Raw genomic sequence first — 144,179 nt, 5'->3', positions numbered from 1 at the left:
GTTTATGTCTGCTGCAGTTATTGTTTCAGAACAGGTGATTGCATTTTGATGTCTCATCTCCGAAACATTTGAAAAGACTCAAGGGGGTTTGAATTAACAGGGGAATGGGGTCTTTCACCCAAGGGGTTGAGTGTCTGTCTTCATCCCACTTGGTGGAATGTGAAATTGTGAGTATTGTTGCAGTCTGGGCAGTTTTCCTATTGTCTGCATGAGGATTCAGTATTTTAAAATCCAGCCAGAAAAATAAAAATGAGAAATTATAACTTCAAAAAAGCACATCTTAATAACAATGTGCAAGTATCTGTGGTGGGAGATGCTGTGCTCACCTGATGTGACACTGTACCCTCTGACATCTCTAACTCCCCCAATACCCAAAGGATGACCCAGCTTCTGGGGGTGGCTGCACGCTACTTGTCCCTGTGTGAGAAATGAAAGGTGGTAATGAGAGTTCACAATTGGCATCCTAATGGCTATACAAACATGTCACCACCCACACCACCCAGTGCTCGGCATTCAGTGATGTGACACTCACCTCAAGGCCTTTACATGCAGCCATACTTGCAAACCCCTTCCACTGTACCCCACCCCTCACCATTCCACTTCCTACCCTTGCCACCATCATTTGTGGGATACCTCTCCCCCTTCCCTAGCACTTAACACCATCACCCCCTCCAATGAAACATGCTGTTGTTTGACTCATCCATGGCCAATTGCACCTTGAAAGGGGGACTCTCTATCTCCGATGCTCAGGTGACAGGGCACACACAATATCTCCATGCCCCACCGCTGGTCTGACCCATCTCCCTGGCATTATATACCCTCTTTTCCTGTGAGGGCAAGAGGAACATATGTGAAATACATTGTGCTCCTGCATAGGAGGACATAGGCTGTTCAACAACGTGGCTTGACCTGACAGTGGTCATACACATTTTACAGCATGAGTGGAATCCCTTCCAATTATCTCATGCCCACAAAGTCCTCCTGATTACAGGACATGCATGTGCCATGTGTGGCCTACCTACATTGGCATACTATTCAGAGACCTTCAATGGCCATCTCTGCTCTACAGAAGCACCCACTCACCATGCCAGACTACAGAATGCCATGGAAGCACTTGCACCATTGAATCCAGGTTCACTCATAATCAATGCAATCTCCAGCCATGCTTGTTTTGTGATGATTGGGGAGAGCTTTCTGCCTGACAGGGTCAGCAATCCCCTTTTGCCACTCACCAACTGCAGCAGGAACGCTAGGTCCTGGTCTCTGAATCAAGGTGCACTCGATGTCTGGCTCTCCACTGATGTTCTGTTCTGGGGCATTCTGGCATGACAATGAAACAAGCACATGGGCATGCTCACTTCATGTGAAAATTCACAATCCATGTGTCCAGTTGGATATTGGGCCAATGCTAGTGAGTTATTTTTCTTTATCCTTTCATGGGATGTGGGTGTTGCTGGCAAGGTCAATATCTGTTGCCTGCCCCTAATTTCCCTTGAGCCGAGTGGCTTCTTAGGCCACTTCAGAGGGCAGGTAAGAGTCAACCACATTGCTGTGGGACTGGAGTCACATGTAGGCCAGGCCAGGTAAGGATGGCAGATTTCCTTCCCTAAAGGACATAAGTGAACCAGATGGGTTTTTATGACAATTAATGGGCACCATTGCTGAAACTAGCCTTATATTCCAGATGTATTAATTGAATTTAAATTCCACCAACTGCCATAGTGGAATTTGAACCAATGCGCCCAGGGCATGAGCCGGGGCCTCTGGATTACTAGTTCAGTGATATTACCATTACGGCACTACCTCCCCGCCTTGAGTGGGGTGCTGACAACTGCTGCTGGGCTCTTTGCGTGCCAGGGTGGGTGTCATTGCCATGGTTGTCTGCATGCCAGCCTGGCAAGAGTGGTTAATGAGCGGCCTTGACTCAAGGACCTTGAGGTGTGCAGGAACGTGACAATGGCGTGAGCTGCCAGATGGCTTGATGTGCCAGGACTTGGCACATTTGTTTTATGCCTTCAGCCACCTACCGGGGTTAGTGGCCTTACAACCTAAGGCTACGTGTAGAGAGCAGAACCTAAACTGTGCTTCTGCTCACAATTGCTGCAGATTGCAAACAGTTAATAGGACAGCAGTTACAAGTGTCAGCAGTGGGTCAATGCTGCGAGTAGCAGTGACATGAGAAATGGGAGCAGCCATCAAAGGATTTGCAGCTTTCATAGGGTAGACCCATGTTTTATAAAGGTTTAGCATAACTTCCTTGCTTTTAACTCTATTCCTCCATTAATGAAGCCAAAGACCCTGGTATTTTTTTTTAACAGACTTCTCAACTTGCCCTGCCCTTTCAAAGATCTGTATACTTACACATCCAGGTTTCTCTGGTTCATGCACCTCTTTGAAATTGTACAATTTATTCCTGTTGCCTCATTTTATTCTTCCTACCTAAATATATCACTGCATTAAATTGAACCTTCCATTTGTCTGCCCATTTCACCAGTTTGTCCTCCTTAATTCTGTTACTATCTTCATTGCTCATTATATTTCAAAGTTTCATGTCATTTGCAGGTTTTGAAATTATGCCCCACTTATGCAATACTACGATATTAACAGCATCAAAAAATGTAGCGGACCTAATGCTAACCCTCAGAGAATAGCATTGTATATCTGTCTAGCCTGAAAAAAAAATGATTCGCCACTACTCTCTGTCCTTCACCCAAATTTCTACCCATGTTGCCAATGTCCCTTTAATCCTATATGTTTGAATTTTGCTAACAAGTTTGTTGTACTTTGTCAAATAACTTTTGAAAGTCCTTAATCACAACATGAACTGCACTACCTTCATCAAATCTTCATCAAAGAACTGAAATCAAGTTAGTCAAACAAAATTTGCCTTTAACAAATCCATGTTGACTTTTATTCTTTTTCAAATGCTAATTAATTTTACAGTGAGATAGTACTGCATTGTCAGAGTTGCCGTCTTTCACATGAGACATCAAACCAAAGGCCTTCTTCCTCATTCAGATGCATGTGATGGATCCCAAGATGCTGTTCAGAGAAGGTTTGGGAGTTCTTCCAGTACTCTGGCCAATGTGTATCAACCATCAATACAGGTCATTTAGCTCTATGCTGTTTGTAACTAGCAAAATGTCATCAACCTGAAACGTTGGGCAGAACCTTCCCAGTCTTGCAGAGATGAGTTTGGAGGTGGGACCAGTAGCAAAATCTGAAGATAGTTCTTTGTTCAGCTCCACAACTCATTCCCACCTCTGAGCGATCTTGCCTTGAGATGGGGTCAATGAAGCAGTAGCAGGCAGCCAATTAGGTTCACTTTACAGATTAACTGGGGGCAAGATGCCACTGCATCATGGAACCACGGTGATCAGAGGGCCACAGCCGTGGTCACAAGCAGTCGATCTCCAATTATGGCCTGCCAGCTCTGGCCATTCTTCAGCTTTAAATTTTCATAAGTCTTTGAAGAGCGCGTTCATTTGTTTTGTGATGCCCCCTGTCATCCCTACACATTTCAGCAGCGCCCACTTCTCCCAGTGGGACTGCCAGCCATCCACATCTGCAGGCCCTCTGATTAGGCCTCCTGCTCTGGGAATTGAATGGCATGCAGAGACGGTCTCGTAATTGGTCACATCCTTTAAAATTGCAAGGCCATCCAGCCAGCCAACATCTTCATGGTCAGGACCTGCTTTTGGTGTAAATGGCGGAAACATTCCTGCCTGTTGAGTCTATTTCTCTCTTTACAAATGCTGCTTGACCTGCTGAGTGTTTCCAGCATTTACAACTATTCTATTGTTTGACGAGGAGGAATACATAGAAAGGTTTGGACACTTGCCCTGGGGAAGCCATGTTTTTTCCTCACCTTTGCTGTTAGGTCAGTGATTCTTTTTGTTTGTTTTAGCTTTAGTACCACCTCAGAAGGCAGAACTTGAGCAGTTGAAAATGATCCGCATTGGTGGATCTCATGAAATCAAAGACAACAGCATTGTAATCTTTATAACATACATTTGCCACTATTTGCAACAGTTTTGTATTATCATGGGGGGTGGGGGTTGGGAGGTGGGTATTATTCCCAACTGAGCCTGCAATTACAAACACAAACACAGAAAATGCTGGAAAAACTCTCAGGTCTGGCAGCATCTGTGGAGAGACAAACAGAGTTAACGTTTCAAGTCCGTATGGCTCTTCTTCAGACTCTGTTTCTCTCTCCACAGATGCTGCCAGATCTGTGCTGAGTTTTTCCAGCATTTTCTGTTTTTGTTTCAGATTCCAGCATCTGCAGTATTTTGCTTTTACCTGAGCCTGCATTTAGTTATGCTGACGTGCATTTTATAATGGAGTACAAACCAACTCTTTAAGCAGACTTGGTAAGTTTTAATAGAAAGGTAGGTTCAGTTGCAAATGGATTTCAAAGGACTCTGTGATTAATAGATGCAGCGTTAATGTTTTGTATCTACAAATTGATAGGTTTTTCCTTTCCTTTCTTGGTCTCTAAGACTGATGTGGAATCCTGAAGCTGGTGTAATCACACAGATCCCTGGAATTAATTTCAGTTAAGGTGCATTTCTGCAAGCAGTCAAATGAAACGTATTATTAGACAACAAATTGATCAGTCAGCAAATCTGTGTTCCCAGAGTTCAATATAAATTATTGGCTCAGCATTTTAGAAGTCTGTTATTCCATCTTGGCAGGACCATTCTGTTGCTTGGAGTTGCATAGATATTTACTGTGGAACGTAGCCAGAGTAGGTGTCAGAGCCCCTGCAGAATTGCAAATACTGCATCATTATTGTTAAAGAATAGGTTTGTCGGAGATTTTGTTGTGTGTTAAATAGGTTACGCTTTTTTTTTTCTTCAGCCCTGCCATTATCCCATGGAATTTGTTACCCAGTTTCATTGCTGACTCAGATATGTTCTTAGAATTTACCTTGCATAGACAGAAACACAATCTGTTCTCCCAGTCTTGTGTTTTCAGGCTTCTATTTCAAAAGCCATTGATTGGTGATGATTCTTTTAAGCTACTGGAAAAATATACTGTACTCTTCAACGTACATTTATATCAATCATTTGTATTTAATAATGTGCATATAATGATTTTGTATTTCAATTAATTCATATAATTTATTCAATTTTTGTTGCACTACATTCACCTGTTGTTCAATCTTGGCAGGACCATTCCTTTGGTTGGAGTTGCATACATGTTTACTGTGGCACACAGCCAGAGTAGATGTCAGAACTCACCAAAGCTCCTGAGGTAGCACTTTCCAAACCTACAACTGCTAGCATCTAGAAGGCCAAGGGCAGCAGACACATGGGAACACCACCACCTGGAAAATCCCCTCCAAGCCATACACCATCCTGACTTGGAAATATGTCTCCGTTCCTTCACTGTCACTGGGTCAAAATCCTGGAACTCCCTTCCTAACAGCACTGTGGGTGTACCTATACCACATGGATTGCTGTGGTTCAAGAAGTCAGCTCACCACCACCTTCTCAAGGGCAATTAGGGATGGGCAGTAAATGTTAGTTTAGCCAGTGACTCCCACATCCCATGAATGAATAAAAAAAAACTATCTATCAGGAGATGGCCAATTAAGCCAACTCTGGAAGTCCCATCCAGGTGGGTGGGTAGCCAGTGCCAGTCAAACCCTGCCTCATTAAGATCACCTTGAGGCCGGATCATCTCAGGGAGCCATTCTTTTGCGAGGGTCTGGATTTTCATCTTCGAGTCGAGGAGAGGGAGTCAGGAAAATTCCCAATTCAGCCCGCCTGCCTCGAGAGAAAGTATCCATGAAGGTGGGATCGTTATTGCTGGGGAGCAGGTACAGTTATGCCAGCCAACCCAGGAAGAAGTGGAAAGGCAGTCACAGGGACTGCCAGCTGCTGAGGAGGGGATGGGGGTGGGCAAGGGGGTGCTGTTTAATAGGCCAATCTCATTGCTATAGGACTTTGTCACAGCTAAAGTAAAAATACAAAGGCCCGCCTCCCTTATCCCTCACATCCCCTTCATCCTCCAAACACTCCCCATGCCCCATCCATGCCACCTCATGCCTCCATGCCAAGCTCTGCACTTCCACCCACACCCTATGGCCCCTCATGCCCTCTATGCCAAGCTATGGCACTTCCATCCCCATTGATCCACTGTAAACTTTGTTGAACCAATGAATCCTATAGTGGAAAGTTGAATGTATTTAACAAAATCCCTTAAAAAGTCATTCATTGAGAAGTTTCTCCTATTGAAAGATAGTGCAAAGTACAAGCTAATAAAAGTTCCAATCATCCAGGCCCTTTGAAATTTCAAGAATCATAAATCCTTGCAACCATTTAACATGTGTAAATAAACATTGTGAACTTGACCAGTGATCAGAGAGCCTGAGCTGTCAAACAATGTTTCTTCTGGGGAGCAGGTGTCCTTTATTAAAATAGCTGTTTGGGCTCTCAGCCAAGCATGCATAATGAGGCTTGATTGAGAGCCCAGACAGCTATTAAAATACCAGCGCACCTGCTCCCCAGAGGAAATGTTGTTTGATTGACAGCTCAGGCTCCCTGATCTCTGCAATCAATTTCACAAATGTTTCACAACTGTTCACACAAGTTAAGTAGTTTCAAGGGTTTGTGATTTTTGAAGCTTCACAGGGCCTGGATTATTGACACTTTTATTAGCTTGTACTTAAGACTTTTCTTTCATTGAGAGGTTTTACCTATTTAATTACTTTTTTCTCAAGGGTTCTTTTAGACAATCCACTTTACATTATAGTGTTCATTAGCTCTACAGAGGCAGGCTTTACATTCGGCAGGCAAGCACACGCCTGACCTGACCAGGTGTAAAATCACACGCAATGATGTCAGGTGAGCGCCCTGACGTCACCGCGCACTCTCATGATCTTTCAGTCAGTGGGCTACTAAGGACTTTAAGCAATTAATTAACTTGTATTTTTCGCTGCCTGTCCAACCTTACAGTTGGCGGCTGGGCAAATATGCCAGATGGACTTTGCATTTTTTAGGAAACTTCATCCACGGGTGGGATGAGGTTTCCAATGATAAGTTAAAAAAATGCAAAAAAAAAATTTCCACTTCAATTTAAACATGTCCCTCTTTTTGTGACTGAGTCACATGTGGAGACATGTTTATATCATTTATTAAATCTTTCCTTTGTCCAAATTTTCAGCTCTGTGCCCTCAGGGAGCTGTCAGCGCGTGCTCCCCCGTGCACGCAAAGACTTCCACGTTCGCCCTCCTCCCGCCCCCAACCCAGCAGCGCTGAGCCTTTAGGCGCGGCTTTCACAGTGGCTGACCAATGAAGGGAAAATCCTGCCCCTGGTCAATGGGGTGGAAGTGCCATGGATTGACAAAAAGGGCATGAGGGACCATAGGGGGTGAGTGGAAGGGCAGGACTTGGCCCAGGGGTCATGAGGGGACATAGGGGTGTATGGGAGGCATAGGGTCATGAGGGGGACCTTTTGAACTTACCTTTTAAAAGGTCCCTTCATGCAGAATCGGGTTCATGACTGTTCTGAGGGGCTGTGAACCATGACTCTTTAAAAACCTGGCTCAACTCCACCAAAATTATGGAGGAGTAGGAGATAATTATCTCCACAATGGAGTGTCAATCACGGGCTTTTGACAGGAACCAGCCTCATCCTTTAAAAGACACTTTCAAAAGTCACACACCCTGGGAATGGGGTCGGGAATCCCAGACCCATCCGCCATTTTCAAAGGGCTCCCGCATCAACGCGATTTGGTGAAAGTCCAGGCCAAGATTCTCTAATTTTGCTCCCAGTCCCACCTCCACGCCCACCTCCGTGGGACAAGGAAAATTCAGCCTAGAATCTGGAAACAATGCTTAATTTACTGGAAAGATTGTGTGGAAGGTCGTGTTTTATTCTCCTCCCTACCTCTCCATCCTCTTTTTCTGAAGGTATTGACTTCTTGCTTATGTATGTATGTATATTCAGGAGTCAGGCACACTTTGCTACCTTGCCTGAGGTGCCTGTATTGATGAACAATCCTTGACAATGAGTGTCAATTTGTTAGTGATCCATGTGGGGCATCATAACCAAGCCCAAACCAGTCGAACCCACATATGCATACTTTCCAACATTAGTTGCTAAACAAAGATCAGGATTGAGATCCCTGGTCATTTTCCCCACCCTAATCCACGGGCATTGAAATATCCTTACCTCTATGAACAAAACCAGGCATTGAACCTGAGATCATTCTGGTCTGCATGGTTCAATGACTCAGCGAGGTATATCTGTAACTAATATATAAACAGAAAACGCTGGAAATACTCAGCGGATCAGGCAGCATCTGTGATGCAGAGTTAACATTTCAAATCGTTGATCTTTCATCAGAGTGTTAACTCTGTTTTTGTCTTCTGAGATGCTGCCTGACCTGCTGAATATTTCCAGAATTTTCTATTTTTATTTCCACTTTCTACAATCTGTAATATTTTGCTTTTGTTTGTTTTTTTTTCTTTATTCTCTCATGGGATTTGGGGCTCACTGTAAGGCCAGCATTTGTTGCCCATCCCTAATTGGCCTTGAACTGAATGGCTTGTGAGGTTATTTCAGAAGGCATTTAAGAGTCAACCACATTATCATGGGTCTGGAGTCACATATAGGCCAGACCAGGTAAGGGTGGCAGATTTCCTTGCCTAAATGACCTTAGTGAACCTCATGGGTTTTTGTAACAATCAGTGATAGTTATAATGGTCAGCATTACTGAGACTAGCTTTCAATTCCAGAGTGTCATTTCATGCTCAATCGGATCGCCACGCGCCCGCCTGCCGAGTGAAAATTTCTGCCCCATGTCCCCAGACTATTAGCCTGGGCCTCTGGGTTACTGACCCAGTGACATTACCACTATGCCACCATCTCCTCCTAATTATCCTTAACGGCCTTGGACAAAAATGACATTTATACTTAAGTGGCTTTATTAGCTTTTGTTTTATCGTGTTAATAGCTGGGCATAATGTAAAAAAGCCAGTTTGATGAAAATATGTGTGAGAATTTGCCATATTTGCAGCCTTTCTTTTTGAACTTGTGCTACATTTTGTATTTCTTAGGAAACAGACTTTGATGTTGGGAATGGAGCAAATGTACCCCCAGGTGCTGGCACAGTTAACTTCCAGCATCATTACATTAAATTCCTTTCATTCTCTGCCAACAAAATGTCTAAACTCAGAAACACAGGACAGAACTATACAGCCCCGTTGCAGCAGGGATGGGGCTAGAAAATGTGACGAGCCATTCAAAACTCCTTTGACTCCTTTGAAAAACGCACCGGTGGGAGGGGCCATAAGATTGCATGTATAGGTGTGACCGTAGACAAAATACTGATAGGGACTTAAGAGGCCCGGTCGCTCCCACCACTTGCATTCGTATGCCTTCACTTGAGGCTCGTACAATCCAATTGCTATTCTTCAGCATAAATTTCCAATTCATTTGTTCTCTGTCAGCTTCCTAATAAAGGTATTGATAGTATTGGTATGAAAAAAATTAACTTGCTCCATCCCTCATTTCTTTCTCTTGCTATTTCTCATCTGTCACTTCTGTTTCATTTGCTCCCTTCCTTCACTTCCCTTTGCTTTCTTTTCTTTCACATGTTTTGCTTGCTCTCTTCGCCACTTCTGTATCTTGATCTCCTTCATTTTGTCTGTTTCCTCTCTCAATTTGTCTTTCTACTCCCTTATTTTAATTTCTCTTCTGCTTTTCTCTCCTTTCCCACTTTTATCTCAACTTCATAGTTTTATCTTCTCTTCATTATTGCCTCTGTTATAGTTTACCTTCCCTTCTACTTTATACAATGTTGGAGCACCTTTTGGGAAACTATGGGAGCAGCATGAGAATTAACTGGATAGTGGGACTTTAAAAGGAGTCAAGGAGTAGGGCTTTTAAAAGAACTGTGCAACATGACTTAGAGAGTTGAAGAATTTGACTTTAAGGAACCTTAAGGGAGCCATGGAGCATGGCTTTAAGGGAAACGAGGAATTCTGTTGAAATAAAAATTGACAGGCTAGTTCAGTGCCAGAGTATTTTCCCAACCATCACAGACAATAATTATGTCAGTGCTCAGAAAAGCACCACACTGCATCCATGTGAATGTTTCTTTTTTCATTTCCCACACCAACTATCTTAGGGTCTCTCTAAATATAATTCCCAAAGACAATGCAAATTTCAAATGAATCATGAGCAATTTAATGTTGTGGACTGGCACCCAATTAGAACTGCACTGAAACTGGCCAAAATTATTTCACATTGGAGGTTTATACCCGACAGAGAAAAAAAACATTCATCCCATCAATTCAGGTTGTGGATTTAGACCATAGTTCCAGAGGTGAAACAGCAATGAGGCAACTTATTATGCCATCAAGTGCCCTAGATGCAACATTGAGCAGCAGAAAAATTGTGCAGTATATTTTCTAAAAGATTTGCCACTTTGAATTTCCATTTGTTATTGATGAATAGGGTGAGTGGTTTTCATATATTTAGCTCTCGAAAGGTTGTCATTGTAGTTTCAGGTTCTTCCACTCTTTATTCTTGGACTCTTCATATTCATCAACCTATATGCTCAGTTAGAACAAAAATGTCCAAACTACAGTCTGGGGACAAGAGACAGGGGTAGATTTTGACTTTGTGTGTTAGTGTAAACCGGGTGAATCAGCAGTCCATTTTACATCTCTCCCTAATTTTGTTTCTATAGACTTAAAAGGAAATAAATATTGGGAGAGAGGTTAAATAGGTTGCTAGTGGAGAATTGTGCTGAGGAGGAGTCCAGAGATAGGATGACAACACTATAGCATGGTTCTTTGAGTCACATTCCCTTCAAGCACAGCTCCCCACTGGGATTGCAAGATTGGAGAATATGTCTGACTATCTCTCATTCCTCTCAAATTTAAAAAGGAAAATAAATATTTGTACTTCCTTCATCACACAAATATTCATCTGGATTGTTCCACCTTATTATACCATACCCAAATAAAGTGCTGTTATTATAATTTCAGTGCATGTTGAAAAGCAGTTTTAATGGAGAGTGTTTTTGTGAAAAAGTTGTTTTTCTAAAATGAAAGTAAGGACCCTTTGGGCAGAATTTTACGACAGCGGGATTTTACATTCCCGCTGTTGTCAATGGGATTTATAATGGCCCGCCGCATTTTATAGCCCCGTCCCTGCCAAAACGGGGCCATAAAATTCTGCCCTTTGAGTTTTGTGTTCCTTTCGGTCAAGGCTTTCATAACAGCAAAGTAAATAATATTACTTCAGAATGATTTTCAAAGGATATTATAATGCTAACAATTTACTACAATGTTCAGTCTGTAAATTAATAACCTTACAACTAATCAAAATAAACCTCCATAATACCTTATGTTTCACAGGGTCACAGCGCAGAGAGACTTAAAAAGGAGGTGCCTAAAGATGATGCAGACAACCAGAATATAAACTCCACCTAGTATTTGTGTTACAAATCTGATACCATAAAACAATCTCTGAAATGAATTAGAAAGCTAAGGAAGGGATATGCATAAAACAGAAAACATTACACTAATTTACTTATTTTTCAGTTTTGTAAGGCTGATCAAATTGTTGCAAGAATTGCTCCAAACCTAAGACAAAAAAGCAGTGAGAAGTTTATTATGACATGAAAAGCAATGTAGATGTTAAAATAGTGTGAACCTTTTTGTCAATTCAGTTAAATTGTGCATATTTTGAGAGTGAAAGGGAGCTGTACATTACAGCATAGTTCAGTCTAAGATTTTCCAATCTAGGATTTAACACAAAACAGGAAACAATATTTGGCTTTCTTGTAAGAGCCTTCTCTTAGGTGTCATAAACTGTTTTTGGACTAACTTAGAGGGGAAAGCAAAGGAAATCTTTGATAAATTTCTCACCAAGTGACTGAAGAGATAGATTGCAGTGGTTCCAGAAGAACAGTATGAACAAGTCTCAAATGAAACAAAAGATTACAAGAGTATTTTTTGCACTGAAAAATTACTTGAAAAGATTATCAAAAAAAGCAGTTGTTGTGTTAAATCCTTCAGAAGAAGAGATAGATAAATGACTAATTAAGAGAAAGGGTAGGCAAGGGTGATTTATGAAATACAATGGCTGAGGTCATAACACTGTCATCTATGGAAGCTAAGAGCTAAATGAACCTCAACAGAAGTTCAACCTCTTGATGTTTGCAACAGTCTCTGTGCAATGTAATTGGTGCAAGTGTGCTCACAATTAAAAACATATGAGGCGGGAGTGCTCAGTAGAGTCACAAACCACTTCCGTAAACACCACACATGTTGTACAGACTCCTCCCTTTGATAAAAAGCTGTAGCTATATTTTCTGGTCTGTTTTTCTTCTCTTATTTATTCTCCCATTTTCCCTTTATCCATCCTTGCCAGGTTAATGTGTTATATTCATTTTATAGATTGACACATGCGCAACATCTCATCCAAGCACTGTACTCCATGTGTAGGTCTGGACAGAGAGTTTCAATCATTTGTTTGACCATGAGGACCATCATAGCCAGAAGCAATTCTGCCCTCATGGGCATTTCTAGGAGAAGAGTATCCAGGTGATTATAACAAGAAGGTACCCAGGCCAATTCTTCCCTCTCATACCCAAGCATACCGATTTTATTCATAGTGGCCACTGTCACCACAGTTGCAATTGGCTAACTTCCTGCACTGTATGGTTTAGTGACACTCCATGTGCTGTAATTACCTTCACAGTCTTTAGGGAGGCAATCTCATTCATTTTAACTCTAAGTTGAACTTATTAATATTTTTGCACAAAAATATATATTACTTTCTACAAATATTTCTATTGTGGACAAATATTGTGCATATTTGTAAGTTATTAGCTCATCCCACATTTATTCCAAACAACTTTGATATAACAAAAATAAATCAGTAAATTGAAAATAGAACAAAATGAAATATAGTCTTCAATGAATTTTTAAAAAACAGTGATCTAGCAGTATCTTGCAGTAACCTCTAGTGGGAGTTCTGATCCCAGATTCTGGCATTTATGTTTCTCCTCAGTCAAGTAAATGAAATCTTCCTGCTTTATTGCATTCTAATACAAGTATACAGCTGTTACAATCACTATTCCATGGAGGAATTTATTTTTAGTAATGTTAAGTACTATGTAGGTTCCAAAACCACTTTGAGCCCAATATATGCAAATCTGATCAAATCAGCTCCCCCGATGGCTCAGCTGCTAAAAGCAATGTGTAACTGAGGCTGTGCTAAGGCAGCAGATCTCAACTAGAGTGACAGAAGATGGATTTCAATCGGCCTCAATGCCACTTGGCTAGGGAAAGTAAACTGCGTCAGGGTCACTTTGTTAGATGTGGAAATGTCGGATGGGAACAGAATTATATTTGACTGTGATGTTCCCAGCAGTTGAGTATCCCTTTCATGAATGACCCCTGGGCAAGGTACAGCAGCACAACTGGTGCCCTTGCAGGCAGAACTAAGCAGAAGGGGAGAAAATTGGACAAAAAAAACTTTGTTATTGGGGAGTGTTAGGTATTGCTTTACATCTACAGAGAAAAGCATTGATTTTTTTAATATAAGTAAATTGTGTTGAGTAACAGTTTATGAAGTTCAGTTCCCCCCTACCTTATAGACTAAGTTTTGTGAATTTGGGAATTTTAACTACTAAAAATGAAAATGTCATTTTGTTATGTATTAATAAGGTCTGGCTGTTTAAATTGTACTGGAATATTTATTTTCTAGGACTAGACTATCTCTTCTTAAATTTTGATGAAGAGTCATTGACCTGAAATTGCTTCTTGAGATTTTCTCGAGGGCCAGTTTTTGGGTTTCATGGGCTCCTTTTTCATTCTCGTTAACTCCTTTATTAGGTGATGCGGTCACATAATAACATTACCTTCTGTGTTTTTGTTGACATATGGGATATTTGGGCTCACACAGAAGCAGAATTAGAAGGATTCATCAATATCCTCAGTAATCATCACCTCTCCATTAAACTTAAAGCCACAACACACAAAGAAAGCATTAATTTCCTAGACACCAGAGTATTTAAAATGGTGCAAGGTAACGGGCATAAATTAGCAACAAAAGATTTTTTCAAAATATCTAACACACTTATACACACAAAAATCCACCACCCTAAACACAACTTCCACAGACTGGTGAGGTCACAGCTACTGTGTTTTCATCACATATGCACAAAACTGGAAGATTTTAACAAGGCAGTTATTACCTTTTTTACTGCATCTCAGATCTCAATCTCAGATTTAAAGTTAACAGTTGATCTAGCATTAATTGCTGTTTGTGGAAGAGAGTTCCAAACTTCTAGAAGTGTTTCCTATTTTCACTGGTGAAAGATCTGATTTTTAGACTATGCTCCCTAGTACTAGATCCCCCTAAATTGATCATTTACCTCATTACATCTCCTTCATTATAACAGTTCACTTCTAAAGTATTTCATTGACTGTAAAGCACTTTGTGATGTCCTAAGGTCATAAATAGCACTATAAAAATATAAGTCACTCATTACTGTTTCAAATCTTAGTATATGCAAAATGGTTGCATGTTTGTCTCTAACACATTCACTGCACCTCAAGTAATTCACAGTAAGTGAAACACTTTGAGATGTGATAATGCATAATTACAAGTTTTTCTTATGAAATAAAACTGTTCAATATTAAATTATCCAATTAAAAAAGTGTTTATTACAATAGCAATTACTACATTTTCCCCATACAGTAGTTCCTGATCTTATGCAGCCTTAAGCTAAACACTACATACTCATTTGCAAGGAATTCATTACCTCAGTGACTTCAAGTTTTCCTGCCTTCCAGTTAGCTAAGTATTCCTTTGTTGACAGTTTTAAAACTGTTCTCCTTCCCCATCACAACCTCTTCCACGAACAGCCTCTCACACCTCTGCAGCTTCTCTCCCTTCTACAGCTCTCCTCTCTCTCTTTCTCTCTCTCTCTCTCTCTCTCTGCCTCTTGAACCTGAGGTGTGGAGGCCAGCAGGATTGCTCAGCGGGTGGCAGGCATCTACACCTGATGCTTCCTGCACAGGCAGGAGATTCATGCTGCACACCCACCGAACCCGACAAGCAGGCAATGTTGTACCGACTACTCATTCACCCTGGAGCAAAGTGAATAAGATGGGCAGCTTCTTCCTTGCAACCTTTCTTCCCCTGCCAGCCTCTCTCCACCTTACAACCTCTGTCCCCCCCAGTAGCCACTCCCATTGCAGCCTCTTTCACCATCCACCATGGAGGAGGGAAAAATGATCCTTGGCCGAGGAGCCCAGTGACTTAAAGATCGGGAGTTTGGTCTTCAAAAGAGCGATGATTAGGGAGGACAGATCTCATGTGGAAGCAGTGGAAAGGCTTTCCATGCATATGGGTGAGATGATGGATAAGTAGGAGGAGTTCACTATCTGATCCTGCACCACATTTCAGGATGTTTTTCACAACCTGCAGAAGATCTAGGTGATGATGACAGTTCAAGAGCTTTTTGCAAGGATCCAGATATTTAGAAGATTTTTTAAGGATATAGTTGACTCCTGGAGTGGCAACTAACAGCATTACAATAAAGATTCTTATCAGGACGTCTGCACAGGGACTCCAAGACCTGACTCAGACTATTTGGTCTGTGACGACGTCAATCAATTGTACCTTTGAGCAAATTCCCAGCACTAGTCAGCTGCAACGAGTGGACACCAACATTCTTGTCTCTCCATGGAGTGGCACGATGCCTGCTTTATTAAGGTCCCCGCAACATGAACCTGGGAAGATTCTTACTATAAGAGAAAAGCTGCTCGAAATTGTTTCCTCGTGAACAGCACATCCCCCGAGTCTCATAATCTTTTAAGGCTCCAGGAGAATTTTCCTAGTCACCCATTACTCTGCTTACTCAGGGAGCACTTTATTAGGAACTAAAGTAAGTAATACGGATGGCAAAAAAGGAAGACATGGGGAGGAACTTCAATTTTAGCAGGGGAATCAAATGCGTGGCAGCAGAACAGATCATCAGAACTGACAAAAGGCCATCGAGCTAAAATGTTAACTGTTTCTGTCCACAGATGCTGCCTGACCTGCTGAATTTTTCCAGCATTTTTTATTCTTATTTCTAATTTGCTCCCTAATGCCAAGTTTCATTTGGCATCTCAACTCTTAATTTAAGATGTCTGTCTAGTTGCAAATTAATGATTCACTGTTACTGCACTGGACCGGATTTAATGCCCTCCCCCGTGTTGGGTTTGGAGGACAGGGAGGGCATTTAATCGGGGGTGGGGGGATAGTGACTGGTGGGGACCCCTCCACCTCCTTGCGTCCACCTTGATTAAGCCAGCAGACAGCCTTTCCACCCTAACTATTGTGGCCCTTAAGTGGGCAATTAATGCCCAATTAAGGGTGCCATCCCACTACCTCTGGTGTTAAACCAATGTCAGGAAGGCCTGTCACCACACAGGGAGCATGACAAGTAAATCTGTGCAAGGCTACTTGTGGTCTCCCAGTAGCCGGAGGTGGGAGGTGGGAGGTGGTGGTGGTGGGGGTTGGGGGGGGGTGGGGGGGCGCGGGGAGGTGGTGCTGAGCCTTGTTCAAAAGCACTCAGTGATGATGGAAGCCAGCATTAGGAAAGGTGGGGGAGGAGCTGCTGATAGCCATCCCACTGCCTTTGCTGCCAAACCCCCTGCAACTCCTGCCCCATGATCCACAACCCACAAAATTCCTCTCGCCATTACTTACCGCTGGCCTGGGTCACTCCATGATTTTGATGGATGTATTTCCTGCAACGACAACTGCCTTCCCTGTGATGCTGCTGAGAAAAACAGCTGCCAGCCCCTGATTGGCTGGCAGCTCTCAGTGGGCACAACATCTGTGTCATGAAGAAATTCATGTCTATAATGTTATTGGAAATTACTTTTTAAAATAGAGTTTAGTGGTGTCTGTGTCTTTGTTTGTGTATGTGTGTGTGTCTTAATTGGATTAAAGCCAGTTGGTCTAGAGGCTTTGATGTATAGAAAGAAGTAGGTTTGAAATAGTAATTATCTAAACATAGAGAAGTTTAGAAACATAGGTGTCAAGGGGGAAATTTGCATTTTTAAATAGACCATTCAAAAGAATAGGTGAAATCTTGCACCTAGCTAGAAGACACCAAGTAAAGTGTTTATTTTTTTCAGCTTACTAATCATATTGGTGGGATGAAAGGATGTCATTATTAGAAGAGGTAAAGTTAAAAGCTTAGTGATACAATGGAAAATTTACATTCAAAGAGAAAGATATGTATAAAGGAGAAAGGAGATTGTGTGTAAGGTAGAGGCATTTTAAGATTCAGCAAGTGTGATAAGCCTCAAGCTGCTGTCTGCAAGAACCCAGAGCTGAAAGAAACTCATTTTGAAAGCGACTGTCCAGGTTGTGCTTTGCCAGATGTCTCTTTAAATCTATGAGATTTACCATTGCCTTAATGGGAGGGAATTTTTGTAATTACTGTAGTAATAATTTTGTAGACATATGTATATGTTTACAATCTTTCTTGTATTAATAAATGTTTAATTTAGTTTTATAAAAACCCTCTTGAGACTTGGTGGTTTTATTACTACTGAATTCAAAGCCTGCATCTCAAAACATACAAATTGCTTTCCCCAAATGAGGCAATGAGAATCTCTCACTAATTCTCCAGCCAATTGCCAAGACCTCATCACTTCCATAAAATTGCCCCCTCTGTATCTGCTCTAGTGCAGGAACTGCTCCCCCTAGTGTTGTGGCACAAATAAACTCAGCCATTTATCAAGGCACAAAGAGGATGCAATATCTCTTCTAACATAAGATGTTAGAATGCCTATAGTCTCCCCCATTATCATTTTTGGAGTTGTTTGGGCATTGTTATATCCGTTACCCTTCCCTCTCGGTATAAAGCTGATTGAACTAATCAGCCAAATTGAACAAGGTAAGTAAAGGCCCGAGTGCTCACGCAAATGCAGAAATGATGCTGCATATCTGCACCATTCAGGATCACACAGTGTAAAAGAAGAGCTGAATGAGTTGGTTATTAAACATAAGAAAACCTCACCAATCCCTTGGCCCCTTATGCACTAGCAGCTATAAAACCATCCTGCACCACTCCAAATCACTTTATCTGTTGTGTGAAAATATCTGCCACTGAAAACCTTATCCATGGCTTTGTCATCTACAGACTGGAATATTTAAATACTCTATTGGCCAACCTAATATTCTCCACCCTCCAAAAACTTCAGCTAATCCTAAATACTGCTGTCTATGTCCTACCATGCACCAAGTCCTGCTCTCTCATCATCCCTATGCTTGCTGAGTTGCATTGGTGCCCAGTCCCCCAATGTTTCAAATGTAACATTCTCATCCTCGTGTTTAAACCCTTTCATGGCCATGCCTTCCCTATTTCCCCCCAGGCCTACAACCCCTCACCCCAAATTCTGAAGCAGCAAAAATACTGACCCTATTATTCACTACATAGAACATGGGTGTGAGCTTGTGCTCAGATCGAAGAGACTGAGCTTGCAAGGATTTGAAGGAGGCTGGAAGATTCACCTATTTTGGGCTAGTGAGAAGGAATCTCCAGTGTAACCTTCATGGTGAAAGTCAGTTCTGGGATTAGAAGTTCTCCGGTTGGGAAAGGAAAAGATACACTGGATCGCTGGCCATCAGAAAAGGAGAATAGCTGTAGATTGGTTCTGGGAGAATAAAACTGTCCACTTAAGAGACTAAGTAAAGTATAACTGTGGCGTGGGATTGTCAGTTGTGTTAAAAGTTAAGTGGGAAACTCTCCTGTAGTTTACAGCATAAGTTGTCTGCAAAAATAGTGTTTAATCACAGTTGCTTTTAATTCGTTTGTTGCAGTAGAAGTCTTAAAACTTGAAATGTTGTTATGTGATCCTTTCAGTCAGTCACTGGAAATTCAAATACCTCTATGGAAATTGTAACAATGCATTGCCATGCGACACCAATCTGTATTGCATCAAAAATTCCCAGAAACAATAATCAAAGACTAGATACAAAGTGCAAGAAAAATGTTCATGCTAAAAGCTGCTTAAACCTTGGTGATTTTTTTTATGATATAAATAAACTGATGCAAGGCAACCAACTCAATATAATGACTTAGATAAGACTAGATTCTGTAGTTATCAGTAACAAAGGCTTATCAAGGTTCAGATACTGATGGAATACAAAATAACAAAGGCAGGGTCAGACATACGAGGGCAGTGATTTAATCAAATTCTGGAAGGAAAGGGGCTAAGTGTTATTTTATGTCAGAAAATCTCACTAAGACCTGGCAGTAGAGATTTCTGCTGCGGCTGTGTTATGAATGTACAGCAGCTGAAATGCATGTTCCTGCCTACATATGAGCTTGCAGCACTCTTTCAAGCTCCATAAAACTCTTTCCATTATAGTAATGAGATAGCTCAAGAATTTAAATTTAAATTTTGATTTTTTTTTTCATCTTTAATTCAAAATTCACATTCAGAATATCTTAATGATTCATTTGTCACATAGTTAACCCTTGCAGCAGCAGGGACTAACCACAGAAAGGCTCTTCTGTGTATTCACTACTGTTGAGGTTTTTTAAAAGCCTAATTTAGCATACAGTTGTACTGCCACTATTACGTTAATGCAAAGCAAATTGATATCACACTGATGCAACAGTGATAGTACTTCTCAGGGGTTGGGTTAGTGGATTCATTAAAGCAGCAGGTATGAAATCACCTTTGTTGGATTGTGCCACATTTCTTGATGTTTGTACTGAGTGAATTTTGGAGTGTTTGGGTGACCCACTGCACATACTCTAGTTTTAAACAATATATATTTTAATTTAATGTTATGAGAAAGACAAATGCATTCATACTATCAGAAATTGCCCATCCAGGTTAATGGAGCTCTGTGGTATGCATTTTAGTAGCTAGTTGCCCACAGTTCAGTATAGCTCAGGTTTGGCAAAGTAGAATAATTCTACAGATACAATTTCAACCCTTGCCCCTCCCCCCCCCTCCACCCCACCACCACCACCACCACCACCACCACCACCACCCCCCGTCGGTCCTTGTCATTAATAGCTTCACAATGACCAAATATTTTGAATGAAATGGTCAATAAAAGCCCCAAATCCTTTCCTTTCTCTACCGTCGCTCAAAGGCAGCTGATTATTGTGCATCGTTGTTTCAATCCACATTAAGGGGTGAATTTCCTTTGAGCGCAATGAGTGTATTAATGAGAAGTAATTATCTCTGATTTAAATGCAAACATTGATTAAAAGAGTTTCTTCATTCTGGTAATCTAAAGTTCAGACTTTAGTGGTGTATTTATAGAAACATTTCAGGTATTAGCCCATGTAGTGCACTCACAGGAACACAGTGCCCTTTTTGTGAGATGAGATGAATTACTACTGAGGAACCAATCAGATTAGAACTGTAATAATGCTGCAAAACCACTTATCAAGCCAATCAAATAGTTGCTGAATCGGTTGAGATAACAAAGCCACTTCTTGATGAGGCCTTATTGATTATTTTGGACATTGTAAGGAAATGGCAAAATAGTCTCTTTAGGGAAAAATCTAATATGCAAAGGCTCCAGTAGTCATGGGAGGTGTCACACAGAATGTCAACACAGTGGGGTAAATTTTCATCCTCATCACACGGGTGGTAGCTGGCAGAGGGAATCGTTTGCCTTTTTAGTACAGGTTTGATTTTCATTTCATTGCAGTCAATGGAATGAAAATTAGACAAGTTCTGTAAATGGTGGTGATCCATTCTGTCAGATCATCACTAGGTGGTGAAAATAAAAATGTACCTCAGTGTTTCCCACCTGCTGCACATGAAATACAGTAAGAATCGCTGTCAAGTTTCACACAGATGTGTTGCTAGCTTCATAAAAGAGTAACAGAAGCCCAAATTTATTTAGTGTCATAGTGGATATGTAGAATAGAAAAAGATACTAAGGAGGTATCAGATATTTGAAAAGAGCATGAAAGAGAAACATGCAAAGTTACCAGTGAGTAAATGATTGATGATTATGAAGTAGTGAAGTCTTGCTTCAACTCTATAGAGTTTAGTTAGACTGCACCTGGAGTACTGTGTGCAGTTTTGGTCCCCTTACCCCAGAATGGATATTATTGCCATAGTGGGAGTGCAACGAAGGTTCACCAGACTTGTTCCGGGGATGGCGGGACTGCCTTATGAAGAGAGATTGGGCATGCTGGGCCTGTATTCTCTAGAGTTTCGAAGAATGAGAGGTGATCTCATTGAAACCTACAAAATACTTAAAGGAATAGACAGGGTAGATGCAGATAAGATGTTTCCCCTGGTTGGGGAATCTAGAACCAGGGGACACAATTTCAAATAAGGGGGAAGCCACTTAGGACCGAGATGAGAAGAAATTTCTTTACTTAGAGGGTTCTTTGGAATTCTCTACCCCAAGGGTCCATGGAGGCTCAGTCATTGAGTACATTAAAGGTAGAGATTGATAGATTTCTGATTAACAATAATGTAAAGGGTTATGGGGATAGTGTAGGTAAAAGGCATTGAAGTGTTCAGTCAGCCATGTCATATTGAATGGCGGAGCAGGCTCAACAGGCTGAATGGCCTTCTCCTGTTCCTATGTCCCTATGATTATCATGCCTAGATAGAACTGATAGAATGAAAGTATTCACTCTGTTCAGTGATTTTTGTTGAATTTCTATTGTGCTATGCCTATTAACAATTGTATTAAAATCTTCCCTTTTCTTTGCAAAATATCCTTTCTTGGAATCCATAGCTATTTTTCTTTGCAGAAGAGGGCCTTTAAAAGGTGAGAGTATTTTGTGGGTACTACTTGGCATCTGATACACAGATTTATGGGGTTGCATCTCTGCCGGTGTTCTAAACTTGGCAGAATAGCCATGAAAACCCTGTAAAACAATGTAAATATTGTTATTTAAAAAGAGATAGAAGAAGAACCTGCACTTATATAACACCTTTTGTGACCTCAGGATGAGCTGAAGCAGTTTACATTCAATGAAATACTCTTGAAATATAGCCACTGTTATAGGGTAGGAAACACAGCAGCCAATGTGCAGCCAGCAAGGCCGCATGAAGAGAAACGTGATAATGACCAGATAATCTGCTTCCTGTGATGTTGGTTCAGGACAAGAGGACTCTGCTTTTCTTCGAATAGTGCCATGGGATTTTTATGTCAACCTGTGAGGTCAATCAAGAATTCAGTTCAATGAACAGGATTTTCCGTACATGATCGTGGCAGGCATGTTTGGTGGTGAGATCGGTGAATCTCGGAAGAAGGCCCTAGTCGCGTTTCCGATGACATAAACCCAGGATGCGATTGTCCACTCCGCCCAACAATGATGGGCCGTGTTTCCCATCATCAAATGTCAGAAACTTAATTTTAATAAATTTGCATCTCATTATTGTGGCCCCATGCCAGAATCATCTCCCCTAATTTAAATCCCACATTGGCATGATTTCACAATGGCGTGATTTACAACTGCCTTTAAAAAGTGTGCACCTGGCAACCTCAACTTTGAGCGGAGTGCGGAGGTGAGTGCACAGAACTTTGCATAGCGCTCACGATGACCCCATCGGCTCCACGGATTCAGTGGGGCGGGCTGGTGGGGGGATGCTGGCCGGCATAGACAAGTCTCCACAGCAGCTTTTTCATGGCTGACTTGTGGTGCCGGGGCAAGGGCAACAGTGCCGGGGCGAAGGGGGAAGAAGGGAACCCCAGGGCAAGGGTAAAAGTGCAAGGGGAGAAGTGGGAGAAGGGAGCCTCGGGGCAAGGGCGACAGTGCAAGGGTGACAGTGTAAGGGGGGAAGGGGAGAAGGCAACCTCGGGCAAGGGAGAGAGTGCAAGGGGGCAAGGGGGATAAGGCAACTTCAGGGCAAGGGCAACAGTGCCGGGGGGTTATGGCAGCACCAACTGAAGTTTGAGCACAAACACGTGGGGTGGTGGTGGTGGGAGAAAACAGCCGATCTATTTACAAAACATGTCAAAACATGAGCATTCCACCACAGCTGAGAGCGTTTAGCTTGAGCTCAATTGACATGCTTGGAGTCAGCCGAGTCAAGCAACTGTGCCCACTCTAGCAGCACTAATTCCTCACAGCACCAATGATTGCTCTTCTACTGTTAACCCCTCACACACACGCCTCAGACTCGAATGAGTGCTATGGTGCTGGAGGACCATTGCGTGACTGGGCAAGCCTGAGGATCCTGTTGGGAAAGGTGGCCATCGAACACTGACAGAGGGTGCGCTCCTAGTCCCTTGCATTATGTTCCAGTCGACACTGAATAGTCAACCTCATGGTACAAGCAAACCGTAAAGCCTTGAAGTGCATGTTAAGAAAATGCCTGCGCCTGAGATGAGAGTTCAGGATACAGTTGGGTGGCCAAAGCTGCTGCCACTTGGTCATGTGGTGTGGGGCAGTGCTGGGTGGGGGCATGGTGAGCTATCATGCGCACTAAACACTGGGCATCCATGAGGTGGTCTGGAATCTCTGGCATGTATTATGGGGCCTTGAGAAGCAGCTGCAGGTGGTGACTTGACCAAGAGTGGTCCTTAGGAAACAATTGCTGATGCTTGCATCTCTCTCCTTGATACTTCAGTGAGGAGACCATCAGGAACATTGAGTCTGGCGATCTTGCTGTGTGCCTTATTGCTTATAGGCAGGAGATAAGAAGGAGAATAATGCGATGGAGGCACCTGGCTCACCAAAGGCAGGAGCAGAATCCTAAAGACTAAGGGGCGGCACAGCCCCCTTCTCACACAGAGGATGAACCCTACAGAGCCATCGTCTGTAGGTGCACCGCTGGACCCAGGGTCTACAGACGGCGCATGTGCTACCTGCAGATGAGCAAGAACCAGTGTCGCTTATGCCAACACGTCAAGGAAACGGGCCATGCATATATGCCACCTTCTGCAGGATTTGGCACCACGGAGGCTCAGAGGACATCCATTGCCATTGGCAGTTAAAGTTACTGCTGCACTCAATTTCTACGGCAGAGGCTCCTTCCAGGGCTCCACTGGGGACCTTTGTGGAATCTTGTAAGCCTCCACCAGCAAATGTATCCAGGGGGTCACAGACGACCTTTCTGCCAAGGCACACAACTTTCGGCAGAGATCAGGCGAGCCAGGAAGCAAGAGCTTGGGATTTGTTGAGATTTACAGATTCCCACAGGTGCATGGTGACATTGAATGCACTCACATGGCCCTTAAATCTCCCTAGCAACAAGCAATCCAGTATGTGAACCACAAAGGCTCTCTCAATGTTCAGCTGACCTGCGACCATAGCAAATGGATCATGCAGGTGCGTACAAGATACCTGAAAGCATCCGCAACTCGTTCATCCTCAGCATGTCTCAGGTCCCTGACATCTTCCAGGGACTACACAGGGTGTAGGGTTGGCTCCCTGAGTACAAGGGCTCCCCACAAAGGAGGTGGCTGATGATGCTTACGCGGCGGCCTCAGACTCCTAGTGAGAGAAGGTACAACGAGGATCATGCCGCAACCCAGAGTTTGGTTGAGCACACCATTGGCATCCTGAAATTGAGGTTCCGGTGCCTGGACAGACCTGGCGGAGCACTCCGGTACACTCCCCAGAGGGTGTCAGGCAGCATAGTAGCTTGCTGCACACCACACAGCCTGGCGATGCAATGGGGGGAGGGCCTGAATGATGAGGAGATGCAAGAGCTCCATGTCTCCTCCACTGAGGTGAAAGTTGAAGGGGATGAGGGTGATGAGGTTCTGGAAGACGAGAGTGCGAACGATGAGGCTGTTGCACTGGCCAGGTGAAGCAGGCGTAGTCGTGAGGCCCTCATTGCCACAAGATTCCAGAAGGATGATGACGAGATGCAGTGAGGACACTCCTGAGACCTTCACATTGCATCTGGGAAGGTCTAAGGGCAGCGCACATACGCTCTGTGAAGAGGGTCCTGTCATGGAGATGCTGCTGAGATACAGCGGGGGCATGAACTTTCAGACAACTTGATTCTTTGGCAGGCTTCATCACCTGTCCCCTTCAGCACCACGCCTTCACCTGTCAGGAATGGTGACAAGATGGGGGGTGGGGGGGGTGTTGGGTGAGGGAGCGGCAGCCCCACCCCTAAGGCGCTGAGAGCACACAGAGAACATCATGGAACCCAGTAATGCTCGGATACGAGTCTCTTGCAGTAAACAAAAGCCTCATGGAGGTACAGGCATCACTAATCTGGAGAGTAACTTTGGAGCTGGGCAATGACTGTGCTCAAAAGGTTACACGCTGCATAGAGGAGAGGCCATAGATTGTGACACTAGCCTTCATTTTGTGCAGGAAACAAGGTTTCACATCTGATTGACATGGACACTACTCAACTTAGCGAGGAGTCATAGGCTAGGAGGTGTTCTTGGGAGTGTATTTACGATGGTCAACATTAATTACAAGTGGTTACCACCCATGCCCACACCGTGCAACTAAATCCTCTTGACTTTTCTAACTCTGCTGCCACACCTTGGTGCTCCCACAGTGGGGGTGGAGGCAGCCTGCAGGCTGCCTCGCCCTGGTGTCTGTGATGCCCTGGGCAGACATTCTCCGGAGGGCTGAGACGTGGAGGGCCCCAGCCTGCTTTTGGGGTCCTACTGTGTGGTAGCAGCATTCTCCTCGGCCTGTGGAGTTGGAGCTGCTGGAGTCACAGGAAGAGGGGATTTGGATTGGCCGGAAATTCCCTGAGTCACCTGGATCGATGGCCCTGGGGTGTGCACCTGCTGATCCGCCTTCCTATGGGTGCCCAAGTACCCCTGGCTAAGTCCTTGAGAGGAAGGGGAAGCTGGAGTGAGATCAAGATGCCCCGCACCCCCTTGTGTTGAGACTGATGGATGCCTCCAAGTGCCTCAGTGATGGAGTGCAGCTTCTGCAACAGTGCAGGACCAATATCCCGGACCAAGGTCTCCATGGTGGCTGCCAGCCTACCAGTGTTGACCTTGGCATGCCGGTGCTATCACCTCAGACTGAAGGCAATCAGACTCCTCCATCGTGCCTTGCAATCCGAAGAGTGCAATCGACATCCCTTCCTGATGTCCCCGAGCTTGCCTTTGCAGCTCCAGCAACTGAGGTATGACTAAGTCCAGAGGCTCCTCATCTGACTCGGCAGATTTCTGGCCTCCAGCAGTCCTCAGAGAAACCTGGGAAATCCCTGCCTCCACCTGCTGTGGATCAGACAGTGCAATGTGCTCACCAGAATGTGACCCCGAGGCTACTTTAGAACTAGATTCCACCGAATCTGTGACTGCACTGGTGGAGGGTGTGGATGAGCGCTGTGATGGTTCTTCAATTTCGGTGTCTGTGGATTCCTCTTCCATGGTGTCCTCGTGGCTGGAGTTGAGGAGCTGGCTCGTGGACCCCCTCAACTACTTGCCAGATGTGCCTGTGAAAGCAAAGAGCAATAATTAGTGCATGGCAGGGGACAGTGGAACAGGGAACCTCACTCACAGCATGGTTGTCTGATAGATGTCCCACTGCTGGAGCCTCACTACGTTGAGCATTGCCGACCTCACTGTCAGCACAGGAATGGTCCAGATCGTCACCAGCCAGCTGGATGGCTCTGTTTTCAGAGTCCATGAGGACCTTGATGTCAGACATTCCTCCACCAGCCTGCTGTGTGCCATCTTGTCCTGCATGAATACAGATGGAGAGGGTGTAAGCAGGACACCTGCCATGCAAGATGAGAAAGATGTCTGGCATGTGTGGGTGTTGAGTGGTGCCATGAACAGAATGAGGACACAATCCACAGGGCAGATGCAGGTGTGTGAGAGAGAGTGAATGGTGATGTACCTTGAACTGGCAGTGAGCGAGATCCCTGCGGATGTGTGCTGGGTTGTGAGTGGGTGAGCTGAGAGTGGTGAGAAGAGTGAATTACCCTGGCGGAACGAAGGAGATCATTCATCCTCCTTCGGCACTGGGTGGCTGTCCTCTTTTGGCACTGACCACCACTGCCACCACCTCCCATGCTGGACTGATGACCTTGCTTGCTGGCTTTCACCCAGAGCAGGGGTAGAGGACATCCCGGCAGGCCTCCACTACGTCCAGTAGACGCTCAAGGGAATCTTGGCTAAATTTGGGGGCAGCATGTTTCCTCCCTTTGGCAGCCATGACTTTCCAGCAGCTTCTGATCCCTTAGAGAGAGCTGGCTCTGTGTAGGGGCACCCTTCAAATATGGCACCCAGATTACTGAAGACCTGAGGTGACAGCGGGGTTAGCGAATCAGAGGCTGCCCCACCAGTGATCCAATGTGAAACTTGTACCTCTGCATTTTTTCAACAAAACACCACACGATAGGATGGAAAAATCTGCCATTGCCGTCAACGATTCAAACACCACTTTCCTCACCCGGTATCAGACTTTGCTGATTTCTGGGATGATTCCGTCCAATGTCGCATCAGAAATACAGCATCCATGATGGTGCAATACTGCACTAAAGTATTCGCCTAGAATTTGTGCTCAAGTATTTGAAATGGAACTGAAACCCATGACTTTCTGATTTGCATGCGAGAGTGTGACCACAGAATCAAGGCTGATGTCATATCTATTTAATTATAATTAGCTTTTCACTTACTCTGGCTACAAGTTAAGACAATTAGTCAATTTGTTGTTTATTGAAATTTTGATCATTTTTGGTTCGGTGGTAAGGACAGACATTCACTGCTGCAAAACATCTGAAGTGCTCTATACATATTGGGGTATTGGCCCTATTACATTTTATTTTTGCTGCATGTACCCAAAGTGTTATATTATTTAATTTTTTTCTATCACTGTAACTGCTGCCCCACCGAACAGGAAAAGGAAATTGGCTTCCACTCTATCCACGGCGCGTGCATGGTTTCTCCATCCGCTCACATCACTATTGTGCACCTGCCACCTGCCATCCACTTCCCTAACATATGAACATAGGAATTAGGAGCAGGAGTAGGCAACTTGGCCCCTCGAGTCTGCTCCACCATTCAATAAGGTCATGGCTGATCTTATTGTAACCCCAACTCCTCATTCTTATCTACTCCTGATAACCTTTCACTCCTTTGCATATCAAGAATCTGTCTCGCTCTGCCTTAAAAATATTCAAAGACTCTGGGCAGAATTTTGCCCTTGGATGGCGTGTGGGCCCCACTGGCTCGGCGGCGGGCAGACAGCCGACCCCTGCCACCAAAACGGGGCCCGCCGCCATTTTGAGTGGGCAGGCCAATTAAGGCTCGCTCTGCGGCCTGCCCAGCAGGAAGCGCTATGCGCTCCCTGTGCAGGGAGGTGGGGAGGGGGGGGTGGTTGGGAATCCCCAGCTGTCAAAGCGCGCGAAAGAGCGCACTGCTCCCTGAGGCAAAGTCCTGTCTCAGGGAGATTCGTGAGAGATAAGTAAACTCTAAAAATAGAAAAATATTAAAATTATTAACATGTCCCCTTCATGTGACAATGTCACACGAGATGGGACATGTTAATAATAAACACTTAAAATTTATTACATTTTTAAAAAATGGACATGAAACTTCATGAAGCCCGCTGGGGCTCCTGGCCTGCCCGCCAGCCTTAAGCTTGGATGGGCCAGCCTTTAATTATCTTAATCACCTCAATTGGCCATTGACAGGTCGGCGGGCGGACAGCTGATTTCACTGTCCGCCCGTCTTCCTAAAAATTTAAAGGGACCAGGATGACGTCGGGGATTCCTCCCGACATCATCCTGTGTCATTTTCCCCTCGGCGAGCTGGCCCCACCCCAAAATCACCGAGGGGAAAATCCTGGCCTCTGTTTCCACTGATTTTAGAAGAAGAGTTCCAATGACTCACGACCCTCTGAGAGATAAAATTTCTCTTCATCTCTGTCTTAAATGAGCAGCGCTTTATTTTTAAATAATGAGCCCTAGTTCTAGATTCTCCCACAAGAGGAAACATCCTCTCTATATCCAGCCTGTCAAAACTGCTCAGGATCTTAAAGGATTCTATCTTATACTTCTAAACTCCAGTGGATATAAGCCTAACCTGTCCAACTTTTCCTCATAAGACAACCCGCCCATTTCTGGTATTAGTCTAGAAAACCTTCTCTGAACTGCTTCTAATGCATTTACATCCTTCCGTAAATAAGGAGACCAATACTGTACACAGTACTCCAGATGTGGTTTCACTAGTGCCCTGTAGAACCAAAACATAACATCACTACTTTTGTAATCAATTCCCCTTGCAATAAACGATAACACTCTATTAGCTTTCCTAATTACTTGCTGTACCTGCATACTAGCCTTTTGTGATTCATGCACTAGGACACCTAGATCCCGCTGAATCTGAGCTTTGAAATCTCTCACCATTTAGATAATATGCTTCGTTTTTTATTCTTCCTGTCAAAATGGACAATTTCATATTTGCCCACGTTATACTCCATTTGCCAGATCTTTGCCCACTCACTTAACCTACCTATATCTTTTTGTAGCCTCCTTCAGGCCTCTTTACAACTTACTTTCCACTTTGTGTCATCAGCAAATTTAGCAACCATACCTTCATCCCCTTATCCAAGTCGTTCTATAAATTGCAAAAAGTAGAGGCCCCAGCACTCATCCCTGTGGCACACCACTCGTTACATCTTGCCAACCAGAAAATGACCCATTTATGCCTACTCTCTATTTGCTGTTAGATAGCCAATCTTCTATCCATGCTAATATGTTATCCCCTACACCATGAGCATTTATTTTCTGCTTGGATTGGCACCTTATCAAATGCCTTCTGGAAATCTAAGTACAGTACATCCAATGGTTCCCTTTTATCCACAGCACAAGAACTCCAATAAATTGGTTAAGCATGATTTCCTTTTCAGAAAACCATGCTGACTCCACCTGATTGCCTTAAATTTTCCAAGTGCCCTGCCATAATGTCTTTAATAATAACTTCTAACATTTTCCCTATGATGGATGTTAAGCTAACTGGCCTGTAGTTTCCTGCTTTCTGTCTCACTTCCTTTTTGAATAAAGGAGTTACATTTGCTATTTTCCAATCTAGTGGGACCTTCGTGAATCTAGGGAATTTTGGAAAATAAAAACCAATGCATCAACTTTCTCACTAGCTACTTCCTCTAAGACCCAAGGATGAAGCCCATCAGGACCCGGGAATTTGTCAGCCCGCAGCTCCAACAGTTTGCTCAATACCACTTCTCTGGTGATTGTCATTTTCCTGAGTTGCTCCCTCCCTTTCATTTTCTGAGTTACAGCTATTTCTGGGATGTTACTTGTATCCCCTATAGTGAAACCAATGCAAAATACCTGTTCAAAGCATCTGCCATCTCCTTATTTTCCATTATTATTTCCTCAGACTCACTTTCTATAGGACCAATGCTCAGTTTGTTAAGTCTTTTATTAAAAATCTATAGAAACTCTTACTATCTTTTTTATTCGCTTATGGGATGTGGGCGTCGTTGGCTAGGCCAGTATTTATTTCCCATCCCTAATTCACCTTGTTCAGAGTGCATTTAAGAGTCAACCACATTGCTGTGGGTCTGGAGTCACACGTAGGCCAGACCAGGTAAAGATGGCAGATTTCCTTCCCAAAAGGACATTAGTGAACCAGATGGGTTTTTACGACAATCGACAATGGTTTCATGGCAATCATCAGACTTTTAATTCCAGATATCTGTCTTTATATTTCTAGCTAGCTTTCCCTTGTACTCTAATTTCCCCCCCTTATTAATCTTTTTGTGATTCTTTGACCTTTTTTACACTTTATCCAATCTTTTGACCTGCCACCCATCTTTGCGCAATAATATGCTTTTTCTTTAAATTTGATACTGTCTTTAACTTTTTTAGTTAACCACGGATGGTGGGTCTTCCCCTTGGAATTTTTCTTTCTCATTGGAATGTATTTATACTGTACATTCTGAAATATTCCTTTAAATGACTGCCACTGCATCCCAATTTACCTATTGCTTAACCTCATTTGCCAATTCAATTTAGCTAGATCCACTTTCATGCCCTCATAATTGAACCCATTTAAGTTTAAAATGCTAGTCTTGGACCCACTCATCTCTCCCTCAAACTGAATGTAAAATTCACTCATATTATGATTGCTGCTACCTAGGGGTGCCTTCACTGTGAGATCATTAATTAATCCAATCTCATTGCACAATATCAGGTCTAGTATAGCCTGCTCTCTGGTTGGCACCTGAATGTGCTGTTCTAATAAACTATCCTGAAACCATTCTATGAACTCCTGATCTACACTACCTTTGCCCATCTGATTTTTCCAGTCTGTATGTAGGTTAAAATTCCTAAAATGAAGATTAAAGCGGGAGGGAGTGGTGAAGTGCTGAGGGAAGCAGTGAGGGAAGCTGCAAAGAGAGTAGAGGAAGCTGGAGGGAGAGGAGGAAATTGGGGGAAGTGGCGAAGGGAGTGGAAGGAAGTGGGGGGGGGGGTCTCGTGGAAGTGGGAGGGTGTGGGGAAAGTGGTAAAGCGAGTGGAGGGAAGCAGGAGAGGGCGCGTGTAAGTGGGGGAAGTGGGAGGTAGGAGCGGAAGCGATGAAGGGAGCAAAAGGGAGTGGGGGAATTTGCGAAGAGAGTGGAGGGAAGCGGGATGGGGCACATGGAGCAGGGGAAGCGGGAGGGAGTGGGGGAAGCAGTAAAGAGGGTGGGAGGAAGTGGGGGAAGTGGCAAATGGGGTGGAGGGAAGCAGCGAGGGAGCTTTGAGAAGTGGGAGCCAATGAGGGAAGCAGCAATGGGTGTGGGGGAAGAGGCAAAGACAGCGAGGTAATCGGAAGGGAGTGGGGGAAATGGGACTGAGTGGGGGAAAGAGTGATGGGAGCAGGGACAGGGAGGTGGACAAATGGGATGGGAGGAAGCGGTGGCGGGAAAGGGGGAGCAGGAGGGAGCAGCAAAGGAAGTGGAGAGGGAAGTGGCAAATGGAGCATGAGGAAGTGAAAGGGAACAGGGAAAGAAGCGAAGAGATAGGGAGGGAGTCGGGGGAGTGGCGAAGGTAGTGGAAGGAAGCAGGAGGAAATAGGAAACAGGAAAGGGAGCTGGGGGAAACAAGGGAGGGAGCTGGGGAAAGCAGTAAAGGGAGCTGGGGGAAATAGGGAAGGGAGCTGGGGGAAGCAGGGAAGGGAGCTGGGGGAAACAGGGGAGGGTGCTGGGGGAAACAGGAGAGGGAGCTGGGGGAAATAGGGAAGGGAGCTGGGGGAAGCAGCAAAGGGAGCTGGGGGAAATAGGGAAGGGAGCTGGGGGAAGCAGCAAAGGGAGCTGGGGGAAATAGGGAAGGGAGCTGGTGGAAACAGCGAAGGTAGCTGGGGGAAACAGGGGAGGGAGCTGGGAGAAGCAGGGAAGGGAGCTGGGGGAAATAGGGAAGGGAGCTGGGGGAAACAGGGGAGGGAGCTGGGAGAAGCAGGGAAGGGAGCTGGGGGAAGCAGGGAAGGGAGCTGGGGAAGCAGGGAAGGGAGCTGGGGGAAGCAGGGAAGGGAGCTGGGGGAAATAGGGAAGGGAGCTGGGGGAAACAGGGAAAGGAGCTGGGAGAAACAGGGGAGGGAGCTGGGGGAAGCAGTAAAGGGAGCTGGGGGAAATAGAGAAGGGAGCTGGGGGAAGCAGGGAAGGGAGCTGGAGGAAACAGGAGAGGGAGCTGGGTGAAGCAGCAAAGGGAGCTGGGGGAAGCAGGGAAGGGAGCTGGGAGAAACAGGAGAGGGAGCTGGGGGAAGCAGGGAAGGGAGCTGGGGGAAACAGGAGAGGGAGCTGGGAGAAGCAGGGAAGGGAGCTGGGGGAAGCAGGGAAGGGAGCTGGGGGAAACAGGAGAGGGAGCTGGGAGAAGCAGCAAAGGGAGCTGGGGGAAGCATGTGGAAGTGGAGGAAGCGGCAAAGGGGGTTGAGGAAAGCAGCAAAGAGAGCAGAGGGAAGTGGGGGAGCAGCAAAAGCAGCAAAGAGAGAGGGGAGAAGTGAGAGGACCCAGGGCAGTGTGCTCTCTTCTGTCTTTGTTCGATCTGCACCATCTTTGATACAGGAGGCTGCCTGGGATGTCTCTGTCAGTGACATCACAGACACTAACACTGCATGTGCGTTATGTGCAGAGAGTGTGCCCTATGTGGTTGTGGCATCAGCAAACACAGCTGCTTTTTATTCGCTTATGGGCTATGAGTGTCGCTGGCAAGGTTAGCACTTGTTGCTCATCCCAAATTGCCCTTTCTGTTATATACCAAGCTACAAGATCTTATATTTCTTTAGTAGCTATCAGAGATAGTCAGATTTTTATTCTACATTGAATAATGTTCTCTTCTATTTGAACCATAGTAGCTTTGTAAGGTATTTATTATATTTCCTTGACTGTGAATTCTCCTAAGGGAACACTAAAAACCGAATAACTCTGTTACATCATGAACAGAAATGTATTTCCACAAAAAGAATCACCAAGCATTCTTTTATATTTTTCTCATTTAAAAACATTTTAATTCAACATTTCAGTTTACAGAGTTGCACCACATAAATTTTAACTTAGAAGTCAACTCCAATCTTCATCATTTGTTCTCTGCTTGAGGACATTTGCAGGAAATGGTCACTCAGAGGACACAATGAGAGGAAACAGAGCGGTAGAGGTTTAGCTGATAACATGTGATCCCAGATCACCGTTCAGAGTCAATCAGGACTCACTCCAATGGATTAGTCCAAAACCTACTGTGAGATTAAAAAAACATGTCATGAGAATGTCATTAGTAAAACTAGACTCAGCTGGTGGCCAAAACCTACTCATCTGTCCAAAGACAGACAATGCAGCAAGAACAGCTATATCAGCTCAAATGCTGCTTGTGTTAAAACTTGTACCCACATGGGAACTAAAATGTATGATTGCAGCAAATAGAAATCTGCAACAAGTGCTTCTTTTAAATGCTTCATGTTAGCTAGAAGATCTAAACCCAACATTATTTTGAGTTTTGAGTTTTCTCCACAGCTTTGCTACTTTAATGCCTTTTCACCATTGCAGCACACCTTCAAAAATGATCTGCAAAAACTGCAAGTAGGAATATTGAACGAAACATCATAATATGTGACATTTAAAAAAAGTTCATACAAGAGTTTACCAGCTTTACATCCATTGTAAAAAAGGTTTTAAAAAATTATTTCTCCTCGCACACCAGCAGCTTTCCAATTCCTCAGCCACTTGCTATTCTTCATGTATAAATTCCTACAGTGCTCTGGCAGTTGGCATCTTGTGATAGAATTTATGGATTAATTTTACATACACGTATAGCATATAGCCTCAATCTAAAATAATACTATCTTTGCAATTCTTCAATTAATTTCTACACAACTCCATTTGATACTTTGGTATATGTTTATTGTTTAATACTTTTTCTGCTTTTACATTTGTTAGATTGCTTCTGTTAATGCATTAACTCCTACAGCAAGTCTGTCTGCTCTCTGTTCATCAGAATGGAGGATGTAGCTAGCTCTCATGGCGCTAGATCAACACGTAGATATTCATCAAGGAAAGTTACTATACAGAAGCCGGAAAAGTGAAACAAGACTCTAAGGAAACTGGTACTAGAGGATTTTATTTAACGACTGTATGAGAAGTCCATCGCAGGTCATTATTTATATGTCACTTTCCTGTCGATTTAAAGGGCTCTGACCTTAAACATTTGTGTCAACATGTACTTCCAATCATAAACTTTCACTAGAGCAGAGATTAGACTCAAGTAAAGACCGTGTACATGCTCAGTTGCTCAGCATGCATATCCGTGCTTACTTTTATTCTCATTACTAAGTTGATTCTTTTTGCCAAGTTGTTTCCCGTTAGATGTCAAATTGAACAAAATATTCCATTCAGACTGTCACTACTTGAACATTATTACATTGTAAATACTGAGTGTATTTAACTCATGGTTTTGTTTCACTCTAACGTATCTCAGTGATTAGTGCTGTTCTTTGAAGCTCTTTATTAACGAGGCTGAGTGCACTACATCACAAAGTTTGAGATATTGCATCAGTTGATCATTTATGTCACAATGACGAAAGCCTCATAATTTGGAAGCGTCAATCACAAGTGAATTATTATGGGCTGGATTTTCACCGAGCAGTGGAGACCGTGGAGAGTTCAAAATGTCAGGTGGGACCCCACTCTCATTCTCAGCGTTTCTGGAATTGAAAGGTGTGTAAAGTGCACACATGGCATTTACGAATCAGTAGGCCATTTTACAAGATAGGAAGGCAGGCAATCGTGATTTTCACCGCCAAAAAGTGCAAAAATCGCTGTGTGTGTTCCACAACTTGGTACTGGGGGCATGAACAGCTCCGAGTGCCTGAGGTATTATAATTCCAAGCTTTATATAGCACTGTGTGAGGTATCAAATTTAAATTTGAATTTGCCTCTGAGATAGAGACTGCTGGATGACCTCAGAGAAGGAGAGGGGGGAGCATGGGGTGTCTGGAAAAGAGCAAGAACATACCCGCATGGGCTCTTCTTCATCATTCATTGCCTTGTAAACCAAGAGGGCAACATTTCAGACTGCCAGTCTGTCTGGGTGTGCAGAGTGTTGTCCACAAAGGAAGAAAGGTTGAAGAAATGGGTGCTGGACCCTGACACGTGCAGCATGTATGGAAAAGGCGGAGGCAGCAGCTTGCATCTAGAGCCAAGGTACCTGGGCATGAGGTGATAGAGCCCCCAGTCAGAACAGCAAGAAGCAGGAGGATGAGATATTACCAGAGCAAAGGGTATACCGGAACAGGTATAGCTTCCTCAAAATGACCAAAAGGCAATGTTACTGCACAGTCAGAGGAGTCTGCACCATGTTGGAGGCAGACCTCGTACCTTGAATAACAGGTACCCAATTCCTGCCGACTGTGGTGAAAGTCACCCTGGCCTTCAACGTTTCTGCAGCAGGATTCTTCCTGGGCTTTGCAGCAGACCTCTGCGGCATCTCGCAATCAAATGTGGAGCCTCAGACCCAAAGAGCAACAGGGTTCCTGTCAATAGTTGGCTTTCCACATGTGCAAAGTGTGATAGATTGCATCTGCATCAACATCAAAGCACCATCACAGGAGGTGCACAGATGTACGAATAGAAAGTCTTTTCATTCCATCAACGTGCAGCTTGTGTGCAACCACAATAAGGTTTACCTCCATGTCTGTGCATGCTTTCCTGGAAGCTGCCATGACTTTTTCATCCTGAAGGAGTCAAGCCTGCCGCATCTTTTCGAGCCTACACTCCAGGTTTGTGGCTGGCTACTCTCCGACAAAGATTAACCATTGGCTGCTTAATCCACTGCGCCAAATGGAGATTGTGCCAGAACAGCTTTATAACAGCAGTCTCCTTCAAACCAGGGCAACCATCAAGCAGCCATCGGCCTTTTAAAAATGCATAAAAAGGCCACTCAGGAGGAGCACTGCATTGCTCTCCTGTGAGGGTGTCAAGGATAGTGGTGACCTGCTACATGCTGCATAAAATGGCACAGCGAAGGGGTGTACATCTGCCCGGTGAGGTAGACCATTCATTGGAGAAAGAGGTGAAGGAGCTGGCGGAGCCATCAGCCTCAGATTAAAATGTAACTGAGGAGGATAAGCAGGAAGATGAGGGGGACAATGGGGGAAATAGTGAGAGGCGTGCCCATATAGCTACAGCTGGCTCAGTACTTGACGCCATAGTAAACAGGGGAGTTTCTCCTAAGCAACATTGAGGATATAGAAGCACCCTTGGAAGCAAATGGCTGTCCAGTCATTGCCAGATGAGTGCCTTTGACAATATTGCTGCCTCACATCTTCCAGGAGATGCCCATTCTGCCACAAGAGAGAGAATTTGAAAGTGTTCTTGAGACCCTCTGGCATCACAATAGCTAAAATCTTCACCTTCATAAGTCAGCATCCAGCTGTCTTGAAGGAGTGACCTTGAGATGCCCTGTGACAAAGAGGCCTGCAGGCACATTTAGGAAACAACCGACGGGGTCCATGACCCAGGGCCTCCAATCAAGCCCCGAAGAAACCTCTGAAGGGGAATCTGAAGGCACCCAACCTGAAGTCCCATTACAGCGCTGACCCATACCCTCCAGCAGTGCAGAGACTCACACCTCAGTGGGACCTAGATTTAGAGAGGCCTCGCGATCACAATCTGGTGAGCACATCGCACTTTCTGATCCACAGCAGGCGGAGGCAGGGACTTCCCATGCCCCCGGCACTCAGGACTGCTGGAGGCCAGAAATTTACTGAGTCCGAGTCAGATAACAAGCCTCTGGACTTGGTCATGTCGCAGTTGCTGGAGCTGCAAAGACAAGTTCAGGAACATCAGGAAGGGATGAACACTACGCTCCTCAAGATTGCAAGGCATGATGGAAGAGACCATCTGCCTTCAGGCTGAGGTGATAGCGCTGGTATGCCAACATACTGAGGTCAACAGTGGTTGGATGGTGGCCGCTATGGATACCTTGGTCCAGGATGTCACCCCTGCAATGCTGCATGGACTGAACTCCATCACTGATGCCATAGTTGGACTCCAACAGTGTGTAAATGAGAAGGGTGAGGGGCAGCTCGATTCCACTCCAGCTTCCCCTTCTCCTCAAGGAGTCAGCCAGGGGCCCTTGGGCACCCATAGGGATGAGGATCAGCAGGTGCCCATCCCGGGGGATTTACCCAAATGACTCCGGGAGTGTCTGGCCCATCTAAATCCTCTCTTCCTGTGACCTCAGCAGCTCCAACTCCACAGGTCAAGAAAGGTGCCACTGTCACACAGTGTGACCCCAAAAGAAGGCTTGGGCCCTCCAGGTCTCGGCCCTCCAGAGGACGCCCGTCAAGGTCATCACGGACAGGGTGTAGCAGTCAGCAAGCTGCCTCCACCTCCGCTGTGGATGGCCGGAGAACACCAAGATTTAGCAGCAGGGTTAGGAAAATGAAGAAGATGTAGTTGCACAGCCTGTGAATGAGTGTTATTCAATTGTACCTAATGTTCACTATTGTCAATAAACTCTCAACAATGTCTCTTTGCCGGTGGCTCCTTGATGAGCAGTGTTCATGTCACTCAGATGTGAAACCTTTCTGCACAAGATAAAGGCAAGTGTCTCACTTCAGGGCCTCTCCCCAGTGCTTTGTGCAGCCTTCAGACCATAGTGATGGTCCAGCCTCACAGTTCCTGGACACATTAGTTTTGCCTGCTTCACTATTGCTACTGCTGCCAGAATGTCATAGCCAGGCGTCACAGAGTTCCATCATTCTCTCTGTGTGTTCTCAACACCTTTAAGGAGAGGGTGGCCCCCATCTCTTCAGCATCTGTGACCAATGACGCTGTGTTCCTGAAGGGCTCAGATGCTGAAGGTGGACAAACGATCAGGTGCTTTTAAAGTTTCACAGTTGTGTCTCTATGATATGACCCTGATCACAGAGCACAAGTGAACTGCCCTCAGCCAGACAGGAGTCAGACATTCACAGAGGCTATGTGAAGATTTATGTAGTGTCCTCACTGCATGTCATCATCATCCTCCTGCAATCAAGTGACTATTAGGGCCTCACTGCGGCTCCATGGCTGGAGCATTATCACAGAGAGTATGTGCGCTGCCATAAGCCAGACTGGAGTCAAACGTTTACAGATGCAATGTGAGGATCTATGGTGTCTCCTCACTGCATGTCGCCATCATGCCACAAATCTAGCAGTTATGAGGGCCTTGCAAGCATGCCTACCTTGTCTGGCCAGTGCGAGGGCCTCATCACCATCATTGTCGCCTTCGAGGACCTCCTCACCCTCATCACCGTCGATGTCCTCCTCATTGGAGGAGACGACCAGCTCCTCCACCTCCTCCTCAGCCAGCTCCTTTCTCCATTGCAACGCCAGATCATAAAGGGTGCAGCAGATGACGACGATGCGTGATGCCCTCTGTGGACTATGTTGTAGGGCTTTACCGGATGGGTCCAGGCACTGGAACCTCATTTTCAGCATCCTGATGGTTTGCTCCACAAGTTACGAGTTGCAGCATGAGCATCGCTATACCTTTGCTCTGCTGCAGCCTGAGGCCGCTGCATGGGTGTCATTAGCCATGTCCTCTGCGGGTAGCCCTTGTCCCCGAGGAGCCATCTCTGCAGCCTCTGTGGACCCTGGAAGATGTCAGGGATCTGTGACTGGGAATTTAGGAATCGTGGACACTCCCTGGGAACCGTGCGCAGACTTGCAGGATTTGTTTGTGGTGGTCGCACACCAGCTGCACATTCAGCGAATGGAAGCCCTCATGGTTCACATATTTGACCGTTTGTTGCAATGGAGATCAGAACGCCACGTGAGTGCAGTTGATCGCACCCTGCACCTGTTAGAAACCCGAGATCTGGGCAAATCCAATTGCTTTTGCATCTTGACTCTCTTTGTCCCAGGCGAAATGCACAAAGTTGTGTGCCCTCGAGATGATGGCATCCATGACCACATGGATGCATTTGTGGGTGGAGGCTTGTGATATCTCACAATGGTCACATGTGGAGCCCTGAAAGGAGCCACTGGTGTAAAAAAATGAGCACCACGGTCACTTTCACGGCCACTGGCAGTGGATGGTTTCCATGTCCCCGTGGTGCCAAATCCTGCAGCAGGGGGCAGAGATGACCAACCAGCTCCTTAGACATGCACAATCTTTGATGACACTGGTTCTCGGTCATCTGAAGTAATGAAAGGCGGCGTCTATAGACCCTGGGCCTAGCTATGCGCTGACCAGCAATGGCTCACTTTGGCTCTTCAACAGCATGTGCACGAGCCCCAGACTCCCCTTCTTCCTGAGAGTGCTGATCCTCCCTCTGCACAGCCAAGCGCCTCCATCATTCTCTTCTCCTGTTTTCCTCTCTGTGAGCCATGAGGCATACAGCTAGTTCACCAGGCTCCACTCTCCTGATGTACTCCTTTTGCAAGATGAAAGAAAGAGATGCGTGGGTTAGCTTGGGTGTTCTAAGAACCTCTCTTGGTTAAGTGTGAAGGCCCCTTAATGCATCCTGGAGAGTGCTGGCCACCACTTGGATGGCCAGAGTTTAGTGCACTGCATGGCTGCCCAAAACCCCAACCATCTCCATCATCTGACCAATTGGTGGCAGTTTTTCCCATTGGGCTACATGCTGTGCTCTCAGCTCCGCTGAAGGCATTCTCCTAACCCACAATGCAAGGCTGCACTGTTAGCTTGAATCATGGGGGAGACTGGTCCAAACTGGGATGATGACACTGCAAGGGGCCGTGAGCGCCTCCACCAGTGACTGATTCAAGGAGCAGTCACTTAGCAAGGATATTGTACAACGTGCCCAGTCATCCAACTGTTCTGCAGTCCACAAAACGCTCAATAGTTTGCAGTCTGTCCCCGAGGGATGAAAGGTTCTTGAGCACTTGGTGGCACTTTCATCCCTCTGCATTGCTTGAATGGGCAGATAAACTAGAAACCTGACTCCATGCATGTCAACGTGGCTGCGCCTGAACTGTCTCAGCTGCAGAGGAATAGTCATTTTATACAAGGTTTCCCTAATATGTGGCCGCTTCCCTCCTCCACACCCCACACATGCTTGTGGACTACCTTCAACCGCAGGGCAGCCCTTGCCCCCCTTCTCCATGTCGCCCCAATCACAGGGCATCTCTTACATCCCCCACATCCCAATTTTCCTCAACCTTGAAGTCCAACAGGTGACCCTCGCGAGCACTGCGCAACGTTACTGTACACTCACCTCTGAGTTCCCCTCAAAGTACAACCCGCTAAGTGCATGCCTTTTATATGCTGTTGTGAAACCCGCCTACCTGGGCGGACGGCCCAGCAGGTGGAGGGTGCGGGGGTGCGGATGATTCCAGCGCGCTGGCCTCATAACGATATGCAGATGTATTACAATGAGGCTCCTGGTGTTCGATGGTGGGAAACACGGCCCCGGCCCTAAGTGGATGATCACAAACTGGTATTGCGATGTTGTGAAACCAATTTTTAGCCTTCTCAGCGCATTGTCTGCTCACACCACTGAACACGCCCAATGCCAGTGGGCATGGAAAGATCCCCCCTCTGTCTTCCTCAAATTGCCTGTAATGAACAACTGGACTCATCAGCTACAACTACCTAGCTTGTATGGCTCTTATATAGCGTTATATAGCCTCAACCAGTTTCAGACTGCCCAGAAGTTTTGATTTCCATCTCAGGTTCAGTTTTCATTCCCTTAGAAACTGGAAGGGTCAGTTTCCTTTTTTGGCTTCCCTTTTCAGTTTCTGTTTTCTATTTCTGTTTTCAGTTAGCATCTCCCTCAAAAAAATACAAGCTTTTAAATCACAGATTCCATCACAGCTGGCAGAAATAATAATACCAGAAAACAAAGGCTTCTTGCCACCCAGAAAGACATGCTTCAGAAAAGGAGGCACTCTCCAAAAGTGAGTGGTCTTGAAATTAACCCCTAGTGACATGGGGGCAAGAACTATTAGTCAGGTCAGTAATGCAGTAGAGTGATTTCTATCTTCAGATATTCTGATGACTTTGACAGCCTCCTATATCACAGAAAAAATATTTGATGAGCAGCCTGGTACCTTCCTTCATTGTTTCACCCACTCTGTATTGACACCTAACTTACCCAGGCACCAACACAGATGCTTCTATTGTAGGTGGGGCATTGATTCCATGTGTGGGGTTAAGATGTGGAATGAAGTTGCCACATGCTCTATTGATCTATGCAACTAAGAAAATTGTTCCCTGATACACCAGATCAAAAGTCCAATCTTCTGCTTGCATCCTGGGAGAGCAATGTGAATACATGCATTTATGTGTGATTTTCATTGGGCACCTTTTCACATAGGACCTCTGAATCTTAGCCCATTACCTCCTCAAGAGAAGGTAGCTCTCCAATCTTGGATGATAGTTCAATCCTCATCCAATCCGAGCTCCTGAAGCTCCCTCAAACTCAGTGAGTCACCGTGTGCGACATCCTTGAGCAGGATTTTCAGGTCCCACTGGGGGAGGAACAGAAGTGGACAGAGCCTTAAAATGCCATCCATGACCATTTTAGAGGAGGCAGGTTTGGGGCTGGGAGGGATACCTGCCTTTATGTGGCAAGTAACTGATTAGGTTCATTAAGAGCCTTGTTAAACCCACTTAAAGGAGGCTGACTGGGATTCCCCAGTTGACTTCTAGTTTCCTACACCAACAGAGGAGGTAGGGCTGCCAGAGGTGCAAGGGGTTGAATGGTGAGCTTACCTGTCCACAACATTACACTGTAATATGACAATGGGTGCTGCACATCCATACTTCTTGTCCTTTTGTTCCGCTGGTTCCACACAGCAAGCGATTCATGGAAGAGGAGGATGGAGGAAAATATTGCCAGTGATGTTCATGATCAAAATGATTTCAATAATGAAATAGAGGGAAATCCTCACTTAGAGATCGTGGTGAAATGCTGACAGCCTAATGGAAGCTTGGATCATAAAAGAGTTCCAGCAGGAGCAGGTACAACGGAGCAGGTACTACTTATCACTCACTCAACTACAGCAGAGCCACTGACCTTACCATCACTATTTCTAAAGCCCTTGCTGTCACTGGAGTTTAATGTCCTTGTATTCTGTCTCCACCTTCATATCTGATGATCCCCCAAATATTTGCTTGCCTCCCTCAGGTATTATATGCCAGCTTCTCCTGGAACCACGTTAAGATCAGCTGGTGATGGTAGGCATCTGAAGGACAGTCTCAGGTGGCAGCAGGTAGCTGATGTAAGATGGAGGGCAAGTACTAGAAGCACGCTGTAGCTTGAGAGGTTATCCTTGAACCTACTTGAAAATTTTGACATCGCTTTTGCATTCAATGCGCTCAAAAACTATCAGTGATCATTTGACATCAAATGTTCTAACTTGGAATGAGTTTGAGCGCAGATCAACAGCATTTTGCCATCTTTGACATCAAATGACAAAAGACACTTGAAGGCATCGAATACACTCAAAGCTATCTGGTGCGCTCAGCAACCTGCATTGAAATTAAGGAAAGGAAATTAATTACTCAAATAATGCTGATTTTATTAAGTTTTCTCATTTAGATCAAAAAATCTTTCCACTATACAGTACATGCTTGAGAGCACCCACCAGATCCTCATCAGTTCTTAATTCATTTTGGTTTCATACTTTCCACCCACTCACCCCCTACAATCTCAGGGCTAAATTCTCTCCCCACCACTTGCCCCCACCGGGTTTCAGGGTCCAAACTCTTCATCCCCCTCCCCAGTCTCGGGGCCTAAATCCTCTCCCCATTGCGCCTCCCCCCACCAACACCCAGTCACAGGGTCTAAAATCTTCCCTCAATATCCTTCCCCCCAGGTCTCCAAACTCTTAACCCCCCCCAAACTCTTGCTCCCCCTTTCCCTCCAAACTCTTACCCCCTCCCTCCAAACTCTTATCCCCCTCCCTCCAAACTCTTACACCCCCTGATGCTCCAAACTGTTACCCCCCACCCCGGTCAAACTCTTAACTCCCCTCTCCCTCCAATCTCTTACATCCCTTTCCCTCCAATCTCCAGGCTCTGGGTCCTGCCAAAATCCAGGCCTCAGGCCCTGCCAAACTTGGAGATCCAGGCCACCCCTCTCTCCACCATCCCCGCCAAATGCCAAACCACCCTCCCCTTGAAATACTCACCCCGATGCCATCACCATTGCTGCTCCCATGCTGTCTCAAAACTGCATCAGGGCTGGCCTCACTGTTGCTTCTGGTTGCAGCCAGCCCTGAGCTCTGGTTGGGGAAGGAGGGGGGGGAATAAAGAGGGAAGGGGGAGAAAGAGGGGAGGGGGGAGACACAGAGGGGAGTGGGAAGAGATAGAGGGAGGGGGGAGAATCAGAGGGAGGGGGGGATGGACAGAGGATGGGGGAGAAATGGGGGTAGAGACAGAAGGGAAAGACACAGAGGGGTGAGGTACAGGGGAGAGACAGAGGGGAGGGGGAGAGAGGGGGAAGGGGGAAGAAATGGGGGAAGAGACAGGGGGAAAGAGAGAGGGGGAGGTGGGGGATGGTGAAGGTGGAAGATAGAGGGGGTGGCGGGGAAGACAAGGGGAAAGGAAGGCGGGGTGAGGAGAGAGGGGGCAGGGGAGAGAGAGAGGGAAGGGGAAGAGGGGGAGGGAGGAAGAGGGGAAGAAAACTGCTACAATTTGGGGCTTGGCGGTTCAGGGGTAGAAGAAAATTGCTCGGCAGTTGGTAGGGACAAAATTGATCAGGGGTGGTGGGGGATAAAATTTCACTGGAGGGGGTGGTGGTGGTGGTGGAGAAAATGCTGCAATCTTTGTGGGGGAGGGTGTGGCGCAGAGGGGGGCTGGCAGAGTTGTGTTGTACTAAAAGTTACAAAGAAAAACACAAAACTAGCTTATTAAAACTTATGTTAAACCTGCTTTTTCTAAAGTCAGCTCAGTTTTAGGATGTTTGAAGCTATGGAAATTCAGAAATATGGAAAATAAACTCTGATCGTTTTTGGTGTCTGAATGCTCAAGTGATGTTGTTGAGCGCTGTGGTTTGGGGCAATTGATGACATTGATGTCAGTTATGTTACTTGCAATGTTAAATAACAGTGAAATGATTGTTTTTGAGCGCAACTGATGTCAAAGACTGGCTAAATAATTGCTTTCGAGTGCAATTGATGTTAAATGATAGCTCCATGATTGCTACTGAGCACTATTGATGGCAAATGATAGCTAAATGATGTCTTTTGAGTAGAACTGACGTCAAATGAGTGCAAATGAATGCTATTGAACGCAAATTATGTCAACATTTGCAGGTTGGGGAAGGGTTAGTGGGAGGACTTGCAAATATTGGTTGCAGCTGGAAAACCATTGAACCACAATGCACTGTGAATAAAGATTCAGCAACCCACTGAAGAAATAGAGGTGCTCAGCCGAGAAGGGCCCATGCTATCAAAATACTTTGATCTTTGCCCTCCTTTTTAGGTCAGCAACCTTCATGTGAAACTGATGATCTGTGCTGGGGTTAGAGAAGTAACCCAGCATGACAATCACCTGCCTTCATGCACAGTTCTACAGAGGATGGTCTCCCTCCCTGAAGCCCAGAAGATTGTCCATCCTCTGAAGGATCTCTACGAGGAGCATCCATCAATCAGTATCTTCAAAATTCTGGGCTCCTTCTACTACCAGCTAAGCAACCCCACAACGAACAGATCAGGTCTAAGCCCTGCAGTCCTGCCACATCTAGTCATGAGTAGTGGCGACAATTAAATAACTAAGCGGAGGAGGAGGCTCCACAAATATCCCCATCCTCAATGATAGGAGAGGCCAGCACATCAGTGCACAAAACACGGCTGAAGCATTTGAAACCATCTTCAGCCAGGAGTGCCAAGTGGATGACCCACCTTGGCCTCCCCCTGAGGTCCTCAGAACCACAGATGCCAGTCTTCAGCCAACTCGATTCATTCCACATGATATCAAGAATCAGCTGAAGGCACTGGACACTGCAAAGGCTATGGGCCCTGACAGCATTCCGGCAACAGTACTGAAGACTTGTGCTCCATAACTAGCCGCGCCCCCAACCAACCTGTACCAGTACAGCTATAACACTGGCATGTACTCAACAATGTGGAAAATTGCCCAGTTATGTTCTGTCAAGAAAAGGAAGGACAAATCCAATCTGATCAATTACTGTCCCATCAACCTCCTCCCGATCATTAGCAAAGTGATGGAAGATGTCATCAACAGTGCTATCAAGTGGCACGTACACAGCAATAACCTGTTCACTGATGCTCAGGGCACCTTGGCTCCTGACCTTATTACAAACTAGGTCCAAGCAAAAGAGCTAAATCCAAGAGGGTTGTTGAGAGTGACTGCCTTTGACATCAAGACAACATTTGACCAAGTGTGGCATCAAGGAGCCCTGGCAAAGTGGAAGTCAATGGGAATCAAGGGGATAGCACTCCACTGGTTGGAGTCACACATAGCACAAATGAAGATTGCCCATTGTGAACAGTGGAAGGGATATGCTGTTTGAGGATGCTGCCTTCAAGCCAAAAAGACTTCCTGCCAATCACACAAATGAGCAATGTGATATAAAAATTTCAGTGCCAGTGTGATGCTATGCATGTAAGCTGTACATCCCAAAGGCTGGCGGATCATATCAAACAGCATATCCCAGCCGCTATTCGCAATGGGCAAGGTACAGACCGTACCCAAACAGCCCATGCTTGCAAAACTCAAAGCACAGTGTCCAACAATAGATGTGATTCCACGATTAGACAACAATTGCTAAATAATCCTCAGTGTGCTAAAAATTATGCTGACAAACAATTTAAAATTGTCAGTCAGGCTTGCAGTATGGCGCATTTGCACGTACTGGAAGCTATATATATTAACACACAGACAGAAAGAACATGTACACACATTGCACCTGTTTCAGCTACAAAATAAGCGATAGCCATTCACTGGTTCATTCCTCAGGACAATGCCTTGACCAATCAGAGTGAAGCTGCCTGATTTAAATTACGAACAATGCTTAGCAGTTAACTGTCAGTCACCATTCTCCATAGCAACACCTCTACCAATCAGAGTCCACTTTCCTCATATAAAGTTGTTGCTTCCCATGACATTGGTAATCTTGCGATTGTCCTGATGAGTGCATGACGAAAAGTTTCAACAAGATGTCTTTTTTCAGCAATACTCAAATTGGTTAAATATGATTTTCCTTTCACAAAATTATGTTGACTCTGCCTGATTGCCTTGAATTTATCCGAGTGCCCTGCTATAGCTTCTTTAATAATAGCTTCTAACATTTTCCCTATGACAAACGTTAAGCTAATTGTCCTGTGGTTTCCCGCTTTCTGTCTCCCTCCCTTTTTGAATAAAGGAGCTACATTTGCTATTTTCCAATTTAATGGAACCTTCCCAGAATCAAGGGAACCATCTTCAGCTGCTTCATCAATGACCTTGCTTTCATCATAAGGTCGGAAGTAGGGATGTTCACTGATGATTGCACAATGTTTAGCACCGTTCGCAACTCCTTAGATACTGAAGCAGTCCATGCCAATATGCTGCAAAACCTGAACACCATGATAAGTGGAAGTAAATAATTCACACCACACAAGTACCAGGCAATGACTATCTCCAAACAAGAGAGAACCTAAACATCTATCCATGACTGTCAATGCTATTACCATCGCTGAATCTTCCACTATCAATATCCTGGGGGTTACCATTGACCAGAAACTTAACTGAACCAGCCATATCAATACTGTGGCTACAAGAGCAGGTCAGAGGCTAGGATTTCTGTGGTGAGTAACCCACCTCCTTACTCCCTAAAGCCTGTCCACCATCTACAAGGCACAAGTCAGGAGCGTGATGGAATAGTCTGCACTTGCCTGGATGAGTGCAGCTCCTACAACACTCAAGAAGATTGACACTATCCAGGAAAAAGCAGCCCACTTGATTGGCATTTCATTCACCAACTTAAACATTCACTCCCTCTACCACTGACACATAGTGATAGCAGTGTGTACAGTAAGTCTTCAGTTTAAGTCGTCCTGCTTAATGTATTTTTGGTTTCACGTTGTTCATTCTTTAGGGGCTGTTTTTCCAATTTGTGCAGCCATTTTCACTTTTATTTCGCCTGCACTCTGTCTCTGACCCCCGCGCTGCAGTCTGGGCCAGCCGCTGCCACCACCATCACCAGAGGCCAAGGCTGTGGGCGGGGAGTCCCAAAGGCTTAGCCAGGACAAGATACACTGCAGCAGCTCACCAATGCTCCTTCACCAGCACCTTCCAAACCTACCACCTCTGCCACCTAGAAGGACAAGGGCAACAGATGCATGAGAACACCGCCACCTGCAAGCCTTGGAACTATATTGCCATTCCTTCACTATCATGGGATCAAAATCGGAATTCCTCCCCTAATAACACTGTGGGTGTACCTGCACCTGACTGATTGTAGCGGTTTAAAAAAGCAGCTCACCACCACCTTCTTGAGGGCAATTAGGGATGGGCAATAAATGCTGGCCTTGACAACGATGCCCACATCCCATGAAAGAACGAAAAAGAAAATTGTCTGAGGCCTTCCTTTGAGTATGAAATAGAAGCCATGAAGAAATCTAGAGTAAGCACAAAGGAACCCTTTAGTGGAAAAAATCAATGAAATAGAAATTCTGACAAAAGTTGGAGAGAAAAATCACACACAATGCAAACCACTTGCCTGCTGTTTCTTCAGGAGCTGCTGACATCTCAAGTTCATGTTAAAATGTGTCCCCTATCCCAGGCTGTGTCAATGTAACTGAAACACAAACAACATCATAGCATGTTTGGCGGGCCCGGGACCGGTTGGGAAACAGGCCCCTGACCGCAATCGGCCCCTGACCGCAATTTCATGCTGGCTGGCCAATTAAGGCCCACCCAGTATGAAACGTGTCTTCCCAATGGTGAAGAAAGGGCCAGGCGGGGGCGGGGACCTGTTGGGCGCTGTGTCCAATGGCGACTTCGCGTGTGGTTTAAAAACAGCCTCAAAAGTGGCTGGAGGCGTCAGGCAGGATGGTAGGTTGGGTGGGCACACGGCCCCCTGTTTTACGGATGAGTGCCCCACGGTCCTCCTGGAGGGGGTGGCAGCCAGGAGGGAGATGGAAGGAGGAGGCCATCACACCAGACAAAAAAAGCTTGGGAGGTGGTGGCAGCTGAGGCCAGCAGCCATGACATTGTGCAGCGCAGATGGGTGCAGTATTGCAAAAGGTTCAACGACTTGCTGTGCTTGGGAAGGGTGAGTACCATGTTGGCATGGTTCAGTGTGGAGAAGTGTTAAGGGCTGGCAGTCCCACTGCCGTGGAGCTCAGCGGTGTTAGAGTCTGAACGCCAACTGTCAATGATGCCAGAGCTGGCCAAGGGGGTGAGCCCTGGCTGCTTGGACTGAGTGCCTTGAGGCTTGAGGGCCACGACTCAGATGTGCCCTGCAAGGTGCTCCTCAGGTGGGGTTGTCAAGGCTGCAATCGTGCTGCAGTTAGAGTGGACTAATCAAAGCTCCTGTGTCATTTCAGGAGAAGATGAGCCATAACCAGATTGAGAGGTCATAAACAAGTGGTCGCCCCCCAAAACCTCCTAATATTGACCAGATTTGAGCAGGATGCCTTGGAGATGGAGAGCCACAATGCACCTCATTCAGCTGGGTGTGGAGCAGCTGGGGTGTCAGATGAGGGAAAGAGTGCAGTGCACAGAGTTGAGAGTTTTGGATGGTGCAAACATTCTAGTGTAATCTCTTAATTGATGGGACCCTCAAACCTGGAGTCTCCTTTGATCATTGAAAGATGATGGCACCATGATGCAGATCTCCATTGTCTCACCAGGGTGTCTGGTATGCACAGTGACAGTGTGATGACTTTAACTAATGACATGTCATTGTTCTCCCTTAGGTTCACCAGCAGGCACTCGTTTGCAGGACCCCGAAGAGCCCTGGTGCCAGAGACCGCCGAGCTTCAGCTGCACCTGTGTCACACCTGATCTCTGAACCAGGCACCAACACAGATACCAGCACCTCGATCTTCAGTCGGTGCACAGCGGTGAGGGCACTTCACGCTCGCTTGAGGTACAGGCGGACACAGAGAGTGCCCAGAGTGCCGGCAGTCGGAGGACTGCTGGTGACCAGGACGGTGCTCAGTTGAAGGCAGATGATGAGCCTTTGGAGTCGTTCATTAAGTGGCAGATGCTGGATGTCCAGCAGGATGTGCGGGAGAATCTGGCAGAGATCCATGAGGGTATGTGTGCCATGGTTTCAGTAGTGGAGGTGTCCCTGCGGAGCATGAGCACTGTGTTGACTTTCATGGCCGAGCGCACTGCCTCCTCCACTGAGAGAGTGGCGACTCTCATGGAGAGGCAGCTCCAGGAACAGAATCAGGGGTTCCTGGGGTTGCGCTCAGACCTGCAAGCCCTCACACAAGCAATGACCTCAGGTAGTCAGTGCCAGTGTGGGAGATGCATGAGGCACCCAGTATCCCAGCTGGGTGCCCGCCCATCAATGATGAGCAGGGAGGTCCAGAGCGACCTCATTTTGGGTGCATGACCTGCTCGTCGTCTCTGCGGGCTCCTCTCAGGGCACTCTGGATGATGGCAGCAGCTCCTCCTCCCTCTGCCATTGACCATGGCATCTAATGAGGCTGCGATGACTGGGGAGATGCAGCTGTGGTACTGGCCGCTCCCTTCTAGGCGGGGCCAGCACAGGCTCCACTGGCCAGAGGGAGCGGCCACTAAGGTCATCCAGGCCAACAGAACAGAAGAATCAGCAGGCTGCCTCCAATGCCGCTGTCAGTGAGGGGTTGTGGTGGGGGGGGAGGGGCGGGGGTGGGCAACAAGATGCAGTGCTCCTAAACATAAGTTTAAGGCACCATGAAGACAAGAGGGACTGGTCACGGTTGATCTTTTGTAATGTTTTGTTAATGTTTACTGGTATGGAAACGAACACCAGAGGTGGTAATGTTAATTTGTTTTGAGTGTGGAAATTAGATAAATTTTGCTTTTGTCGTAATGGCCTTCATTTTTTTTTTGGTGCAGGGTAAGCCAGTATGTAATGCTGGACGTGAGTGGCTCTAAACTTTATTGCACAGGCACTGAGTGGACTTTGGGTTCAAACAAAAGGGTCATTTCCATTTCAGACATCCAGGATGGAGACAGCAGCCCTGGCATGAGGTGGAAGCAGATCTTTGGCAGCCTAGTTGAAGGAGCATTGGATAAAGGCATCCCTGGTGTCCCTGCCTCCTTGAAGGATACAGGGGTCTGCTTCTATGCCCTCAGTGTTTCTCTCACTGTGCTCCTCTTCTGACTCACTACTGGATTCATCCTCTGTGGCCTGTGGAGCTGCCTCAAGATCCTCTTCCTCCAGTGGGTCCCCCCTTGCCAGAGCCAGATTGTGGAGAGCACAGCGTGCGACCACTATCAGTGACACCCGCTCTGGGGGGTATTGTAGTGCTTCCCCTGAATGATCCAGGCATTAGAAGCGCATCTTCCAAAGATCTATGGTCCTCTCTACCACCGCCCTTGTGGAGGCATGGCTCCTATTAGAACACTGCTCTGCCTCTGTTCTTAGGTGGTGGAGAGGTGTCATAAGCCACCTTTTAAATGGCTAGCCCTTGTCACCCAGCAGCCATCCATCCAGTCGGGCTGGAGCACTGAAGAGCCTTGGCATCCAGGAGTGTCTCAAGATATAAGTGTCATGAGAGCTGCCAGGGTACCTTGCACAGACTTGCAGAATCTATGTCTTGTGGTCACACACTATCTGGATGTTCATCGAGTGGAAGCCCTTCCTGTTGACGAAGGCACCCGGCTGACCCGCTGGTGCCTTGATGGCCACATGTGTGCAAATGATTGCAGCCTGGACATGAGGGGGACCCAACAATCGCTGCAAATCCTCTGGCTCGCTCAGCCATACGGAAACGAATAAATGTCATTACTCACCTGAACAGAACTTCTGTCATCAACTTGACGCAACTGTGGACAGCTGATTGGGAGACTCCACAAAGATCCCCCACTGACCCCTGGAAAGAGCCGAAGGCATAGAAGTTGAGAGCCACTGTGACCTTCAGAGACACTGGCATGGGGTTTCCACCCACACTGTTGGAGGTGATCTCAGGCTTGATCATCTCACAAATGGAGGTCACAGTCTCCCTGGAAAGGCGGAGTCTCCTTCAGCATTGCACCTCAGACACATTGAGGTAGCTGCATCGCTGCCAAAAACCCTGGCAGCAGGATAGTGGTGTCTTCTGCGGCCTCTTCCACCTTGGAGTACCTGCTGGCTCTGTGGCCCTTGTGTCTGCACCTCTCCACCCACATGTCGCTTCCCTGGAAGCTTCATTGCCTCCTTCCCATTCTGCCCCTCTATTCCTCCTCAGAGGAGGTGCCTCCAGCAGAGACCACAACCCCCATTACCAGGGTAACAGAAGGCTGCCTGATACCTGGAAGTGTCCACATGGTCAAAATCCTCTGGGGGCTTTGGAGACACCAATGAGTCCCAAAGTGGAGCCTGGACATGCTCAAATTGAAGCTCAGAACAGAGATGAAGCTGTCAAGTTCAAATAAGCAACCAGCAGCAAACTATCTCCTAAACTCCTCACTACTCACAATGGCAATGCTGCTGAACCTTTTTATCCTGCCCTTGGATGAGGCTTTGCAAAATGTGGGCTGCTTGCCTGCCTGCCCGTTTTGCCTGTGTGATGACTGCAAAATCACACGGGCAGCGTAAAATCTGGATCAATTGGGTTTTTAATGGCCTTAAGTGGCCTTTCAATTGATGGCGTGCGCAGCTCTGACACCCGCATGCGCCCGCTGAGTTAAAGATTGCACGCATGTGGGATGACGTCATGACGCTCGCCCGAAGTCTTCTCGCGCGATTTTATGCCGATCGGTTCGGGCGCGTGAGGCGTAAAATTCTGCCCCATGAATTTTTGGGCCATGTGACAAATAATCATTCTTTTAAGCATATCTTCACACAAAATACAAAATACATTTTTAGATATCTTGTATAATTTTCTACTTATAAAACAAATAAATCCTGTTTTTCAGGTATTTCATACAAATATAAAACTGAATTTTATCAGAATGAGAAACCCTGCTTAGGCCAGCAGTGGGACGCAGAGAAGCATGGTGGTGGCCAATTAAGTGACCGCTGGTGGGGCTGCCATCCTTATTAAGGATGGTGGCCTGCCCCCAAAAGCTGCTGGCCCACTCCTTTGTTCTTTCCTCACAGCCCTGCAATTTATTTTCCTTTTAAGTATAGATTCGCAGAAGCACAGAATGGTTACAGCACAGAAGGAAGCCATTTGGCCCATAATGTCTATTCTGGCTCTTTGAAGGAGCAGTTTACTTCGTGCCATTCCCTGTCCTTCTGCCTGTAGACCTGCACATTTTTGCTTCTCAGATATCCAAATCCCTTATGAATATCTTGATTGAACCTGCCTCAATCTTACACTCGGGTAATGCATTCTAGATCCTAACTACTAACTGTGTGAAAATATTTTTCCTCATGTCGCCATTGCTTCTTTTGCCAATTACCTTAAATCTGTGCCCTCTGGTTCTCAGTATTTCCACCAGGGAAGCTACTAGAATCTTCCCCACCATTGAGCTTAAACCAACTGGTCTGTAATTGCTGGGCTTATCTTTACATCCTTTTTTGCACATTTGTAATTCTCCAATCCTCTGTCACCACCCCTGAGTCTAAGGAAGACTGGAATATGGTCAGTGCTTCCTCAATTTCCACTCTCACTCCCCTCTGTATCTGAATAAATCTCACCCAGTACTGGTGCCTTATCAATTTAACTACTGACAGCCTATCTAATACCTCTTCCTTATTAATTTTAAACCCTTCAAATGTCTGAACTACCTCCTCTTTCACCATGACCCAAGCAATATCTTCTTCCTTTGTAAAGACAGGTGCAAAGTATTCATTTAATATCTCAACCATGCCCCTTGCCACCATATCTAAATCACCTTTTTGGTCCCTAATTGGGCCCATGCCTCCTTTTACCACTCTTTCACTGTTTATATGCCTGCAGAAGGCTTTTGGATTTCCTTTTATGCTAAATACCAGTCTCTTCTCATATGTTCTCTTTGCTTCTCTTATTTGCTTTTTCAATCCTCCTCTGGACCTTCTATATTCAGCCTAGTTCTTGGCTGTACTATCCACTTGACATCTGTCATAAGCATACTTTTACTTCTTCATCTTAATCTCTATCTCTTCTGTAATCCAGGGAGCGTTGATTCTGTTTGTCCTACCTTTCCCCTTTTTGGGAACATACCTTACATACACACATACGAACATATGAATTAGGAGCAGGAGTAGGCCACTCGGCCCCTCAAATCTGCTCTGCCATTCAATAATCATGGCTGATCTGATTGTAACCTCAACCCCACATTCCTGCCGACCCCCTATAACCTTTCACCCCCTTGTTAATCAAGAATCTATCAACCTCTGCCTTAAAAGTATTCAGAGACTCTGCTTCCACCGCCATTGAGGAAGAGAGTTCTAAAGACTCACAACCCTCTGAGAGAAAGAAATTCTCCTCATCTCTGTCTTAAATGAGCGACCCCTTATGTTTAAACAGTTACCCCTGATTCTAGATTCTCCCACAAGAGAAAACATCCTCTCCACATCAACCCTGTCAAGACCCCTCAGGGTCTTAAAGGCTTCAATTAAGTTGCCTCTCACTCTTCTAAATTCCAGTGGATACAAGCCTAACCCGTCCAACCTTTCCTCATAAGACAACCCATCCATTCCTGGTATTAGTCTAGTAAACCTTCTCTGAACTGCTTCTAATTCATTTATATCCTTCCTTAAATAAGGAGTCCAGTACTGTGCACAGTACTCCAGATGTGGCCTCACAACGCCCTGTACAACTGAAGCAGAACCTCCCTACTTTTGTTATCAATTCCCCTTGCAATAAGTGATAACATTCTATTAGCTTTCCTAATTATTTGCTGTACCTGCATACTAGCCTTTTGTGATTCATGCACTAGATCCCTCTGAATTTAAGAGCTCTGCAATCTCTCACCATTTAGATCATAAGCTTCTTTTTTATTCTTCCTGCCAAAATGAACAGTTTCACATTTGCCCACATTATACTCCATTTGCCAGATATTTGCTCACTCACTTAATCTATCCATGTCCCTTTGTAGCTTCCTTATGTCCTCTTCACAATCTACTTTCCTTCATATCTTTTTGTTGTCAGCAAATTTAGCCACCATTCCTTCAGTCCCTTCACCCAAGCTATTTTGACAGACCATTGTTCAGTTACAGATCTTCCTGTCAACTTTTGATTCCAATTTATCTGGGTCAGATCCATTCTTACCCTGTTGAAATTGGCTTTCCCCCAGTTAATTATTTTTATTCTGGATTGTTCCATAGCCAACCTAAACCTTATGATACAACAATTACTTTTATTTTCTTTATTCTTTCATGGCATGCAGGCATCAACGGCAAGGGCCGTTTGTTACCCATCCCAAATTGCCCTTACACTGAATGGCTTGCTAGGCCATTTCAGTGGGCAGTTAACAGTCAACTACATTGCTGTGGGTCTGGAGTCATAGGTAGGCCAGACCAGGTAAAGATGGCAGATTTCCAGGCCTAAAGGGCATTTGTGAACCAGATGGGACTTTAACAACAATGGTAGTTTCATGGTCAATGGTCACCATCACTAATGTGATAGGATTTGAACCAATGCCCCCAAAGCATTAGCCTAGGTCTCTGGATTACTAGTCCAGTGACATTACCACTAACCTAAATTTTCCCTACTGACACTGATTCACTTGGCTCACCTCATTCCTAAGAACCAGGTCTAGCAGTGCCTCCTTTCTCGTTGGACTAGAAACGTACTGCTATTGAAAATTTTCCTGAACACACTCTAGGAACTCTTGTCCTTCTCTGCCCGTTGCACTACTACTATCCCAGTCTATATTTGGATAATTATTATCCCTATTACAACTAATCTATCATTATTGCACCTCTTTGCAATTTCCTTTGCAAATTTGTTCCTCTACAAGCTTTCCCACTAGTTGGTGGCCTATAGACTACAAGATGGAATGTAATTTCACCTTTTTTGTTCCTTAGCTCTGGTCAAATAGATTCTGTCCTTGACCCCTCTGGGGCAGCCCCTCTCCAGCATTGCAATGTTATCCTTAATATTGCCACCCTTCCCCTTTTCCTTTCTTTCCTATCTTTCCTGAACATCTTGTATCCAGGAATATTTAAAACCCAGTCCTACCCTTCTTTGAGCCAGGTCTTCGTTATCACTACAACATCATGGGTAGAATTTTTTGCTCGGTGTGCAGGCGCACGCCCGACATGCCCGAGTGTGAAATAAGACGCGTTGACGTCGGCCAAGCATGCCGACATCAACGCGTATTCCCAAGATGGTTTGGTCGGCGGGCACGCGCCAGAGCCGGCAGTGCGCCCACCAACAATTAAAAGGCCTGTTATGGTCATTAAGTTAACAATTGTGCTGAATTTTTCACTGCCCTTTCAACCTAAGGGTTGACGGGCAGGCGAAAAGGTCAGGCGGTCTTTGCATTTTTTAGGAAGCCTCATCCACGGGCGGGATGAGGTTTCCTAAAGCAAATAAAAATAAGATAAAAATTTTACACTTGAATTAAAAACATGTCCCTGCTCATGTGACATGAGGAGGCATGTTTTATGACATTTTTATTTTGTTCATCAGTTTTTTTAAACGGTGCTTCATCTCCCAGAAGCAGCTCCGGGACTCACAGTGAGCCAATCAACTCACAGCCTTCCTGTCATGTGACAGTTTGATTTTTTTTTCCGCTCACTTTTTCAAACTCTGGCATGCTGCCGGTCTGCTCCACCTCCCAATTCTCTCCTCAGGTAGTGATAGGTCTGGAGCCTGTGTCCCAATTTATCTTCTCCCCACTGCTCATGCTTTCTTCCAGCTCCCAATTCTCTCTTCAAATTACCCCGATTGAATCTGCTTCTACCAGTCTTTCAGGCAGTTCAGTCCAGATCATAACAACTTGCCGCATTAAAAAAGTTATCATCATCTCCTCATTGACATTTTTGCCAATTATTGTAATTCTCTTTCTTTTAGTTATTGATCTTTCAGCTAGTGGAAGCAATGGCCAGAATTTTCTCCAGCTTAAACATGTTCAGGTGTTGCAGCCATTTGCTCATGTTGAGGTGCATCCTGCAGCACAATCTTGCAGGATATGACCAAATAACAGGCTGCCTTCATGTTCACCATCCATTTAAGGATGACAGGTGAGACACAGATGCAGGACTGGCTGGCTGCCCCACTGGGAGAGGTAGGTGCTGCTGAGGAAGATGGAAAGAACAAGGGCGCCTCAAAATGGAGGCGCTGTGGAAAGGTTTTAGAGCGATTAATGAAAAAGAAGGCCCAGAGACCTTAGAGCCATCAGTGCAGAAGGAGGATCCATCCACAAGAATGCTTTTGGCCACTGTAGTGTCCGTTTCAGCTTTGTAGCTCTGTGACAGCAGTATGGACAGCAACTTCTGATGCCCCTCTGACCTCTTGCCATGAAGCTGCCTCTGATGCATTGCCAGGCTCCTGACACAGCAAGAGGCCTATGCATTTTCCATAAAATGTCATTGTGCAAAATTAAGGGCTACTTGCCCTTTTAAATACCTTAAATGGCTAACAAAACCCCAAAAAGTGTTGAGCATTTTTTCAAATTTCCCCTTAATCTTCTCTGCTCTGAGAAGAACAATCCCAATTTCTCCAGTCTCTCCAGAGCTTCTGGTTGGAAAGTTTTTTTGCTGTTGTAAATGTGTAACTATGCACCAATTTTACATCTGACTCAATGCGGGTGAAATTCAATTTCAGCAGGGCAAAGAATGGCAGTCAACAGAAGAAGGAATAGAATAGAGAAGGAAAACTGAATGAAGTGAATTAAAGAGTGGCCAATGTGCTCCTGCCCATTATACTCTGATGAATTTGGATTTCCCCTCCAATATCTCAATTGATTTATTCTAATTTTAGGTGCAACATCTGCACTTATCACCCTCCCTTCCTTGGGAGGCGATGGCGTAGTGGTATTGTCACTGGATTCGTAATCCCAAGATCCAGGGTAATGCTCTGGGGACCTGGGTTTGAACTCTGCCACGGCGGAATTTGAATTCAATAAAAGGAAAAATCTGGAATTAAAAGTCTAATGTTGACCATGAAACCATTGTCGATTGTTGTAAAAACCCATCTGGTTCACTGATCCAGCATTGGTAAAGACTTTCAGCAGGAACAACAACAGAATGCCTGGTCGCAGTAAAACTGGAGGTAAAGGGCATGCCAAGGCCAAGCCTCGCTCCTCCAGAGCCAGTCTCCAGTTTCCCATTGGCTGTATCCACTGGCTGCTGTGCAAGAGTCACTGCGCTGAGCATGTTGGGACCGGAGTCCCTGTCTTCCTGGCTGTTGTCCTCGAGTACCTGACCGCTGAGATCCTCTAGCTGGCCGGCAACGCGGCCCCCATCATCCCCTGCCACCTGCAGCTCGCCATCCACAACAACAGGGAGCTCAATAAGCTGCTGGGAGGGATCACCATAACCCAGGGTGGGGTCCTGCCCAATATCCAGGCTCTGCTGCTGCCCAAGAAAACCGGCCACCTGAAGGGGCGAGATCGGAAAACAATCAAATTTACTGTTTTGAATGACACTTTGGTTTGATGATAGTAACCTTGTAATGGGAAAAGTTAATCACAGACAGAATATACAGGCTATAATCATTGTCAACAGTAAATTATGGCAAGTGCATAAACTCATAGTCAACAGTTCCCTTATTTTTATACAATTTAGGTGGTCTGGAGTGACATGCCACAGATACCACCCATGTATGGAGTACTGAATTTATTCCATGAATGTGACTGACCAGAAACACTTTTCCGTGAGGCAGGAGCAGTTTAAAAATAAACCAAACAGCTGCGCTTGCTCTCAGCATCAATGGGAACCAGCTGTAGCCATGGCAACTCACTCACCATGACGACCACTAAGTATTCTGGAATGTCAGCTGTGCAGGAAAATAATTCACTGCTGCCTGACGCCGCAAAAAAAATGCCCCCCACTGGCCGAGTCTGTGGAGCACCAGGTTCTCCTGAGATTGGGCAGGTCCAAATTATCTCCTAGCTTTAGCTGGATTTCTGACTCCCATTGAAAAAACTGTTGCTCTTCAATAACCCTGGTGTGTTCAAGGAAGGAGAACCTGCAAGGCCAATAAGTCTATAAGGTACTTTTTATTAGTGGCTATTTATTTTCAAGAAAACTTTTAGGAATATTATGAACAAAAAGTTCTGTCCATAGACTTTAGTCCCTCTTTAAACAGTCAGCAGCAGACCAGCTAAGCAAAATAACTGTCAAATAAACTTCTCCACTTTCAATGCTAATTCCTAATAACCAACATAGAGTTGCACACTTACATCGTGTGCACACATGTACGCACGTGTGCAACACATGTTCAAATTCTGCACATGTGAACATGCGCACACGTACTGCATTCCTGCTTTAAATTCAGTTGACTGATCAGCAAGTGAAACCATTGCAAACATAATGCGGACATTGCTTTTAAGAATTTTAGGATTGCTACAAACTATTGCATGTGATACAATACTGGACACAAGCAACATTTCTAGCAGTTTCTTGCTTCGTGTTAATGATACCACACAAGTATATTGAACATATGTTATCTGTTTTAAGTTAATCATCAAAAGAACCACAAAGGAATGGAAGACAATATTTTTTTGCAGCAAGTTGTTGTAATCTGGACTCGTAACTGAATCATAACTTTCAAAATGGAATTGGACTTATACTTGAAAAGGCAAAAAGAAATGCAGGGCTATGAGGAAAGAGCAATGGAGTGGGTCTATTTGCATAGCTTTTCAAAAAGGGACATGGGTCGAATGCCCTTCAGCCATACAGAATGTGCTGTATGGTTCTAGGATAATGGGACGGTTCAGTTCTACACTTATTCGTCTCCTAAAGAAGACATGAATTGTTCATGTGTGAAGCAAGATGCTTCATATGGCTCCTGTAATTATTTTTTGGTCAAAGTTTCTGACGTCACTTTTTGCAGTGTTTACCAAAATAAATTGTTCATTTAAATTCTGTGATTTAAACTGTTTATCACATGGACTTGTGATTAATCACAATGAGTTTAGGAAATCCATGTGTGATATCCTTTAATTCTGTGTACTTTCATGGTTGACCCAGTTGAGTTTATGTAAATCCATTCAGATCAGATTATGGCAATCATACCTACCTACATAATGTCTAAACTATGGATGTTATGCTAAGTTTGATTTCACTACATTGTCACTTTTAGATTGTTCCCATCACTTTTTGCTGTCTCAAGTACAGTTTGTCATTTTTAATTATTCAAGATGTTTCAGGGTTGTAAAACCAAACATCGAGGGTGAACCTTGACTCTGGCAGTAGCACTAAACAGGTGATCAAGGATTGGCAGCCCACTTCACAATCCATCTGATTTTCTTATCAATGGGTTGGGCGTAAAATATATTGCCAATTAACCATTACCCATATCACACGACCATCAAAGTAAAATTTCACCCTCATTGCTATTTGAAGGCTCTTTAAGAATTCAACAGCTTGATAAACCTTACTCCTGGATAAATACGGCCTGTAACTGTCTGTTCCTATGCCCGACGTGGCAGCTACTTTGAGTGCAAAGTTTTCAGGAGCTTTCATAAGTTTTGGGAAAGTCAGAAACTAGTACAAAGCCTTTCGGGAAAAGTGAAATACATGTGCTGTTCAGCTTGTGTAGCTGTAGTTCTGAAGGGCCTCAAAAGTTGCTTCTCATTTACTTTGAATATTCACTCTAGTAGTTACTGTTAGATCTTTTAACATTTTGGGCCTGATATGACAAGTCTCTTTGTTAAGTGTTGAACATCGGCAGTGAATAACAGTGACCTTATTTACAAAGAGGCTATCAGAACCTGGAGCCCTCCCCCACCCCCAGGTCTGAATTTTCAGCTCGGCGGGCGGGTGCAATCGGCAGGCCCGGGAGTGGTTAGGAAACGGACTGCCAACCACAATCAGCCCCCGACTGCGATTTCACGGCCAGCCAGCGTGAAACGTGCATTGAAAAGCTCAGCGTGGCCGGGGTGGGGGCGGGCAAACACTGAGAGAAAGCTCCCTGAAGACAGAGAGTCGAAAACCATGAAATAAAGTTTTGAAAATCAGGAAAAAATTGGCCAAGCATCACCTGACCTTATAGATGATCAAAATGCTGTGCACAGGTTTTTATTTTTATTTTATTTAATAACGGAAAGCTCATCCCGCCCTTGGATGAGGTTTGATAAAAAATGCAAAGTCCGCCTGGCTGATTCACCCGTCCGCCAACCGCAAGGTCGGATGGGCCACGAAAAGTTGGAGACAATTGCGCCATTAATGGGCTTAATTGCCCTCTTAATTGTTGGTGGACGTGTTTCTGACTTTTGCGCACGCCCGCCTAGCAAAATATTGTGTGAGCGCAGGATAATGTCAGAACACTCACCCGACATCTTCTCGCGCGATTTTACACTCGATCAGGTAGGGCACGTGTGGGAACATTCAGCTCCCAGTCTCTGAAGCCTAACACCTAAACCACAAAATTTTGCACCATGATGAAATTTAACAATTGTTTCTGGCCATCAGTGCGCTTGCACATGAGCAGGGGAGAGAGCTCATCCTGAGTAAAACACAGCCAGAGTGAACGTGGGTATTGGCAATTTGGCGCACCGTGGGAATTCGGCGCAGAGGGGAAGAGGTGCTCTTTGCATTTTTTCGTTGCTACCCAACTTCTTAAATCTTCAGAGAGTGGTCTTGCCCTGCTGCAGCAGTAGAGGCTACAAGGGAAAAGAATGACTGGTAAGTAGTGGGTAAGGTCGGGTAAGTATTTACTACTTTTATCGCTTATAGTTTAAGGTCTTTTTGTGGTTTATAGTTTGTATATTCTGTAGTAACGAGGATCAGGAAAGAAGGGCCCTAGAGTAATTGAATTAAAAGGTTTAATTTAAAGGGATAAGTCAAGGCAGGAGAGCTCAAAGCTGTGGTGTTCTCCTCATGCTCCATGTGGGAGTCTGGGAACATTTCCAGTGCCCGGGACCAGCATGCGTGCAGGATGTGTGTCGAGCTGTAGCTCCTGGAAGCTCGGGTTTCAGAGCAGGAACGGTGGCTGTGGAGCATCCGTGAGTCTGAGAGCATCGTGGATAGCACATTTAGAGAGGTGGTCACACCGCAGCTGAAGGGACTTGAGGGAGGAAGGGAATGGGTGACCACCAAGCAGTCTAAGAGAAACAGGCAGGTAGTTCAGGAGTCCCCTGGGGTCCCGCTCGCAAATCGGTATTCCATTTTGGAGGCTGATGAGGGCGCTGGTTCCTCCAGGGAGTGCAGACAGAGCCAGGCTTCTGGCAACATAAGCAGCCTGTCTGTACAGGGGGGGAGGAAGAGAGGAAGAGAAATAGTAATAGGGTATTCTATAGTCAGAGGAACAGATAGGCACTACTGTGGATGTCAACATGACTCCAGGATGGTGTGTTGCCTCCCTGGTGCCAGGGTCCAGGATGTCACTGAACAGCTGCTGGGCATCCTGAAGGGGGAGGATGATAAGGCAGAGGTCATGGTACATGTTGGTACCAATGACATAGGTAGAAAGGGGGATGAGGTCTTGCATCAACAGTTCAGGGAGTTAGAAGTAGACTAAAAAGCAGGAACTCTCGGGTTGTAATCTCTGGATTACTCCCAGTGCCACATGCTAGTGAACACAGAAATAGGAGAATAGCGCAGATGAATACGTGGCTTAAGAGCAGGTGCAGGAGGGAGGGTTTTAGATTCCTGGATCACTGGGACCATTTCTGGGGAAGGTGGGACCTGTACAAGTGGGACGGTCTACATCTGAACCAGAGCGGGACTAACATCCTTGCGGGCGGGTTTGCTGGTGCTGTTGGGAGGAGTTTAAACTAATTTGGCAGGGGGAGGGGACACAGAATGTTAGCAGAATAGGGACATGTCATAATATAGTAAAACAATCAAGTCAGAGGGAGTACAGCTGCATTAAGTTTCAAGGGAGTCAGGCAAGGCTCGATGGCCTCTACTTTAATGCCAGGAGTATTACAGGTAAAACGGATGAGTTAAGGGTGAGGATTGACATGTGGAATTGTGATATAGTAGCCATCACTGAGACGTGGTTGAGGGAGGGGCACAATTGGCAGCTCAACATTCTAGGATATAGAATCTTCAGGCGAGACAGGGGAGGGGGTAAAAGAGGAGGAGGCGTGCATTATTAGTTAAGGAGTCAGTTACTGCACTAAGGAGAGATGATATCTTGGAGGGGACATCGAATGAAGCTTTGTGGGTAGAGCTTAGGAATAAAAAAGAGGCAGCCACATTGTTAGGTTTTTATTATAGACCCCCAGATAGTCAGCGGGAATTTGAGGAGCAAATATGTGCACAATTTGCAGAGGTGTGTAAAAACAATAACAATAGGGTAATTATATTAGGTGATTTCAACTTTCCCAACATTAATTGGGATAGATATAGTGTTAAGGGCTTGGATGGAGTGGATTTCTTGAAATGGGAGAACTTTTTAGGTCAACATGTAGAGGGTCCAACAAGGGACGACACAGTGCTGGACCTAATTCTGGGGAATTAAGCCAGACAGGTGGCTGAGGTGGTGGTGGGGGAGTATTTAAGTGATAGTGACCACAACATGGTTCAATTTAAGCTTGTAATGGACAAAGAAATAGACAAGTTGTAAAAAATGTTTTGGATTGGGGGAGACTGCATTTTAGTAAAATAAGGCAGGATCTGGCCAAGGTAGACTGGGAACAGCTACTTGTGGGGAAATCTATAGAAGAGCAGTGGGGGCATTCAAAAAGGAAATGGGGAGTGTACAGGCCCAACATGTTCCCTCTAGGGTGATAGGAAGGAGTAACAAGACCAGAGAACCATGGATGACCAGAGATATTCAGGATACGATGAGAAGGAGAAGAGAGGCTTTCAGCAGGTACAAAGGGAGCAAATCAATGGAGGCATTAGTGGAGAACAGAAAGTGCAGGGTGGAGCTTAAGAAAGCAATTAGGAGAGCAAAGAGGGGATATGAGAAAGCTCTGGCTGGTAAAAATAGGGAAAATCCCAAGATATTCTCTAAGTATATCAATGGGAAGAAGATATCCAGGGAAAGAGTAGGGCCCATGAGGGACAAAGGGGGCAATCTATGGATGGAGCCAGAGGACATCGGTAGAGTGTTGAACGAATACTTCACATCCGTCTTCACCCAAGAGAACGAGAAAGAAGGTATGGAACTCGGGGAGAGAGACTGCGAGGTTCCTGAGCAAATTGATATAGGGAGTGACAACGTATTGGAAGTGTTGGCAGGCTTAAAAGTGGACAAATCTCCAGGTCCGGATGATTTGTGTCCCAGTCTGCTGAGGGAGGCAAGGGAGGAGATTGCAGGGGCTCTGACCCAAATCTTTAATTCCTCTCTGGCCAGGGGGGAGGTGCCAGAGGACTGGAGAACAGCTAATGTGGTTCCGCTATTTAAGAAGGGTTGTAGAGATAAATCAGGGAACTACAGACCAGTGAGTCTCATGTCAGTGATAGGGAAACTATTGGAGAAAATTCTGAAGGAGAGAATCTATCTCCACTTGGAGAGGTAAGGTTTGATCAAGGATAGTCAGCATGGCTTTGTCAGAGGGAGGCCATGCCTAACAAATTTGATTGAATTTTTTGAGGAGGTGACCAGGTGTGTAGATGAGGGTAGTGCAGTTGATGTAGTTTATATGGATTTCAGCAAAGCCTTTGACCCACATGGGAGACTTATAAAGAAGGCAAATGCACATGGGATACAGGGTAATTTGATAAGGTGGATTCAAAATTGGCTTTGTTGTAGGAGAAAGAGGGTGATGACAGAAGGCTACTTTAGTGACTGGAAGCCAGTGTCCAGTGGCGTACCACAGGGATCTGTGCTGGGTCCCCTATTATTCGTCATTTATATAAACAACATAGATGACTATGTGGGGGGTAGGATTAATAAGTTTGCAGATGACACAAAGATTGGCCGGGTGGTTAACAGTGAGGTTGAGTGTCTTGGGCTATGGGAAGATATAGATGGGATGGTCAAAAGAGCAGATAAGTAGCAGATGGAATTTAACCCTGAAAAGTGTGAGGTGATACACTTTGGAAGGAGTAATTTGACAAGGAAGTATGCAACGAACGGCATGACACTAGGAAGTTCTGAGGAACAAAGGGACCTTGACGTGTGTGTCCATAGATCTCTGAAGGTGGAAGGGCATGTTAGTGGGGTGGTGAAAAAGGCATAGGGGACACTTGCCTTTATCAATCAAGGCATAGATTAGAAAAGTAGGGAGGTCATGTTGGAGTTGTATAGAACCTTGGTGAGGCCACAGCTGGAGTACTGTGTGCAGTTCTGGTCACCACATTATAGGAAGGATGTGATTGCGCTGGAGGGGGTGCAGAGGAGATTCACCAGGATGTTGCCTGAGATGAAACATTTAAGTTATGAAGAGAGGTTGGATAGACTTGGGTTGTTTTTGTTGGAGTAGAGAAGACTGAGGGGCGACCTGATCGAGGTGTACAAGATTATGAGGGGCATGGACAGCGTGGATAGGGAGCAGCTGTTCCCCTTAGTTGAAGGGTCAGTCACGAGGGGACACAAGTTCAAGGTGAGGGGTAGGAGGTTTATGGGGGATGTGAGGAAAAACTTTTTTACCCAGAGGGTGGTGATGGTCTGGAATGCACTGCTTGGGAGGGTGGTGGAGGCGGGCTGCCTCACATCCTTTAAAAAGTACCTGGATGAGTAGTTTGCACGTCATAACATTCAGGTCCATGGGCCAAGTGCTGGTAAATGGGATTAGGTAGGTAGGTCAGGTGTTTCTCACGTGTCGGTGCAGACTCGATGGGCCGAAGGGCCTCTTCTGCACTGTGTGATTCTGTGATTCTGTGACCCGAGGCAAAATATCACAATGCAAGTGAATAATTTAGATCACAGATTCAGGAGTTCTCCTGCCTTCAACATAGTCTATTCTCTTTTAAACAGCCTCACCTTTGCAATTCTGTCTCCCTCCTAGAGCTGCCCTTGCTGATTTCGGCTTCGTTTGCAGTGTTTTTGGACCCATTGTGTACATGGGATCTCTCAGTGCACCTCTGTTCAGACTTTTGCTTCTCAGTGATATCAGTTAATCAAGTCATGGAGCAAAATTAACAAAAATAGTGGGGGCAAAGTTGAATGCCTTAAAGGAAAATGTAATCACCGATGAGAGAAAAGTAAAAAATACAGTTGTGAGCATCTAAACCCAGAATTGGGCTCTGTATTGCCCACACGGTACCCCATTTGGGAAAGGCACTAAGCTGGTCATCAGTCGTGCAGTGAATGTGCCGGAAGCTTTCGAGGCAGGCACGTTGTGACAGCAAACAGACTGGTCAATTTGACGCATGGTTTGGAAAATTGGACCATCCAGGTCCATCGAATTCCTGTGCTAATCACTCACAGCTGCCCACGCGTTCACCTGCACGAGAGACCGCACCTCCATCCCCGCCCCCAAATAGCACTTTTTAAAGGGAACGATAGCAAAGTGGCAAAGTTCCTGGACTAGTAATCCAGAAGCCTGGAGTAAAATTCCAGAGTCATGAGTTGAATCCCACCACGGCATCTGGGGGAATTTAAATTCAATTAAATAAATAAATCTGGAATAAAGAGCTAGGGTCGAATTTACTGCTCCTCCTGGAGGCAAGCTGGGTGCTGGGGGGGGTGAGGGTGGGAATATTGGGCAGCGAGGTGCATATGGAGTGGAGATCCCATCGTCTTCCTGACTCTCTTTGATTAATTCTGGGGAGAAGGGGTCGAGGACGGCCTCCCTCCCAGAGGCCAGTTTAGTCCTTAAGGGACGCTTAAGGACCATAGCAGGCGAGGTCCATGTCATGTGGGAAAACCATCAGTTAACCCTGGCAGGTATGCCTGTGGCCTGGTGGGAAGGGGTAGGGGGCCTCTTTCACTGGCATCTAGAGCCCAACAGAGGGAACTGCCAGCATAAACAGAGGGAAAATGAAGAAGCCACTCCCCTGCCCTTGCCAACAAGCCCCCTCTTCCCTTGTCCTGGGCATCCTACGCTGGCCCCAGAGGTCCTGTCCCATTCATCTGCAGCCTGGGGCTCCAGTGGCGATCCATCGAGTAGGCTCCACTGCAGTGCTCACAACTCCCTGTGGCTCTGCAGGTACTGGAGAGCTATCAGCCTCTGATTGGCCTGTGGCTCTCAGGGGTGGGATATCCACCGCACACCAAGAAGTCCAGTGGGAAATTGCCCCTGGTGGATCCAGGAATCCTGACTGCAGCCAGTGAGCTGCCTAATTGGGACTTAATTCCAATGGGGCTCCTGACCACTGTGGAGTTGCCACTGGGTCTCTAGCTGGTGATGGGCCCACTGCCGTGACCACTAAATGCCACCCCTAGTCTCAACTACCAGATTGTCATAAAAACCCAACTGGTTCACTAATGCCCTTCAGGGAAGCATATCTGCTTTCCTTATCCAGTCTAGCCATTCCATCAATGTGCAGTTGATGTGAGGCCAAGCCCAAACCATCAGGCTGATGAATGCCCACTAACCTGGTTGCAGCTACGATGCTTTCACCTTGAGACAGTTTGCTGTTCCCACCATCTTTAGACCACCACAGAGAAGCAGAGGTTGGCTGTTCAGAGACAAGGGCCAACCCCTATACACCTGGCTGATGACCCACCTTCTGCCACCTAACTACACAAGGACAATGGGCCTAGAATGAAAGCCATTCTGCCACCAGAAGCATCATGGAGCAGACTTTCAGCATCCTCAGCAATAATTCCACTGCTAGGACCACTTAGGGGCAACCCTACAATATTCTTTGAGCATGTCTCCAAATTCATGGTGGATTCCTGCGGCCTCAACAACATGCCTATTATGAGGGCGCAGACATTATATCCAGAGGCCAATTCAGGAAGAGGAGGAGAATGGGAAGGATGTGGAGCAAACAGGGAGCAGGCATCTGGGGCTCCTTCACTCTGGGCAGGTTGACTGTGAGCACCTATTGCTTAACAATGACCGACAAGGTGTAGATACCTATATTAAATCGATCCATTGGAGCTTTTCTAAACATGGGCCCAGATTTTCGCCATGATAGTGAAGCTCTCCACCATAGTGAAAATCCTGGAAATGGCTGAAAATTCGGAATCCCGCCCCGGAACCCAGCATTCCCTGTCTTCACAGGGGTGGGACTGGAGTCAGGTCAGCAGTCGCCCATGCATGATTCACAGAGGCATCGGGCCATTTAATCACCAGCTGTCTCCACTGAATGGAGATGTTGGAAGGCCAGGAGTGTGGAATCCAGAGTGTACAGATTCGAACAGGTAAGAGGAGATCTGAACTTGGTGGATTCATTTGGATAGACCCTTTGGAGAGGTAACGTACACCTTTGGATAGGGTCCTGGGACACCTTTGGGAGAGGTAAGACACTCTTTGGGAGAGGTAAGGTGCCCTTTGGGATTGTTAAACATGAACATGATTATGCACGTTTATGTACAAATTCATTGGAACTGTCAAAGCTGTCAAGGAACTGTCCAACTGTCAAGGAACTGTTGAAGATCTGTCCAGCTATCAAGGAACTGTCCAGCTGTGAAGGAACCATTAAAGAGCTGTCCAGCTCTCAAATTTGTCAAACCTGTCCAGGAAGTGTCAAAGCTGTCAAGGAAATGTCCAAGGATACAAGGTGTGTTGGCATGGAGGGGGTTAGGGTGGGGGCCATGGTTTGGCATGAATTGGCACTAAGTTGGCATGGGGTATGGGGGCCATGGAGCTGAGTTGAGGGCCATCGGTTGACATAGGGGTATGAGGGGCCATGGGGGTGGATGGGGGGCATGGGATGGCATAGATTGGCATGGAGGGGAATGAGGAGTGTGTGTGGGGTGAAGGGGGTGAGGGCTGGAGGGATGTTTTTTGGTTTATTCTTATTTTTTATTTATCTAAACAAAGTACTGGAGCACAGAGGTAGTCTTTGCGCCCAGCCCGCCTCTGCACCCGACAGCCTGCTCATTCATTCCAGGGGTTGCCCGCTCCGACTCCTATTCCAACCCACATCCCTGACCAAAAGTGCAATTTGCAGGTGGCTATTTTTAAAGGCCGGGTTCACCGAGCCAGGAAATCTCCCGACTCTGTGTATCCAACCCAGGGATGAAAACCTGGGCCATGGTGTATTGACTTGAAAAGTTGTGTGAGTTTATCTATTTAAACATGTCACAGGTTCCTTTCTATCTGACTTCATCATTGCGGAAAGTACATCACACAAACTTGCTTCCCTTAGAATATACTCTTTTAACCATCAATGCCCCACTATTCCACAACTTTCCATCCATCTACAGTGCCTTCTTTGTCAAAATCCAGCAATAAAAGCTACTAACAGAAATCTTTTCATACCATCTTTATTCAACAACATATCCAATTATATAATCAAAAATGAGCTTTTCTCATTGTTAAGTCCCTTAGTGCCTGCCTTGCAGGTGCCTCTGCCTGACCTGATGCTCCTACAAGGTGCTATCCCAGTGCCTGCAGCTGATGGCTGATGGAAGGCTGCTGGCTTTCAGTGGGAGAGACTGCAGAATACTCTCAAGCAGCTCTGGGTCTTGAAGGCCTGGCTTTCGACTAAACCACCTAAGCATGTGTGGGCAGCAGCCTGGGCTGACTGGCACTGGTGGCTTGGTAGCAGTGGAGGATGAATGCTGTCACCTTGGGAGAGGACAGCTGGTTCATGCTTCATGGTGCCGTCACCACTATCCCGTGGTGGCCCCTCACAGTCCAAGTTATCTGTTGGAGCAGATTGCTGGGCTGCTGTGAGACCCTGCAAGTCCTTTGAGCGGAGGGGAGGTGGTAGCATAGTGGTATTGTTACTGGACTAGTATTCCAGAGACCCAGTGTAATGCGTAATAACTTGGGTTTGAATCCCACCACAGCAGATGGTGAAATTTGAATTCAATAAAAATCTGGAGCCTGATGCTGACCATGAAACCATTGCTGACTGTCGTAAAAAACCATCTGGTTCACGTATGCTCTTTAGGGAAGGAAATCTGCCACCCTTACCTGGCCTGGCCTGCATGTGACCCCAGACCCACAGCAATATGGTTGACTCTTAAATGCCCTGTGGACAAGGACAATTAGGGATGATCAATAAATGCTGGCCTAGCCAGAGATCCCCACATCCAATAAATGAATTAAAAAAAAGCATTGGCATCATCATCTTCTGCCTGAACTCCAGTGGAAGGTAAGACAGCAACTGCCAGACACTGCATGACAGGTGGCTCCACAAGTGCTATTGTGAAGCTGGTCACCACTTCCATGGTGGAAAGGATGAGCCCCAAGTACTTTGTGATGACCTGTGTCAAGTTGTTTCTACCCAGTAACCAGAGGTTGTCAGGCAGTCATGCACCAAGCATCCCAGTGAGCCTGACCTTTATTCCTCAATGTACCACCCCATCTGAGTCCCCTTTAGAAGAACTTGACTGCAACCTCACCCTCCAATCGCACTCAAACTATCCTTTCCCCTTGGGCTGGCTGCAGCCCACTTGCACCTGGTGATGTGGATCCTGACTTTATACTAACCTCCAAAGCGTGTGCTTGCTATTATCTAAGATGGTGGCTGGTGCCAGATCAAGTGATGATACTTCTTCATGACTGTTGTTATGTTGCTCTCGCTCTTCATTCTGGTTCTTGTGTGACTGAAAGAAGAACATCAGAAGTGAGCTAGGGTGTAGGGTGGAAAACAAGAGATCCATGATCACACCAACAACAGCTTACACTTAACACCAGATAGCAAGGTGAGGGTGAGGTGGGAGTTATGAAGAGACATGAGACAGTAAAATACTATCAGCCACAATGTTCTTGGCAATGACAAATACAATGGCTGGAACCATGATGCTGTGAACCATCTCTGCCACAGGGCTCAGGAGATGCAGACATGCCTGTACCCTGACAGTTCTGCTCTGCTCCCTGTGATTGTTTGTGACCTTGTCCTGCAAGGTAGTGTGCCACTGATTGTTTAGCACTGTGTTTTGGTGCTGCGCCTTACATAGCTAAATAGCTGCAGGTATGTGGAGGCTGAAAGAGATGGGTGTGAGACTTGCACCATTGGAAGGTGTGTGAGGGTAAGGTGGAGGAGTATCTGAATATTAGGCATGAGTCCTGAGTGCTAGATGATAGCTGGTGGACGGGTGATGGGCTGGGAATACATTGAGCTGTGTGAAATATTGGTGGTGGAGTGGTTATGAAGCGTTCCTTGAAGATGTATTCACTGACCTTGATGATGCTTTTGAGGTTATTGAACTTGTGATCGTGACACTGCTGTCAGGTCCTTGGGGGCAGTCTCTGGGAGTTGACCTCTCATGACCTGATCCCACTCCCTTTGGTGGGTGGTCTTCAGGGGCCTCCTGGCCTCTGGTACAAACGTGGCCTCCCTGTTCCTGTCAGTGTCAATCACAGCTCATTCAGTAGAACTTCAGACTTTAATCTGAGGGTCCAGCATTTGAACTTCTGATAAGTCCACACTTGTCAATCAAGATTCTTAATTCTCACTTTTGTGCAGCCCCATAAAGCACGAGCAATTCACACAATGTACTTGAAATGCAGTTACCTCCAGGGCTACAGGCCAAGAGCTGGAAAGAGGAATCAGGCTGGAAAGCTTTTTCAGCCAGCACAAATATCATTGGCTGAATGGCTTCTGTGCCAGGAAATTTAAATGACCAGAATCTTACGCGGTAGCTGTGGGCGCACACCCAACCCGAAAGAGCGTAAAATCTTGCGAGAAGACGTCAGGCGCCCATCCCAACATCATTGCGCACCCGTGCAATATTACAGTCGGCGGGCCCGTGTGGGAGTTGGCAGCGCGCCCAGTGAAAATTTATCAGCCACTTAAGGCAATTAAAAGTGCAATTAAAGGCAACTTTACATCGTCAGTGCACTTTCCTGCCTTTTCCCCACAACTCTTGATTCCCTTACTGATTAAAAATTTGTCTACCTCAGCCTTGAATATACTTAATGACCCAGCCTCTAAGCCCTCTGCAGTAAAGAATTCCACAGATTCACTACCCCCTGAGAGAAGAAATTCCTCCTCACCTCTGTCTTAAATGGGCGACCCCTTACTCTGAGATTATGCCCTCTGGTCCTAGACGCTCCCACAAGGGGAAACAACCTCTCAGCATCTACCCTGTTAAGCCCCCTAAGAATCTTATACGTTTCAATAAGGTTGCCTCCCATTCTTCTAAACTCCAATGAGTACAGGCCCAACCTACTCAATCTCTCTTCATAAGAAAATCCCCCCATACCTGGGATCAACCTAGTGAACCTTCTCTGCAATGCCAGTATATCTTTCCTTAGATAAGGGGACCAAAACTGTTCACAGTATTCTAGGTATGGTCTAACTAGTGCCTTGTATAGTTTTAGCAAGACTTCCCTATTTTTATACACCATTCCCTTTGAAATAAAGGCCAACATTCCATTTGTCTTCCCTATTACCTGTTGAACATGTATGTTAGCTTTTTGGCATTCATGTACAAGGACTCCCAAATCCCCCTGCAGCCTTCTGCAGTCTTTCTCCATTTAAATAATATTCAGCTCCTCTATTCTTCCTGCCAAAGTGCATAACCTCACATTTTACCACATTATATTCCATCTGCCAAGTTCTTGCCCACTCACTTAACCTGCCTATATCCCTCTGTCGACTCCTTGTGTCACCTTCACCAATTGCCTTCCCACCTATTTTTGTGTTACCCACAAACTTGGCAATAGTACATTCAATTCTCTCATCTAAGTCAGTAATGTATATTGTAAATAATTGTGGCCACAGCACTGATTCCTGTGGCACTCCACTAGTTACAGGTTGCCGTCCCGGAAATGCCCCCTTTACCCCAACTCTCTGTCTTCTATTAGTTAGCCAATCCACTACCCATGCTAATACCAACACTACCCCCAACACCATGAGCTCTTATCTTATTATGTAGCCTTATGTGCGGTACCTTATTGAACACCTTTTGGAAATCTAAATATATTACATCTACTGGTTCCCCTTTATCTATCCTGCTTGTTACCTCCTCAAAGAATTCTAACAAATTTGTGAGGCATGATTTCCCCTTCATGAAGCCATGCTGACTCTGCTTGATTATATTATGTATTTATAAATGCTCTACTATTATATCCTTTATAATAGAATCCAACATTTTCCCAATGACAGATATTAAGCTAACTGGCATATAGTTACCTGTTTTTTGTCTCCCTCCCTTTTTGAATAAGGGTGTTACATTGGCTGTTCTCCAATCCTCTGGGACTTTTCCAGAATCTAAGGATTCTTGGAAGGTTACTGCTAGTGCATTCACTATGTCTGTAGCTACTTCCTTCAATATCCTAGGATGCAGCCCATCAGGTCCAGGGGATTTATCGGCCTTTAGCCCCATTAGTTTCCCTAGTACTTTTTCTTCAGTGATAGTTATTGTATTTATTTCCTTCCCCCCTTTTACCCCTTGATTATTTAGTATTTTTGGAATGCTATTAGTATCTTCTACTGTGAAGAATGAAGCAAAGTATTTATTCAACTCCTATGCCATTTCCTGGTTCCCCATTATTATTTCCCCAGCCTCATTCTCTAAGGAGCCTATGTTCACTTTCGCCTCTCTCTTCATTTTTATACATTTAAAGAAGCTTTTATTGTCCATTTTTATATTACTTGCTAGTTTACCCTCAAAGTTTATTTTCCCCCTCTTTATTATTTTTTTGGTCATCTTTTGTTGGTTTTTAAATCGTTCCTAATCCTCTGTTTTACCACTAATCTTTGCCACATTGTATGTTTTTTCTTTCTTTCAATTTGATACTGTCCTTAACTTCCTTGGTTAACCATGGTTGGATTATTCTCTTCCTTGAATCCTTCTTCCTCACAGGGATTTATCTTTGTTGAGAGTCATTAACTATTTTCTTAAACATCTGCCATTGTTCATCAACCAGCTTTTCTGCTAAACTCCTTTCCCAGTCCACTCCAGCCAACTCTGCCCTCATTCCTTTGTAATTACCCTTATTTAAGTTTAGCACAATTGCTTCTGACCCAAGTTTATCACTCTCAAACTGAATGCTAAATTCTACCATATTATTGTCGCTGTTTCCTAGGGGATCCTTTACTCTGAGATCATCTATTAAACCTGTTTCATTACACATTACCAGATCCATAATAGCCTGATCCCTGTTTGGATTCACAACATATTGTCCTAAGAAACTGTCCCGAATACACTCTATGAATTCTTGCTCGTGTCTACCTCTGCCAATTTGATTTTCCCAAACTACATGAAGATTAAAGTCACTCATGATTAATGTACTGTCTCTTTTACATGCCCTCATTATCTCCTGATTTCTCTGTCCTAAAGTATAGCTACTGTCAGGGGCTCTATAGATTACTCCCACCAGTGTCTTCTGCCCCTCGTTATTTCTTACCTCCATCAATATGGATTCTACATCTGCTAATCCAAGATCCTTTCTTGCTGTCGTACTTATTCCATCTCGTACTAACAAAGCTACCCAACCACCCTTTCCTTCCTGCCTGCCCTTTTGAAAAGTCACATACTCCTGAATATTTAGTTCCCAGCTTTGATATCCTAGTAATCATGTCTCCATGATGGCTATAAGATCATATCCATTAACCTCTATTTGTGTCATTAATTCATTTGTTTTTTTCCGAATACTATGTGCATTTAAGTAAAGGGCCATTAATTTTGCCTTTTTACCATTTTTTCTCCCTTTGACCCTATTTGCTGCTTTTTTTAATGTTTGTACACTCTGTCCCTTCCTGTCCCACTCTGGGTATCATTACCTAAATAGCTGCCCTGCAAATCTGCCATGTCCTTTTGCTTTGTAAGCCTACGTATCCTCTTTCCAGTACACTCCCCTCCTCTACTTAGTTTAAAGCCCTCTCTACAGCCCTAGTTATTCAATTCGCCAGGACACTGGTCCCAGCACGGTTCAAATGAAGCCCATCCCACTGGAACAGCTCCCTTCTACCCCAGTACTGATGCCAGTGCCCCATGAACTGGAACCCATTCCTCCCACACCAATCTCTGAGCCATGCATTTAACTCCTTGACTTTATTTACCCTATGCCAGTTTGCCCATGGCCCAGGTAGCAATCCCGAGATTATTACCTTGGAGGTTCTGCTTTTTAATTTAGCTCCAAACTGTTCAAATTCTTTGAGCAGAACCTCCTTTCTAGTCCTATCAATGTCGTTGGTACCAACATGGACGAAGAAAACTGGATCCCTCCCCTCCCACTCCAAGTTCCTCTCCAGCCCTGAGGATATGTCCTTAACCCTGACATCGGACAGGCAACACAGCCTTCAGGACTCATGTTCACAGCTGCAGAGAACAGTATCTGTTCCCTTAATTATACTGTCCCCCACCACTACTACACTCCCATTTACTCCCCCCACTTGAATGGCTCCCTGCACCTTAGTGCCATGGTCAGTTCACTCATCCCCCCTGCAGTCGCTGCTCTTCTCCACACAGCTTGCAAAAACCTTGTAACGGTTGTACAGTTGCAGGGGCCAAGGCTCCTCAAACGCTGGGACCCCAAACCTGCTTCACCTGCAGTCACACCCTCCTGTCCCTGATCACAGACCAAATTTGAATTACCTCATCTGAGGGGTGTGACCGCCTCCTGGAGTAAAGTGTCCAGGTAGCTTTTCCCCTCCCTGATGTAGCGCAATGTCTGTAGCTTGGACTCCAGCTCCTTAACTCAGATCTGAGGTTCCTCAAGCTGCAAACACTTGGTACAGATGTGTTTGCTCTGGATCCCCTTGGTGTCCAGCAGCTCCCATATGCTGCAGCAGCAACCTGCCATCGCTATCGTATTTTATTCAATTTATTAATTAATTACTCTAGTATCCCCACTCTTTACACTTTATTATAATTTTATTTTATACACATTTGCTTTGTTAGCTTTGTTTTGAGGACTCTTTTGTTTTATTAATTCTCTTGGAGCAATCCTGTTGAGTGCAACCTTCAGTGCACAAGACAGTGCCATCTGCATCTCAGCAGATGGGGATCATTTACTCTGCTGGGGGGACTTCCTCTGACGAGAAAAGAGAGGGGCAGAAGGAAGAGAAGGCCAGGTGTCGACAGGCAGTGTCACGGAGTGACCTGTGGGAGGAGAGGTGCAGGCTCAGGGGATGCAGGGTCAGCAGAGAGAGCAAGGCGGAATGGACCGCAGAAGACGCCACTATCCTGCTGCCAGAGTGTACAGGCAGCGCCTCAGCTACCTCAACCTGTCTGAGGTCCAGTGCCACAGGAGACTCTGCCTCTCTAGGGGCACCGAGACACCAATATGCCAGATTATTGGGCCGGAGATCGCCTCCAACTGTGTGGGTGGCATCCAGTGCCAGTCATTCTGAAGGTCATAGTGGTCTTCAATTTTTTTGCTTCCGGATCCTTCCAGGGGTCAGTGGAGGATCTATGTGGAGTGTCCCAATCAGCTGTCCACAGTTGCATCAGGTTCATCAATGACGCTCTGTTCAGACAAGTCCTCACATTCATTCCTTACCGGATGGACCAAGCCAGCCAGGCGGAGCGAGCCAGAGGCTTCACAGCTAATCCTGGGCTCCCCCGCATCCAGGATGCTGTAGACTGCACTGTGTGTCTATCAAGGCGCCAGTGGGTGCCTTCGTGAATGGAAAGGTGCTCCCTCCTCGGAGGCAGATTGCTGACTATGCTTTCGTGTTGGCCCTGATGGCCTTGGCAGTCACTGTCTGACTGGCCAGGCCTGAGCACCCTCTGCCTGGGAGGGTGCAAGCAGCAACATGGCTGGGCACTCATCAGACGTCACGACCTCAAAAGATGCCACGGTGTTACATTCAGGATGGGAGGCGTGCACAAATTATCAAGTCCCACTACTCCACAAGCCGTTCCATTAATTTAAATGTTAAATTTTCACCGAAATAGCCAATTTTGTATCTATATTTCTAGTACCCAGAAGAAAAAAGACTCTGACCAGGCTTCTTGCAAAAAAAACTCAGAACGGTTCATTTATTTTAAAACAACCTTCTTTTAACAAATTGCAAATACTGGTTAACACACAACTGTAATCGGGAAGTATAACTATCTATCTCTTCCTATAGAATTCCCCCAGCACACACACAGACACATACACAGAGAAACAAAGGATAAAAGATACAGTCTCACTGCAGAGATGGCCTATGGAGGATGAGCTTTATAAAATAAAGGATAAAGTCCGCAGAGTCTCGATGCTGTCGACCTGGAGTTCCCTTGTGTGAAGACAGGCCGCTGGACCCGGTGGATGTTTGTAAGTTCTTGCCAACTGTCCAGCTTTGCAGGTCCAAATGCAGACCAGTTACACTTAGTTGAGGGTTCTCTGGCTACAGGTAGATAGCCACACACAATTATAGACAAGGTAGAGAGAGGGAGCCAGTCAAATTAGCCTTCCTTTCTCAGCTTATTCCCCAACAAGACTGAAAACAAAACCGCAGGTTCAAACTTAAGCTTTGCCTCTGCCATGTGATTGCCTTTTTGTCTTACAGCTTTGCATTAATTAAAGTTCTTTGCAATTCAAAACAAAGAAACAACTCCTTCTCAAGTACCATAGGTCAGGTGATTTCTTGGAAGAGGCCTGCTTGTTGACAGTTCCAAGGTGAATTTATGACCTTCTATTAATAAAACGCCAGGTTAGCATCCAAATATACAATTAATGCCAAGTCCTTCCATTTTGTAAAAGAAAAATTCAGCCTTGAAAGATATGATTTCAACAATGGTCACTGACAGTGGAGCTGTCGCCCTTGCCTAGAGCGCCATTTGAGGAGCCCACAGAGACGACTGGCAGCTCATCCACCAGTGTGAGGCACGTCTGTACCTCCTTGCTCACCATTGATGGATGGGCACCGAGCAGAGAGACTAGGTGCCTCATCCATCTCTCACATTGGCAGTGACCTCCTGAGATCACTACCAGTGTGTATACTTGCAGGTCCGAGAATGAATCCAGGAACCCCGATTCTGTTCCTGGAGCTGCCTCTCCATGAGAGTCACCACTCTTTTAATGGAGGATGCTGTGTACTCGTTGCTCAGGGTCAATACAGCACTCAAGCTCTTCATGGACATCTCCATGACAGATGCCATGGCATGCAGACTTTCAGGGATCACCGCCAGATCTTCCCATGCATCTCCCTGGACATCCAGCATCTGCCGCCTGATGAACGACTCCAGAGGCTCATAATCTGCCTCAGACTTAGCTTCACCCTGGTCATCAGCAGTCACCAGCTGCTGCCCTGGGAACACCCTGCCTCTGCCAGCTCCTCATGCGAGTGTACTGTGCCCTTCCCACAGTGCATAACCATCTGAGCCAACAAACTACAGCTTACCGACATGCTTATATGGAACTGGTGCCTTGTAGCGAGAGAGGGTGTGACGCAGATGGATCTGTGTGTGGCTCCACCTCCAGTGTCAATCAAGAGCCCTCGGGTTCCTGGGTGCCTCTGGAGGATGCTCATCTGAGGGAGGAAGACAATATGTTGGTGGTGTCAATCATCACATATCGAATGTGCATGCTAGGTGGCCTGGTGACACTATGGATAACAGCATCTTGGCGGCATCATCATCACTGGATTAGTGGGGACTCTTAATTAGAAGTTATTTATTGAGATGAGAGGACCCTACATTGTTCGCAGCCTCCGCCTGTCCTGCATCTGTCCACTGGACTCTTACCTTCCTCCAAGATGCCTGCCTCTCCGCGACCTATTGACCTTGTTGCACACTCACACTTGAGCTCTAGAGCATCCATCTCACATTTGCTCAGGATGAGCAGGTTGGCCACCCCACCACCCGTTCTTGTGCGCTCAGCAGCATTATGGCTTCTCTTCTCCTGTACGGGCAAAGGTCCATTCATTAGTCCACCCTTTACCTGCAACACCATACCCAGGCTCGCACCCCCCCCCCCACCCACTCCCCCAGCACCCCCACTGCCCCAGGGAGCAGATTGACATCCCCATCATATTTGCACACCTGACCATTATATGCACCCAGGGCTACCGGTCTGATCTCCCAGCCTTAGCAGGCACAGGTATGTGTGCCTTCTGTTGCTCTGAATCTGACACCCTGAGCCCCAAGAAGGTTAGCCACCCTTCAAGACTTCCCTACTGTCATGAAGCTATTAATCTATATAAAACGTTAGTGGAAATTATTTTGTTAAAAATAGAGGGTTGGTCTGTGGGTGTGCCTTAATTGGATTAAAGCCAGCTAGTCTGGGTGCTTTGTTGAATACTAGTTTTTTTTTTGATGTAAGAGAGGTAGAGTGCATTTGCATTTTGTTAAATAGAGCATTCAAGAAGGGGAGTGAAATCTGGCACCTAGCTAGCAGAGACCAAGCAATGTTTATATTACTAATAAAATTGGTACTATGAAAGGGGTTTTATTGTTAGAAGAGGTGGAGTTCAAAGGGCTGATGATACAATGAGAATTTGCATTCAATGAGATGTGCTGGCTATAACAGATAGCAATTTTGTGTGTGCAGGGCAGAGGCCTGTAAGCCTACTATTGTATCTGCAAAGGAACCGAAGCGAAAGGAACCTCATTTTGAATTTGGAAGGTGAAAGTGCTTTGCCTGGTGTCTGCTTAAAGTCTACGGGTTGCTGTTGCCTTCATGGAGATTAGTTTGGGAATTTGTTAAAAGTTATGATAATAGTAATTTGTAGCCACATGTATATATTGAACTTGTGTAAATTAATAAATGTCTCATGTATTTTGACATAAAAACTCTCGAGAACTGGTGGTCTGATTCCTGAATTTATAGCTGCATTTCAAACATACCACTTGAAAAATAGCTTATGAAAATAGTTGTTTAAAGTTTCCTGGGATTTTTAAATAACTCAGCTTTACAAACTGCTGTGTCATAACATCCACAAGGTATCATGCCTAATCGGTACTCACTCTTATCAAGTGCAGAAGATCATTAAACTTTTTTTTGGCACTGAATCCAGGTGTGGCGCACCACGTGATGCCCACTGACCTGGGCTGCCACCTCTGCCCAGGCCTTCTTCGTTTGATGAGGTGACCTCCTCTTGCCATCCTGCGGCATCAGGTTGTTCCATCTGGCACTTACTGCCTCCATGAAAGTGCACAGGCACTTGTCTGAGAAGCGGGGAGCAGATTGCCACCTGCATTGCCCTCCAGCCTGGTGTTTCGAGCGGGTGCTGATGCCCTAACTGTAGCTTATATTTGGACAGATCCCTGTGTCTCCTCTGGAACTCCTGGCAGCCTTCAGGGTGCTGCCTCAGCTGATTTAAAACCCCCTGCCAGGTCCCCATTGGACCCAGTGCCAGCCATGGTCCCACCTCTGCCAGCAACCCTTCTCCAATGTGGGGGTGTGTTTCATTGTGGCTGGCCCTTAACTGGCCAGCCAGCGTGAAATCACATTGCTTTGACATTCGTGGGTGGAAGCGGCAATCATGGCCACTTCCAGCCCTACTGACTTGGCACACCCAACAGGCGTGAAATTTAGGCCTATGATTCTAGGCTTGTAGTGGCATATCTGTGCACTTAGAAGCCCTCTCTTCTCTGGTGCTCCAATTGTTTAGCTTCTATTTGCAGCCAATTGCAGTATAGGCAGGCAGCAGCAAGTTTCCTTCTCATGAAAGCAGCTCCATTTTAAGAGGGCAGGCTGCATTTAAGAACTGCAGGCTAGCTAGAATACATGCTAACCATGCGGACTGCTGAGGCCCCCTGCTGAGTGGTCAGCAAAGCAACAGCTGAATGCTACTAAAATTCTAATGAAGAGACAGCACAAAATTCTCATGCTATCCACCTCAATAGGACTGGGCACGTGCAGATCATGAATCAGAAGTAATCAATTTTTCTGTCAGACACACTCTTCTCCTTGGAAATCAGATATGGAGAAAATAGTCATTTCTATCCGCAAGTATGAATGTTGGGATTTTTATTGTTGAGTTGAATGGGTTTTGTCTTATTAATTAGGCTGGAAAAGATGATGATAAATTAGGAACTGAAAGTGCAATCTCACATGTCACAATCAACAATGGTGTTCTGTAAAGTTTTTAACCTGCTTTGTGATGGATTATTGTAGCTACTCAGGAAAATCCACAAAACCAATTAAGATCATTGGACTTGGACATGAGTGATCTACTCCATGCCAGCATCCTTCATTGCCTAGTATCGCGTTATGTGGCGGGGCTGGCAGTCTACCATAAAGCATTTATTGAAGCAGAAACACATGGGTGACTAATATTTAAGCCGCACATCCATTCCTGTGCCAGCAAAGAAGAGCTGTTGTAATTGTGTTCAGCGTTTTGTATCAATCTAACAAGATTGCTCATAATCTCAACAACAAAACTTCATACGCATTCTCTCCTGCCTTTGAACCACACACCCAGAGAAAGTATTTTTCTGCCAATTTGTCCTTCATCTCCAATAATTCAAATACAGTTTACCACGGCTTGCCAACCAAGACTGAGACCATGGCTGGGCACCATAAAGAAGGAATATCACAAATATGCATATGGAAAAATATCTAATCTGGTGACATGTTTTGTGAAAGTTTCAAACTGGTTTACAATAATAATGCTTCTGTTCAGAGAGGAAATTATTGAAGTCCTAAAATTTTTGTAAAATTTAGATTAATTTAACAATGCATTAAATTAACAAAAGCCCAATTAAACAAAGCCAAGGAAGTAAACTGATAGAAATGTAACTGAACGGGACATTATATTATGCCCTATAATTTATTTGTTAACGTATATCATATATATTTATACATGAATGCAAATGAGAAACTGGATTCACATTTAATCCAAGGGGAAATATTTTACCACAACTGTCATTACACATGCCAGCATTAGTTGCTTTATTATACATGTGGGAACAATCAAAATCAACAAGGAAGTCTGTTGCACTGACTGTTGGCAGGCACTGTTACATCGGTGTTTCAGGAAAGTTGATCAAAATCACATGAATTAATGCATTTAATACATGTGAAAATCCATTTCAATTAAATCGCCAAATTTGTTCCATTTTACATGATAATGAACTCTGAAGCAATTTATTTTAAGTTAGGTATTGCAGAGAAAAGAAACATTTTTGTCGAAGCTTTTCGTCTCGCATTCATCAGGACAATTTGCAAGAAAGTGTCACTGTCAGAGGAAACAACATATTTATACCATATGAGTAGATAGTGCTGATTGGTTGGAAAGTGGACTCTGATTGGTAGAGGCATTTCCATGGAGAATGCACCAGTTGATGGTGACTGACAGTTAACTGCTAAGCATTGTTTGCAATTTAAACAAGGCAGCTTGACTCTAATTGCTCAAGACATTGCCCTGGGGAAATAGAGGGGAAGCAATGGTGTAGCAATATTGTTGCTGGACTAGTAATCCAGAAACCCAGGATAATGCTCTGGGGACCTGGGTTTGAATCCCACCATGGCAGATGGTGGAATTTGAATTCAATAAAAATCTGGAATTAAAAGTCTGATGATGGCCATGAAACAATTGTTGATTTTTGTAAAAACCCATCTGGTTCACTAACGTCCTTTAGAGAAAGAAATCTGCTGTCCTTAGCTGGTCTGGCCAACAAATGACTCCATACCCACAGCAATGTGGTTGACTCTTAAATGCCCTCTGAAATGACCTTGCAAGCCACTCAGTTGTATCAAACTGCTACAAAGTTACAAACAAGGAATGAAAATGGACCGACCACCCGGCATCAACCTAGGCACCGGAAACGACAACTGTAATCTCAGCCTTGTCGACCCTGCAAAGTCCTCCTTACAAACATCTGGGGGCTAGTGCCAAAACTGAGAGAGCTGCCTCACAGACTGACATAGTCATACTCATGGAATCATACCTTACAGATAATGTCCCAGACACCACCATCACCATCCCTGGGTATGTCCTGTCCCACCAGCAGACCCAGCAAAGGTGGCAGCACAGTGGTATACAGTCGGGAAGGAGTTGCCCTGGGATTCCTCAACATCGACCCCGGGCCCCATGAAGTCTCATAGCATCAGCTCAAACATGGGCAAGGAAAGCTCCTGCTGATTACCACGTGTCGCCCTCCCTCAGCTGATGAATCAGTGCTCCTCCATGTTGAACATCACTTGGAGGAAGCACTGAGGCTGGCAAGGGACTTCAATATCCATCACCAAGAGTGGCTCGGTGGCACCACTACTGACCGAGCTGGCCAAGTCCAACATGACATAGCTGCTAGACTGGATCTGCGGCAGGTGGTGAGGGAACCAACAAGAGTGAAAAACACACTTGACCTCATCCTTATAACCTGCCTGCCACAAATGCAGCTGTCCATGACAGTATCGGTAGGAGTGGCTACCGCATAGTCATTGTGGAGACGAAGTCCCACCTTCACATTGAGGATACCCTCCACCGTATTGTGTGGCACTATCACCATGCTAGGGTCCTCAAACAGATCTAGCAACTCAAGACTTGGCATCCATGAGGTGCTGTGGGTCATCAGCAGCAGCAGAATTGTATACAATCACAATCTGTAACCTCATGACCCAGCATATCCCCCACCCTACCATTACCATCAAGCCAGGGAACCAACACTGGTTCAATGAAGAGTGCAGGAGGGCATGCCAGGAGCAGTACCAGGCATACCTAAAAATGAGGTGTCAACTTGGTGAAACTATAACACAGGACTACTTGCATGCCAAACAGCAAGTGATAGACAGGGCTAAGTGATCCCACAACCAACGGATCAAATCTAAGCTCTGCAGTCCTGCCACATCCAGCTGTGAATGGTGGTGGACAATTAAACAACTCACTGGAGGAGGAGGCTCCACAAATATCCCCATCCTCAATGATGGAGGAGCCCAGCACATCAGTGCAAAAGATAAGATTAAAGCATTTGCTACAATCTTCAGCCAGAAGTGCCGAATGGATGATCCATCCCGGCCTCCTCTGGAAGTCCCCAGCATCACAGATGCCAGTCTTCAGCCAATTCAATTCACTCCACGTGATATCAAGAAATGGCTGAAGGCACTGGATACTGCAAAGGCTATGGGCCCTGACAATATTCCGGCAATAGTACTGAAGACTTGTGCTCCAGAACTTGCCGTGCCCCTAGCCAAGCTGTTCCAGTATAGATACAACACCGGCATCTACCCGGCTATGTGGAAAATTGCCCAGGTAAGTCCTGTACACAAATAGCAGGACAAATCCAACCCGGCCAATTACCAACCCATCAGCCTACTCTCAATCATCAGTAAAGTAATGGAAGGGGGCGCTTGCTTAGCAATAACCCGCTCACTGACGCCAAGTTTGGGTTCTGCCAGGGCCACTCAGCTCTTGGCCGCATTATAGCCCTGGTTCAAACATGGACATAAGAACTGAACTCCCGTGGTGAGGTGAGAGTGTCTTCCCTCGACATCAAGGCCGCATTTGACAGTGTGGCATCAAGGAGCCCAAGCAAAACTGGAGTCAATGGGAATCAGGGTGAAAACTCTCCTATAGTTGGAGGCATACCTAGCACAAAGGAAGATGGTTGAGGTTGTTGGACATCAGCCATCTCAGCTCCTGAACATCACTGCAGGAGTTGCTCAGGGTAGTGTCCTTGGTCCAAGCATCCTCAGATGCTTCATCAATGACCTTCCTTTCATCATAAGGTCAGAAGTGGGGATGTTCGTTGATGATTGCACAAAGTTCAGCACCATTTGCGACTCCTCAGATGCTGAACCAGTCCATGTCTAAATGCAGCAAGTCCAGGACAATATCCAGGCTTTGGCTGACAAGTGGCAAGTAACATTCGTACTACACAAGTGTCAGGCAATGACCATCTCCATCAAAGGGAATCCAATCATCGCCCTTTGATGTTCAATGGCATTACCATCATTGAATCCCCCACTATCAACACCCTGGGGGTTATCATTGACCAGAAGCTGAACTGGACCAGCCATATAAATACTGTGGCTGCAAGAGCAGATCAGATGCTAGGAATCGTGTGATCAGTAACAGGCCTCCTGACTCCCCAAAGCATGTCCACCATCTACAAGGCACAAGTCAGGAGTGTGATAAAATACTTCTGGATGAGTGCAGCTCCCACAACACTCAAGAAGCTTGACAACATCCAAGACAAAACAGCTGCTTTATTGGCACCACATCCACAATCATTCGCTCCCTCCACCACCGATGCACAGTAGCAGCAGAGTGTACCATCTACAAGATGCATTGCAGGAATTCACCAAGACTCCTTCGACAGCACCTTTCAAACCCATGACTACTATCATCTAGAAGAACAAGGGAAGCAGATAGATGGGAACACAACCACCTGGAAGTTCCCCTCCAAGTCACTCACCCTCGTGAGTTGGAAATATATCGCCATTCCTTCACTGTTGCTGGGTCAACATCCTAGAACTCCCTTCCTAACAGCACTGTGTGTACACCTACACCACATGGACTGCAGCGGTTCAAGAAGGCAGCTCACCATCACCTTCTCAAGGGCAACTAGGGATGAGCAATAAATGCTGGCCCAGTCAGCGAAGCCCACATCCCATGAATGAATTTTTTAAAATAGCGCATGGCTATCACTGATTTAATTTAGCTGAAACAACCTCAATGCCTGTACATGTTCTTTGTATCTGCAAAGAACAGGGCCCTGTGTATTTATATATGTAGCTTCCAATACACGTAACTGCTTCACACTGCGAGCCTGACTGACAATCTTAAATTGGTTGTCAGCATGATCCTTAGCACACTGAGGATTATTTAGCAAGTGTTGTCCAATCACAGGATCACATCTAATGTTGGACACTGTGTTTAGAGTTTTGCAAACACTGGCTGGTTGGGTACGATCCGTACCTTGCCCGTTGCGAACAGCGGAAGGAACATGCTGTTTAATACAACCTGCCAGCCTTTGGGACATACAGCCTACATATCTAGCATCACACTGGCACTGAAATTCGGATACCACATTACTCATTTATGTGATAGACAGAATGTCTTTTTGGCTTGACGGCAGCATCCTGTTAGTGTCGAACACCACTCATGTTGCTACTGCAAGTAGCAGTGCAAAACACCTGGTGCTCAAATTTTTGAGGTACCTTCCCTTCCAGGGCAATCTGAGGTCGACTGGGCACTTTTCAGAGCTGAAAGTGATGACCTTGGGGCCATTCATGAGTTTGCACAATATACAACATGAAATGATGTGATCAGGGTAGCCATTATCCCACAAGATACCTTTTATACACCCTATTTCAGCATCAAACTTGCATGGTGAGCAAGTGGCTCAAGGCCCTAGTTATGAGATTACCGATAAGGCCAATCTTATAGCGCATGGAACTGTTAAAGTCCTAATGCGTATATTGACCAGCGAAGGTAGGCCTCCGGTAGACCATGGTAGAGACCACCCGGCGGATCCCTCAACTAGTACATCAAGGAAGGGGAGTTCATTTGATTGCTCCATTTCAAAGGTGAATTTGAGCACAGGATGGAGATAATTAAGTCATGCAAGGAAATTTAAAATGGAAAATTGGAATTTTCTTGTGAATTGTCCTGATGAGTGCAAGATGAAAAGCTTCAACAAAAATATTTATTTTTTCAGCAATATCCAAGTTCTGCACTACCAAACAACCATTTTAAGTTAATTTGCTTTAAAGCTTGAACTAAACTTTTATTTGTAAAATTCCATTTACGGTAGAAAATGCTGGTTGACCAATGTAGGCAACGAACGTAGGTTTTTGATTCTGTGCACTATGCTTTGTTCTGTATCCCAGAATTGACTGGCGGTAATTGTACTTTTGGCATCGTGCAGTTAAAGGTCAGTGATCCATGTTAAAATATTTATTGAGTGACATTCTAAACTGACATTTACAGTGATGTGAATACTGCATTGTTTAATAGGTCAAACATCACATGAAATATTCCTCAAATCCACTTGAAACAGTTGAACTCCCGTTACATAATCCATATTTGGTATAAAAACTCAATCATGCCTGAAAACGGGCGCACTGTGAGTGGGGCTGACGATGGACTTGTCTTTTTATCTGGTCCCAGCCAGCTAGTGAAGTTGGTGCTCCTACCTCAATGTAATTCCGTTAAGATGCAGCTAGTGCTACCATTTGGAACTCCTGTTTTGGCGGGGGAGGTGGGGTAGAAAATCAAATTTCATCAATGTTGCTTAAAGGCATGCCAGCACTCCATAAAAGGCAGGTGCACTCTGACTGTAGACAGGAAAGAGTACATCTGCAAAAGAATTTCCTACAAGAAGGTCTGACATGGCAACCAAATTTTGTGGTATTACATTGGAGACCCCAGTCTAGGCAGTGGAAAACAGAATGGAGATACTCTTCTCCTATAGAGGGGCAGATGGTGAATTTCACAAACCAGTCCTCTTGCAGAGGACTAAATGCTGACTTCAAAGATGGAATTATGGCTGCAGCAGGTAACATAGCTCAGTGACAGCCTCCTTTGTGAGATGGTGGTGTCTGAGACAAGAAAATAAGGTGGAGGAAGTGTTCCCTGAAGACTCACTGTGGGCATGATCTCATGTGCAGTGCCCGCCTCCTGCAAACTGCTCCTGCACTCTCATCTTCCTCGCTGTTCCTCCTCCTCCTCCAGCCCAAAGGGCAGACATGTTAGATCACCCATGACTGCAGTTGAACTATTTAGAAGGTAGCCAAAAACAGTCCAACAACAGCAAGAATTTATTATCAGCAGTTAGAAATCAGGTTCACAAGATAGATAATGGGCCAAACAATGCCCAAAAGCTCACTAGCAGCCTCAAAGGGCAATCCAGTAAACTAACCTGTGTTGAATGGATGAACCCTTTAACTAGCACTACTGAAAGTTCCTTTCTGTTTATTCGGGCCATGAGTTGCTAAGTGAGTTTACCACATTGTGAGTCTTGTGCTAGGGCAGCCCGATATCACAAAGGAGCCCTACAACAGGCACAGCACTCGTATTTGAATATTTTAATCAGTGATTTAAATGTTTCTGACTTGTGCCCTGGAGTCCTATGAAGCAGCCTGAACCAATATGGGCACATTTCACCTGCCTGTGTTTTGTCTGCCATATTGGATGCTTAGGTGCCCATTTTGCACGTGAGAAATGGGCATCATCGAATTTTTAAGCCACAGGGCAGGATTTTCTGGTTGTCAGATGGGCACGGTGGGCAGGCACTGGCCAACCAGCTTGAAAGGCGCACTGAGGAGCTCAGCATTGCCGGGGTGAGGGAGGGAGGAGGGCGAGCATTGAAGTCTGCACAGGCGCGGGGGAGCGGGTTCTGAAAGCTCCCTGAAGGCACAGAACTGCCTCAGGGAGCTGAAGAATTGTGAAACCAAAAATAAAGATTTTAATAATGAGAGAAACATGTCCCCACATGTGAATCAGTCACATGAACAGGGTCATATTAAAAATGACGTGTAAAAATTTTTTTAAAAATTACTGCTGGAAACTTCACCCCGCCCATAGATGAGGGTTTCATAAAAAATCCAAAGGCCCCCGGCTGATTCGCCCGCCTACCGTAAGGTTGGACAGGCAGCGAAAAATGGCTTTCAATTATTTGATTAAGGGCTTTAATTAGCCTCTTAACTGTCAGCAGGCGCATTGCTGATTCTCAAGCATGCCGACCGAAATTTCACACGAGTGTGTGATAACATTGGGGCACTTGCCCGACGTCATCGCGCATGATTTTACACCCGATTGGGTCGGGCACGCGCCTGCCCGCGGGATGTAAAATCCTGCCCAATGTGTTGAAACTGCTGTGAGAATTCTTGAGGACAAGAGAGGGTTTTCAAAGTGTCAATACTTCTTTACATTTGACAGACTAATTTCCTGCATGAGGCAATTGGAATATATATGTAGATGCACATTAAGGAGACAACTAATTTAATTGCCTCTCTATCATACATCTATATATATTCCAATATATATTCTTATTGACACCAATTAGATAGTTTTATTAGGACATGATAATATCATTAATATTTTTGTTCAAATGAAAAAATTTCAAACATTGGGCCATAATTTACTGTAGCAGGGTATCTAATGCCTTCTGTCATTCGTTGGATTGCAAGTTCAGATTTTTTTTTGTGTGGAAAATTGCTGAAAGTGTGAACTGGTAACTTTGCAATAAGAGAAACCTGGGACCTAAGTGAATGGGGCAAGCAACTAACCAATCACAGCAAAGGACCGAGAGATAAACAACACAAGGACAGAGAAGGAAGGGTAAATTGCAGTGGCTGAATTCAATGTCAAATCAGTTACTGAAAGTCAATGGACATTTTGCTAGTTCACCAAATTTTCTGTCCCGCCCATGACAGATACAATCCCAGCCATACAGAGAGAGAGGAAAGCAACAGGACAGAAAAGTAGAAGAAAAAAAATACGGTTACGCATTTTTAAAGTCTCCAACAGCAATTAAAATCTGAAGAGATGAGATTCCAGACCTGGAATAGTTAATTTTCAGTGCTGGAGAGATTGAGGGGTAGTAATTAACAACTATACTATTAAAGGGTTAGTTAGACTGTAATGGACATGACAACTTTTTGTGGTGAGTTTAGTTCGAATCCACCACGCAAAAACAGCATATTCACATATTCCATGCATTTCAATGGTGAGTCAGACAGCAAGATGCAGGTTTTTGGAAGTTAATGGTTAAGCAGTTCAACTTGGACAGCAACTTTTGGATTTCTACATTTAACCATGCATCTACCCTCACCTGAGGCTGTTGTACTGTTTGCAAATAAATAATGCCGAGCACCATTAGCTTCACCATTATTCTGACAATAAATTATGTTGCAAAGTTTGAAGCAAAATTTGTTCAACAAAAATATTAAAAACAGAAATGTTATGTGGACTGTGTTTATCCTTTTCTCCTCGCACCAGCACGCCAATCCAATCATGGCACACAAGCAAGTTTCCCTTCTTCCAGGAAGCATACAGCCTGCATTAACTGTCTGCAAGAGTATTTACTGGACCTTTTCTTAATTGGATCCTGTTAATTCAGCACATTGTTTAATAAATCAAATTATTGTTTCTATTCATCACCTTCCTCCCTACAATCACTTGGGAGTTCAGTTCGCTCTTAGCCTATTGACTGCACATCAATGAGAGTCATTGTTTCTCCTGTATTTTTATTAAACTTCATTCATTGTGCATTCTTGGAGCTAAGATGCATTACGACTGATGGAACATTGAGCAACCAGAAAAAAAATTAAATAATGGTGCTGAATCAGCCCATTAGTCAGTATTTAAAAGATGTCCATATATTTAGTCAGAGCTTTTCTGAGTATGTACTGGTGATAAGAAACCTCTCCCATTACCCTCCGTGTGCCAATCTGGCTACAGAGCATGCAAATTGGAGCACCAATGAAGGAAATAAAGTGTCAAATGACGACTTCACTTGTCAGATTATTGTGAACACCACAGAGGAATGAAGAAATTGGAAGAGCAACTTGCAACTGAGCAGAGTATCCAGCAGGTATGGGAGATAGTCAAAAGAAAGATCAATGTGAACTACAGAATTTGGCCCAAATTATAGCATGTGCAGACGAAAATGCCTAACTTGCTGAGGGAAGCATTGGCAATCTGTCATCTTCCATGCCTTCTTATGACTCTCACTGCCAATTGTGTTGCATTGCTACATTAGGTTTTATTGTCAAGTATCCAGTTACTGTGAAAGCACCTATCCAAGGAGCTTTCAAGAAGCAGCCAAATGTGGCTTAATAGTTTAAAAAGAAAAATATTGTTAACTCCAATTTAACCAGCACATCACTGTAAATAGAGGACAATGAAAACTTCCCGGAGCTATTGGACTGAATTTTCATTTTGGGATAATGTTGGGATCAAATCTGGGTCCCAACCTCACAGCGTGTTGTAAATAGTTACCAACACCTTTTTCAAAGGAACAACAAGTTTATGATCAGAGGGCGCACTTGCCATCCAGTGAAGGGCAGTGGGTGGGCTCCGGATGCTGGAGGACCACTAGGAAACCCTCAAGATGGAGTTCCCCTCAGCATTTTTTCCAACTTTTAAATAGAAATAGCCACAGCTGCTGGACTACTATTGGGGTGGGGAAACTCTTCCACAGGGCGGCCTGCATCGGCAGCTCAGGATATGTAGGTATGGCAGCTCATGGGCAGGTATCACCTCACCTGGTTTGTCTCCTTTTAAATGGCCCAGAGGCAGGAGGCCAGCTAGCACTAGGGAATCCAGCCCACCCAACTCTGTTCCTGACTCTGGCTGGCTTCCAAAATCCAGCCTTAGGTCAAACATACCTACAAACAGCTGGCTAACTATCATTATGCACAGATAGACTACCACAAAGTACTTACTCTGCTTTTCCATTTCCTACCAGATGTGGCCACACGTACATTTTGTGTAGCCGTTGGCTTCTCTCTGCAAAATTAGATCACAAACAAACCAAGCCACAACAGTAAAAAGTGCTAATCAGTGCTCATTGCACTTATGTAACTTCAAGCACAAACTGGTACACAGTAGTGGGTTCATTTTATCCCTCACTCTCTTCCAGAAATTTACCATTTTGAAGCTGCTCTTTGGTAAGAGGTATGGGGCTAATTTTCCTATCTTTGTGCTCCCAACAAACAGCTTTCTCTGCTGAGTGCATATCATATATTTGGGCATGCTTTGCTCATAATTTTCCAGGATTTAAATGGTCAGAAAATCATGTTCAGCAAAAGCCCAAATCTGCAAAATACATTCTTGGTGAGTAAGGCTCCCTGCCAGGGTTTAAAATTAGAAGATTACCCTTTTTCAATAGTGTTAACATGCAGTATGCAACACATTAGATTTATTTTGCAAGTAATCCCACTTCATATGGCCAGGTACTAACAGTGTAAACCAAGAACTGAAAGGCGGACTGGATTTTACCAGGCTTCTAGAGATGAGCAGGGAGACAGAAGGCCTTGTGAAATGGCAGCAGAAGGCATCAGTGGGGGGAGCCCGACATCTTCCCACTGCCATGGGATAAACTCAGAAGTGGGTATGGCAACTGCAGTAATTATAGTTTTGGGAAACGGAGAACTATAGCTTTAAGAATAATCCTTTATTGTAAGGTCACATGATCTGTGTAAACCAATGTATTAACAGGACAAGGAACCTCTACAGGGGAGTTCTTCTTTAGTCATGGAGCTTGATGCATAAGTGTAGTTGCTGCTGCTGTCTTGTAAATAAAGTTAAACATTTCCGCTAAGAAAAGTAATCTGAAGATCAACTCTATAACAAACTGGCGACAAAGATAAGTCAGATTTGGTGCTGTACCTTGCCCATCAATTATGAGTATCTAAGTTTGTTAAAAATAAAAGAAGATATACTCAGCTAAAATGCCACAGTTTGGCAGAATTGATCCGTTTAAGCCAGCCACAGACAATTGGCCTCAATATATAGAACATCTTGCGTTCTTCTTTCAAGCAAACAAAATCATGGGGGAGAAAAAGAGGAGAGCGATTCTCCTGAGTATTCGTGGGAGCAAGACCTACAGTTTAATTTGAAGCTTGACGGCCCCCAGTGGCCCAGATTTTAAGACTTTCAGTTAATTAGTAGACCTCATTAAGGGACATTTTTAACCCAAGTCCTCAGGCACAATGCAGAGGTTCAGGTTCAATTCACGGATTAGAGGCCCAGGGAGACAATTGCTACCTACATGGTGAAATTAAACCAACTAATGGAATATTGTGATTTTGGTGAAACCCTGAATGACACGCTCAGGGATCGTTTGGTTTGTGGCGTGCAGGAGGATGCTATTCAGCGAAGATTGTTGGCTGAAGTGAATCTTGATTTTGAGAAAGCTTTAGAAAAAGTGCTGGTGATGGAAAATGCTGTAAGGGGTTCACAAGCAATTCAAGGGGTGTAAAAGAGCACCGTTATCCCAGTTTGGCAGGAACAGTCAGCCGAAAGTGGCATGGACTCCGCCGCGAAGCGGGAAACAGCTCCCACTAACCGAAAAGTGAGAGGAAACAGCTTAGTAACTAAATCAAAAAATAACTTTCAGTGACATGGAAATGATCAGTCTTCTAGCGACTGGCAATTTTAAAAAGTAGAGTGTTATTTTTGTCGCATAGGTGGACACATAATGAGACAATGCAAACTGAGATTTAAACAGGCCTCCAAACAACAAACAAAGTCCAATGAAGTATATAGTGTAGAAGAGCCAGAAACAACAAATTCTGATATTTATTCATTATTCAGCATGAAAGTTGGGAAGACAGAGCCAATCTTTGTTACAGTGCAAGTGAATGGCAAATTCTTAAAAATGGAAGTAGACATGGGTGCTTTCGCCACTGCAGATATTTAAAAAAAGGTGATCAACAATTAAATTTGGAAGAAACATCTGTCAAGTTGAAAACGTACACAGGTGAAGACATCCAAGTAAAAGGTATCACCAGAGCAACTGTTCATTATAGACACCAATAGGCACAGCTACCAGTAATGGTGGTAGAAGGTGAAGGGCCAAGCCTTCTAGGATGTGATTGGTTGAAAGAGATTAAATTAAGTTGGTCTGAAATCTTCCAGTTGTGAGCAGGAGGACTACCAGAGCTGCTGAAAAATAATGACACCGTCTTCAAGAATGAACTGGGAAAAATCCAAGGCCTACAGGCCAAGGTTTACATGGACCCAGAAGCAACCCCTCGCATCTTGAAAGCAAGGCCGGTGCCATACTAAGAAAGAAGGTTGACACTGAACTGAGCCAGCTAGAAGGGCTGGGTGTCATAAAAGCGGTTCAATTCTCAGAGTGGGCACCCATAGTCCCTGTCCTTAAACCAGACCAGACCATCTGGATCTGTTGAGACCATAAATGGTCTATAAATGGTCAACGAAACAGCCAAACTGGACAGGTACCCTATTCTCAAGATTGAAGACCTTTATGCCAAACTAGCAGGAGGGACAATGTATACAAAGCTCAACATGAGTCGTGCATACCAGCAACAGGAGCTGCATGACGCCTTCCAGGAATTCATAACCATAAATACCCACAAAGGGTTATATCAATATACACACCTGCCCTTTGGTGCTTCCTCAGCCGTGCCATTTTTCAGAGGACGATGGAGAGCTTACCAAAGGGACAACCTCAATTTGTGGTCTACCTGGATGATGTACTGATAACTGGATTCACAGTAAAGAAACACTTGGCTAACCTAGAGGAGGTCCTGAAATGATTTTTAGAAGCAGGAGTGCGCCTAAAGATGGAAAAATGCACTTTTCAAACAAATGAAGTCATTTATTTGGGCCACCGGTAGATGTCCAAGGGTTACACTCAGTTGAAGAGAAGGTTTAAAGCAATGAGAGGCACCTGCGCACTAGAACATCCCTGAACTTAAATCATTTTAAGGGATAATAAATTATTATGGGTGTTTTCTACCAAATTTATCACAGTTCTAGCCCCTCTACATTCACTGCTAAGAAAATATCAGCGTTGGTTTTGGAAGGCACCCCAAAAAGAAGCCTTCAGGAAAGTAAAACAGCTCTTACACTCTTCAAATTTGTTGGTGCATTATGATCAGACAAAGGAATTGGTGCTAACCTGCGATGCATCCCCCTATGGATTGAGAGCGGTACTATCTCACAAGATGGATGAAAGCACAAAGAGGCTGACAGGCTATGTATCCAGGACACTGGGGAGGTGGTGGCATAGTGGTATTGTCACTAGACTGGTATTCCTGAACCCAGGGTAATGCTCTGTGGTGATCCAGGTTCAAATCCTGCTCATGGCAGATGGTGAAATTTGAATTCAATAAAAATCTGGAATTCAAAGTGTGGTGATGATGACCACAAAGCCATTATAAAAACCCATCTGGTCCATTGAGGCCCTTTAGGGGAGGAAATTTGCTGTGCTTACCTGGTCAGGCCTACATGTGACCCCAGACCCACAGCAATGTGGTTGACTCTTAACTGCCCCCTGAGCAAGGGCAGTTAGGGATGGGCAATAAATGTCTGTGTCCCATGAATGAATAAAAAATACTCACCACAGCTGAAAAAGGATATTCTCAGATTGAAAAGGAAGGTCTGTTGATTATATTTATTGTAAAAAAATTTCACCGGCACAAGCACGGGTGACATTTCACGATAATATCAGACCACAAACCACTTTTGGGTCTGTTTAGCAAGGAAAAGGCTGTACTTCCCTTAGCCTCTGCAAGAATACAAAGATGGGCCCTAATTTTGGCAGCAAATGAATACACCTTTGTACACAGACCAGGGGTTTATCTTGTAAATGCCAATGCTCTAAGTCGCCTTCATTTGCAAGAGAATGATGAACATGTCCCAATCCCACAGGAGCTCGTATTAGTGATGAATTTCCTGATTCCTCATCAGTCTGTGCCAGGCAGCTAAAAAACTGAACGAATTGTGATCCAATCCTGTCTCGAGTGAGAGACCAGGTGTTGCATGATTGGTCCCAGAAACCAGTGTTTGATGAATTAAAGCTGCTTTTCAACCGAAGACTCGAGATGAGCAGTCAAGATGGTGTTCTATTATGGGGTGCACGAGTAGTAGTTCCTGCATAAGGAAGGGAACCACTTTTAGTAGAGCTACACAGTGCCCATCCAGGGATCTTCCAAATGAAGACAATAGCGCAGAGTTACCTTTGGTGGCCGGGGTTGAAAAGGTGTAAAACACTGTGTGCAATGTCAGAGGGTACAGAAGTTGCCAGTGGCAGCCCCATTACACCCATGGGAGTGGCCTGGTAGACCCTGGGTGCGATAGAGAATGTGTTTCCTACAAAAGAATCTGAAGCTGGAGCTGCGACATTCCACACGGATCAGGAAACCACCTCAAAGATTGAACTTGTGGTTCCATGACCTGTGTAAATGTTGTAACGTCATGAAATAAATATCCTTGTAAATACAAAATGTACAGAAAATTTGTCAGGGGAGGAATGTAGTAATTATAGTTCTGATAAAGGTAAGACTGTAGCTTTAAGAATAATCCTGTATTGTAAGGTCACATGATCCGTGTAAACCAATGTGTTAACAACACGGGGGAACCTCCACAGGGGAGTTTTCGTTTAGTTATGGAGCTTGATGCACATGCATAATCGCTACTGCTGTCTTATAAATAAACTTTCACTAAGGAAAGTTGTCTGAAGATCAATTCTATAACAGTAGTGATGTGCCTGCCCACTGACCAGAGGTGGACAGTCAATTAAACCAATTAATTGCCAATTAATGCCCACTGAGGCATTTCATACAAATGTAACAATGCATTCACAAGTATCATCAATGACAACAACAGGTATTTTATAGTGTCTTTAACATTGTGCAATATGGAGGTGTCAGCTGTGGCTCAGTTCATAGCACCCTTGCCTTTGAATCAGAGGTTTGTGGGTTCATGTCCCACTCCCAGAAACCAAGAACTGTAATTGTACTCGAAAGAGTTACAATCTGTGACTGTTGATAACTCAAAAGAGTTTCATCTCATAAGGGGGTTAATACCAAGGCCTGGATTTTGCTTCTGGGGTCAGGAAACAGGCGTTGGGACTATTTTCGGGCCCTGATCTTGCCATTGGGTGTCATGGGGAAGCAATCATAGGCCCTGATTTTCATGGGGCCAGCATGTTAAGGGCAAGTTGGGAAACCAATTACCAGCCACGAGGGTGAGAATGGAGGTGGAACTGATAACGGCTGGGCCCGATTTAAATAGACCATGGCAACCATTTCTGTGCATCCTGTTTTAGTGTATCATTTGCAGTGCCAAGAGCAGGAAAGGCAGAGGGCTGGAACCCAGGGCAGGGCTGCTCCTTGTTTTGCAAACATTGATTTGGTGGTCCTCCTTAAGGGAAAGAGGGAGACGAAGGAGGTCCTCTTTCCAGAGGGTGCCAGAAGAAGGCCACCTTCGCAAAAAGCAGGCCTGGATAGAGGTGACTGAGAATATGAGCAGATGGAGTGTGGTAAGGAAGAATTGGATCCAGTGCAGGAAGAGGCTCAGTGACCTTCTTACCTCTGAAGAGGTGAGTGCAATACCAAACCCTCAGGCTAGGCCTCTGAGTGTTCAATCTCCAGCAGACACTTTGGCTGAGGAGTTGTTCCTGAACATGGGAGAAATGTGTGCCTGGAGTGCTTACTGACCCCTCAGCAAGGCTTAGAGTCATAGTGCTACTGAGGACCTGTCAGCACTGATACATGCAGCTTGTGAGTCAATGAGCCAATGGCATTAACCATAGAGGCCAGCTGTGCCTTATTTCTCCCCATTTTGGCCTTGCAGCAGAAAAAGACAGATAATTCCTGAGAAAGAGCGCACACTGGAGGAGGGATTCTCATGCTATACATTGTCACCGCCATGAGGAGGGAACAATAGAGTGCCAGGGTGGATGACCAAAAGCAAGTGAGGGAAGGTGAGGTGAGCATCCCTGGTAAAGAAGGTAAATGGAAACTGCATATGAAGGGGGTGTGGTGCACTCTAGCCCATCTATCAGCATGCCAAAAACTCAGCTGCATTGGGAAGCCTCACTACTGCAGAGGTTTCTTCTCTTTAAGGCTTGTTCTAATGATCGCTTCTTGTGTCTCCCACAGGTTCAAATGTTGCAGGAAAGGACAGATTCCTGCATCTGCACCAAACCAAATGCTGCCAGAGGAGACCTCAGTGTCAATGCCGTTATACCTTACAAGCGCACCCTTCACCAACTCAGATCCAGTCACCTCAGTGGGTCCTCGCACGTCTATAAATAGGGTGCCACTGAGTGATAAGCATGTCATGAGTGAGCTGAAAGAGGTAGAGAGGCAGAGGCAGCTGTGGGAAGTCCCTCTCAGAGGATGGAGTAGATACACAGCCCTGTTCATCTGGGCATAGGTGCAGGGACTCGGGAGTCACTGGAAAAGTGGCTGCCCCTAGATCAACAGCAGACAATGCCTTTCCACATGTCACAGCTCCCCGAGGCAGTGCAGGACCATGGGCTGAGAATGGAGAAGTCCATTCAGCTCGTGTGCATCACTGGCTCAGGGAATTAAACTCATGAGCTCTTGCATTCAGCCTCATTGAGAAACACATGTGGCAGCACCTGGAGTGGATGCAGGAACTGTGCATTGATTTTCATAGGGGCCAGAATTTTCCCCTTGGTGTGCGGGGGGCGGGCCCTGCATGCCTGTATGTATAATGATGCGCGGTGATGTTGGGCGAGCGTCCCAACGTCACCGCGTGCCATCACAATATTTCGTTGAGCGGGCACGCGATGATGTCCGATACCTGCTCGCCATTAATTAACGGGCCACTTAAGGCCCTTGAGGCACCAATCGACTGCAATTTTTTGGCGCCCGTGTGACCTTAGAGTCAGCGCATGGGCACAACGACAGGCAGGTAGGACACACTTGTAAAAACCTCATCCACGGGCGGGAGAAGAGGGCTCAGTGGGGCCACGAGTGTGCTCTGTCAAATATTGATTTTTCAAAGTTACTGATACTTGCCTGTGTGATCTGCAATATTTCAAAACGCATACCAGCTGCTTGGTTTGAACTTGCAACCTTCAGGTCAGCACTCTGCAGTGAGGAATCTTTTTTGGGCCTGCAGGTTTCAGGAAGCCTTCCCTTAGCCTGGGAATGGGAGTAAAACCCTCCACTGGAGGCACCTCCTCTGAGTAGGAAGGGAGAGCTAGAAGGGGGAGGAGGCCAGGAGTGCTCATTCAGCCTCCAGGGGAGCCACCTTTGGGAGGGCAGGCACAGGCACAAGGGGTGCAGGGCAAGAGGTAGTCCAAGGCGGTAGGGGCAGCAGAAGACGCCACTATACTAATGCCAGGGTATACAGGCAGCGAAGCAGCTACCTCAATATATCTGAGGTGCAGTGCCGAAGGAGGCTCCATCTCTCAAAGGAGACAGTCAACTATATCTGTCAGATGATAGGGCCAGAGATCTCCACTAACTATGTGGGTGGACACCTCATGCCAGTGGCTCTAAAGGTCACAGCTGCCCTCAGCTTCTATGCCTCTGCCTCCTTCCAGGGGACAGTGGGTGATCTTTGCGGTGTCTCCCAATCAGCTGTTCACACTTGTATCAAGCAGGTTATGGATGCTCTGTTCAGGCATGCATTGACCTTCATCCACTACAGTTGGGACCAGCCAAGGCAGACACAGCGAGCCAGAGGCTTCGCAGCCATTGCTGGCTTCCCCCGAGTCCATGGTGCAATAGACTGCACACATGTGGCCATCAAGGTGCCAGCAGGTGAGCCCGGTGCCTTTGTCAACAGGAAGGGCTTCCACTCCATGAACGTGCAGATAGTGTGTGATCACAGGATGCTAATTCTACAAGTCTGTGCAAGGTATCCAGGCAGCTCCCACGACGCCTACTTCCTCAGACACTCCCAGGTGCCGGGGCTCTTCAGTGCTCCAACCCGGCTTAGTGGATGGCTGCTGGGTGACAAGGGCCATCACCTTAGAAGGTGGTTCATGACGCCTCTCCGCCATCCAAGAACAGAAGCTGAGCAGCGGTACAATAGGAGCCACGTCTCCACAAGGGCTGTGGTGGAGAGAGCCATTGGTCTTCTCAAGATGTGCTTCCAATGCCTGGACCGCTCAGGGGGCTCACTCCAGTATCCCCCAGACCGTGTGTCGCTGATAATGTTCGCATGCTGCGCTCTCCACAATCTTGCGCTGGAAAGGGGGGACGCTGTAGACGTGAAGATGTAGACTCAGTGGCTGCAGCTGCACACGATGAGTCCAGCAGTGAATCCGAGGATGAGCATGCACAGGGAAATGCTGAGGGGGTAGATGCTGACCCGGGCTTACTCCAGGGAGGCATGGAAACCTAGGAGGCTTTAATCCAACGAACCTTCAGCTAGCACATTACATATGGACCTCCAGGACAAGCCTAGGCTGCAGGCTCCATACTCAATACCTAAGTGCAAAATCTGCCTGGATAGGAACATTAACTAAGGGCCTTATTAATAAAGCTGAATGTCCCACAAATCACTCATAACATTATTGGAAACCATCCACCTGCAGAAGAAAAGAGGCACCCTCAGCCATGGTGACATGACTGAATTTAATATTAATTAATATTAATTTTAAATAGCAGTGGGGTTACATTAGCCACCCTCAACTGCCTGGACTGTTCCAAAATCTACAGAATTTTGGAAAATGATAACCAACACATCCATTATTTCCACGGCCACCTCCTTTAGTACCCTGGGACGTAGATTACCGGGTCCTGGGGATTTATTGGCTTTCAGTCCCATTAGTTTCTTCAGCACTCTTCTTTTAATAATACTAATTTCCTTCAATTCCTCCTTCTCACTAGACCCTGGTTCCCTAGTATTTCTGGGAAGTTATTTGTGTCTTCCTCCATTTAGACAGAACTAAAGTAGTTGTTTAATTGCTCTGCCATTTCCTTGTTCTCTATTATAAATTCTCCCATTTAGGACTGTAAGGGACCTACATTTGTCTTTACTAATCTTTTTCTTTTTATATATTCAGATGGGAAACATAAACGGTTCATGCTTCTGTCTAATGACTTGTTGGAAGTATGTATATTTGTTGCTCTTGTCCATCTAGGTGGTAGACGGTGTGCATTTGGAAAGTGCTGTTGAAGGAGGCTTGGCAAGTTGCTGCAGTGTATCTTATATATAGTACACACTGCTGCTACTTTGTGTCAGTGGTGAAGGGAGTGAATGTTTAAGATGGTGGATATAGTGTAGATCAAGTGGACTTCTTTGTCCTGGATGGTGTCAAGCATCTTGACTGTTTTTGGAGCTGCTATCATCCAGGCAAGTGGGGAGTATTCCATCGCACTACTGACTTGTGCTTTGTAGATAGTGGACAGACTTTGGGTAGTCGGGAGGTGAGTTACTTGCTGCAGAATTCTCAGCCTCTGACCTGCCCTTGTAGTTACAGTATTTATATGACTGGTCTGGTTCAGTTTCTGGTCAATGGTAACCCCCAGGTTGTTAATAATGAGGGATTCAGTGACGGTAATGCCACGGAAAATCAAGGGGAAATGGTTAGATTCTCTCTTGTTGGAGTTGGTCATTGCCTGGTACTTGTGTGGTACGAATGTTACTTGCCACTTATCTTCCCAAGCCTAATGTTGTCCAGGTCTTGTTGCATATGGGCACAGACTGCTTCAGGTTCTGAGGAGTCATGAATGGTGCTGAATATTGTGCAATCATCTGCGAACATCCCAATTTCTGACCTTATGATGGAGGGAAGTTCATTGATAAGAAGGTGAAGATGATTGGGCCTAGGACACTACCCAGGGCTCTTGCATTGATGTTCTGGGACTGAGATGATTAAGCTCCAACAGTCACAACCATCATCCTTCATGCTAGGTATGATTCCTACCAGTTTTGCCCCTGATTCCCATTGATTCCTGTTTTGCTAGGGCTCCTTGATGCCACACTCAGTCAAATACTGCCTTGATGTCAAGGGCAGTCACTCTCACCTCGCCTCTTGAATTCAGCTCTTTTGTCCATGTTTGGACCTAGGCTGTAATGAGGTCAGGAGCTGAGCAGCCCTGGAGAAACATAAACTGAGCAACAATGAGCAGGTGTATGTGTAAGTATTGTGTAAGTGCTGCTTTACAGTACTGTCAATGGCACCTTCCATCACTTTGCTAAGACTGATGGGGCAGTAATTGGCTGCACTGAATTTGTCCTGCTTTTTCAAGACAGGACATACCTGGGCAATTTTCCACATTGCAGGGTAGATGCCAGTGTTATAGCTGTACTAGAACAGTTAGGCTAGGGGCATGAGTTCTGGAGCACAAGTCTTCAATATTACTGCCGGCATGTTGTTAAGGCCTATAAACTTTGCAGTATCCAGTGCCTTCAACCGTTCCTTGATGTCGCGTATAGTGGAATTAATTAACTTAAGACAATCCCAAGATTTGGCCTCTGCCTTTCATCATTATGAACATGTGCAAACCCTAAGCCTATGCTGAATTATCTGGTCACAGCTGGAAGTCATGGTTATAGTTCTGTAGAAAATGCTGGAAAAACTCAACAGGTCTGTCAGCATCTGTGGAGAGAGAAACAGAGTTAATGTTTTGAGTCCAATATGACTCTGCTTCAGAGTGAAGAGGAGTCATATGGATTCGAAATGTTAACTCTATTTCTGTCTCCAGAGATGCTGCCAGATCTGCTGAGTTTTTCCAGCATTTTCTGTTTTTATTTCAGATATCCAGTATCGGTAGTATTTTGCTTTTGTTATAGTTCTGCAATTGGGCTCAGGGGCTTCACCCTTACCCCCAACCCCCATTTTTTCTGTGATGCTGGGGACCTCAGGAGGTGGCCGAGATGGATCATCTGCTCAGCACTTCTGACTGAAGATGGTTGAAAATGCTTCAGCCAAGTATTTTGCGCTGATGTGCTGGGTATCCCCGTCATGGTGGGTGAGGATATTTGTAGAGCCTCCTCCTCCAGTTAGTTGTTTAATTGTTCACCTCCATTCACGACTGAGTGTTACAGAATTACAGAGCTTTGATCTGGCCCGTCGGTTGTGGGAACATGCTGCTTTTGCTATTTGGCATGCAAGTTGTACATTCACCAGGTTGACACCTCATTTTTAGGTATTCTTGTTGCTGCTTTTGCATGCTGACCTGCACTTTTCATTGAACCAGGATTGACCCCTTGGTTTGATGGTAATGGTAGAGTGAGGCATATGCTAGGCTAAGAGGTTACAGATTGTGGTTGAATACAATTCTGCTGCTGCTGAGGGCCCACAGAGTCTCATAGGGGCCCAGTTTTGAGTTGCTAAATCTGTTCTAAATCTATCCCATTTATAGAATAAATAGTGGTAGTGCCACACAAGAAGATGGAGGGTATCCTCATTGTGAAGCTGGGACTTCATCTCCAACATGGCCTGTACAGTGGTCACTCCTACTAATGCTGTCATGTTGTGTTTAACCATGCAAGGTTAAGACAGGGCTTCGGTTGGATCGTGACATATGAAAATGGAGACACTGGCCTCAAATCTGCTTTGCACACTATTTAAAATCATAATCTCCATGCTCTGCATATTGCAGATGTTGTTATGTGTGAGCACACAAGCCTGTTTACCAAGATGGCATCTGATGCTCTTCATTTGAAGTGTGCATGGGCATTTCAGGTGCCAATTTCTCCAATTAGGAAGCTGAGTAACTCCTGGTTAATGAGTGCTGAAGAGAGCAACTACACCCCTGTGAGTTCTTTCCCAGTTTACTTGCAAAAGACACATGAACAGGTTATGCTTTATGTTTGTACTGGCCGGGAGTATTCAGGGAAGCAATAACATCAACAGAACAGGCAATGGTGATGAATCCCAAAAGATAATAAAGGATTGTCTGTACACAGATTCTGGGCAAGCTTCATCTTGTTTATTGCAAATGATTGATATATTTGGCAAACTCTCAGGTTATAAGGTTAATTAGCAAAATTCTGAAATGCCATCCTTGTCAAGTAATTCATTCCATTGTCCCTTCTGGGTCACTTGCATCTGAGCATAATAAAAATAATAATTCCTATTCATCTTAATGATAATTACAAAAAAATTAAATTCTTGCCAAATTGGAAGTAAAATTCTTTTGAATGTGATCAATACTAATGTTGCCCCTAAATTAAATTAGTTTATGTCAATTACCTCCTACAGCATTCCAGCTATGTTTTGGAATTGAAAAGTAGAGTGGTAATTGTCTCAGTTTGCTTGCTTTCTGTGGGGCCAGCTTTGAATCTTTAAAAGATGGTTCTCTCTTTCTCTCTCTATCTATCTAGGTTTGACCTTATGTATTTTGTTCCATTTCAACCTATAGCGTATCTGACAGAACAATTTAGACGGTTTCAGAAAGAGCTAGAATTAACTAAAACTATTTGATATTAAATTTTAGTTTTATAAGTGGCTTCCTCCTTCCATCCAAACAAATCAAGTGTTTTGTTTGGCAATGTGGCTACGTGTGAGGCATGGTTTTTTAGTTGAAAGCCCTATTAGTCTTTCAAATGCTGCTTCCCTTTGGAATGGTCTGATAATTAAAATTGGTGGGAAGCCAATTAACTGAGCTACATAAAAACTTATTAAATTTACAGAAGCACTAAAGTCAGCATATTTATCCCTTCTTCCAATCTATAGCAGTGTGCAATTTACTTTCCCTCGTGAGGAGATCAGGGCAATATCTCAAATGTAACACCCAAGGGGTGCCATTTGAATTTGCACCCACATTGCCAGCTTTGTCCTTTATGCCAGTATATTCTCTTTGGCAATGGTGCAGCTGGCATTACAGATATTTAAGTGTTTTCTACTATGTAAAATTCTGCAGCTAACAGAATCTAGGTGGCTTTGTGTGAGGTGTCATCAGTAGCATTTCCTGCCATCGGACGTGGGGAACCTCATTGTAATACATCAGCATATTATTACAAGGATAGCATGCCGGACTGATTCTCCCCTCCCCTGGCCACTGGATCATCTGCCCACATTGGCATGACTGCACACCGACATGTTTCACAACAGCATATAAAATGCATGTGCTTGGCGGGCTGCACTTTGAAGGAAATTCGGAGGTCAGTGCACAGTAACGTTGCAGAACATTAGCAAGGGATGCCTGTTGGACTTCAAGGTTGAGGCGCGTTCGGTGGGGTGGGGGGTGGCGGGAGGGCAAGGGCTGCCCTGTGATTGAGATGACTTTGGAGGGGGGGTGGCCAAAAGCTGCCCTCTGGTTGAAGGTAGCATACAAGCATGCACAGGGTGCGGGGGGTGGGCGAGGGAAGCAGCCACACATTAGTGAAAACTTACGTAAAGTGACTGTTCCTCTGCAGCTAAGACAGTTCAGACACAGAAATATTGATATGATTAGAGTTGGGCCTCTAGCTTATCTGCCCACTCAAACAACGCAGAGGCATCAAAGTGCCACCAAGTGCTCCAGAGCTTTTCATCCCTCGGGCACAGACTGCAAACTAATGAACATTTTAGTGGACTGCAGAACAGTTGGACGACTGGGCACATTGTACAATCTCCTTGAGGTTTACCATGGAGCAGACACTGGTGGAGGAATTCACGGCCCCTTGCAATGTCATCAACCCGGTTTGGACCAGTCTCCCCCATGGTTCAAGCTAACAGTGCAACCTTGCAGTGTGGGTTGGAGAATGCCCACACCTGAGCTGATAGCACAGCATGTAGTCCAGTGGGCAAAGCTGCCGCCAATTGGACAGGTGGAGTGGGGCAGAGGAAGGTGAGATTTCGGGCAGCCATGCAGTGCACTAACCTCTGGCCATCCAAGTGGTGGCCAGCACTCTCCAGGATGTGTTAAGGGTACTTCAGACTTAATCAAGTGAGGTTTTTAGTGCACCAGTGTTAACCTACATGTTTCTGTCTTTCATCCTGCAGGAGGATTATATCAGGATCATGGAGCCTGGTGACCTAGCTGTATGCCTCGTGGCGGCATACAGAGAGGGAAGACATTGAAGAAGAGAGTGGTGGAGGTGCCTGGCTGCGCAAGGGGAGGAGCAACACCGTCAGGAAGAAGGGGTGGCTGGGGCTCCCGCACGCTGTCCGAAGATCCAAAGCGAGCTGTCGCTGGTCGGCGCCTAGCTAGACCCAGGGTCTATAGACACTGCCTTTCATTCCTGCAGATGACCGAGAACCAGTGTCGCCAAATACTGTGCATGTATAGGGAACTGGTCGGTCGCATCTGCCAGCTACTGCAGGATTTGGCAACACGTGGACATGGAGGACATCCACTGCCAGTAGCCGTGAAAGTGACAGCGACACTCAATTTCAATGCCAGTGACTCCTTTCAGGGCTCCACAGGTGACCTCTGGGTATCTTACAAGCCTCCACCCACAAATGCATCCGCGAGGTCACAGATGCCATCTTTGCGAGGGTGCATTTTGGCTGGGACCAGGAGAGCCAGGGTGCAAGAGCGATTGGGTTTGCCCAAATCTCGGGTTTCCCGCAGGTGCAGGGTGTCATCGGCTGCACTCATGTGGCGCTCAGATCTCTGTCGCAACATGCGGTCAACTATATCAACCGCAATGGATTCCATTCACTGATTGTGCATCTGATGTGTGACCACCACAAATACATCCTGCATGTCTGCCCATGGTTTGCATGGAGTTTGCACAACTCCTACATTCTCAGTTGGTTACAGATCCCTGACAACTTCCAGGGTCCACAGAAACTGCAGGGATGGCTTCTCAGGGACAAGGGCTACCTGCAGAGGACGTGGCTGATGATACCCATGCGGCAGCCTCAGACTGCAGCAGAGCGAAGTTGTAACAAGGCTCATGCTGAAACTTGCAACTTGGTGGGGCAAACCATCTGAATGCTGAAAATGAGTTTCCTGTGCCTTGACCGGTCTGGTGGAGCCCTGCAATATAGTCCACAGAGGGTGTCACTCATTGTCGTCACCTGCTGCACCCTTTACAATCTGGTGCTATAATGGGGAGAGGATCTGGCTGAGGGGGAGATCCAGGAGCTGGAGGTCTCCTCCAATGAGGAGGACATTGACGGTGATGAAGGTGAGGAGGTCCTCAAAGGCGACGGTGATGGCAATGAGGCCCTCGCACTGGCCAGACAAGGTTAGGAGGCCCTCATAGCTGCTAGATTTGTGGAGGATGATGATGACATGCAGCGAGGAGACACCATAAGATCCTCACATTGCACCTGTGAACATCTGACTCCAGTCTGGCTTATGGCAGTGCGCACACCCATTCTGATAAAGCTCCTGTCATGGAGACACAGTGGAGGCCCTAATAGTCCCTTGATTACAGGAGGATGCTGATGACATGCAGTGAGGACACTCCATAGATCTTCACATAGCCTCTGAGAATGTCTGACCCCTATCTGGCTGAGGGCAGATCGTTTGTGCTCTGTGATCAGGGTCATATCATGGAGACGCAGCCATGAAACTTTAAAAGCATCTGATCCTTTGTCCGCCTTCAACACCTGAGCCCTTCAGGAGCACAACATCACTGGTTACAGATCCTGAAGAGATGGGGGCCAGCCCCACCTTAAAGGTGTTCAGAACACACAGAGAGAATGAGAGAACTCTGTGGCGCCTGCCCATTACATTCCGACAGCAATGACAAGCACCATCGAGGTGCAGGAATCAGTAATGTGTCCGGCGAGTGTGAGGCTGGACTGTCACTTTGGTCTGAAGGCTACACAAAGCACAGAGAAGAGGCCGTGGACTGAGACACCTGCCTTTATCTTGTGCAAAAAGGTTTCACATCTGAGTGACATGAACACTGCTCATCAGAACAAGGAGCCACTGGCAGGGAGACATTCTTAGGAGTTTATTGACAATAGCGAACATTATGTACCAAGCGATTAACACCCATGCCCAGGCTGTGCGACTACATCTTAACCCTTCCTAACCCTGCCCCTACGTCTTGGTGAACAATGGACATCCACAGAGAAGGTGGAGGCAGCCTGCTGACTGCTAGGCCCTGTGATGACCTTGATGAGCGTCCTCTGGTGGGACAAGACATGGAGGGCCCCAGCCTGCTGTGATGCTGTGTGGCAGTGGCACCCTCCTCGGCCTGTGAAACTGGAGCTGCTGAGGTTACAGGAAGAGAGGATTCGGATGGTTCGGTCATTCCAAGAGTCACCTGGATGGATGGCCCAGTGGTGTGCACCTGCTGATCCTCCTCCCTATGGGTGACCAAGGACCCCTACTAACTCCTGGAGGAGAAGGGGTAGCTGTAGTGAGATTGAGCTGCCCCGCCCCCCTCTTGTGTACACACTGTTGGAGGTCAACTATGGCGTCAGCGATGGAGTTCAGCCGTGCAACAGTGCAGGGGTGACATCCTCGACCAAAGTCTCCATGGCGGCCGCCACCCTACCATTGTTGATCTCGGTGAGTTGGCTTACCAGTGTTATCACCTCAGCCTGAAGGCGGACAGACTCCTCCATCGTGCCTTGCAATCTGAGGGGCACAGCAGACATCCCTTCCTGATGTTCCTGAGCTTGCCTTTGCAGCTCCAGCAGCAGTGACATGACTGAGTTCAGAGGCTCGTCATCTGACTCGGACTCAGCAAATTTCTGGCCTCCAGCAGTCCTCTGAGTGCTGGACACCTGGCAAGTCCCTGCCGTCACCTGCTGTGGATCAGACAGTGCGATGTGCTCTCCAGGTTGTGATCCTGTGGCTACTCTAAAGCTAGGTCTCACCGAAGTATGTGTCTCTGCACTGGTGGAGGGTGTGGGTGAGCGCTGTGATGGGACTTCAAGGAGGGTGGCTTCCGATTCCTCTTCAATGGTTCTTTGGAGGCTTGATTGGAGGCCCTGGGTTGTGGGCTCCATCGGCTGTTTCCCAGATGTGCCTGCAAAAGAAAGGGGTGATAATTAGTGTATGGCAGTGGCCTGTGAAACAGGACACATCATTCAGCATGGCTGTCTGATGGAATTTGCACTTATGAGAGAATCTAGGACTAGGGGGTCACTGGTTAAAAATAAGGGGTTGCTCATTTAAGACAAAGATGAGGAGAAATTTTTTCTCTCAGAGGGTTGTGAGTCTTTGGAACTCTCTTCCTCAAAAGGCAGTGAAAGCAGAGTCTTTGAATATTTTTAAGGTAGAGCTAGATAAATTCTTGATTAACAAGGGCTGAAATGTTATTGGTGGGTAGGCAGGAATGTGGGGTTGAAGTTACATTCAGATCAGTCATAATCTTATTGAATGGCAGAGCAGGCTCGAAGGACCGAGTGCCCTATTCCTGCTCCTAATTTGTATGTCTGTATGTTTGCATGTCTTTGGTTCAGGTGCACTTTGGTCTGGTCAGGATGCTGTTCCTTTGGTTTTTCAGATCCCAGACTCCTTCACCGGCCGCTTTGGTTCTGGCTTCATTCATTAGCTGCCACCATGTTGTAAGTGTTTGTTCAGTAGGTCTCACAATCAGGTTCGGAGTCTTGTAAGGTTGAACTGTAGTGTTTATTGGTAACACATAACTATATATATGTACAAAGTATAACCCAGACTAGGAGCTAACTTCATGCTGACTTCTGCTCGAATCTCTCCACACAATTCTGTCTGCTGTCATGTGTCTCTCTACATCATTTATATGATCATTATTTCTAAGTATTTATTAACTATTAGTAACTATATACATATAGTCATAGAGTCATAGAGCTCTACAGCACAGAAAAAGGCCCTTCGGCCCATCGAGTCTGCACCGGTCAAACAAGTACCTATTCTAATCTCATTTTCCAGCACTAGGCCCATAGCCTTGTATGCCATGGCATCGCACGTGCACATCTAAATATTTCTTAAATGTTATGAGGGTTTTTGCCTCTACCACCCTTTCAGGCAGTGAGTTCCAGATTCCCACCACCCTCTGGGTGAAAAAATTCTCCCTCACATCCCCTCTAAACCTCCTGCCCCTTATCTTAAATCTATGACCCCTGGTTATTGATCCCTCCACCAAGGGGAAAAGATCCTTCCTGTCTACCCCATCCATGCCCCTCATAATTTTATACACCTCAATCATGTCCCCCCTCAATCTCCTCTGCTTCAGGGAAAATAACCCCAGTCTATCCAATCTCTCTTCATAGCTAAAACTCTCCAGCCCAGGCAACATCCTGGTAAATCTCCTCTACTGCAACCACATCCTTCCTAACTGGCAGTTTTCCAGAACTGCACGCAATACTCTAGCTGTGGCCTAACCAGTGCTTTATACAGTTCCAGCTTAACCTCCCTGCTCTTGTGTTCTATGCCTCGGCTAATAAAGGCAAGTAGCCCGTATGCCTTCTTAACCACCTTATCCACCTGTCCCGCTACCTTAAGGGACCAGCGGACAAGCACACCAAGGTGTCTCTGATCCTCGGTACTTCCCAGGGTCCTACCATTCATCGTGTATTCCCGTGCCTTGTTTGTCCTGCCCAAGTGCATCACCTCACACTTATCTGGATTAAATTCCATTTGTCACTGATCAGCCCATCCGACCAGCCCGCCTATAGCCTCCTGTAATCTAAGGCTATCCTCCTTACTAGTTACCGTCCCACCAATTTTCGTGCCATCCACGAATTTACTGATCAACCCTCCTACATTCAAGTCTAAATTGTTTATATATACTACAAACAGCAAGTGACCCAACACCGATCCCTGTGGAATCCCACTGGACACAGGCATCCAGCCACAAAAGTACCCCTCGACCATCACCCTCTGCTTTCTGCCACTCAGCCAATTCTGGATCCAATTTGCCAAATTGCCTTGGATCCCATTGGCTTTCATCTTCGTTATCAGTCTCCCATGCGGGACCTTATCAAAAGCCTTGCTGAAGTCTAAGTAGACTATGTCAAATGCATTGCCCTCATCTACATACCTGTTCACCTCTTTGAAAAATTCAATCAAATTGGTCAGACATGATCTCCCTTAACAAAACCATGCTGACTGCCCTTGATTAATCCCTGACTCTCCAAGGGTAGATTAATTCTGTCCCTCAGAATTGCTTCCAAGAGTTTCCCTACCACTGAGATTAGGCTGACTGGCCCGTAGTTCCCTGGTTTATCCCTTCCTCCCTTCTTGAATAATGGTACCACATTGGCTGTCCTCCTGTCCTCTGGCACCTCTCCTGTGACTAGAGAGGTATTGAAAATTATTGTCAGCGCCCCTGCTATCTCCTCCCTTGCCTCACTCAACAGCCTGGGATGCATTTCATCCGGGCCTGGAGATTTATCTACTTTTAAGCCTGCCAGACCACTTAGAACCTCCTCCCTTTCTATGCTAATTTCTTTAATTATATCACAGTCCTTCCGCCTGATTTCCATGCCCACGTCATCCCTCTAACTTGTGAACACCGACACAAAGTATTCATTTCGAACCTTACCTACATCTTCCAGCTCCGCACACAAATTACCACTATCGTCCTTAATGGGCCCTACTCTTTCCCTAGTTATCCTCTTACTCTTAATGTACTTGTAAAATAACTTTGGATTTTCCTTTATTTTACCTGCCAATGATTTTTCATGCCCCCTTTTTGCTCTCCTAATTTCCTTTTTAAGTTCTCCCCTACACATTCTATACTCCTCTAGGGCTTCCACTGTCTTGAGCCCTCGGTATCTGCCATAAGCCTCCCTTTTTCTCTTTATCCAATCCTGTATATTCCTCGACATCCAGGGTTCCCTGGATTTGTTGGTCGCACCCTTTGTCTTTACTGGAATGTGTTGGCCCTGTACTCTCCTTATTTCCTTCATGAATGAGTCCCACTGTTCTGATGCAGATTTACCTATAAGTAGCTGCTCCCAGTCCACTCTGGCCAAATCATATCTGGTCTTATTAAAATCAGCCTTCCCCCAATTTAGAACTCTGATTTCTGGCCCATCCTTGTCCTTTTCCTGAACAACCTTGAATCTAATGGACTTATGATCACTATCTGCAAAATACTCCCCCACTGATATCTCTACCACTAGCCCAGCTTCATTCCCTAAAATTAAGTCCAGGACCACCTCCTCTCTTGTAGGACCTTCTACCTACTGGCTTAAAAAGCTCTCCTGGATGTATTTTAAGAATTCTGCTCTCTCTAAACCTATCACACTATTACTAACCCAGTTAATGTTGGGGAAGTTGAAATCCCCCACTATTACTACCCTATTATTTTTATACTTCTCTGAAATTTGCTTACATATCTGCTCCTCTATTTCTCTCTGACTGATTGGGGGCCTATAGTACACTCCCAGCAATGTGATTGCTCCTTTTTTGTTTTTCAGTTCTACACATATGGCTTCATTTGAGGAGGCTTCTAATATGTCATTCGTCCTTACTGCTCTAATTGATTCCTTGATCAATATTGTGATACCCCCTCCTCTTTCACCTCCTTCCCTGTCTCGCGTGAAGGCCCCATATCCTGGAATATTGAGCTGCCAATCCTGCCCCTCTCTCAACTATGTCTTTGTGGCAGCAATGACATCATACTTCCATGTGTTAATTTGTGCCCTCAACTCACCTGCCTTATTTGTCAGGCTCCTTGCATTAAAATAAATATCATCCAACCTTGCCAAACTCCCTTGTGTCTTAAGTGGCCTATAATTTCTATGCCTTCCAGACTCAGTTGCTCTCTCTTCTAATTTTGGCTGTGCATTGCCCCCTGCTGAACCACCTCTCAAGATCCCAACCGCCTGCCAAGTTAGTTTAAACCCTCCCCAACAGCACTAGCAAACCTCCCCGCAAGTATGTTGGTCCCATTCCAGCTCAGGTGCAACCCTTTGGCCTTGTACAGGTCCCACCGCCCCCAGAAATGGTCCCAATGTCCCAGAAATCTAAAGCTCTCCCTCCTGCACCATCTCTCCAGCCACACATTCATCTGGACTAACCTCCTATTTTTATACTCACTAGCATGTTGCACCGGAAGTAATCCAGAGATTACTACCTTTGAGGCCCTGTTTTTTAATCTGCTTCCTAGCTCTCTAAATTCTGTTTGCAGGACCTCATCCCTCTTTCTACCTATGTTGTTGGTACCAATATGTACGACGATCTCTGTCTGTTTGCCCTCCCCCTTTAGAATGCCCTGCAGCCGTTCAGTGACATTCTTGACCCTGGCACCAGGGTGGCAACATGCCACCCTGGAGACACATCTACGGTCGCAGAAACGCCAGTCTGTTCCCCTTACTATTAAGTCTCCCACCACTATTGCTCTTCCCCTCTTTTTCCTCCCCCCCGTGCAGCTGAGCCAATCACAATATAAGGCCTAAGCTAGGAGCTGTTTCCATGCTTGCCTCTACACAATTCTCCATTCAGTACAAGACTACCCCTTAGACTCGGGTCATGTGTTTCTTTACAGCACACTGTGGGCACTATTCTCCAGTCCCACATTAATCCTTGCTATGCCGAACACCTATATACTACAATTAGTGCATAAAACATAGGAGGAGAGGACAATTTAAAAATGGATCTAGTGTAGGATTATATTCAAAAGGATTTGATGAGAGAAATTGCAGGTAATTTTGACTAGCCAATAGTGTAACGTAGCTAATATTGATTCAGCCACCCATAGCATATCTCTCCTGATTTTCACTTCAACTGACTTTGGCTGAATTGTTGCTGCTCGTTTTACACTATCACCAAAGTTAAAGTTAACCCCATTGAGTTGTGTGGAGTGTAATGTCCAAGATGTTGGTGATGCCAATCTGCTGAGATTGTTACAACCTGACTGGATGTTAATAGCAGAGCTATAGCCTTGTTCAGGAGATAATCAGAGAGAGTGGGGCTAAACCCATCCAGTAAAAGAAAGCATAAAGTAAAAGATCGACAACTTGCAGCCTCATTTTTATTTATTTATTAACATACCTCTATTAAAGATGCATGCACAAGTATGACAGAAAGAGCCAGATAAAGTTGGAATCTGTAGTGGAAGGCAGCTGTCCTTCCAGGTCAAATGACCCATGCTGTGGGACAGTTATTCTTCCAGCAAGCAAGGGCTTCTTCAGAGCTATTAGGGTGGATGGAACTGGGATTAAAGCTATAAACAATTAGAGACACAGCAAGATAGATACAATCATTTCAGGAAACTGTGCAACCATTCCTGTGAGGACAGTAATCTATTCATGACAGAACATCTTTTTGAACTCAGTGACTATCAGGTGGAGTTCTGGCCACATTATTGTTAAACACATCCGGACTGGCTTTGTGACATCCAATGAATTATGAGAAGCTTGACCAATGGTCATTTATCCACCTCATGTGAGCGAGCCATTTTTGTGGTTGTGTAGATTATTTTGTGGTTTTGTGGTAAATAGCATAATGACACTGTCAAATTTTACTAAATTCAGTTGTAAGGGAGTATAATTAAACACAAGGGTGTGCAACATAAAAATTAATATTAGTGAGTCAATTATTAGTTACAAGTTAAGGGTTGGAATGGAAGCAAAATCTAATCAATATTTACATAGGTAACATATGTCAAGGATGTTATACAATGTGTGTAGTTTGGTAGGTCTAACAGTAAGTATTTATTAACTACTAGTAGCTATATATATATATATATATATATATACAGCATAAGATCTGAGTTAGGAGCTGCTTCCATGCTTGCCTCTACACATGTCTCCATCCGGTACAAGACTGCCCCTTAGACTCGGGTCATGTGTTCCTTTACAACACACTGTGGGCAGTACCACATTAACCCTTTCTCCGCCAGACCCTTATAATACACCTCCCCCCACATCTTTATCTGACGTATTTACAATGTAATTGTGTTTACCCAAAATATTTACATTACTTATTCTACCCCTTCTCCCCCTTCAATTTTCTGTGTTTACAGGTTCAGGCAGTCTGGAGGCTTTATAATTCTTCCAGATCATGTCTTTACAACAGTTGGAGGAGTGGTAGGCTCTGTTGTATTGGGTAAACATTGATGAATAGGAGGTTGTTTTGGATGTGGTTGTTCTGGTGTTTGGTCGTCTTTTTCAATTTCTCTCCAATGTGAGGGATTGTACCTTCTGGAGTACTGACAAAGTATGACCACAGCTGGTCATCATCTGTCCGGACAATAATGCCTTCTCTATCAAGGTCCTTAATCCAGAACTTGTTATCCTTGTTTAAATGTGGCAGGTGTCTGGTGCGGTGCCTTCTGTTGTAGGTGGAAGCCTGCTTCGGCTTGTAGGATTGCTCTCTATCCAGGATGTTTTGGTAACCTTTGGCTGTCAACCCTGGTATTAGTTTCTTTGGCAGTATTGGGAGCTGTGTGCAGACGTTTCTGCCCATCAGGAATTCAGATGGAGCTAAGGCACATTGTAGTGGGGTGGATCTGTGGGTTAACAATGCTGTTGTCAAATCATCATTCTTCCTTCAGAGAGCTTTTGCAGTGCGGACCCCTCTTTCAGCCTCACTATTTGACTGTGGGTATCTTGGAGATCTGGAACGGTGCTAGGAGCCATAAGTGCAGGGAAATTGGGTGAAGTATTTGTTTGCAAATTGTGGACAGTAATCCGGCACTATCAGGTCCAGGCTGCCATGGCTCACAAACATCATCTTCAACAATGTCACTGCCACCTCTGGTTGTCATGAACAATTGCTTCACCTCTATTCATTGGGAGAAGTAGTCCACCACAATGAGAAAGGATCTGCTATTGAAGACGAATAAATTGATGCCCAACTGCTCCCACAGCCTGGTTGGGAACTGTGTGGAGATAAGAGGCTCCCTCTTAAGGGGGTCCTGCTTGTACAGCGCACACACCTGGCAATTTGCTTTCGTATCCTCAATTGACCTTGAAATGCCTGGCCACCGCACTGCCGATTGGGCGCATGCCTTTCATTTGATAATGCCCAGGTGTCCCTGGTGTATTTTTTGGAGGATCTCCAGTTCGTTGTATACCAGCAGATCATCGATGATGGTAAAGTGCTTCTGCCGTTTAAACCAAGTCTTCATAGTACTATTGCTCAGTCTCTGCTGTGGCTACTCTTTTTGACCATAATGGTGGATGCGAGCATGCTCCCCATTTCGTGTTTGTTTCTGGCAGATTTGCTGGAGTTTTCCTGTGGTAGCCAGCAGGTGTCTCCTCACCAATTCAGAGCACAATTCAAGCTCCTGACCAAGTTGACATCTATTGCATTGGAAGGTCAACCGTGGCCCTGTAAAGTGTGTCCGCCATTGTTTGTTTTTCCCTGATTGCGTACCATCTCGTATGCAACCCTCATGAGGCATAATCTCTGTGTTCTGGGGGGCATCTTTGCCAGCTTCAATGCTAGCAGTGAGATCAGTGGCTTATGATCTGTTTCGATGGTGACCTTTAGGCCAATGTAGTCTGAAAACTCCTTACACACCCACGGGACTACGAGAGGTTCTTTCTCAATCACAGCGTATCTTGTCTCTGTTTCTGACAATCCTCTGGATTCCTCATAAATTATGCAGTCACGGGAAACAGGCTGGATCACTGGTGGTGGGCCTCCGATTTGCCTGCCATGCCATCACCTCACCGCTTCCTCACAATGGGCACCATATTTAAACTGCAGCCATGCGCGCACTTTTCAATGCTTACAGCCCAGGACTGCTTCGGTGAAGACATTGCCCCAAAAGCCAAGAAGGGTGCAACCCCCTGATTCAGTGACTCATCTCTGGGATGCCTTCTGGATGCCGTGGTGGCTCAATGTGATGTTCTCTACCCGTGCACTGGCAGAAGGAGGCCATTCAGTCTCACCACTCTGTCTTGGGAGGCGATGGTAGAGGTGGTCAGTGCCAGTGCTGGACACAAAAGATCAGCCATTCAGTGCAGAAAAAAGATGAATGATCTTATCTGTGCCGCCAGGGCAAGGCAGCCATCTTATCAAACTCAACTCATTCACTCACAAGCCCATCACACATTCACTGACTTCTCACTCACTGACAGCTCAAGGGACATCACTACTCACTCTCTCACACACACCCTCACACCTCCATCTGGCTTCATCTCCTCTGGAGATCATCTCTTCATCCCGTCCATGGCTCCACTCAGCACACGCACGTCTGGCATGCACCTTGCCCACACTCTCTCCATCTGTCTTTATCCAGGACAAGATTGCACACAATCAGTGGGAAGGGTCCTAGACCGGGGGTGGGGTGCCATACATCAAGGCCCTTACTCCGTCCGAGAGCCGCACGTTGGAGCTGACTGAGGAGGACAGCGGATGTTCCTGTGGCGATGGTGAGGTCAACGGCAAACACCCATGTGAGGATCCTGCACCACATCATCTCTCTCTCAACGGTACTCTGAGTCCACTGTTCTGTGTTCAATACACCAGCCAAGCACTAATAATTTCCACTTTCTGTCCTAGACATATCTGCCACGTCGCCCTCAGGCAATCTTGACCCCGATCCCAGTGCCGAGAACAGCTCACATGAGGACCCTGAAGGCAACACCATTGAAGACCCATTATGGCACTCACCCACACCTCCACGAGTGTAGCAAAAGGGCACAATAATGAGATGCAAACGCATTAAAATGAAGTTCCTGACATTGGATGGCGGGAAATGTGGCCTGCCATTGATGGGCAGAGCGGATGATCTCAAAAGCCTTCGTGAAACTGATTTTTGGCCTTCTTGTCATATTGTCCGCTCACACTGCCATAATGCTCGCTGCCACTGAACCGGACGATTCCGCCAAGAGAGACAGAGAGGTTTAGGGAGGTAATTCCAGAGTTAGAGCATTCGCAGGTGAAGCCATGGCCACCAAGCATGGAGTGATTAAAATTGGGATACGCAGGAGGCCAGAATTGGAGGAGTGTAGATATCTCGAAAGGTGTAGGGCTGGAGGAGCTTACAGAGGTAAGCTATGAAGAGGTTTGAAAACAAGGATGAAAATTTTAAACAAAAACATCTTCAGAAAAGAAGGGTTCTGAAGAAGAGTCATACGGACTCGAAATGTTAACTCTGTCTTTCTCTCCACAGATGCTGTCAGACCTGCTGAGTTTTTCCAATAATTTTTGTTTTTGTTTCAGATTTCCAGCATCCGCAGTATTTTGCTTTTATGAAATTTTTTAAATTGTTTAACCAGGAAATAACATAGGCCAGCAAACACATGGGCGATGAGTGAAAGGAAATTGGTGCAAGTTAGGATATGGCAGCCGAGTCTCTTTGGCTTTAAATTTATGGGGGGTTAAAGATGGGAGACTGGCCACATGTGCACTGGAGTAGTCAAGTCTAGAGGTATTAAAGGCAAGGATGAGGGTTTCAGCAATAGATGAATGGAGGCAGTGGCAAAGTCAGGCAATGTTATAGAGATGGAAATTGATGGTCCTCATGATTTCATGGAAGCACATCTCGGGGTCAAATATGACACCAAATTTCTGAGCAGTTGGGTTCAGCTCAGGCAGTTGCCAGGAGATCGTTGACTAGGAAACGGTGTTTGTGGTAGAGACTGAAGACACTAGCTTCAGTATTCCCAATATTTAGTTGAAGGAAATTTCTGCTTATCCTTACTTGATGTTGGACAAACAGTCTGATAATTTTCCAACAGTGGAGGAGCCAAGAGGAGAGGAACTTCCAAGTGGAGATGTTCCCATGCATTTGCTGTCCTTGTCCTTCTAGCTGGTAGAGGTCTCAGGTTTGGAAGGTGCTTTCGAAGGAGCCTTGGTGATTTCCTGCAGTGCATCTTGTAGATGGTACACACTGTTGCCACTGTACATTGGTGATGGAGGGAGTGAATGTTTAAGATGGTGGATGAGGTGCCAATCAATTGAGCTGCTTTTTGCTGGATGGTGTCAATCTTCTTGAGTGGTGTTGGAGCTGTACTCATCCAGGCAATTGGAGAATTTTCCATCACACTCCTGACTTGTGCCTTGTAGATGCTGGACAGGCTTTGGGAACTCAGGAGGTGAGTTATTCTCTGCAGAATTCCAAGCCTCTGACTCGTTCTTGCAGCCACAGTATTTTAATGGCTGGTCCAGTTCAGTTTCTGGTCAATGGTAACCCCCCCAGGATGTTGATAGTGGGGGATTCAGCAATGGTAATGCCATTGAATGTCAAGGAGAGATGATTAGATTCTTTTTTGTTAGAGATGGTCATTGCCTAGCACTTGTGTGGCGTGAATGTTACTTACCACTCATCAGCCCAAGCCTGAATGTTTCCAGATCTTGCGCTTTTGGACATAGAAGGCTTCAGCATCTGACGAGTCATCAATGGGAAGGTCATTGATAAAACAGCTGAAGATGGTTGGGCCTAGGACACTACCCTGAGGAACTCCTGCAGAGATGTCCTGGGACTGAGATAATTGGCCTCCAACAACCACAACCATCTTCCTTTGTGTTAGGTATGACTCCAATCAGCAGAGAGTTTTCCCCCTGAATCCCATTGCCAGGGCACGTTGGGCCAAATGCTGCATTGATACCAAGGGCAGTCACAAGGCTATAATGAGGTCAGGAGCTGAATGGCCCTGGCAGAACCCAAACTGAGCATCAGCGAGCAGGTTATTGCTGAGCAAGTGCCGCTTGATAGCACTGTCGGCGACACCTTTCATCACTTTCCTGATGATGGAGAGTAGACTGATGGGGCAGTAATTGGCTGGGTTGGATTTGTCCTGCTTTTTGTGTACAGGACATATCTGGGCAATTTTCCACATTATCATATAGATGCCAGTGTTGTAACTCATGTAGTTTGCATGAGAGAAAAGAAACTAGGCTGGGGATGATGGGGTGGGGGTTATCTTTACATTCCAGGATGATCCTGGAACAGTGAGCAATTTTGACAGAAGAGAGCAGGACCCAAGGGTGCTTAATGTGGCCCAGCCAGATCTGGTGATGAATGGTTAAATCAATTTCCGTCATTTATGCTCAAGTCTGGGTCCCTTGGACTTCAGAGAGCATAGGTGAGGACCATTCCAGGGGAACAATCAGGGTCAGAGGGAGTAATGGGTCTAATGAGGACTAGAGCAGCAAAGGTTTCCTAGACTTAAGAGTATGGCTGAGCAGATCAGTAGCTGTGCAAATGTTGTGAAAAAATGGATGTTCAAAGTCAAGACACTTGGGATTTTCAAAGTACAGTTGCAAGTGAATTAGGTGAGAGTTTTTATCGGGACACAAAGGATATAGGGTTGGGAGGCAGAGGTGGGATGTATGGACAGTGACAAGGAAGTGATTAGAGATACTTTATGTGTGATTGCCACAATGGGAGTAGCAAGGCCACCATGAAAAGATGAGCGTTGGGCCATAACCTCTGAGCTCCAGGGCGTCGTATCTGGGGGGCACCCCAAAGATGCACTGGGAATCCCCCCCACCCTGGCCCGTAAATTCCCAGGATTGAGGAATTGCATGGCAATTGCCTGGGAAGTGCAAACTTCTGATGGACAATTGCTGTGCACTGGGAACCATCCGAAAATTGCAATTTAAATCGAAAACTTTGGATGATTCCAATTGGGTTACATGAATAGTCACCCAGAAAAAGTTAGAAGAATTAAACTCACTTCTAGCTTTTGGGTAAATATTACATAGACCAACGCTGTCCCCCTGCCCCCCAACCCCGCCCATACACCCCCACCTACCATGGGACTCCCCTCACACATCCCCCACTCCCCAACTACTACCCCTCCCCACGGTACTCTCCCACATACCCCCTTCCTCGAGAACTCCCCCACCCCTCCCCTCCATGGGACTTCCCCTCCCCCCCACCATAGGACTTCCCCAAACACTGACTACCCTCCAGGCCCGGCCCGATTCAACATCCCCCCCACAAAGGCCTTAGTGGCGGGGTTGGAGGAGGTCAGTGGTTGGGCCTTGGTAGGGGTTGTCGAGTTGGTCCATACCTTGGGTGGGTGTGGGATGGTTTGGGTTGGGCCAGACCTTGGTGTTGGGGGCTGTGTTCTTTTTTATTCATTCATAGGATATAGTCTTCACTGGCTGGGCTAGCATTTATTGCCCATCCCTAATTGCCCTTGACTGAATTCACCAAGGCTCCTTCGACAGCACCTTCCAAACCCAAGACCACTACCATCTAGAAGGACAAGGGCAGCAGACACATGGGAACACCACCACCTGGATGTTCACCTCCAAGTCACTCACCATCCTGACTTGGAAATATATTGCCATTCCTTTACTGTCGCTGGGTCAAAATCCTGGAACTCCCTTCCTAACAGCGCTGTGGGTGTACCTACACCACATGGACTGCAGCGGTTCAAGTAGGCAGCTCACCACCACCTTCTCAAGGGCAATTAGGGATGGGCAATAAATGCTGGCCCAGCCAGTGAAGCTTACATCCTATGAATGAATAAAAAAGGACACCCCCCCCATCACCAAGGCCTGGCCTGACCCTCGCAAAGGCCTGGCCCAACCCAAACCATGCCACACCCACCCAAGGCATGGACCAACTCGATAACCCCTACCAAGGCCCAACCGCTGACCCCCTCCAACCCCGCCACTAAGGTCCGACTGGACCCGACTGTGCACCCCACCTCTCCTAAGGCCCGGCCAGCTTGACCTCCACCCGCCCCGAAGGCACAATCTTTGCCCCCACCTGCACCCGCAAGGCTCAGCCCAATCTGACCACCCCCTCAAAGGCCCAATCTGGCCAGTACTCCCTCCAAGGCCCAGCCTGACCTAACCTTCCCCCCCAAGGACCAAACCGTACCCTCCTCACTGCACCCCCCTCACAAGCCCCGAACAGACCCGACCCATCCCCCTACAAAGGCCAGACCCAGCCCGACCACCCTACCCCCATCCCCCAAGGCACAACCTGACACGATCCCGACCTGACCCGACCCGACCTCCCCCATCTTCCAAAATCCTACCACCTTACCTTATACACTTACCTTTGCCAAAGAACTTCAAACCTGGCTGGATTTTTAAACTTACCTAGTTTATGGCAGTAAAAAAAGGGGATGTGTCTTCCTTACCTTTGACCCTACAGTCCCCAATGCCCCGGGGATGCGCTGCACTGCCCAGATCTCGCCCAGCCACAGTCAGAAGGTTGGGTGAGATAGGAATGCTGGATTTTCAGGTAAGAACTTTCAAGTGGAGTGGCATCCACCTCAATTGCCACTCCATCAGAAGTTATGGCCCAAGGTCAATGGGGTGGTATTATGCTTTCCAAAAGAGCTCTCACATATGTGACCACCTCATTCAAGTTACAGCAAAGGCTGCAAAACACCTTCCGTAATGAATGACTTATAAAGTCAGAACACAACTTGACGGATTCCCTGCTAACAACTGCAGAATCCTTGGATTGGGAATACTTTAAGGGTGCCACACAGGAGGGAACACAGGAAAATATTAAATAAATTTTTTAAAATATAAATATATCACCCTTTCATGTTCTCAGGATATCCAGAGCACTTTACAGCCAATTATTTTTTTTACTGTTCTATTACAGGCAATTTATGCCTAACAAGCTTCCGCAGACAGCAATGAGATGGATGACCAATTAATCTGCTTTTGGTAGCATTGATTAAAGGATATATTTTGGCGAGGTCACTGAGAGAGCTTCCTTCAGTTTAGAGTATGTGCTCAGGTATTGAAATAGGACTTTTAAAAAATTCTTTCACAAGATGTGGGCATTTCTGGCTAGACCAGCATTTATTGTCCATCCCTAATTGCCCTTGAGAAGGTAGTGGTGAGCCGCCTTCTTGAATCATTACAATCCATGTGGGGTAGGCACACCTACAGTTCTGTTAGGAAGGGAGTTCCAGGTTTTTGACCCAGAGGCAGTTAATGAATCGAAATATAGTTCCAACTTAAGGGTTTGTGACATGGAGGGAAACTTGCAGGTGATGGTGTTCTCATGCATCTGCTGCTCTTGCCCTTCTAGGTGGTTGAGGTCACAGGTTTGGAAGGTGCTGTTGAAGGAGATTTGGTGAGTTGCTGCATTGCACTTGTAAATGGTACACACTGTTGCCACTGTGCCAGCGGTATAGAAAGTGAATGTTTATGGTGGTAGATGGCTTGCCAGTCAAATGGGATGCTTTGTCCTTGATGGTCTCAAGCTTCTCGAGTGTTGTCGGAGCCACACTCATCCAAGCAAGTGAAAAGTATTCCACCAGAAAATTACTGCTAATTGGTTGGCGATGATTGTTAATTGACTTCCTACTGCTTTCAGGTGAGTTGCTGTCACCGCATTGAAGCAATCTTTGGAAACCCCTGGGAAAATCCTTCCACACAAAACCACCCCCCACCCCTCCCCCACTGCCATGGGTAATATACATTATAGTAGTTCTATCCAAATCCTCCCTACAGAAAATGATCCACACAAGACATGACTTTAATGAGAGAAAAAAAAACTCCACTTCATGATTATTAATTATGTTCGAACTCTAATGAGATGCACTATTGAATCTTAATTAACAGTTTTAGCCATAGAATTATACAGAAAACTTAATAAAATACACATTATCTTAATCAGATTGATCAATCTAACTGCTAATAAATGAGTATTATATTTCATTAATATATTATATTAAGATAGGACAAATCCCAGTGCACTATTTCAAAGAAGATCAGAGGAGTTCTAACTCCTGTGCTGGCTGATACACATCCTTCAACTAATATTACTAAAAACAGACTAGCTGGTCATTATCTCATGGCTATTTATAGGACCTTGCTGCTGCATTTCCTACATTACCACAGTGACTACACTTCAGACCATTAAGCACTTTGAGACATCCTAAGGTTGCAAAAGGCGCTAGATAAATACAAGTTCTTTCTTTGCCACTCTATCAAAATTGATTAAATCATAAAAACCTTCCTTAAGCACCTTATAAAGCACTTCAGCAACTGGTCAATATTCTTGGCACCAGGGAGTAATCCTCCAGAACATCGATTATAGTAGATGTAATTAAATGATCAACTGTAAACCATTAGGCTTTCAATAGCATTTCTTCAAATATACCAGGCATATCATAAAGCAATTTAAGTTAATATAGTTCATTGTACATTTGCCCATTCAGTCAAGAGATAATTATCATTAATTCATGAGAAAACATGCAGAGACATAAATGTCACAATTAGTTCAGTGATGAGCAATCAGAAGGTGAAGCAATAGCGTCAGTTATGGCACCTGAAACTTGCCACTACAGTTGGCTGGTCTGGTCGAAACCACATTCTAGGTATGGAATGAATGATCTATTCTTCACGCGTCAATTTAATTAACTACAATGTCATGCTGGCTTTGAGGCACAGTAATATTAGCAAGGGTTGCAATTTCACTGGGGTATGCAAGATGAAGGATGCAGTTAAACGGTGTAAAAATTCAAATTGACAATATCATAATCCAGCATAATTTATTGCATTGATATTGTTACTCAATCCCCTATGATGGCACTGAAGTGAGTCAAAAGTAGAAGACATTTTTTATTTACATGGTTTGATAAGAGAGATGGCACATATACTGGCCAAGATTTTGCAGTATTAATGATGGTGAAACTGTCACCATTCTTCATTATTATTTCCTGAAACTAACTGCAAATTCTGGGGTTGAATTTTGCTGCATGAGTGCCAATCCACACGTTGGGATGGATTCCAGATCCAGAACCTGGAAGTGACAGTGATGAGTCATCGGACACGATCCTTCCAGAAGCAGTCAATTAGGAAGCCGCCTCCAGGTGCCCCGCCCAAATGGGGAATGTGGCAGGGTTCTGGCATTGCGTGGTCCAATCAGTGCAGCCCAGGGAGATGGCAACTGGTTGCCTCCATATTTTGGCAATGCCTGGCCATCAACAGGAGAGGCAGCATTGCCATGGAGGCACCTTCAATCAGAGGGAAACAATAGCGGTATCACCTGTTGCCAGGAAGTAGCTGCAGAGGCATACCTCCTGCCTGGGCACAGATCTCCTTTGTGAATTATTGCAAACAAATAAATTTAAACCCTTAAATGCGTCCGACCAAGAAGCCACCTCTGATGAATTTTCAGGCTCCTGACAAAGTCTGTCCCAGGAAAAATCTCTTGTGGCATGGAAAATCATAGGTAAGTGGCTTATTACCAACCTTGATTGGTTTCCCACCACTGCCTGATGGGTAGTTGTCGAACGCTCTAGTCCACTTCCAGGAAATGTGCATGGAGGAGGGAACACAGCTGCAAGCCAATCTGACATGCATCGTTTCAAATTTCTTCACTGCCCCACCTCCGTAGCCGCTTGCTATGGACTGGGAAAACTCAGCCCCTAGAGTTCGCACATGTGCAATTAAATACAGAAATCCAGAAGTTGTTGTTAGCGATCTACCCTTCTCTATAAGCCGCACTGTTTAAGTCCTTGCGGACTTCAATCAAATGGAAATCACTGAACTGACAAGAACTTGCCTTTTTACATTCCTGAATACACGAGAAAACTCCCCCACCCTCACGTTGCTGTTTCTGATGGGTAATATACCATATAGTGGTACAATCAATCTCCATACAAATCTGCCATATAATTAAATGACAATCCATACAAGATCTAACTTCAATAAGAGGAAACACTCCACTTTATTATTATTAATTATGTACAAACCACAATGAGATGAACAATTGAAACTTAATTAACAGTTTTAGCCACAGAATTATACAGAAAAGTTAATAAATTAAAGTAGATATTACCTAGACCAGATTGATCAAGCTAAGAAATGAGTATTATATTGCATTAATATACTATATTAAGATATTAAAGATCCCAGTGCACTATTTCAAAGCAGATCATTAGAGATCTAGTCAATGTGTTGGACCTTATATAGCCCTCAAAAAATATTACTAAAAACATATTGGCTGGGATTTCTGCTCCTGTTTGCAATGGGCGTCATTGGGGGCGGAGGGGGGAGAATTTGGCGGAAAGGACAGAAATCAGTTTCATGCCGGCGTGAAATCACAACAAGATTATCCAATGGTGTCTGTCATGGCGGATCATGAATCCCGCTGGAGGCTGGCGTGAAACTGATTTGCATCCTGCTAATGGTCTGGACCAGCATAACGTGTAGAAGTCGGTACATAGCTTTAGGGCCTTGTTCAGATCGTGGACCTCTGAGGAGAAGGAGGTGCTGGAGGTTCTCAGCTACCGGATTCCGGAGGAACACATGCATCGCATGGTGGGTGGATCCTCATGTGCATGGCTCCACTGTGAAGCAGCTCTCAGATAGTGGGAAGTCTCCATGCAGTAGCTTCGACTTCATTGAGGCTTTAGATCTTCATGGACTTTGCTGATGCTTTGGACCTACTTCAGAACTTCAGACTTCACCATGGGCTCGCACCATCATCCAGAGACTTCACCATGGGTTCGCACCATCATCCAGAGACTTCACCATGGGCTCGCACCATCATCCAGAGACTTCACCCTGGGTTCGCACCATCATCCAGAGTCTTCACCATGGGTTCACACCATCATCCAGAGACTTCACCATGGGCTCGCACCATCATCCAGAGACTTCACCATGGGCTCGCACCATCATCCAGAGACTTCACCATGGGTTCGCACCATCATCCTGAGACTTCACCATGGGCTCAGCCGCACCATCATCCAAAGGCTTCACCATGGGTTCACACCATCATCCAGAGACTTCACCATGGGCTTGCACCATCATCCAGAGACATCACCATGGGCTCGCACCATCATCCAGAGAATTCACCATGGATTCACACCATCATCCAGAGACTTCACCATGGGCAAGTACAGATGAGTGAAGAAGGATCAGGGGGGAGAGGTAAGTCCAGGTGTGAGTGGGAGAGGAAGGTGTACTTGGGGGGAGGGGGTGAACCTGGGAGCAGGGGGGAAGGTGTTAGGGAAGCCGGTGAAGTTGGAGGGGGTTGGGCAAAGGTGTAAGTGGGGGGGAAGGTGTTTGGAGGGGGAAGGTGTACGGAGGAGGAAGGAGTAAGGCAGGTGGAATGTCCAGGTGAAAGTGCAAGGGACAGGTCTGTGGATCGCTGTGAGCCTCCAGGGTAGTGAACTCAGGATGGGCATGGTAGGATGGAATGATAACTGAGAGGGGGCAGAGGGAGCTGGTTGGTTGCGAGGGTGAGGGTGCGTTGGTACCGGTAGAAGGGGCAATTCGAGGGTGGTTGTTGGGGAGAAAGAGGCAAGCACAGTCCCTGGTGTTGGGAAGGAGGAGGTTGGGGAGGTCAATGTGTATGGGGTGAGATTTTCTCGAAGGTAGAGAACATGTTAGGTGATGCCAGGGGGGTCCACAGTGATGGGAGAAAGGCCATGGGTAATTGGAGGAGGGGAAAGGACGGGAGAGCTTATCAGAAGTTTTACTACGACCATTTCGCACAAATCGAAAGTGAGCGGAGCCTCGTGTTGGAGGGGGACAGGTGCTTCATGGGAGTGTGATCAGTGGGTGGGCGGAGATGCAGGTCAGCTCAGATGGACAACTGAAAAAGAACCCCAGCAGGCAGCACTGAAAATGGTCGGGACAGTGAGATCAGTGTGATGGATGAAGGATCCACATGCGTGGGAGAGTGCTTGCACTAGGCTCCAAAAGGCTCTGCCACACACACACTTCTCCCTCCAGATTCACTCCTGGCCCAGCTGCATGCATCTGTACTGCTAGTGGGGCTGGTGGGGTGGGTAGGGATGGGGAGATAGGGTTGGAAGGATGCAGGGGGAGGACTCACAAAGTCTTTAAATGAAGTTGAAAGATATCATTACACATTATTCAGTGAAAATGAATATATTTTCAGATTATGAAGTGGCAAAATGTGTTCACCAGTGCAATCACTTGTGATCAACATTTCTTGACTTTTGTAGGCCCACCTCTTCTTCTAGGTGCTGCCCTGACATCTGCAGCAGGGATGGAGACAGCCTGTGCAATGCTTGGCCCTGTTGCCTCCGATGACTTTGGCATGGGTCCACTAAGAGCGGAGGCCTTGGAGGTCCCAGTTTGCTTTGGTTGCTCTCCTGTGGGCCAACTGCTTCCCCTGCAATGATAGAGGACGGGGTTTGTTGGGTCACAGGCAAAGAGGACTTGAAAGGAGAGGGCAGCCTCTGGGATTCTTGAGCAGATGACCCAGGAATGTCCAGCTGCTGCTCCTCCTCCCTTTGGGTGCCCGATGGCCCCAACCTGACTCTTTGAGGGGAAGGGGAACCTGGAGGGACATCAAGGTGCCCCATTTCCCTCTTGCGTTGCCTCTGTCAGAACTCACACATGGCTACCGCAATGGAGTGCAAGACTGCACGCATCTCCGCATTCTGCTGGACCAGGGTTTCCATGGTGTCCGCTAACCTTCCCATAGAGACCTCAATGCGCGCACATATGGGCACCACTTCATCAGAGAGCAGGTGGACGCACTCGTCTGACTCACATGCCACTCTGTTGAGGGCTTCTAACTGCTCTGCGTTATGTTTCCCTGCCTTCCGCTGACTCTCCGCAATGCGTTGGAAGGCTGAATCCAGGGGCTCATCATGTGACTGAGGCCTCACAGATTCCTCTTCCCCAGCAGTCCGCTGAGTGCCCAGGAGCTCGGCCAAACCTGCCTCCTCCTGCTGTGGACACATGTCTGTGTGGTGACCTCCAGATTGTGAACCCGAGCCTGCATCTAGGTCCCACCAAGGTGTGTGTCTCTGCGCTCTTGGACGGTGTGGATAAGAGCTGTGATGGGCCTTTCAGGCTTCTTATTTACAGCTCTTCAATGGAAGAGGTGGCCTCTTCTCTGGAGGTGAGGGCCTGGAAGGAGCTTAGGGTCTGGCTGGCTGAGGGCGTCGGCTGCTTGGCAGAGCTCCCTGTGAACCAAAGTAGGGACAATTAGTGCATGGCAGCAGAGTCAAAAACAGCAGAGAGCACTCACAGTTGTGTTGAGAGAGGGATGATCTGGTGCAGGATCCTCACGTGGGTGTCCACTGCTGATCTCACCATCGTCACAGGAACAATCCACGTCTTCACCAGCCAGTGCGATGGCACACTCCTCAAAGTCTGGGACCTCTTCCTCTTGTTGTGAACCAGCTTCTCCTACATAAAAACAGATGGAGAGAGTGTGAGCAGGACACATGCCATGGCAGATAATAAGGATGCGCAAATGTTTTTGTGGTAAGCGGAAACACGGACGGGAAGAGGACATGAGCTCCATGGGGGTATGAGCCTGATGGAAATGTGAGGGTATGTTTGAGAGTTAATGGTGGTGTCCCTTGAGGTGTGAGATCCCTGTCGATGTGTGATGGGTTTGGGAGTGTGTGTGTTGATAGTGATGATGTGGTTGGCTTTCCCTGGTGGAACAGATGAGATCATTCGTCCTCTTTCTGCACTGGATGCCTGACCTCCTCTGTGCTCCATCGGTGCTGACCACCACTTCCAGTGCCTCCCAGGCTGGCTTGCTGACTCTGGTGGACAGAGTGGGAGGGCCTCAATGGCATGAAAAAGATGCCCCAGCGAAGCTTCACTACGTTTGGGAGGCTTTTGGGGCAATCTGTCTCCTGAAGCAGCTCCTGTCTCTAGACATGAAGTAGGCTGTGCTCTGGTGCACTTTAAATATGGTGCTCAAAGTATGGAAGCGCTGAGGTGATAGCGTGGAACGGAAAATCAAAGGCCACCCGCTAGTGATTCAATGTGTTTTAAGTGTACGTATTAGTAATAAGGTGGGTCGTACCAGGGAGTGGATGATACAACGTAAAAATCCACCCTTGCAGCTGGAGGGAAAAGCGTCAACTTTCATGCTCACCACCACACTTAGTGCAATTAGGGAAAATTCCACCTATTATTTATCTGGTCATTACATCATTGCTGTTTGTAGGACCTTTCTGTCATAGATTGGCTGCTATATTTCCTACATTACAACAGCGACTAGACTTCAAATATTTTTCATTGGCGATAAAGTACTTTGGGACCTCCTGAGGTGGTGAAAAATGTTATGTAAATGTAAGTTACTTCTTTATCATTTTATTGAAGGATGTAAAAACCCTTAAAAGCCACGCCTTGTTGAAGTGTAACTTTAATGGCATATTGCTGAAAAGAGAGACATGCCGAAGCTTTTCGTCTTGCACTCATCAAGACACTTCACAAGAATACCAAAATATGGGGAAAACAACAATATATACTGTATGTGAAGAGATGCTGATTGGTTGGCAAGTGGGCATTCTCCATGGTAATGCATCTACCAATCAGAGCCTGTTTGTCAACCAATCAACACTCTCTTCTCATACAGTATAAATTGTTGTTTTCCCCTTATATTGGCATTCTTGTGAATTGCCCTGAAGAGTGCAAGACAAAAAGCTTAGACATGCCTCTCTTTTCAGCTATACTCAAGTTCTGTGCCACCAAATGACTATTTAATGGCATACTAAGTTTCTAATTTCTGCTGAAATCCAAAATGATCGGAGAGCCCAGCACATGAATGTAAAAAACAAGGCTGAAGATACCATTTTCAGCTAGAAATGCAAAGTGCATGATCCTTTTCAGCCTCTTCCTGAGACCCCACCACCATCCATACTTCAGTCAATTTGATTCCACATGATATCAATAAACATCTGAACACACTGGATATAGCACAGGCTAAGATTCCAACAACATCCCAGCTGTAGTGCTGAAGATTCGTGCTCCAGAAATAGCCACAGCTCTAGCCAAGGCTTTTCAGTAAAACTACAAATTCTGACCAACAATGAAAATTGCCCAGGTTCACAAGAAGCAAGACATTGCCCTGTTCACAAGAAGCATGACAAATCCAAATAGTTCAATTGCTACCCTATCAATCTGTTCTTAATCATCAGCAAAGAAACAGAAGGTGTTGTTGACAATGCTGTCGAGCGGCAGTCTCACCAATAACCTCACCAGTGCTCAGCTTCAGTTCTGCCGGTTTGGCTCCAGACCTCATTGCAGCCTTGGTCCAAATATGGACAAAAAAGTTGAATTCCAGAGGTGAGGTGAGAATGACTGCCCTTGATATTAAGACAGCATTTGACCAAGTGTGAAGGAAACTTAGTTAAATTGCAGACAACGGGAATCAGGAGAAACCTCTTAACTGGTTGGAGTCATACCTATCACATAGGAAGATGATTGTGTTGTTGGATGCCAATCATCTCAGCCCCAGGACATCACTGCAGGAGTTCCTCAGGTTAATGTCCTAGGCCAACCATCTTCAGCTGCTTCATCATTGACCTTCTCTGCATCATAAGAAGTAAGGATGATTGCTGGCAGTTGCACAGTGTTCAGTTCCAATTGCAACTCCTTAGATAATGAAGCAGTCCATGCCTGCATGCAGCAAGACCTGGGCAGCATTCAGGCTCGAGCTGTTGAGTGACATGGAACTTTCACACAACACAAATCATAGGAAATGACCATCTCCAGCAGTGGAATATCCAGCTATCCTCCTAGATGTCCAACAGCATTATCATCACTGAATCATCAACATCTCAGGGTCACCAGGAACATAATTGGAACAGTCACATAAATATGGTGGCTCGCCAAGAAGCTACATATTCTACAGTGATTGATTCACCTCCTGACTCCCCAAGGTCTGTTCATCATCTACAAGGCACAAGTCAGGACTGTAATGATGGAATACTTCCCATTTGCCAAGATAGATGTAGCTCCAACACACACAAGAAACTCGACGCCATCCAGGACAAAGCAACCATTTGATTTTCACCGATCCATCACCTTAAACGTTCATTATTTTCACTGCTGGCGCACTGTGTCTGCAGTGTGTGCCATCCACAAGATGCACTGCAACAAATCATGAGGGCTCCTTCAACAGCACCTTACAAACCTGCAACCTTCACCACCTAAGAACAAGGGCTGCAGGGGTATGGGAACACCACCAATTCCATGTTCCCCTCCAAATCACACACTATCCTGAGTTGGAAATATATTGCCATTCCTTCATTGTCAATGGATCAAAATCTTGGAACTTGCTACCTCATAGTGCAGGGACTGCTATGATTCAAGAAAGCAATTAATCTTGCTAGCAATAGTCTTGCTAGCAATGCACACATCCCATGAATGAATATAAAATTCTCTGCCACAGTATCCTAACTCAAACCAAGTGCCGTTCACCCATTACCTGCCTGCTCACTGCCTTAATTTTGAACTTCTTCTTCTTGTTTTCAAATCCCTTTACAGTGTTACCCCTCCTTGGGCAGGGTTTTTAGGTCAGCGGGTGGGCACGATTGGCCGGGGAACGGACCACCTCCCGCAATCAGACCCCGACCGTAATTTCACGCTGGCTGGCCAAATGACAGCCAGCCAGCATGAAGAGCGCACTGAAATGCTCAGCGCTGCCGGGGTGGGGGCGGGAGGAGGACGGGGGCTGATGTAAATGTGGGCGTGGGCGAATGCAGAATGAAAGCTCCCTGAAGGCAGAGAGCTGCCTCAGGGAGCTGAAGACTTGAAAACATGTTAAATAAAGTTTTTAAAATCAGGACAAAAATGTCCAAGCATCACAATCAGTCACCTGAACATATACACGATAAAAATGCTGTCCATAGCTTTTTATTTTCTTTAATTTAATAATAGGAACCTCATCCTGCCCTTCGATGAGGTTTCATGAAAAATACAAAGTCCACCTGGCTGATTTGCCCATCCGCCAACCGTAAGGTTGGACGGACCACGAAAAATCAGAGACAATTGTCGGCGAGTGCGCTTCGGACTTTTGCCTGCCGACCGAAATATCATGCGAGTGCAGGATGATGTTGGGACGCTCGCCCGATGTCATCTGCGCGATTTCGCGTCCAATTGGGTCGGGCGCATGCCTGCACACTGACCTAAAAATTCTGCCCCCTTTCACTGTAACCTGCTCCAGTCCTACAACCGTCTGTGGGCTCTGTGGTCCTCCACTTCTGTGCTTCACTATTGGCGGCTGTATTTTCAGCTGCCTATGTCCTAATCCCTGGAATTATCTCCCTGAGTCTATCAGCCTCTCTGCATCTCTCTTATAAGAATAGGAGCAGAAGTAGGCCGTTCGACCCTCCAACCCGGCTCTGTCATTTCAATATGATCACAGCTGATCTTCTACTTCAACTCTACCCTTTTGACCAAGATTTTGGTCACCTGCCTTAACATCTCTTTAGGTGGCTTGGTGTCAAATTTTGTGAAATGGAGTTAAAATTGAGCGGGTCCTATAATCTGCAGATCTGCTCTGCTGGTTTCCTGTCTAAATTCAGAATGTGACAATTCCCCCTGATATATTTATCAAAATAATTCAAAGGGCAACAGTTAGGTAATGCCACGATTGTGCCTTGTAGATGGTGGACAGGCTTTGGGGAGTCAAGAGGTGAGATATTCATTGCAGGATTCCTAGCCTCTGACCTGCTCTTGTAGCCACAGTATTCATATGGCTAGTCCAGTTCATCTTCTGGCCAATGGTAACCCCCAGGCTGTTGATAGTGGGGGATTCAGTGATGGTAATGCCATTGAATGCGAAGGGTGATGGTTAGATTACCTCTTGTTGGAGATGGTCATTGCCTGGCACTTGTGTGGCGCGAATGTTACTTGCCACTTGTCAGCCCAAGCCTGGGTATTGTCCAGGTCTTGCTGCATTTGGACCTGGACTGTTTCAGTATCTGGGGAGTCGCGAATGGTGCTGAATGGTGCTGGAAGGAAGGTCATTGATGAAGCAGCTGAAGATGGTTGGGCCAGGGACTGCCTTGATTAACTCCTGCTGTGATGTCCTGGAGCTGACATGGCTGAGCTCCAATCACAACCATCTTCCTTTGTGCTAGGTATGACTCCAACCTGTTTTGCCCCTGATTCCCATTGACTCCAGTTTTGCTAGGGCTCCTTGATGCCACACTTGGTCAAATGCGGCCTTGATGTCAAGGGCAGTCACTCTCACCTCACACCTTGGGAGTTCAGCTGTTTTGCCCATGCTTGAACCAAGGCTGTACTGAGGTCAGGAGTTGAATGGCCCTGGTGAACGTCAGTGAGCAGGTTGTTGCTAAGCAAGTGCTGCTTGATAGCACTGTTGAAGACGCCTTCCATTACTTTGATGATGGAGAGTAGACTGATGGGGCGGTAAATGGATTTGTCCTGTTTTTTGTATACAGGACATACCTGAGCAATTTTCCATATAGCCGGGTAGATGCCAATATTGTCGCTGTACTGGAACAACTTGTCTATGGGCGCAGCAAGTTCTGGAGCAGTGCTGTTGCCGCAATATTGTCAGGGCCCATAGCCTTGTCACTATCCAGTGCCTTCAGCTGTTTCCTGATACCACATGGAGTGAATTGATTAGCTGAAGACTGGCACCTGTGATGCTGGGGACCTCTGGAGGAGGTCAAGATGGATCATCCACTCAGCACTTCTGGCTGAAGATTGTAGCTAATGCCTTACCTTTTGCATTGATGTGCTGGGCTCCTCCATCATTGAGGAGGTGATATTTGTGGAGCCTTCTCCTCCAGTGAGTTGTTTAATTATCCACCACCATTCACGACTGGATGTGGTAGGACTGCAGAGCTTAGATCTGATCCGTTGGTTGTGGAATTGCTTAGCTCTATCACTTGCTGCTTATGCTGTTGGCATGCAAGTAGTCCTGTGTTATAGCTTCACCAGGTTGACACCTCATTTTTAGGTATGCTTGGTGCTGCTCCTGGCATGCCCTCCTGCACTCTTCATTAGTGGAATTCCAAAATTATCTATAAAGCTGGATGACCATTCCATATAATAACAAAAGTAGACGTGTGGCATAATATGTTGTGTGCAATGTCAGAATTTATAATGGACGCAATTTTCTGAGCCTGCTAGTGGTGGGTGTGATAGGTGGAGTGGGCGGAAAATATGATGCCAACTGCTTCACGACAATGTGAAGGCAGGCTGCGATCGTCCGCTCAGCCCGCCAACGGTGGACCACGTTTCCCGCCATCAGTCGGCGGGGTGCTAATCATAATACATCAGCATAAAATTAAAAGCTCATCCCGCCAGGCTCTTTGAGCCCCGCTGTGTCGTCCGTCCATGTTGGTGTGCTTTCACAACAGCAAGCAGGCAACGTGCACTTGGCGGCCTTCACTTTGGGGGAACTGAGGTGAGTGAACAGTAGCGTTCTCCACAGCTCGCCTATTGTTTACAGGCCTCAGGGGCGCCGGTGGGCAGGAGCAACTGATGCCTTGCCCCGGAGGTGACTGCTATTGGAGGGGGGTTGTCCGGGGCAAGTGCTGGCCAGCCATGGAGGCGACCATTGTCGATGCGGGGGCGTTCAAGTGCTGCCCCGGTGCTGCATCCCGCGCACAGGCAATCGAGGTGGGGCAAGGTAAGTGAGGGGAGTGGCTACGCATTAGGGACACCTGTATAAACTAACCATCCCTCTGCAACTGAGACAGATCAGGCACAGCCACAGTGATATGATTGGGGTCAGGCGTCTAGCCTGCCCGTCCATGCAAGCAATGCGGAGGCACCAAAGGGCCACCAAGCGCTCCATGACAGGGACAGGCAAGGATCTCGGGATTTCCACAGGTGCAGGGTGCGATTGACTGCATCCATATGGTGCTCAGGTCTCCATCACTACACTCGCTGGACCTCATCAACCGCAAGGGCTTGCACTCACTGAATGTGCAGCTGATGTGCGACCACCAGAAACGCATCCTGCAGGTGTGCGCATGGTTTCCAGGGAGTGTGCACGACGCTGACATCCTGAGTCACTCGCAGATCCCTGCAGTCTTCCAGGGTCCACAGAAGCTGCAGGGATGGCTCCTTGTGGAAAAGGGCAACCGCAGAGGCCGTGGCTGATGACACCTGTGTGGCGGCCTCTGACTGCAGCACAGCGATGCTATAATGAGGCTCATGCAGCAGCTCGCAACTTGGTGGAACAGACCATCGGGATGCTGAAGATGTGTCTCTGGTGCCTGGACCGGTCTGGTGGATCCCTGCAATACAGTCCGAAGAGGGTGTCACACATCGTCGTTACCTGCTGCGCCCTTTACACCCTGGCACTCCAACGGGGAGACAAGATGGCTGAGGAGGAGATGGAGGAGCTGGAGGTCTCCTCAAATGAGGAGGACACCGATGGGGATGAGGGTGAGGGGATCCTCAGTGGTGATGGTGATTGGAATGAGGCTCTCACACTGACTAAACAAGGCAGGCGCGCTCAGGAGGCCCTCATAGTTGCCAGATTTCTGGAGGATGATGACGACATGCGGTGAGGTGTCCCCATAGATCCTCACATCGCAGTTGTGAACGTTTGACTCCAGTCTGGCTTATGGCAACACTAATACCCTCTGTGAGAATGCTCCTGTCATGGAGATGCAGTGGAGGCCCTAATTGTTGCTCGATCACAGGAGGATGATGACACCATGCAGTGAGGACACTCCATAGATTTTCACATAGCCTCTGAGAATGTCTGACTCTTGTCTGGCCGAGGGCAGCTCGCTTGCGCTCCATGATCAGGGCCATCTCAGAGACGCAGCCATGAAACTTTAGATGCATCTGATGCTGTGTCCGCCTTCTGCACCTCAGCCCTTCAGGAGCTGGTGCACAGCATCACTGGTCGCAGATGCTGGTGTGATGGGGGCCAGCCCCCATGAGTGCACACAGAGAATGTGAGATCTCTGTGGTGCCTGCCCACTACATTCTGGCAGCAATGACCAGCACCGCCAAGGTGCAGGCATCAGTAATATTTCCAGGGAGTGTGAGGCTGGACCATCACTCTGGTCTGAAGGCCGCACAGAGCACAGGGAAGAGGCCCTGGACTGAGACACCTGCCTTTTATCTTGTGCAGAAAGGTTTCACATCTGAGTGACAAGAACACTGCTCATCAGAACAAGGAGTCACAGACAGCAAGACATTCTTAGGAGTTTATTGACAATAGTGAACAGTATGTAGAAGTGGTCAACACCCGTGGCCAGGCTGCGCAACTACTTTTACTTAACTTTCCTAACTCTGCCGCTACGTCTTGGTGCTCCCCGGACATCCACAGCAGAGGTGGGGGCAGCCTGCTGACTGTGACGCCCTGCCATTGATGACTTTTGCGGGTGTCCTCTGGAGGGCCAAGACTTGGTGGGCCTCGGCCTGCTTTCGGGGCCCTGCTGAGTGGCAGTGGCATCCTCCTCCACCTGTGAAGCTGGAGAAGTGGAGGTCACAGGAAGAGGCGATTTGGATGGGCCAGTTACTCCCAGAGTCACCTGGGTGGATGGCCCTGGAGTGTGCGCCTGCTGATCCTCCTCCCTATGGGTGCCTGAAGGCCCCTGGCTGACTGTGAGCGGAAGGGGTAGCTGGAGTGAGATCGAGTTGCCCAGTACCCCTCTCATGTACACACTGTTGGAGGCCAACAATGGCATCAGCGATGGAGTTGAGCCTGTGCAGCAGTGCAGGAGTGACATCCTGGACCAAGGTCTCCATGGTGGCCGCCATCATGCTAGTGTTGACCTCAGTGTGTTGTAATGCCGGCAGTGTCGCCTCAGCCTAAAGATGGACAGACTCCTCCATCGTGCCTTGAAATATGAGGAGTGCAGGGGACATCCCTTCCTGATGTTCCTGAGTTTGCCTTTGCAGCTCCAGCAACTGTGACATGACTGAGTCCAGAGGCTCATCATCTAACTCAGATTCAGTAACGTTCTGGCCTCCAGCAAACCTCCGAATACTGAGGACCTGGGAAGTCCCTGCCTCCGCCTGCTGTGGATCAGAAAGTGCGATGTGCTCACCAGATTGTGATCCCAAAGCTACTCTAAATCTAGGTTCCACCGAGGTGTGTGTCTTCGCGCTGGTGGAAGGGGTGGGTGAGCGCTGTGATGGGGCTTCAAGGAGGGTGCCTTCAGATTCCCTTCAGGGGTTCCTTCGGGGCTTGATTGGAGGCCTTGGGTCATGGACTCTGTCGGTTGTTTGGCCAATGTGCCTGCAAAAGCAAGGGGAGATAATTAGTTCATGGCAGTGGCCTGTAAAAGAGGACACATCACTCACAGCATGGTTGTCTGATGGGTGTTGCACTGCTGGACCCTCACTTAGTAGAGCAGCGTCGACCTCACCGTCAGCACAGGACAGGTGCCAATCGTTGCCAGCTATCTGGATAGCTCTGTGATGTAATTCTGTCAGAACTTTGATCTCCGGCATCCCTCCACCTGTCTGCGACCTTTCCCTCCTGTTGTGTGTCAGTTTGTCCTGCATGGATAGAGATGGGGGGAGTGTATCAGGATGCCTGCTGGGCCAGATGATAAGTATGCATGGCCTGTGTGTGTGGTGAGTAGTCCCATGGACAGGCTGAGGACAATGGTGGTATGTGTGAAAGAGTGAATGGTGATGTCCATTGCACTGCAGTGAGTGAGGGCCCTGTGGATGTGTGATGGGTTTGTGAGTGCATGAGTTGGGAGTGATGAAAAGAGTGACTTACTCTGCCGGAATGGAGGAGATCATTCATCCTCTTGCGGCACTGGGTGGCTGTCCTCCTCTGCAGGGCATTTGCACTGACCACCGCTGCCAACACCTCCCAAGCCGGTTTGGTGACTTTGATGCCCATCCTGCGGCTAGAGCAAGGGTAGAGCATATCCCGGCAGGCCTCCATGGCATCCAGCAGTCGCTCGAGGGACCCATCATTGAAGCGGGGTGGGGGGGCTGCAGTCTTTTTACCTTTGCTGGCCAAGTCTCCCGGGCAGCAGTGGTGAGCTGGTGGCGATGAGCGCATTGCTGGCAGCTGCCTTTTAAACATGGCGGCCGGCGTGATACAACAGTGGGGTAATGGTGGGCGGGAGAATGAGAGCCCACCCGCCATGGAAATGGCGTCTTTTGCAGGGGTGAATAAAGAATGAGGTGGGCTCAGGACGATACGGCATGAAAAACTGCCATTTTCGTTGGCGGATAGGACTCCATTTTGCCCGCCCGCTACCGCACTTAGTGCAAATCTGGGAAAATTCCACCCCATGAATGTTGTAATTCTTGCCAATTCTCAAAATATTAAACATCACCAATGTGATTGATTTATTAAAATTCTAAATGTTTAATGCTTAAACAATAGATGGACTATTTTAATGTTTTTTGTGAACATAAAAGGTTCTATTTTAATGTTTTTGTGAATATGAAAGGTTTCATTAACATAAGGAACTTGAACATCACCATGAAAACTGCACACAAAGCAAATGCATTTATTAAGATTCCATATAAAAGAAATAGAATATGAATGTGTCAAATCATTTTCAAAAATATTTGTAAGACTCATTGATATCAAACCTGATGACCTTTATATGAAGCTAGAGTTTCATCTTAAAAAAAGAAACATCAGAAAATCGAGTGAGTTTATGGGGATTAAGAGGTCTGCTCTGACTATTGTGAGGAGTTGTGAATTCTCCGATCTAATCTTTTGTTCACAGAGCAGCAGTGAATTTGTAGAAATTCAATGGCCCCTGGCTAACTTGTAATTTTCTCAATTTTTGTAGATCTATTTAGCACTAACATTGTGCACAGCAGCACTGCATGAACAAGCTGTCTAATGTATCAATTTCAATTAAGCATAAGCAACTTAAGAAGAATTCAGAAATAATTTTTAAGTTGCATTATGACTGGAATTCTTTTCATTTCCATTAATGATTTCATATTCCTATAAATTGCACATTTTTCTGCCAAACAAGAAAATAGAGCCTGTTATGGACAGGGGAGTGATGTGGGATAATTTCCCCCTGTGCTGACCTCTTGGCTGCAAAAAGATGTGTTTTAAATAAGTGTTTTAACCCCTTGAGTGTTGTGACTTTTAAGAACAAACACAAGACAGGTTTTCTTGTAATTTTTTTAATTAAAATAAAGAATAAACATTTATTTTCTCAACACCCGAAAATTAAACAAAATATACATATTCACAAACACACATACTCATTCACTCAAGACACACATACACAAGAAAATATGGTTACAAGAGATGTAGCATGCACTCAGATTTCACAAAGAATCAAAAATAAATTACATCTATTATCAGTCCTCAAGGTGGTAGTTAGAAATGTTGCAGACCTGAGGATTCTCTTTTGGTTCAATGAAGATAATGGACGTTGCAAATTTCTGGCAATGAACTCATAGTGGTGTACTCCAAACAACTGCAGGTTTCTAGCTTTTTTAGTCAAACTTGTTGCAAACCCCTGAAATGAAAATCTAATCTGCAAGTAAAAAGAATAGTCCCACTTCGGTGCCTATAGATGAATTTCTAGGCAGGGTTATTCCTTTTTCTGAGAGAGGTGTCTTCCCTCTGTAATCTTTGTATCACAGACTGCCCGACCTGTTCTGTCCCTGTGAATGAATAAGACATTTCCTATCACAAGCCAGTTTCTGTCATGTGACTACAATATCGACATTACCATTGTCCTCACAAATGGTTTGATGGGCTAAGCAATTGTCGCACAATGGGGAATGTTTGATATCCCCATCAACATTCCAGTTATAAATAACCTCTGAATGTCTTTATTTGCAATTCCACTTCCATGAGGCTGGCAAGTCAACAGGTATTGTTAATCTGAGTCACTTTAATTGAAATGGAGAGGGGGTCATTAGCACCTGCAAAGGTAGTTTGCATTTTAATTGACTTCCAAGAGAAATTCCCAGACATGAGTTAGGCCCTGTCTGTACAGAAAACACAAAAGAAGGTCACCTGATCCCTGGAGTCTATCCTGTCAAGGTAATTTGTCCATATTCCATGCTGCTTTTTAAAAGTAAAATGTCCTTCTTCAGACGTTCACAGGGGTGTAACAAGCCGAGCATGTGTTTATATATATGCTCACTAAAACAAAGATAAATTAACTGTTTGTAATACATATGTTGCATGAATAATTTTAATAAGTTGGACAGATATATCTCAAAGAGGATTGTTTATGCATTCAGGATACTCTGGTCTTTCACCTGGTATGAATATTTTCCCACAACTGGGACATGAAGCATTTCAAATCCTCTTAAAGTCAAAATTGATTTCAAATTGTTTGTTGTTCAGAGAGCCAGAACTCTTTTCCCTGGGGCTCAGCTGTTTCAGTCCTCTAATAGATTTCTGGGCTCTCTGCCAAGCCCCATTAGGCATTATGGCTGTGAAAGCGAGTTTTAGTAAACACCTTGTCAAACACCCAGAGGGAAATGGAAAGGAATGAAGGTGGAAAGGGCAAAAGAGACAAGCGAAAATCCTGTCGGAGAGAAGAGCAGTACTTCTTCAAGGTAGGCATTCCTGGAAGAGAGTGGCAGTCAATTGAACACTAAGATAAAAGCAAAATATTACAGATGTTGGAAATCTGAAACAAAAGTAAAAATTCTGAAGTTCTGAAGAAGAAAAATGAATGCTGAAGAAGAGTCATATGGACTCAAAACGTTAACTCTGTCTTTCCCTCCACAGATGCTGTCAGACCTGCTGAGTTTTTCCAGCAATTTTTGTTTTTGTTTCAGATTTCCAGCAGTATTTTGCTTTTATCTCATTAGGCATTCTTGGCTAACAGCCCAGGCAGTAATTAGAGCACTGAAACACCTGACCCCCAGGAAAAACATTGCTTGATCGACAGTTGTGGCTGGCTGATCTCTCCTGTCAATTGCACAATGCTTATTTACACAAAATAAAGAGGTTTCAAATGCTTGCAGTTTCAGCTATTGAAAGTTTAAAGGGTCTGAATGATTGCCATTTTATTGACCTGTAGTAAAAAGGAGTATTTGTTAAGAACAAGGAAAATTATCAATGAACTACTGTTTTTGTTTAAAGCATTTTTTTTTACACACCTTACTGTCCTTATAGGGTTCATTTGTTCTATACGGGGTATAGTGAGTGAAAGGACATGGAAGTGCCATATCTTGGTATGGGGTGTGTGAGGGCTATAGGAGGTGAGTGGGGGCATACTTTGGTATGGGGGCATGAAGGGCCTTAGGGGTACATAGGGGGCATATCTTGGCATGAGGGGCTTAAGGGGCCCTAGTGGGTAGATGGGGGCATACTTTGTCATGGGGGGCATGAGCAGCCATAGGGGATGGTTGGGTGAATAACTTAGAATGGGGGATTGAGGGACCATGGGGTGCGTGGGGCACATGAGGGGCCATGGATAGGGCATGGGGAGTGAATGGGGGTGAGGGGTGTGAGGGGTTAGTGCTAGAAGGCCTTACTTTTTCATTATAACTGGGACGAAGTCCCACAGCACCAAAGTAGGCCTTTTAAACAGCTGGCCTCCACTGCGTCTGCCTCTGAACCCTTTCCCAGGCTGGCTGGCCTGACTGCAGCACACACCTGGCCACCACCGCACCCCCACTTCCGCCCCACCACCACCAACCCCCCTACAAACAATGAAAATCCTGTCTTTCCTGGCATTTCCTCCCAAATCCCTCTTCCTGCTGCAAGTATGAAAATCCAGCCCAGCATGTGAGTTCTCCTTGTATCCTGACCAATATTCTTCCCTCAATCAACGACAGCCTTTCTCAACTTCTGTTCATCTTTATCACACAATTTGCACAGGCATAATGAAATGTTTTTATGACTAGGTTACTCAAGTAACTGACATTTTTAGGAAATTGTCACAGATTTATGTTGCACGTTATGAATCAAATCAAAAATTGATTCAGCAATGCATGGATTATTAATAGCATCGTACAGGAAGCATTTTAAATTTAGATTTGAGAACTCCTCTGAGTATAAGTTAGCTATAAATATCTCTGTCCATTGTACCATTAATTTTCAGTGGTTCATTGGATAGGTTACATTGAAGGCAGCAACATAATATTCACTCTATTTCTGTTCAGAATCAATCAACTCTTCTACTTTTCCTTGTCTAAAAAAATGAATCCAATAATAATTTACAGATACAAACATCTAAGAATTAAATTCTCAACATGTAAAGGCATGTTTGAGCATTGAAAACCATTCCATATAAGTAAAAATATCTGTGATATGCAAGACCAGGAATTTTTGTGTTCCCCCTTAACAACCACTATGGATAACAATTGGATATAGATGTAGAACAAGCCTAATGCACAGTCTGTGTATCAAAGGGTGCCATGCCATCCGTTCAAAGCCAAGAGCAACATCATGAAAGATGTTCAGTGAGCAGGAATTTTATAAATGTTACATCCCCAACACTACCCCCAGAAAAATGGTTGGTCAGTATCGCATAATTGCCGGCAATGTTGTGCTTTACATTGACAGCAATTTCTAGCAGCTGTGCATTTTAAAATATTTGTTACAAATGGTGTGCATGCATGCACCCATGTCAGACCAAGAAAAACTGTTTGCAACAAAGTGGGTATTTTCAAGAACACAAAAACAAAAGAAATAGGAGAAGGATTAAACCACAAGGCCTGTCAAACCTGCTTCACCATTCAATACAGTCATGGCTGAACCTGAGATTCAACTTCGCTTTCCCACCTGTTCCCCATATCTCTTGATCCCCTGAGAGACCAAAAACCTAACTATCCCAGCATTAAATCTATTCAACAATAGAGCATCCTCAACCCTCTGGGGTAAAGAATTCCAAAGATTATCTGGCTAATCTTGAGCTTCAACTTCACTTCACTGGCCACCAGATTGAATTTCGCATTCCAGTATAACACCTTGTAATGCCTAAGTGTCTCAGATGTACTCTTTGAAGGATCTGGAGCCTGGGGATTCCTGGTATGTTCAACCTCTCATTGTAGATTTGTAAGTCTTCCACAATACTGAACTGTTTGCTTGCTCAAAGTATTGTTGCAGTGTTAAGTTGTTTAGAACATATCCTGGCCATCCATTTTTGCAGAATTTTCTTGTATTAATATATTCTTCATCTGCTTTCTATGCTTGCTGTACTTCGTTCGGCCTCTCTGTCATTGCTGATAGGAAGTTTGTAGTCAATGAGGTATGTGACTCTACATTTTCAACAAAACTCATTCCCCCTGGTCAGGCTTCCCAACAGGGATGTGTAACAATGCATCTGCTGTTGTTTTCTGTTTGCCTTGTTCATATTCAGTCACGGCATCAAACCTCATGAGTCTCAGCCAAAATCCCTGGAATCTAGGTGGCATCGATAGGTGGCAAGTTCCTTGGCATTTATTAAGTTGACCATTGGCTTGTGGTCCATCTTGATGGCAAACTGGAGGCATAAACATAGTTGGCGAACTTCTCACAGGCCCATGTGGCTGCAATGCCTCCTTTTTGATTATAGCGTATCTTTGTTCCTTGTCAGTCAATGACCGAGAAGCATAATATACTGACCTGGGTGTTCCATCTTTCTGGATTTGGAAGGGTACTGCTTCTAGACCAGTCACTGATACATCCCCAGTAACTATTATGGGCAGTTCCAGGTCATAGTGTGCCAATGTGTCTTGTGAGATAAGCATGTTCTTTATATTCTGGAATGAGATTTGTTGATGTTCTCACTAACGCCATGCTCGGTCTTGCCTGAGCAATTGTCATAGTGGTTCATTCACCTGTGCCAAATTAGGGAGGAACTTCCCTATCTAGCTGACCATCCACATGAAGCCTTGGAGCTCCATAACATTGCAGGGTGGTGGAAAATCTTTGATTGCCGTGGTCTTTTGGAGATCAGACCTGATGCATGAATGATGTGTCCCTGAAATTTAATAATGGGTTGTGAGAACGCACACTTATTGTTGAGAGTTGGCCCTGCTTCTTCCAAATGTTGCAATACTGCTCTCATTTTTGTATCATGTTCCAGTGTGGTAGACCTGTGGACCAGGATGTCTTCTATGTGGCAGATGACCCCTTCTAATCTCTCCAAAATGGCTGTCATTGTTAGCTTAAAAATCTCTGGAGCTGATGTGATCCCAAAGGGTAGGTAATTGAAACAATATCTCCCGAAGTGTGTGATAAATATACTCAGTAGTTTGGATTTGTCATTCAAAGATAGTTGCCAGAAGCCACTGTTTGCATTCGACTTTGTGAAAATGGTACTTTTGCTAGCTTTGCCAGGCCTTCATCCACAGATGCCATTGGGTGGACCTCCCTTTCCACTGCCTTTTTTAATTGTATGAGGTCAACACAGATGCATATGGAGCTGTTTGGTTTTGGTACAGGAGCCACGCCTGAACACCAGCTTGTGGGTTTGGTGATAGATGAGATGGCTCCCTGATGCAGCATTGATTCAATTTATTGTTTCACTTTCCTTGCTTGAGGTCAACAAGCACATCAGTTTTGCATCTGATCTCAATGTGATGTGATAGGCCATTTTCAACTTCCTCAAACCTCTTTGAGAATTCTGCCTTGAATTCCATTGACTTTTCTGAATTTTTCAAGTTCATCAACTTTGTAGATGAGTTGTAAATCTGTGCAAGCTTTTTGACTTAACAGTGAACATTCTTGATTGTGGATCACATACAAAGTTTCTATGACTTCTCTTTTTTTATGTTTGTGTTTTGCATCAGCTGCCCCTTGACTTTCAGCTGAATGCCTCCTGGACTATATAGTCTTATGGGTGATAGCAAGAGGAAGTCTAGTTTTAACCACCTTTCTATATCTGAAAGAATTGAAACTCCTGCTCCTGCATCTAATTTAAAGTTTGTTTTATGTCCGTTGACCATAATATCTGCACTCCAATAGTTCCCATTGCATCCTGTAATTTCACCCAAGAATGGTATATCTATTTCCTTTTCACCTTCTACTCCTTGAATGGTCTTTGATCCTAGCTGTTTCTCATTCGATTGTTCACCGTATCTCCTGCCACCACACTGAAACAGGAAATCGCTGCTGCTGACATCATCATTGTG

The sequence above is a fragment of the Cetorhinus maximus genome, chromosome 1, assembly GCF_964194155.1.
Source record: "Cetorhinus maximus chromosome 1, sCetMax3.hap1.1, whole genome shotgun sequence".
Classification (NCBI taxonomy): domain Eukaryota; kingdom Metazoa; phylum Chordata; class Chondrichthyes; order Lamniformes; family Cetorhinidae; genus Cetorhinus; species Cetorhinus maximus.
This window is presented reverse-complemented; position numbering follows the sequence as displayed.